Source organism: Watersipora subatra, chromosome 3, assembly GCF_963576615.1.
Source record: "Watersipora subatra chromosome 3, tzWatSuba1.1, whole genome shotgun sequence".
NCBI classification, from domain to species: Eukaryota; Metazoa; Bryozoa; class Gymnolaemata; order Cheilostomatida; family Watersiporidae; genus Watersipora; species Watersipora subatra.
In genome coordinates this window covers 63,750,086-63,894,264 of record NC_088710.1, presented here as the reverse complement: position 1 = coordinate 63,894,264, position 144,179 = coordinate 63,750,086, and the positions used below count along the sequence as shown (strand labels likewise).

At 37.4% G+C, this 144,179-nt stretch overlaps 12 protein-coding genes and 1 long non-coding RNA gene across 15 annotated transcripts in view; 3 read left to right on the top strand and 10 right to left on the bottom strand.

The window, feature by feature from the left end:
- Positions 1-5,911, bottom strand: part of LOC137391842 (caldesmon-like) — an 11,231-nt gene extending 5,320 nt beyond the window's left edge. Inside the window, exons 1-10 of the mRNA XM_068078386.1 lie at positions 5,882-5,911; positions 4,811-5,004; positions 4,520-4,692; positions 4,199-4,380; positions 3,917-4,068; positions 3,765-3,809; positions 3,377-3,431; positions 3,141-3,193; positions 2,338-2,424; positions 1,844-2,144 (exon numbers count right to left, since the gene is read on the bottom strand). Of these exons, the coding sequence (XP_067934487.1) occupies positions 1,844-2,144; positions 2,338-2,424; positions 3,141-3,193; positions 3,377-3,431; positions 3,765-3,809; positions 3,917-4,068; positions 4,199-4,380; positions 4,520-4,692; positions 4,811-4,966 (1,204 nt within the window). The 5' untranslated portion in view covers positions 4,967-5,004; positions 5,882-5,911. The remainder of the gene's footprint in view (positions 1-1,843; positions 2,145-2,337; positions 2,425-3,140; positions 3,194-3,376; positions 3,432-3,764; positions 3,810-3,916; positions 4,069-4,198; positions 4,381-4,519; positions 4,693-4,810; positions 5,005-5,881) is intronic.
- A 6,862-nt stretch (positions 5,912-12,773) lies between these two features.
- Positions 12,774-13,538, bottom strand: LOC137390868 (protein FAM200C-like). The gene has a single exon (XM_068077184.1). It carries the CDS (start codon positions 13,536-13,538, stop codon positions 12,774-12,776), a length of 765 nt encoding a protein of 254 aa, XP_067933285.1.
- Positions 13,539-13,787: 249 nt separating this feature from the next.
- LOC137390867 (protein FAM200C-like) lies at positions 13,788-14,312 on the bottom strand. Its single transcript, XM_068077183.1, has one exon. It carries the CDS (start codon positions 14,310-14,312, stop codon positions 13,788-13,790), a length of 525 nt encoding a protein of 174 aa, XP_067933284.1.
- A 1,157-nt stretch (positions 14,313-15,469) lies between these two features.
- Positions 15,470-18,277, bottom strand: LOC137390865 (UPF0764 protein C16orf89 homolog). Its single transcript, XM_068077182.1, has 6 exons — positions 18,079-18,277; positions 17,290-17,453; positions 16,996-17,159; positions 16,334-16,436; positions 15,811-15,979; positions 15,470-15,573 (listed from the first exon to the last, which is right to left on the bottom strand). Exons 1-6 carry the CDS (start codon positions 18,275-18,277, stop codon positions 15,470-15,472), a joined length of 903 nt encoding a protein of 300 aa, XP_067933283.1.
- Positions 18,278-18,629: 352 nt separating this feature from the next.
- On the bottom strand, positions 18,630-25,578 carry LOC137391117 (transmembrane protein 168-like). The gene is made up of 9 exons (XM_068077481.1): positions 25,462-25,578; positions 24,245-24,864; positions 23,801-24,000; positions 23,381-23,488; positions 22,258-22,451; positions 21,901-22,004; positions 21,632-21,790; positions 20,720-20,866; positions 18,630-19,354 (listed from the first exon to the last, which is right to left on the bottom strand). Exons 1-9 carry the CDS (start codon positions 25,548-25,550, stop codon positions 18,927-18,929), a joined length of 2,049 nt encoding a protein of 682 aa, XP_067933582.1. The 5' UTR covers positions 25,551-25,578; the 3' UTR covers positions 18,630-18,926.
- A 19,865-nt stretch (positions 25,579-45,443) lies between these two features.
- On the top strand, positions 45,444-47,835 carry LOC137390011 (reticulocalbin-2-like). The gene is made up of 6 exons (XM_068076231.1): positions 45,444-45,553; positions 45,972-46,124; positions 46,206-46,353; positions 46,814-46,988; positions 47,096-47,306; positions 47,485-47,835. Exons 2-6 carry the CDS (start codon positions 45,977-45,979, stop codon positions 47,748-47,750), a joined length of 948 nt encoding a protein of 315 aa, XP_067932332.1. The 5' UTR covers positions 45,444-45,553; positions 45,972-45,976; the 3' UTR covers positions 47,751-47,835.
- Positions 47,836-47,859: 24 nt separating this feature from the next.
- On the bottom strand, positions 47,860-77,225 carry LOC137390010 (uncharacterized). Its single transcript, XM_068076230.1, has 16 exons — positions 77,043-77,225; positions 76,788-76,875; positions 75,429-75,523; positions 75,206-75,339; positions 74,748-74,846; positions 65,636-65,788; positions 64,934-65,092; positions 63,993-64,106; positions 61,823-61,951; positions 61,122-61,221; positions 59,234-59,401; positions 58,073-58,173; positions 50,136-50,399; positions 49,343-49,703; positions 48,343-48,428; positions 47,860-48,013 (listed from the first exon to the last, which is right to left on the bottom strand). Exons 1-16 carry the CDS (start codon positions 77,116-77,118, stop codon positions 47,900-47,902), a joined length of 2,241 nt encoding a protein of 746 aa, XP_067932331.1. The 5' UTR covers positions 77,119-77,225; the 3' UTR covers positions 47,860-47,899.
- LOC137392231 (uncharacterized) lies at positions 67,116-72,737 on the bottom strand. The gene is made up of 5 exons (XM_068078891.1): positions 72,258-72,737; positions 70,106-72,077; positions 69,318-69,736; positions 68,389-69,197; positions 67,116-67,659 (listed from the first exon to the last, which is right to left on the bottom strand). The coding sequence occupies exons 1-5, from the start codon at positions 72,735-72,737 to the stop codon at positions 67,116-67,118; spliced, it is 4,224 nt and encodes a 1,407-aa protein (XP_067934992.1).
- A 400-nt stretch (positions 77,226-77,625) lies between the features above and the next one.
- Positions 77,626-87,627, bottom strand: LOC137390012 (uncharacterized). Of its 3 annotated transcripts, none has more exons than XM_068076232.1 (8): positions 87,595-87,627; positions 81,465-81,564; positions 79,973-80,074; positions 79,786-79,841; positions 79,587-79,643; positions 78,765-78,888; positions 78,132-78,304; positions 77,626-77,980 (listed from the first exon to the last, which is right to left on the bottom strand). In XM_068076232.1, the coding sequence occupies exons 2-8, from the start codon at positions 81,532-81,534 to the stop codon at positions 77,912-77,914; spliced, it is 651 nt and encodes a 216-aa protein (XP_067932333.1). In that variant the 5' UTR covers positions 81,535-81,564; positions 87,595-87,627; the 3' UTR covers positions 77,626-77,911. The 3 variants fall into 3 exon arrangements, with proteins under 3 accessions (XP_067932333.1, XP_067932334.1, XP_067932336.1); XM_068076233.1 differs by lacking the exon at positions 87,595-87,627 and adding an exon at positions 86,878-86,898; XM_068076235.1 differs by lacking the exon at positions 87,595-87,627 and adding an exon at positions 84,951-84,971.
- A 499-nt stretch (positions 87,628-88,126) lies between these two features.
- Positions 88,127-123,947, top strand: LOC137390008 (carboxypeptidase D-like). Its single transcript, XM_068076229.1, has 27 exons — positions 88,127-88,704; positions 88,833-88,948; positions 89,200-89,342; positions 90,390-90,559; positions 90,721-90,875; positions 91,072-91,230; positions 92,098-92,289; positions 93,038-93,205; positions 96,661-96,788; positions 97,974-98,076; positions 99,991-100,133; positions 100,471-100,640; positions 101,135-101,342; positions 103,268-103,425; positions 104,959-105,189; positions 110,715-110,958; positions 112,247-112,355; positions 112,721-112,879; positions 115,025-115,193; positions 115,984-116,167; positions 118,590-118,731; positions 118,876-119,022; positions 119,163-119,285; positions 119,514-119,704; positions 120,644-120,829; positions 121,167-121,269; positions 123,271-123,947. The coding sequence occupies exons 1-27, from the start codon at positions 88,232-88,234 to the stop codon at positions 123,522-123,524; spliced, it is 4,728 nt and encodes a 1,575-aa protein (XP_067932330.1). The 5' UTR covers positions 88,127-88,231; the 3' UTR covers positions 123,525-123,947.
- Positions 105,239-109,452, bottom strand: LOC137390013 (uncharacterized). Its single transcript, XR_010978093.1, has 3 exons — positions 109,384-109,452; positions 106,324-106,458; positions 105,239-105,479 (listed from the first exon to the last, which is right to left on the bottom strand). It is a non-coding gene; the product is annotated as an uncharacterized lncRNA (long non-coding RNA).
- Positions 123,948-136,789: 12,842 nt separating the features above from the next.
- Positions 136,790-138,519, top strand: LOC137390864 (small ribosomal subunit protein bS16m-like). Its single transcript, XM_068077181.1, has 2 exons — positions 136,790-137,051; positions 138,410-138,519. Exons 1-2 carry the CDS (start codon positions 136,790-136,792, stop codon positions 138,517-138,519), a joined length of 372 nt encoding a protein of 123 aa, XP_067933282.1.
- On the bottom strand, positions 137,940-143,749 carry LOC137391027 (TOX high mobility group box family member 4-like). The gene is made up of 9 exons (XM_068077367.1): positions 143,658-143,749; positions 143,013-143,134; positions 142,250-142,385; positions 140,544-140,738; positions 140,293-140,382; positions 140,069-140,200; positions 139,635-139,730; positions 139,377-139,489; positions 137,940-138,782 (listed from the first exon to the last, which is right to left on the bottom strand). Exons 1-9 carry the CDS (start codon positions 143,712-143,714, stop codon positions 138,746-138,748), a joined length of 978 nt encoding a protein of 325 aa, XP_067933468.1. The 5' UTR covers positions 143,715-143,749; the 3' UTR covers positions 137,940-138,745.
- Between the last annotated feature and the right edge of the window lie 430 nt (positions 143,750-144,179).

Genomic DNA, 144,179 nt, shown 5'->3' with positions numbered 1-144,179 from the left:
GATATTAACCACTTTCCAATCATCAGGAAATTTGTGCATGGTCGTGATGATGTTGTGGACTTTACAGCAGCATGCGCTTTTCTCATTGATGTTTCTTCAGAGATGGAGCGTCGCTTTGCTGCCTTTGATAGCATCAATGGCATTATTGAGCTGGTTGCGTACCCAATTCAGGCACATCAGCTTTGAAAAGCCCAAGTTAATAACTTTCCTCATGTTCAGACAGGTGGCAGAACTAGAACTGTGTGATTTAAAGGCGGATATACTGGCTAAAGCTCAATTAGCTGGGCAAGCTATTGTAGGTTCTGAACGCAACCTGCTGTACAGGAAAAGTATTCTATGCTATGCAATATGGCGGTGCATTTACTTACTTTCTTTGGTACAACCTACTTGTGTGAATCAATGTTTTCAAAGCTGACATTTATAAAAAGTAGGTATGGGAGTGTACTGACAGAGAAAGATACTAAACAGCTCTTAGCCGTAGCAGTAACCAAAACTAAACCAGATAATGCAGCAATAACTGCAAAGCAAACTCGCTTCCATGTGTCTCATTAATATTACAGATACTTCTTCTGCACAGTAGATTTGGTTGAGAATAAACCTACATATGTTGTTATGTTACACCTTGTTACTTTCGTGTTTATGTTCATGTATATATGTTTACTTACACATTACTTAAAATACACATACATATATACAGCTATATTCATGCCTGGCCCTCCTGATAAGGCCTGGTTACCTGTTTAGCCCTCCAGCAAAAGTATTTGGGCACACCTGGTCTATAGGTATCTGTATAATAAACCATGGTCTATAGGTACCTGCAGGTAAAAATGAATAAAGGCTTGATGTTACTTTCTAATTAATAGATAAAAAAGAAACTGCGAAATCAGCAACGCGAAATTCTAAAAAGAAAATTGGAGAGTTAAAACCACCATCATTGATAAATTTATCAGCAAGACATACTCATTACTCGTACCGCATCATCACTTAGTTTTACATTTTCTACAAAAGTTTAATTTGTTTAGAAATTGTTTTTAGCAACTGAAAAAGACAGAAATATCATACAAAAAATTAAATTCTTATGAAAAGTAAGATGTCTAGGATGAACTATGATGTCTAGTGCGTGCTCAGGTGTAGGCTAGACACTACGCTAAAGCAGCCGTTGATCTTATTCAACTCCGTAACTGTTACCTGGAAATGTCGGTTAAGCAAAAATTTATGAAGTTTTTGCATCTGTATGATCTTAACAAGTTGACCAAACTAATGTTAAGAAATAAAATAATGGCATGCTTCTGTCATTTAGTGACAAAGCTTGTTAGTGTTCTCTAGTAGAGAAACACACCACCAGGACTAGGTTTTTTTATAAGTTACCTTTGGTGGTCCTAACACTTATCAAGGGCTTCTTCTGGAACTGTCAGATTAACCTGAAGGGATACATTTTGCAACACGTCCAGTCTGATAGAGCCAGGTAGCAATTTCACTTGTCCAATGTGCAAAGGACAGAGGTGGATCTTTAACGTGCCCACATTGTCAGTGTGGTACATGGGGCCTCCAAGTTAAGGTCTAGATCCAAAAGACCCAGCAATTTAGGGTTGAAAGCTTGCTGAGAGCTTTTTGTCAGATTGGTATTAAGCAGGGCTCGAACCACCAACCCCATGGTTGATAGTCATAGATGATACCACTAAGCCACCCTGACACCCGTGTGTCAGGTTAAGAATGTTAATAAACACACCTCTGACTACTTTATATGCGTAGGCAGAAGTAAACACAGATCTGAATATAGGCCTCCACACTGAGATAAAACCCAAGGTAGACTAGGTGTGCGGCCAACATTGGATAGACTTACGATCTTTAGCAGAGGCTAATTTTAGTAGCTGCTCTGCGACAGGAACATCCCCATCATAGTCCTCCAACTTTGCTTTCTTAAACTCATCAACTCCTGTCTTGAGAGGAACCCGTTTCCTCTTCTTGATTGCCACCTTGAGATTTGCCCGAATCTTCTTTTCTTTCATCTCCTTTTGTCGTCGAAGTGCTTCGGCCTCCTTTTCCTCAAGTTCCTTTTTACTCTTACTATCCTGTGCTCTCTTCCGTAGCTCAACTGCCTCACGAGCAGCATGTTCCGCATCAGCCTCCTCCTTTGCTGCAGCCTAACCAAGTACAAGATTTACTCCACTCATCACAATGTAGGTTGCCTTTTTGACAGTTATATCATTTGTTCCCACTTGGCTTGGCTGAGCAACCATGATGTCACAACCACAAAACTAGCTACAGAGGATGGTATCACATAGTGAATACTCAAATATGAGTAAAATATCATTAAGAATATATCGGAATCCTTACCTCAGCGGTTGCTTCAATATCTTTAGCTTCTTCTTCTGCCTTTCGTCTTTTTTCCTCGGCTTCCTGGCGGAGTTTTTCTAGTTTTTCCTGCAACAATTAAAATAATAGATAACATTAATAGCTAAATCCTACAAAATGTACAACAAAATGAATAACCAACCGCCATGGCCTAATTTTTAACACTTCCAGCTAATAAAGCAAGGAGCTCCTGAACTTCTCTTTTTTACTGTCGTCATTATATAAGTTTCAAAATAGACCTCAATTCTTAACAGCAGTAACTAGTAATTATGATATTGAAGTCTAGGCGCTGCAAGAACGCTCTGTCCCTAAAGTATCATAATAATCATCTCTATGCGTACATAATCTTATCCATTTAGAGGTTAAAATCTGCATATCGCAAAACAAATAACATAGAATACTTCAAAGAGCAATATTGATGTTGCAATCAGGAAATGAGTTTTTCAATATACGCTACTGATATTATTATAATAGTTATTGTTTGACATAATTATGACTACAACTACAAAAATTGTATTCATATGATAAGTCCTTATCAAGTCCTTATCAAGCCCTTATCAAGTCCTTATCAAGTCCTTATCAAGTCCTTATCAAGCCATGCAAAGTAATAAACTGAACTTCTTGCATATGAAATCTTAAACAACAATAATACATATTTATTCAATTACTGTCAATCAATGTTTTTTCTCAGCTGATTACAGGTAAGCACATTCAAACTATAAATATGATTAGTGCATGATAATGTATCTACAATTGCTAACAGTGATGTGAACAGGACTACAAACCTCCTCTTCAATTTTCCTTCGATCGTTTTCCTCCTTTTCTCGTCGATGTCGTTCTATAAAGATGTGAAAAGCGGTAAAACGTTACATATTAAAATACAATGTGATGAGCTAAAGTTCATCTCTGGGGTCAGAAAAGAACACCAATGCTCAGAGACAAGTCTTAATGATAAAACTGTATGAAATTCATGAGAGTAACTTTAAAACAGAATATACAAATATAGAAGTAATGAATGCACCTCGTTCTTCCTCGCGTTGCTTTTTTTCTTCCTCTTCTCGCCGTAAAGCCTCTGCCTAAACAGAAAAAAATTAACCAATCAGAGCAGAGAGTGACTTTCACAGCTATTTAGATTAGTTATTAAAATAACTTTGAAAGCTTTTTGTAAAACACATTTATTATAACGGCAGAGCTGAACATGTATTTTATTTAAAGGAAAATTTATTTTATTTGATTATACATGGCTTTGTTTTGTTCATGGACTACTTTATCTGAAGATACGAAACTTTTATAACCATGTTTTAATTTTTACATTTTAAATTCGGAGCTGTAGATAAACTGCATGTCATTTTATAGAGTAATATACTAAAATGAGGAGAAGAGTTCTATGCAAGAATGGTATACTGTACCTCAGCCTCCTTGATTCTTTGAGCCTCGGCTGCTTTTGTCTTAGCCTATAATTAGAGGTATAATTCTGAAAATATTTGCCAAAAGACAACTAATTACCACTAAAACTTATTTAAATGGCTGACATTAATCAGAAGCAAATATATTGACAAACCAGATCATCTTTTTGCTTGTTTTCTTTAGCAATTCTATCTTTTTCTTCCTGAATCCGTTTCTGCTCCTCTAATAACTTCTGTTTATCTTGCTCTAGTTTCTCCTTCATCCTTTTGCGCTTTTCTTGTTCTAGTCGCTTTTTTCGCTCTGCTTCTGTAAAGCACAAAGTAAAGATCTTACAAGTTTGTCTTTCAATGTACCATCAACCTTGATGGCAACCTTGAACACCAAGAGATTTTAGAAGAAAAAAGATAATAGCAAGTATTTCTAGAATAGCTCAAACCTTCTCTTTTTCTCTTTTCTTCTTCCACTTCAAGCAAAACGTCCGTACGACATGGAATGTTGCACAAATCTACTTCTATTTCAGCAAATGATACTTTAGTGCCAGGTGCAGGTCGAGATTTAGTAAAAGATTCCCACCGTTGCCAGGAAAATTGTTCTCCGTGAACTGATTGCATGAACCATCTAAAACAAGATGATCGAATGACAATTTTGATAAGCATTTGACAGCATATTGAATAGTAATGAAATTTAAAGTGGTACTTTAACACCTTGACAGATGGACCAACATTTTACAATTCAGGTTAATAAAGCTGAAGCTTGCCTAGCCTGAGCTTCTGTAATTGTGTCTGTTGCATCAACATCCAACATCGAAAACTCCCATCTAAAGTCTTGCACAAGATAATATCGTCTGTCCATTTCTTTGAGTAAATCAAGAAACTCCCATTCTTCACAGACGTTGGGGTCTAGACATGTGTATTGCATTGCCGCTTTCACCTAGCACCATAAAACCTTGTTCGTGTTATCTTTTGTAAAAGTATTATAATTAGCAAACATGCATTCAGTATAAATGATTAACAAGCTTAATCAAAAAACATTAAAAAGCTTTACAAACCTGAGGTAGACTAATTCCTCCCATTCTAATCATTTCATGGGCAGCCTGCACATTTTGAGGAAGCAATTCTCCTGTTAGTTTTTCATCCATCATAACAAACATATCAGCAACAGCCTTATCCCGGCCTTCTTGCCCTTGGGTAGTTTTGGAAGTCATAGTATTTATAACTAGAGTCTAGGAAGGATGAAACGAGTCTAAAAAGTTAATTTGTAACTTGCTATAGCTGGATGAAGTGTGAGTGGACATGATAATTGTCAATGCAATTTGTAAATCTTGTCAATCTCACTGCATAAAGAAGCTACGCTTAACGAAACTTTATTGCAGTGTGAAGTCGTAGAACTTGGTCAAGTGTTTTAAACGTGACGAGAAGGGAGCCTCGATAACCAGAGAGACACCTAATTGCTTGTTAGAACCAAACAGCATGTCTTTTTCACAACAACTAAATATCATACAAAACGATGAAATTCATATATGATTCATTATTGTTTCATTAAATTTGCTTGATGAACAATTTACTTTTTTATCAGTGTATGGCTTTGTTTGCATTAAAGCTAATATGACGTATAAAGCTTTAATACAACACTGTTCGTGGTTGCTATAGCTGTCAAAACTGTACTAATTAATATATATTTACACCAAAACAGAGTTTGCAACAAATGTTTTATTGCATATTAGATTGTTCTTGTGTTATTCCTGAACGCACCGTTAAATATAACTCGCATTATAGGTAGCTATTGACTGAAAGAGCGAGGTTGCGATAGACCTAATTATTGAATATAATTTAGTGCAAACAATAAAAAATTGTATATTTGATTCGACTTTATTACAAGCTCGTCAATGAAGTAATTGTTCTTCGCCAACCATGACAACATAGTATAATGTTATTAAGACATTGCTAGACGCCTTAGTTCAACATTTAATCGAAAACTAGGAAAATATGTTGATATTGGAAATAACCAAACTGAATCGATCCACCATAGAGTCATATAACTTAAAATAATCAGCCTTTTCTTAAATACTCTTATTTAGTTTCAGGTAAACATGTGAATTAAAATTTGCCTTATTACATACTACGTAAAATACTGAATCCTTTCCGATCCGATATGCAGCCATTTTACTAACGTTTCCATAGTAATAGACGTACACTTCATATATACCAAGTTGATCTGAACGCTTTAGGATTCTATTATTCGACCTTGACATTAGACGTAAATCATTTTAATCGCAGGACTAAAAAATGTCACTGTAATAGAAAAGACAACTCCTATTTCTATCCATGTTCTGTCACCACCGTGTTTTTGATTGAACACGAATGAATCAAAATTCAATTTACGATCACCTCTACTGCTCTACAGATAACCTTTTAGACGTGTGACGACAAATATATGTCTTCACATACGAACTAACTTTTACATAAAAGTATGACCGCGGTGTAATGAACAAGAAAGCATCATATAGGCCTACTACAACTATTCCAGTTGTGAGACTTCAAAAAATAGACATATCTTCTAGTAAGAATACCGCTATATAAAACAAGGTTTCACAAAGTGGTTTTAAATGCAATAATGCAAAAGTAGTAGCAAAAGTGCAATCAAAAATACTGCCATGTTAGACTTCTCAAAAGGGTTTGATGAAATAGATCCTAACAAATTGATACCTACTTCAATTACAATCTCAATACAACGTAAATCCTAAGTTTGCGTTGTGGATACAAGATTTATTGTTCAAGAGGTGTCAACAGGTTGTGGTAAATGATAAACTTTAGAAATTTTGCCAGTTACATCCGAAGTTCCTTAGGGCTCTGTTTTAGGTCCAGCATTGTTTATCCTATAGGATACATAAATGACATAGTTACTATGATTTATTATTAAAAAATCACGCTTTATGTTGATGATGTTTTGCTTTATCATGATATTCAATCAAATCATGACTGTATAGAACTTCGAAATGACCTTAATAAGCTTAATACATAAGCAGATAAATGGAAAATACAGTTTAATCCCGTAAAATCATATGTTATAATGTTTGGACAATATATGCTTGAAAATTACCACCTGTGTAGTCAGCCCTTGATCTATGTAGAAACTATAAAATACATAAGTGTGAATATCAGTAGGAATATTACCTAGTATGTGCATACTGAAACAGTGTGTAAAAAACCATCTTGGATGCTTGGATTGATAAACATGTAGCCTACTATTTCAAGCTGCCCCAATGTAAAGTATGTAACATACTTCTCCTTATGTAGACCTTTACTAGAATATGCAATAGACGCTTGAGATCCATACAGGGTAAATCACATAAATATGGATAAAAGAACTCAGTCACAAGCTATCAGGTTTTTTAAAAATGCAAAAGGCAAAGATTTCTCAGTAACGGTAGCAAAAAAAGCGTTAAATTTAGATCTGACCGAAGAACTAGCGTTCGTAGAAACATGCTATTCAAAATCCTTAAAGGTCATGATAAGTTCCCAAGTCTAAATGATTCATATGACCAAGTTATTAAGGCCATTACCAATTTACAAACAAGCTCTGGTACAAAAGCTTTTACATGTAACACTGATCATTACCTTTTTAGTTTCTTACCACGCACCACAAGGGAACTTAGATTAAATTAGCACAATTTTTGAAATTTTGCATACAGTTTTTTATGCCATTCATCTTCCTACTAGACTGAACTGATGTACTGTGTTATTGTAAGAAATGTTAGTAAAAGCCACCAAGGAGATCTTCTCCTTCCCCATCAAAAAGGGTCCAGAGAATAAACAAAGAAGAACTGCAACATATCACAGCTCATGTCAATGTCAAGACAAACTTACAATGTCACTCTTGAATGTATTTAAATGCAGTAATCATACTGCTTTCAATTATTTATTATTTTTATTATTTTAACATCATAATTGCTATTTTACAATTACTATACTTGTTATTCAATCTAAACCTTTGTTCAGCAACCAGGCTTTTGCCAACCAACTTGCATATAGTCTCGCAGTATACTATGTGAATGTGGTTTAATGATATCGGTGATGTAATACTACATTTAAATGAGGTGGGTCCTAAAATTTTTACAAACTCTGTTGAATGGTTGATAATTCTATTATGTTCATGCACGTGACTTTCTGTAAACATCTTATTGTTAGGAAATAGAAAACCTTATAAGACTATATTTAACTGGTACACATCTCCACATATCATAAATGAAGTAACATATTAGTTAGCATTGATTATTTGATGCGGAGTAGTCTGTCTGTTCATGTGAGCTGACACGTGCGTCACAATTTCCAGTATTTGATGGTCTCTCAAATTAGTAAAATTATCACTTAATGCAGCACACTTTAATTGAAAACTAGAAATTACACAAAATTTGTTATTCTAATTCGACGTATTTTGAGATGTTTTGTCGATGTCATAGACTTCCTGGTTGAATGGTCCACATAGAAAAAAGTTCGTTACAAGACTAAATGTCCGATCAGTCAGCAATTTCAGTCTACAACATCAGTCAGCATTGTCAGTCACATTGTGCAACAACAATTACTCATGAAGCGCGATAACAAACACAAAAAGTGACAACAATCGACAACACGTGACAACCAGTAAAACTAGATGACAACAAATAAGGACAATGAAAAAAGTGACAACAATTGCCAACAATTGACACCGATTGTAGACAAGCAATGACAGGTGACAACAATTGATGACAAATGACAAGCAACAATAAGTTATGATAAAACAATAAATGGAAAATTTTCATTTTTATATTTTCTGCAAACTTCAGTTATGCAAGCTGTTGAATTTTGTTAGTTTTTATTTTTACCCTCTGATAATAAGGAAGCCAATAAGCAAGTACATGTAGCTGGTAGCAGCAAAGTAGTCTATAAACTTGATTTGTTAATTTTAAGACTGATTATGATTGCTGCTGACTCACAAGGTGACTGCGCTGGCAACCAAAGCGTAATTTGATTTAATGTGTTGTGTTGATGTTCTAGCATGACATTTCCTAGTGGCAAACACAATGAAATTAGCCCACGCCAGGGCTTAGTGTTATGAAGATATGAAAGCGTATATTTCTCATGTAGAAAATACAAAAATAAGATGCCCATACAATATGGGGATGCTACAGCGAATGACACATATTCTGTGAAGAAGGCAGTAAGGCATACTGGATGTACAGGCCCATATACGCAGCTGCGAGGCCAGTAGAGTGTGACTTGCAGTTGTCTGCAGAAGAACAAATACAAGAGTAATAAAAAAAGTAGTTTTTTATATTACATAAACATGAAACATGAACAGGTGATATGAACATGATGAAGAATAATGAGAGTACTAAAGTTTAGAAGTTGGCTCAAGTGTAATAAGAATATATGTGAGAACTAAGGCTTTAACTCACCTTTATCTAATTTGCTTTTTCGTTTGATTCTCATAAAAGTCTCTGCGTGTCTTCGACCTCTCCCATCAGCACTACGTAAAGAAAAGGGCCAAATGTCAAAAATTATATCTACGTTGGAGTTGCATTCACTATACTTTCTGTTGTACGATTGTTTATAAAAAAGGCTTCCCTATGTATATCACCCTGTACACCAATTGCATTAAAACTACTAAAAAGAGAATATTGGGCCAAGTATGGGCACTAAATGCCTAGATAACCGTGTTTTGCAGCCATGATGACTAGATAGAGGTGTTCTTAACCCAAAATGCCCCATTATGTTTGTTTATAAACCCGCTATAAGGTGATTAGAGAGCCAAAACTATCTTGCCAACAAGTATGGTTAGTTTTGACAAACACCAACGGTGTTTCTAAGCTGATAATCTACTATATAAATGGCAATCTGTGTGTGTAGATGTTTGTCCACCTTATAGAGCGGTCTTTCCTTTTTCCATCATACGAATTCTGGTCATACGAAGCCAACTGAATTAATATGAGTAGTAAAATTTAATTACCGTACTTTTCAGACTATTAGCCGCTACTTTTTTCTGACGTTTTGAGCCATGCAGACTTATTTAGAGACTGCGGCTATTCTGTAGCAATTTCTTTCACCGCTAGGGGGTATTATATCCTGTTAGTGCGCCTCTAGCGGTGAAAAGAAAACCAAAATGATGCCTAGCGGTACTTTTTTGTTAGGCACTGGGTTAAAAAGCGTCAGTTATGTAGTAAATTAATAAAATTTACTACAAAATTTAAATTAACTAATGAGTAGTAAATTACATGTAATTAATATTTACTGCCAATGCGTAGAGGAAAGGTCACGTAAACATTGTTCTCGCCTACTAAGTTTCCCACTTCAAAAAGGTAAGTACTGTTATGGATTTCCGGAGTTAGCTAGTCAGTGAGATTCGATTTTGTGGCACACAACCCACAACTACTGGTTAGTTGCCCTGTCTCCGCAGTAGTCTGCTTTTGCACTAAAGCTAGCTTTCTTAAGAAAGTCTCGCAAAAAGCTAGGACGGATTTGTTATGTTTAGGATTCAGATACACTTTTGAATTAGCAGAGCTAAGTAAAGGGTTTCTTTTGACAAGACGTGCATTGATTTACTCTTTTACTATATACTGTGGTTCAGTAATTTATTTGTATTTAACGACTTTTCTTTAAGATCTTTTGTAGTAACGATAACCCTGGTAAGCTAACGTTTATATCTACATGGTGCTTGATAATAATTTGACTTGTCTTGATCTTAATTGTGGTGTCATTCTTTGGTTATTGCTACTGACTCTTTAATGTAGGCTCGTAAGACAACAAGATTAAATAATCACTGAGAAAAGGACCCCAATTACCAAAGTGGAAATTGTTAACTTCTAATCAGGGCGAATTCCATTTCAGTACTTTTTATTCAATGTTGTATTGTCTAGGAATTGCCACATCTCCACTACTTGGAACTAAAAACATTGGGTTTGCCACTGTTCGTGATAGTAAACATGTTCATTTCCTTTCGCAGCTGAGTTACTAATTTTTTTCTAGCTACGAGTACTCTAACTTACTACTACAACACATTCACTCAAATAAATTGTTATTATTATTATTGACTCATTGTAGATTACCTTCACTGCTCTGAAACCAAAGTCGAGCGTTAAAAATGCTATCTTGGATATTGACAGCATCAAGTTTCTTTTGACAGACTGTGGAGGTAGCATTTTTTTCATTTTCATGGATGAATGATATTATATCTATTTTCACCTGCATGATTCTAGCTTGAGTAGGGCTACAGTTTGTTTTGCGTTTTAATGGTTTAGAGGTGATTAAACAATAGCAAAATTATTTCTACATTAAAATATAGTTACACAAATTAATTTTGTTGTGCCACTCATTAGTTTTAACTTGGGGAGGCGCTTTTTACCAATGTGTTATTAAACTTACTCTTTAGGCATGCATTAACTGCACCAAATATTTTGGCTGCACTGGCACTAGAAACCGACGAGTTAAATTGCATCTATTCATTAAGCCCTAATGACTCCTAAATAATATTCAAATTTGAATTTCTTATTCCAAGTTTTGTCATGAAAAAAAGCATCAACTCTTTTCAAGTTTTAACTCTGAGACCAGCGATTCGGTTCTACTTCTAATTTTTAAAGCTAATAGCATGGCTCTCCCGCATCTACCTATAAATATATTATAGCATGACATTCCTTGGCATGTTTCTGTGGGCAGCACAGGTTCATCTTAAAACTAAATGATGTCTCTACCATGATTTCTGTTATTTTATTCAGATGCGGACAACAGCACACATAATCCAATGACAACACTGTTTTCAAAGGTCACTGAAGCATATGGGAGCCATACAAGAAAGGATGCATCTATTATCACTCATGTTCATGTTCGGTCTACAACACTGTAAGCTACCGTGCTACCTCATTGCCTCCAGTAAAGGGATCTACAGATAAAGTTAGGTTACAGTAGATAATTTGGACAGTTTTACCAATTAAAACGTTCACCTCTTCTAACGGTATTGAAGCAGTACAATGCCTCCCAAAACGCCTACTGCCACAATGCAAGAACAGATTGATTCCCGTAGAGAAAGAGACTGAATCCGCAAAGCAGCAGCTAAACAAGCAGAAACTACAGAGCAAACACAGCTACGCGTATGACAAAACCGAATAGCTATTGCAGCTGCTAGAAGAGCAAAAACCGCTGAACAAACACAGCTATGACGAGAGCGGGCCAGAATAGATGCTGCAGCTGCTAGAAGTGCAGAAACTGCTGAGCCGACCCAGCAGCGACTCAAATGGCTCAGAGCAGCCGTTACAGCGGCCAGATGCGCAGAAACCTCCGAGCAGATGCAGCTGCGACAAGAACATGATGCACTAGCTACAGCAGCTGCTCGGCGAGCTGAATTTCCAGAGCAGATAAAAGGGCGACAACAGCAAGATGCACTATCTACAGCAGCTGCTACCAGGTGTTGTGCATGGGCAGAAAACTTCGCACTAGACCACAATCCTGCAACACGGTATAGGACCAAATTTTTTATGGGACGAATGTCCAAAAATGCTCCAGATGTAATGCCTTACGTTGGAAAGGCGAGAGGCCATATATGTAGTTTATGTAGCAGATTTTATTGATAATAAATTTTATCAACACAACCACATTACTGCTGCACAGTTTGTATATATCAGTGGTTCTTAACCTTTTTTGCCCCATTTCCCTTTTTCCAAACCTAGACAGAAATTCTCCCCCTCCCAACTCTTTCAAATAATGCACTGCAACTAGATAGTGAACTTTATTTACATATATAACTTATATACATACATATATATATATATATATATATATATATATATATATATATAAATATATATATATATATACATGTATATATGCATTTATTACAGTCATATTTACATAGAATATTAAAAATGAATGTATATTGAAACTCAATATATCTATCATTGTAAGACAGTCAGCAGACTAGTGCGATCTCTGTGTTTGTTTGGAGCTGACCAAAATTTTGATGTTATGAGTTGTTGTAGATAGGGCTCATCGTAGGTCAGCTTCTACTTCCAGACGATTTCTAGATTTGCTCTTTATGGTTAGCAATGCTGAAAATGCTGACTCGCAAAGATATGTGGAAGCAAATGGTATGAGCATCTTGAAAGTGGCCAGGCTTATGTTGGGATACATTCTTTGGGCCTGAACCAAAATGTGCTCCATTGATAGCTCTTTGAAATCATCTTTTAATGCAGAGTTGTTTGTCAGCTCCAAAAACTCCTCCTGAAGCTGTTCCGGAATCTCGTGGACATTGCACTTGAAAGGGTCTCGGGTCAGGCTCATCAATTGCTCTGTCCTAGGATCTAACTTTGGAAAATATCTCTCAAACTCTGCTATAAAGCTGTTCAAGTGATGCTTTATGTCGGTTAGCAAAGAAGCGGAAGGAGCTTTGTTGTCAACTAATGAATGCAGAACTGGAAATGAAACTCTTACATTCCCAGTAGCCAGTCTTTCCACCCAGAGTTTGAGCTTGTCTTTGAATGCATTGATACTATCAGTTACATTCAACACATTTCTGTCTCTACCTTGCATCTTTGTGTTCACTTCATTGATTGAACCATGTATGTCAACCAGATAAGCAAGACACTGATGGAAGCCTTCCACCTGTATTGAAGCCAGTAGTTTGGGTTTGTTATGAGTTTTCAAGAACTCATTGACCTCTGCTCGTAGATTAAAGAAATGCAGAAGCATGTTACTCTTTGATAACCATCGAACTTCGGTGTGGAACAATAGTGATGAGTGCACAGCATCCATATCTTCGCATAACTTGTGGAAGAGATGTGTTTGCAAGGCAGAGCCTGTGATAAAGTTTACTACTTTAATCACTGAAGAAAGGTGTTCCTGCAATCCTATGGAAAGAGTTTTTGCTGCTAGCGCTTGTCTGTGAATGAAGCAATGGGTACTCACCACTAAAGGATTCTTTTCTTTTACCAACTGTGCAAATTCAACATGACAGCCAAGCATGGCTGGAGCACCATCAGTGCAAACTCCAATTAGTTTGCCTCAGTCCAGATGTTCTTTGCTGAAGAAGTCGGAAACCAGGTTCATAACATCAGCAGCTGTGGTGGTCTCTGTTAGAGGACTGCAGAACAGAAATTTTTCCTCAATTGTCTCTCTGTGTACATAGCGTGCAAACACCATCAGCTGTGAAATGCTAGCAACATCAGTGGACTCATCAAGTTGAATGGTGAACATGGGAGATGACTTGATCTTTTCAATTACTTGCCTCTTTATGTCCGCAGACAAATCATTGATCCACGATTTCACTGTGCTGTTTGAGAGGAATAAATCAGCTATCTTTTGAGCGACTGTGTCTCTGAGAATAATCTTAGTACACTCCAGCAGACAAGGTTTAACTAATGTTTCACCAATGGTGTGTGGCTTCTTATCTCTGGCGATACGGTAAGACAGAGCATATGATTCCTCGGTAATGGCCTGTGCCTGGATATGAAAACTGCCAGTGAAATTCAGTTTTGCCCGCTTGAGTTCTCTCTCTTTAGCTTCAAAGAGCGGCTTTGATTTATCCATGTGTTCTGCATGTTTATTTCTTAAGTGTTGCTTAAGTTGATGCGGTTTTATGGAGTCGTTACCGAGCACTTTCATGCACAAAACACATTTTGGTACTTCGATGCCACTTTTAATCATACAAGTGAATCCATAGTTAAGGTAAGAATCATCATATGTTCATCTTTTTGTCTTTGACATTTCTAACACCTACAATATGGGATATGCAATCAGAATATTTGAATACGTTCAATATCTACATGAGCAAAACATCATACATATGTTAGGCTACAGAGCAAATTGTCAAAATGTTATACGTTTATGCAAACCAAATCGGTAACTGAACAATTAATATTGCAGGTATGTATATGCATGTAGTGTAGCAATCTTTACCTTTTCCACAGTTTTAGATCTTGGCTTTGTTGAAACTACTGAAATTCATTCACTCCTCGCTGCCCTTTAATATAAGAAAAATTGGTGCCACCGAAATCCCCTTTGACAAACTGCCAAATTCCCCCCCTAAAATCCCAAAATTCTCCCCTTGGGGGAATTCCCCCCGGTTAAGAACCACTGGTATATACCATACAAAACACAGGCTATAGACGAAGAACTGATGAGTCATGATTAGTGTTTTAAGCATGTAGAAGTCTCAATTCAATAAATGCTGGCGATAGCTCAGCAGTGCAATAGCAAAATATTTTCTATTGCAGAATAGAATTTCTCATAATATGTGAAACTTTTCAATACTGCCAGTTTGAAGAACTTCAGTTTGCCTAGCAATGTCAATTTCATTATCAGTTCTATGTACAAAATAGGACAACTCTGATTTGAGTGGTTTGAGACTGATGCATTGTAGATTAGCTGTAAAACACATTGCATATTTCCATTGGTCTCTCCAACATTATTGACATGTACGACTGCATATGTATATGCAGTCTGATCAGCACAAAATTTTCAGTAGATTGCATATTTGGAGTTGTTTTACAATATGAAAGACAACTCTCAATAAACCTATTACTTCACATGAATCTGTTCCTGAACACGGGTAATGAAGCTAGTGTTTTATAAAAACCTAAGAGAGAAATTGTAGTAGATAATTTTGGTAAATTGTGTCTGGTCACTTGAGTCTTTATCACAAGCTTTCCACTATTAGGTAGGTAATCCGCAAGTATAAGTACATACTACATTGCATAGCAGCCGTTTGTCCTGTCTTGGTGCTCCATCACAGCCTCCATCTTCTCAATATCCAAAAAGTTTGTAAAGCCGAGCATAGTGCATAGAACCGCTGCAGAAAATACTTCAAAACTAAATGAGACCACAAACTTAATATGACCACAAACTTAATAACATGACTACATATGGTCACACATTCAACATGACCACATATGACTACAAAATTACCATGACTACATATGACCACAAACTATATACGACCACATATGTTCACACAAGCGTTCATAAGCATAGCCTACTTGTACTGAGATTGAATGCTACTGATGAGTATATATACAAAAACAATCACCCTGTTCAATGAATATATCTGTTTGCCTAGAGGACACCCGAGGTTTTGTCTTCTGTCCGGAGTTCATCAGATGGTCATTTTCCAAAAGTATCTTTTGGCAGAGTTTCTTTTGCATGTGTCCTAAGGAAGATGGTGACAGCAATGCATTCACTAGACTCTCACATCCTACCTACAACAGAGTGCGGTGTGGTCTGATGGTTAACGTTTGTGTCCTTTAAGAGAGAAACTAGATTTCACTTCTCACAAGATGCCAAAAGTTTTGGTGATTTCAGACTAATTTTTAAACTTATAGTTCCAATACAAACAGAAGCCTGTACAAAGGTACAAAACACTCTGCCATGGTGGAAAAGCCTGCTGGCATTGCTGAAGAACAATGGTTCTGCCAATAGTTATTAAAATATGGGACGATCAAAATCTAAATAGTAGTCTATCTTGTAACTAATTTGCCAATCATTCCGGCAAAATGGTAAAATATGATGAATCTTATTAGAGAATATCTTTTGGAAAAAATGCAAGTCGTTACCTTTTGAGCAATGATGAGGTAAAGCAACTGATGGGTTAAGGAATATCCAGAGTGCATTGGCTCGGTCATCATCTTAAGGCAATCTTTGCCAATAAAACATTTGCTACAAATTATAACGTAAATCAAAATGTTTAGATCAGAGAGCAAGTTTATTATTATCGATCAATGACTGCAAAGGAAATGAGACCATGTGCATCAAATAAAAAAATTCTTTTTCCACACAGAGATGCTCAATTACTAAATGATTCAAAATATCCGTTTCATGGCAACATAGGAGACTGTGTCGCTCTATAAACATAAAGTGTAAAAAATATTTTAGCAAACCAGTTAATGGCAGAAAAAAGACAAATCAGGAAATCATTACTTCGGTTTGGCATTTAAAATTAAATATCTCCATTTTTGGTGTTCAACGGAATATTTTTGATGCAATACTTTGAAAATAATGAGTATATATATATGGATAAAGGTTAGCATTGACTAGTTTAATTTTATTACACACAATTATTATTATTCTCCAACGAACTTATATGACAAAAGTTAAAAGTTCTTCATTAGAATGTCTGCTTTAGGAATGGAGCCTAACATAACCACATTTAAATAAAAACTTTTTGAATCTCATGCTACCAAAAAGTAATGAATTGAAATAAAGTTCGACAACTTACTAAGAATGACTTTGAGGCTTGTAAGTACCCATTAACCTAGTGAAGCAGATATCGCCGTACGTCTCGTTATACAGGTTTTCAGAGAGTATCGGGCTATACTGAGAGTCAGCTGGAAGCTCAAGTCGTTGAGGCTTTGCATTAAGGCTAAAGGGGTTTTCTATGACCTTCACGATAATATAAAAAACAACCAGATTATTCAGAACATAGCACAGCTTAGTTGTACAGATAATTAAACAATCAACTTTAAAACCCAAGTCAGAAAATATTACATGTATATGAAGTGTTTCTGCTTACAGGTTTGAAGTAGTTATAATACTCTGGGTCTTCGTGCCGCAATAGAGCATCTGTGGTTGCTGATAGCTCATTTATGGAATCAGAAAGACGTAACAATTTAAACTTCAGCGGTTGTTGCCCAGCTCTTTGATTGGATAGGCTGTCAGTAGACGCTGCCAGAGCTCCTAGAGTACAGGTTTAATATTATAGCCTAATATCCATATAAATGCTGTTTACCAACTGCAACTTTTAACTTACTTCTGATTAGCATCTTATAGACTGCTATAAAGTGTAAGTGTACTGAGCAGTGGTTCTACCAACTCTCTTATATGCACAGACACCTGAACGATTTATCAAGTTCAAGTATAGAAACTACATGCTGTGATGATGAGACACTTGAGGGACATCATGAACATCAAATGGAAGCACAAGATGACAAATGTAAAAACCTTAAAACTGGCAGACCTATCATCAATGGCTGACATCCTTATCGAAAAAAAGTCTGAGATACATTGGCCATGTACACAGAATGGGATAAGATCGGCTTCTATGTCAACAATTATATTCACAACTATGTGATGGTAAGTAAAATCAAGGAAGGCCTAGACTCTGCTCTAAGAATGTAAGTAAGATGAATTTACATTAGAGGCAGATCAAAATAAGCTCATGACAGACAGCTGCTAGTAACTGAGCTAATTTGAGACCTGCTATCATACGTAAGCCACGGCCATAGACAGTCTTAATCACCTCGACTGCATGCGAGACAGAGACTGTTTCAATCCGCTCTTTGGGTAAACATGCACAACTCACCCTGAGCGATTCGCATTCCATAAAACCCATCAACATTGAGACCTTCTTCCTGACCTCTATAATGCTCTACTAGCTGAGTCAGTCTGTCTGCAACACCTGTCAATACCTCTGATCTAGGCAGGCAGTTCGTGTTAATCGTATCTCCTGCTCCGAGAAGAGCGACTATCATAACAGAGGTAGTCCAGGCAACTCTGAGCATATTGTAAACAATTTGGTGAAGGCCACTAAGGAGCAGAACAGTAAGAGCACCGTACTTGCTATTGACCAAATACACGACTTCCAGCAATAACTCAATGTGGTTTCACCACACCTTGGCACTTGTGAAAGAGGACAACTCCCCTTTATCCCAGATTGGTGTACTTCTACAAGCCTGCTGTTGTTGCAGCCCACTAGTTCAATCTGTACAAATAACTAGTCAGCTTTTTGACTGCTCTTGTTTTACACTAGTGGAATGCTGATTATGTAGTCACAGCCGATGGGAATAAACAGCAGGTACATTCTCAAAACACTCAACAACACGAATCCCAAGAGAAAAGGTCAGAGTGATAACACACAACACCAATAACTGTATTTATTAATGACAAATTGAAGTGACAAATGAATACTCTGCTAATAAATAGATTAAAACTAAACTAAATTAAATGTAATATGACAAAGATGATTGATCTTAGTTGGCTAGAGTAACTGATGTATGAGGAGATGCCTCGAAAAACAAAATGTTATTTCATACGCACACAACCGTGTTTTAACCTTATAAAGAGCGACAACCAAACTACTAGGCAATTTTGAGACTTGATAATAAAAATCATGATGAATGTCTAATAAAAAAGCCAGCAGCTTGTAAAGTGCTACAAAAAACCAGAACCATCGGGTAGCCTGTTAAAACGCACAAGCTTAAAACCGTGTCCAATGTCTAATTGATTGGGCGGCCAAAGCCACAGACGCAGTAGAGCAATCCAGCGGCTTACTGCGCTGCACAGGCAACAGAATATAAATCTAGTGTCACAAAGAGAGTATAGTTTCAACAGTGGTTTCATTCGAATCGAGAAGTTCTCTAACCATTGCTGTTCAATTTCCTCTGTGGTAGGTTTATGAAATCTAAAGGAGGCCCAATAAGCGGAGACACCGAATGTGGTAATAATGGGAGAAACAAACTCGTTAGAATATACATGACTCTCCTTGTTGCAATTGAAGTCTATCCAGTCACGAGAAAAATCTCCGATGCAGAATTCCTGAAATGCCTCAGCCTCACGCCTCACATACAGCGTTTGGATGCCTGCAGAAAAAAGATACACAAACACTCGAGTGTGAGATGACAGAAAGAGACCCAACTATACCCAGCAAAACTAGATATCATACTCTCACATGAACTTAGTCTTGAAAATACAATTTCAACTCCCAAAGATCCTAAACAAGCTGCATAATTAACCGAATGAATGATTCAGAGGTGAATGCAAATAGTGCACTATAACAAGACTAGCTACCACGAAGGCTCTTATCAAGGTTTCTTGAAATGTTACATATTTTTTAAACGAAGACATCAAGGACAAAGGTCTAGTGTGAATAAACTAATCATTAAAACAAGGTAGTCAAACTTTGACCTACGATCACCTCAACATACAAATGTTTCAATAAACACTGTAAAATTTGAGCAAAAATGTGTTTCGACATACAAAGCAATTTGTCTCAACATACAAAGCAATTTCTATCAACTTTCTTGAAACATTGTGAATTAGTACGGATGTACACTTCTCCTTCACATAGTTTGGGTGTATGTGACTCGAATAATAGTAAACAGTAGATCGTGCCTTACTTTTTTAGTTTTGCAATTATAAAACCCAAAAAAGCTAGTGTAAATGGTAGTGGTGGAAAAGGAAGACGATGCTTTTCAAAGAATTAAAATGACAAACAATCGAAAACCTGGAGCAAAGATCTTCAAATCGATTATTTACCGACTCTCTGGCGTTGTCCAACAGCTAGGTAAGAGAGTGGAATGAAAAGAGTAAATGTGGTAAAGCTGGCTGTAATGGTTATGCATTAACGTAACAGAATAACAAACACGAAAACAAAAAATTATGTAAATAAGTTGGATTTATTTAAAATTCATGTAGTCTGGTTAGAAAAGTTTAATATCTCTACCGCGACCTTTACCTTTGCACCAACCATCTCTCGCATCACCATGGCTACACCTCAACTCGCCTGTCTTTAACATAAAATGATTTAACAAATATCACAACCAGCCTCTTTACTTTTACTGGTTCTGACTCTCATTTCTTACCATCACTTACTTCTACTTTCTACTAATGGACAGCTTCAGAGATTCTTTGAAGTTATCACAAAACATTCGCCCATGTTTTTCTAAAATTTTTGGTTTCAATTAAAAAAGACATTGCCTTCCTTATTGCTTTCACTACCATTTGCACTCGTCTGCATTAGATCAATGACTTTAAAATTCTAAAAGGAAAGTATGAAGCACTGCTTCGTATTATTTGAGCACCTTATACTCAGACTATTTGAAAGATAACTGAGTTTATTAACTAAACTGGAAAGAATGTAGAGATAGATTTGCATCTATAGTAAACAGAGATCTTACTCTGAAAAGAGAGATGAAGAAGAAAAAGTGAAGGGAGAGAATGCCTACCGACACATGCGGTCACAGTGCGACGCACATGTGACACCCAGAAGTTTGATTTGGCGGTATCTAGGACGAGAATAAGGCGAGATGTCTTAGAGACCTCTAGATCAGTCCACCAGGTAATGAGTGTGGCATAGGAGAGGATTCCATCACCTGTCAACAATTAATACATCACAACACTAATACATCGGTAATGGGTCAGTAAAATATTTGATTTTAAAACTTCATCTGGTTGCTGAGAACCAGCCTCTTAAATAATTCACCTGCTGCACACTTCTTACAGATGATTCAGTGACGCTAAAATTTTAGCGTCTCTGGGTACTGTATGTACAGTATGATACTGAGTACTGGGTACATAAGGTACATACTGGGTACAGTATGTACAGTATGATACTGAACACTGGGTACATAAGGTACATACTGTACATAATGGGTACAGTATGATACTGAGTACTGGGTACATAAGGTACATACTCGGTACAGTATGATACTGAGTACTGGGTACATAAGGTACATACTTGGTACAGTATGATACTGAGTACTGGGTACATAAGGTACATAGTGTTAAATTTTATTGCAAATCATAACTACTAAATAAACTAAAGTTACTGTAGGTAACTATAGTTATTAATGCTAAAATACTACTTTGTTATTAATTCTTGATCTTTACAGTACTTATGTAAAAATTTTGATAATTTTTACCAGGGTGTGATTGTATTAGATAATTACTATGGGTTTCTATACCCCTATCTATGACATTTTTGCTTTATAATGCCAACACCAGAACGAATTATTGTTGTATGCTGGGGGTCAACTGTATTGTGTACAGTAGAAGCTTCCGGAGCCAGACAAAAGATACAGATAGAAAGTCATTATACCGATGAGCATAGACACTACATACAAACAATAATACAGCACCTTTGAGAAGCCAATCTCCTGAGTCTGACACAGGCCCACTATAATACAGCAAATAACTGTCAAAGTTCACTCCCGTCTGGGTCTTAGTGTTGAAGAATGTGTCCAGCTTTTCTTTCAAGGATGATTCTGTCATTCTATCCGATAGATACTCACAGCCTCCTGTAAACACACATATATAGAACATAGGTTAAGAGCACTTGAGTAGATCATGCCTTTCATAAATTATTTTTAGCTTTCATGGAAAGAGAAGAAAACTCTAAAAAGCTCACCATCTGCAAGAAGATGATGGGTAAAGAATTCTTGTACAAGTCTAATAGTCCTAGTCGCGTAGGAGGAGCTTGCCTGCACTTCATGCATGTTCATGTCATCTTTGCTAAAAGTTTAAAAGAAGCTTAGATACGCTGATCATATACCAAGCTGTGGCTATCATGTGATTATTTCTGTCTCTCAAAACTTTACCACACTAACCCAATATCACGGAGACTATGATAAAATGGCTTTACTAACTGTTGAATAACAAGTATTTACAAACAGTTCAAACAATGAGATAGTAAGATGGTAGTTGGGTAAAACTAAAAGGTAGCAGAACATGATAAATAAAATGATAGAAAAATGCAAGAGCCAACCTGCGTAAGACACTGGGAGTAACCAATGCATAACCACAGCAGGTGCCACCCAGTTGGTTAGCGAGTATCCTAAGGAGACCGATGACGACAAGCTGCATAGGCAAACAGAAAAGCAGGAGACCAGATGTGACACTGTTTTGTGTAGTCCAGCTTAATACAAACTGGCTGAAGGTGATCACCAGGTTATACCACATCTAAAACATACCTTTCAGGACCTAATATTGGCAACATAATTAGTAAATATGGAATCGTAAAAGAGTCAACCCGTAAATTACAAGTCTGAAGGTGCAAAAACACTAGGCAATTTATAGCGTGCGTCATGAGGAGCATGGATATATCGCTGGTGTATGCCTAAACACACTTGAATGATTCACTGACTGGCAAACTCACAAACTGACAATAAAATTCCGTATCATTAGTTTCTTCGGAGTTGTCAATAAATTTAAGTCAATATGACGCCTTCTAGGCAACTACGTAAACAACTTCCGCATTTATTATTAGGCCTATTCACGGATTGTACATTACAAGAAAAAATAAGAAAATACGATTCTTTTATTTTTAAAAGTAATATTTTACTATTTTTATATATACTTTACTTTATAGTAGATGTTTATTTTTAATATAATAAACATTTACAACTCTCAAGATGGTCAACCTGCGCAACGATTGACTCTCAAATGTTGGTTTTCAACTGAGTGCTTTGTAAATTTTGTGTATTGTGTGATACAGTACTGGGTGTGCCCTTATTAAATCTATGAACAACTCAGTGTTCATTTTGATGATCTTTCAATCGTAACAAAATAGCAAAATGTTGTAAAAACGTTGGTGAACATCGATACGAAAAAATTACCAGCCATAGATGTGCATTCTGGGAAAAACCAACCAATTAAAATGCATCTCGCCTGCGATAGAGTTGTGATAGAGAATGTACAGCTCTATCGCTCTGCATGAGCTCTCTGAGCGAGTTATAGCGCAGATTAGCGCCACTGAGCGCGATATCGCACTAAATATCGCCTAGTGTGTGTGCACCTTAAGAGTTCAAACACATGATATGTTCACACTTCTGGTCTGACAGATAGACATTTTAGCAGCCAGATAAGCAAGAACTGACAAGGTCACTCACCAGAGGGTAGCTGATGATAGAGAAGTGTCTGGCAGCTCCCTTAGAGCTCAGTATGTGTGTTAGAGATCTTGAACGATCACTCTTCAGCAAGTCCATGGCTTTGCGCATCTAACAATGTGTGGATTCCGATAAGAATTTGTGAAAAGAATGACAAGAAAATCATATTACCAGAATAGCCTACGCGTATCTCATACTGAAAACTCTTGTAGCAATGATTAGCTAAAAACAACCTGGCATTATACATATCATACCTTCGATAACGTGCTTATTTGGAAAGGCAGTGATCAACAAGAAACTTGCAGCAGGAATTGTGCATCAAAACAGTTTCATGTATATTTGTGTCTACTAGTTCCCAAGTTTGATGACTAATATGTTGAAGGCCAATGAAAAAAATCAACAGACTCAATGCTAACCACTCACCATACCCCACAGCTTCCAGTGCACAATCAGATAGACGAAATGGAGAGGGAGCCAGAGAATGAGTGCAGAAGCTGTAAAAAGTGGCATGACCACCCACCACTCCTTGTGGGTTTTCAGTGAGTGGCCGGTAAGAAGTAGCAGGGCGATCTCCATGATTATGCTGAAGAGAGCGACAACTCGCAGTACGAGTAGAGGTAAATCTGAATAGTAAACACAGAATCCTTTTAGAGTATCTTATTCATGCCAACAGTTTCCTATGTAGAGGAGACAATTGTTTTGAAACAAACAACTAGCATCGCTAAACTATCCAATGTGCTTCTTCATAATAATGTTAAAATATAGTTTAGTACCACAGCAGGCTAAGCATTTAAAAACTATAAATAAACTATCTACCTCGGCGTATAAGCTGGCCAACTATGTGGTCCTGGCATCTATTACACTTACCAAAAATAGACTGCCAAGAATCAAGAGCAGTTTCAGTGGATGCGAAAACACTGGCGAATGGTCTGACCAGTAGGATTAAGATAAATATGATGAGTGACTCCTTATTAATAACATCCACATCCACAAGTATAGTCTTTATATTGAGAATGAGAAGAAGTGGCAGCAACAGCAGTACAAATAAATTTTTTCTATAGAGTGTGAAGACGGTGAACCCAATGAAGAGCAGAGAACCAAACACGCCAACGGAGTTGGTTTCACTTGTAATCAAAACCGCTGAAAAAATTCCGGCTAGAGAAAAAAGTTCGGGAGAATGTATGAGAGAAGGCAGAAAAGGAGCTGACATGCCGAACACAATCACTGTCCACGTAGCGTATGTAACTAGAGACGATAGTAAGACTAAGTTCATGATCAGCTCGGAGTTATCTTTAGCCACGTCCTCAGAGCGAGTAAAAGCTAAACAGCCCAACAAGAAGGCAGGGTTGAAGGACAGAGTCAGCTTGTTCATTAGGATGAGAATTCTACCGGTATATCGAAAAGTCAATAACAAAACAAGGAGTGTAATGGCGGCTGTAACTCCAGCTGTCCAAAGAAGCCAATAAGACTCAGGCAGGTGATGATACCTAAAATAAATAAAAACTAAAATTCACACACAAATTGAATTAAGTTTTATTTGTTTTTAGATATGTAACTTAAATCTGATGAAAGACAGAGTTTTTTTGCCGACTTGCTTTGCTGAATCAACAATTCATATAATGAATACCTCTAAACATTTGCAGACTCTTGTTTACTGACAAATAAAGGAGTATTTTTCGTATGACCGCTGCCCCATTACATGCTCTGAGCCACAGACTTCTCTGCTTACTGGTTATATCTTTTAGTAAGTAGAGTTGTTTATAATTTCAGTTTAGGGTGGCTGGAAAAATCATAAAAGTTACAAATGAAATAAAAAGACTAAGTTTCTCATAAACTCATTAGCTGTTTGCAAATTAAAATAAGCCTCAAAAGGGTTACTCTAGGCAGCTCCGACTTTGAATCCTATAAGTCGTTCCAAAAATACAATCCTTGCAATTAATAACAGATGAGTAACCAAGAACGTATTTAAAGGTTAGCAAACCAAATATTTGTGTATTTTGATGGTGATACTAGGTCGACTCAACATTAATATATAATTTATTTGACCAGATCTTTACTGCTGGCCTAAAGTAAGTTAAACTCACCTTACATAGACACCAATGCCCAAACCCAGCCAAAAGACCAGATAAGCTAGCCATCTTAATGCAGCAAGGAGTGTTTGGATGACCTTCATGGCAAAACCTTCCCATTCACGTCTGGGTCTACCCTCCTAAGCCATCTATAACATTGCGAACCCTAATTGTAGCCGCAAAACCAACCTGTTAATGCAGTTTGTTAATCTTGAACTGTTTGAAATAGATGATTGATACCTAATGAAAAACTCTAAAGCAGTTGGAATGCATTTTTTTATACAAAACTTTTGTAAATTTTTAGGAAAGCAAATCAGCTACAGAAAATGGGTAGCTAAGCGAGTAAACTAAACAAAAGCAACCATGTTTTTTACAGTTCAAAAGCTCTGTTGCTTTTAGGACTTCCCACTTTCCCAGCTTTGTGCGTCTGTAGTAACATGTTGGAGCTTGGCCAAGTATTAAATTGCATAATTATTTCCAGGAATTAGCTCGTGTTACAGTTACTTTGTAATATAAAGCTTAGTCTTCATGATGGAAAATGTCTAGGTAATGATATACAAGGCCTACTTTCCAGTTTACATCTACTCATCTAGTACTCTAAAAAGTCTGGTTTCAGATTCAAAGTACAGTATATTGAAACTTGGCACCTCCAATGTTTTTTAGCCACCAGCAATTGAAACTCATATAGATTTGTTCTAAACTTTTAGATCAAAAATTAAAACAATCACTGAGAGTTCATACCTGCTGCGTGTCATAGACTAACACTGCAACACTTCGAGTGATATTACATAACACAGTTCGTTCACTAATTACTTCCCATTATATGCTAGTATTTTCTGGTACACATTAATATTATATAACATTTCATACATTATTGTTATATAACAGTTCATTATGTTTATCATTTTATGAATTAGCACAACACAACACGCACCACAGGTATCCGCGGTGTTAGTAAAACTTTTAATCTTAGCCGTTTGTTTATTCATGACAGCCTTCAGTGATTAGCAAATTGGTATAGACTTAGAATAATATGGAGAATTTACTAGCACCCAGGCCTATCAATGATGGCCAAAACCTACCGGACTCATGGAAGATATTCAAAAAAGACTTTGAACAATTTTTGGTAGCGACATCCAAAGATGAGGTAGACAGTAAAATCAAAACAGCACTATTACTATGAACAATTGATAAGAGAGGAAACCTAATATACGAATCATGTACTTGGGTTGAAGATGGAGATAAAGTTAAGTATGATAAAGTTATTTAGCAATTTGACAATTATTGCAAACCCAGAATCAACTTGATAGCCAGAACACATGCATTAACCTGTAATCAAGGAAATCAGAGTGTGGATGAATTCATAACTGAACTACATACTATAGCTTCTCTGTGTGACTTCCAAGATATGTACAACTAGGCAATGTATTTTAGGCATAGAGCAAGATAAAACTTGCACAAAGCTTTTTGAACAAAACGACGCAGACTTTGACAAAGCTGTAGAGCTGTGTCGGCGAGAGGAATCAACCTCCAACGACTTCAAAAACCTAACTGGAAACAGTAAAGAAGAACAAGCATATGCAGTCAGACACCGACCACCATTCCCGAATAACTCAACAAGAAATAATCGAAACCCTCATACAAACCGAACCGCATCAAACCCACCGGAAACAAATTTAAACAAGGAATCCAGATGTGGAAACTGGAGAGTCACCCTCCACGATTCTGCCCTGTGTATAAAAAACAATGCAATAACTGTAAGAAATACAACCACTATGCAATAGTATGTAGATCAAAGGCCCAACAAGTTGTTAATCAACTCTCATGGAACTATTCCTCAGACAGCGAGGGAAAACAAGTACACAGTATTACCACCACCGAACGTAACCACCAACTTCTAGCTAACATTTCTGTAGAAATCGGTAACAAAGCAGTGCCTATTGAATTTCAGCTTGATTCAGCTGCATCATGCACCACACTGATTATGACAGACTAGGGAACCCAAACTTGACCCCAATTAACACAACGTTAAAATTGTATGACCAAAGCAAGTGCATTCCACTTGGGTGGACCGACCTAATGGTAGATCAGAATGGACAATACACATCTCGCAAATTCCTTGTCCTGGACACTAAACAGCACAGTTTGTTATCCTGGAAAACCTGTCAACAGCTGGAACTGCTCAAGCTGGGCAAACAAGTCAATGCCACATCAACATTCGACAGCCAGATTGACAACTTACTTGACAAATTTGTAGACGTATTTACTGGACTTGGTGAACTAGACGGACTTTACGACATCGAACTAAACCCAAACTGCCAACCAGTGCAAGTCAGAACACGTAAGGTACCACTGTCAATGAAAGAACTCATAGTAGCAATCGACAAATTAGAAGAGCCCGGGATTATAGCCAAGGTAGACCATCCAACTGATTGGATAAGTCACCTCCGACCCGTCCGTAAACCTAATGGCAAAATCCGTGCATGTATAGACCCACAAAACCTCAACAAAGCAATCAGAAGAAACCACTCCATCCTACCCATCTTGGAAGATGTGCTGCCCAACTCAACAACGCACGCTTTTTCTCCGTGTGACGCCAAAGAGGGATTTTATCAGATTCTTTCGGAGCTGATGCAATGCCAAATGGCATGCGCAGATATTTATATTTGTCAGTAGAGGTACAAAATGTAGTTAGATCAAAACTGATCTAACTACATTTTGTACCTCTACTGACAAATATAAATATCTGCGCATGCCATTTGGCATTGCATCAGCTCCGAAAGAATTCCAAAGACGACTGATGGAAGCGCTAACTGGACTGAATGATGTGACAGTAGTTGCTGATGATCTTCTCATATACAGAACCACACGACAACAACCTTCGAGCACTGCTGAAATGAGCTCGAAAAATAGGCCTGAAACTGAACAAAGACAAATGCCACTTCCTTCAAAAAGAACTTCCTTACATAGGCCGGTTACTAACCACCAACTTACTAACCACCGACGGCATAAAACCAGATCCCAACGAAGTAACAGCGATTTGAAAAATGCAGCACCCGACAACTTAGCTAGGAGTAAAAAGTTTTCTGGGCCATGTTACATACATGGACAAGTTCGTGAAAAACCTAGTGGCAGAATCAGAACCACTACGAAAACTGCTGAAACGAGGCAATAGTTTCAGCTGGGATACTGACCAAAAAGCTTTGTTTGACAAACTAAGGACTACCGACTGGGATACTGACTGACTCCGACACACTACAACACTTTGACGTGACTAAGCCAGTTGTGTTGCAAACCGATGCATCCACCGCAGGCATCGGTGCAGCATTGTTTCAAGACAAAAAACCAATAGCGTACGTCTCGAAAAGCCTAACAATGTGTGAACAACAGTATGTACCAGTAGAACTCGAATGCCTCTCCATAGTATATGGTACTGAACGTTTCGACCAATACATTTTTGAACATTTTGACGTTACTATCCACACTGATCATCAACCACTTATCTCAATAATCAACAAATCGATCCACAAAGCATCGAGGCGTCTTCAGGCTATGCTACTACAACTACAAAGATATCCAAAAGTCAAAATTGTCTGGAAGAAGGGAACCGAGCAGATAACCGCTGACCTACTATTGAAGGACTCATACTTTGGCAAACCCACCCATCACCAACCATTGGAACATCTATTTGCAATTAATGTAACAGATACCGACAACCCCATACAGGATCTCCTACTCAAAGAAGTGGCTTCAGCTACCAAGAAAGACAACGAATCACAGCATTTAATCAAGCTCATTCGCAGCGGGTGGAGCGAGAAACAGGCTGACCAGCCCACTTATGATAAGCACCGACACTTTAACGATGAATTAACAATCAAACAAGACATTATTTACAAAGGTCAAAGAGTGGTGATTCCAAAAGCGTTACAGAGAAAAACAATAAACCTACACGCCAACCATGCTGGTATAAACTCCACTCTGCGACGAGCACGCCTCACTGTGTTCTGGGTTGACATGACCAATGACATTAAACGCCTAATTGAAACATGCAACACATGTCAAATAGACCACTCACAGCAGCAGAGAGAAACGCTTCAGAGTCACCATATCCCACAGGCTCCATGTGTTGTAATGATATTAGTACAAGTGCGAGCTATCCTCTCATGTTTATGTTTTTATTAAGAGTAGACAACTCTTGCATTTAACGAGCACATTATATTCATGTCTTGAGATTACTATACGTTTTCGGTTGAATGCAAAATTAAAGAAAAACGATCTTATATTGCTCTCGTTATAATCCAAGCTATCCTCTCTATCTGCGTAATACAACATGGTGGCAGCAATCTAAACTTGTTCCTGGGTGTCATGCAAGGTGTTTCGCCTCCACACGGTTTAGATCTGAGGGCTGATAATCTCTCTGGAGAGTGGAGAAAATGGTCCAGATCATTTGAAGATTATTTGCTAGCCATAGATTTGGTGGCATCAAGCAAGGCTGCAGAAAAAAGGAGGCTTGCCTTGTTTAGACATATGGGAGGTGAAGATGTAAGGGAAGTATATACACAGTTGGAATTTACAACTGACCCTGATGAAAATGGTCTGATTCATGAGATAGAAGAAGGAACGGAGGGGAGGAAATTAAATAAGGTGTCAAAGAAATTTCAACATTATTGTAACCAAAGGTCTGGAACTATAGTGAATAGATTTCAATTCCACGGCTGCGCTCAGTCAGGTGAGTCATGTGATGTATATCTTATGAGGCTGAAGAGGCTAGCTGAAGGTAGTCAGTTTGAAACACAGAGGGATTTGCTCATCAGAGATAAACTACTTTTTGGAATGGATGATGTGAAGCTTCGTGATAAACTAATGAGAGAGCCTGATGAGAAGCTCACATTAGAGTACGTTGTCAAGGCAATTCGAGTGCAGAAAGTGGCAGTCAAGTTAAAAAAATGTGACTGCCACTTCACAGCAAGCAAAGCAAGAAATCAAGGATGAAGATATTGAGGTGGTAAGGAATGAAAGAAAAAGCAAGAAAATCAAACTAGCAATAAAAACAGTTGGTGGAGGCTTTTGTGGCAGATGTGGGAGGAATTATAGCAAGCAAGTAAGGTGCCCCGCTATAGGTCAAAAACGCAGAAACTGTGATAAATTCAACCACTTGACCAGACAGTGCAGAGGAAAAGCAAAGATAAATGCTCTAAAAGAAGATGAAGCTGAGGTTCAAGAGGAGGTTTATTTAAAGAAAATAGACCTAGTGGAATCCATCAACACAGGAGCATAGCATTCTACAGTCAAAGTAGACACAAGCTTGAAAAAGGGGCAAACAGCCAGCTTTATATTGGACACTGGGGCTGAACTAAGTGTTTGTGAACCAAATCACTTCAAAGGGAGATTGGAGCCTTCAACCAAAAGATTATACGGGGCAGGTAAAACACAGTTAAATTGCTTAAGGGTTATTAGATGCCGCAACCAAGCTGGTAAATTTTCCACAAGAGAAGATATATATGTAGTTGAGAATCAACAGATGCCATTATTGAGCAGAAAAGCCTGTGAAACACTGCAGTTAGTATCAGTGGGTGCTGACAGATGTGAAGTGAGTGATGTGAATGTGGACCAGCAGCTCTTTAAGGGTCTAGGAAAATTGAGGAGTGAACATTCCATCACACTAAAGGAGGATGCCATACCTTTTGCCATACATGCCCCTACACCAATAGCATTCCCGCTAACGAAACAAGCAGAGCAAGCATTAGATGAGATGGTGGAGGATGGAGTCATCACGCCAATTACTGAAGCAACACCCTGGGTTGCACCAATGGTCGTTGTACCAAAAAACTTGTACAGACTTCACCCAACTTAACAAATATGTGATGAGAGAAATTCATCCAATGGCCACCGTAGAGAGCAGTCTTGCTAGTCTGGGAAACGGTGTTAAATTTTCAAAAATTGATGCTAACAGTGGATTTTTCAGATACCACTCAGTCAAGAGTAAAAAAAGTTGACTACTTTTTTGGCTCATAAGAGGAGATACATGTATGAAAGACTTTCCCAAGGCCTTTGTAATGCCCAGAGATATTTTCAGCAGAAATGAATAGAATACTGAATGGGATTAAAGGAGTGATAGTTCATATGGATGATGTGTGTGTATTTGGATAAACGGAAGAGCTAGTCGTTAGGCTAGACTAGCTAGGAGCTAGTCTTGGCCGCAATCAAGATGGCCGGTATGACACTGAACAAGTCAAAATATAAAATTGGTCAAAAAAGTGTGGAGTTTCTTGGGTATATCATCTCCAAGAAGGGTATAAGCGCTGGACCACGAATACAAGGAATACAAGACTTTCCCACACTCACTTCTGTGACAGCTGTAAGAAGTTTCCTTGGTCTTGCAAATCAATATGCATGCTTCTCAGAGAAGCTGGCTGAGAAGAGTACCCCTTTGAGGGCTTTGCTGAAGACAGGTATTGAACGGCACTGGGGCAATGGGCAGGAGAGTGCATTTCAAGAAGTCAAAGAGCTGTTCAGCAAACCAAGCATCCTTGTTCCATACAGTATAGAAAAGCCTACATTTGTGACCACAGACGCTAGCAATCAAGGACTAGGAGCTACTCTGAGTCAAGTTCAAGGTGACGGCACCTGCAAGCTAGTGGTGGCTGCTATTAGATCCCTTAGGGAAACTGAGCAACGTTATGTAGCGGATAGAAAAAGAGGCGCTAGGAGTGTGCTGGGCAATGAAGAAACTTTCTCATTACGTCTTAGGAATGAAAGATGTAACAATTGAAACAGATCACAAAGCCCTCATTCCTTTGTTCGGTAATCAGTTTCTAGATAAGCTGCCTCCCAGAATTCAAGGCTTTAAGTTGCGACTGCAGAGATTCTACTATGACATCGAATATGTGAGTGGAACTGACAACAAGGCAGCAGATGTACTATCACGATATAACACTAGGGAACCAGAACAGAGTAATATAGTACGAGTAGAAGTAATTGAGAGCTACGTACAGGAGAGTGTGCATTGGAATAGAAGCTGCGACAAATTGAAGAAATTCAAAGTGGAACAAAGAGAAGATGAAACTTTGAGACAGATTATTATGTTGTACAGCGTTGGCCAGTTTACCTTTCATCTATGGACACAATCCTGAAGCCGTACTTTGAAAGGAGAGGACTACTGACTATGAACAAGGGACTGCTGATGCTGGGCATGAGATTGGTGGTTCCCCCTACACAAGGGACATTTAGGCATTACTAAATTCCAAGCAAGGGCTAAAAACAGTTTGCGGTGGCCGCCTATGGCAAAGGCAATAGATGTACAGATAGCTAATTGTGAAGTGTGTAAGAGAGAATCGAATATCCCATACAAACCCCTGAGACCTTCCGCTACCCCTGATCCCCTTGGCAAATGTTAGGCACTGACTTGTTTCAACTAAAGAGAAACAACTACCTGATAGTGACAGATTACTATTCAAAATACCCTGAGATAGCTTTACTAGATAGAGATAGTACATCAAAGAATGTCATATCCCACATGAAAAGTATGTTTTGCCGGCACGGTATTCCAGATTTAGTGTCTGACAAAGGACCGAAGTATTCATCTGAAGACTTTCAAAAATTTGCAAAAGCATATGGATTCACCCATGTCACAAGTAGCCTGAAGTATGCTCACGGCAACGGTGCAACTGAGAGAGAGCAGTTGCAACAGTAAAATCCTTGCTCAGCAAAGAGAAAAATCCATATATAGCTCTCCTTGCCTACAGAGCATCACCACAGTTAGGAGTATACTCTCCCGCTGAATTGCTTATGTGACGGATGCTGAAGATGATTGTGGCAGTACATCCTGATAATCTAATGCCAAAGCTACCCGATCATGAAATGTTTAAAGCTAAGAATGAGCTTTACAAAGAGAGAATGAAGATCAACTACGATATCAATCCCAAGGTAAAAGATCTTCCAGCAGTGTGTGGCAGAGATCGTGTTATGGTGAGAGATAGTAGCCAGGAGGGCAAAGTAGTCAGAGCTAACCGAGATGGCGATCGAGAGGTTATCATCGAGGGAGATAATGGTCAGCACTTGGTATGGAACAGGTCAGCAGTAATCTCAGTTAGTGACTCTACTGTAAATGCGGAAAGACGCGGAGTTAATGTCAGATCAGCTATGATGGCAACTCCGAGGATAAGTATGCGGCTCAGGCAACAGCCAGATAAATATGAGGCATAAGCTTAGGAGTATGGTAACTACCATACTGCGACATGCTGCTGCATCATAATGCTGAGCAACAAACTATGAATTCTAGACAATCACTATTGCATATTATTACGTACCTTACACTTGACAAATACTCTGGTTGTTTACTTGCGTTGCATTTACCAATACGAATTTACGATAGCTTATGTGTTTGTCACAGGGTTTATGTGCCAGTTTATTTTTGTAGATCATTATCTAGATATGCCAGCTTTTGAGCTTGTGAGGGGATGTTGTAATGGTATAAGTACAAGTGCGAGTTATCCTCTCTTGTTTGTTTTTATTAAGAGTAGACAACTCTTGCATTTAACGGGCACATTATATTCCTGTCTTGAGATTATCATGCGTTTTCGGTTGAATACAAAATTAAAGAAAAACGATCTTATATCGCTCTCGTTATAATCCAAGCCATCCTCTCCATCTGTGTAATACAACACCATGGACTAAAGTTGTGGTAGATCTGTTTGACTTTAGCAACGAACAGTATCTAGTAATCGTTGACTACAATAACGATTATTTTGAATTCGAGAGACAGTCCAACTCCTCAGTGGAAGAAGTTATTCCACAAACTCAAGAAATGCTTTGCCCATCTGGAAAGCCTAAATGTTGTGCAATTCGACAATGGCCCCCAATTTACGTCGCATATGTTCGTGACGTTTCGAAAGGAGTGACAAGGCAGAGTGCACAGTGAAAATTGCTAAACAAAACCTGCAGAGGTGCAAGGATTCCGAGCTGGAAATGCTCGAGCTGCGAAACAAGCCAACGGCATCGATGGACAAAAGCCCAATTTAACTTTTGCTAGGCAGAGCCACGAGATCCATACCATAAAGTTATCTCCCCCTAGAGTGATAACTACGCGAGCGTTTCCGGTGCCAATAAGGAGCGTTTAGGCCACGCCTCTTTTTTGTGCTAGTCAGTCGTAGTGATTGACTAGATCAATAACATCAGCCATGAGAAGGGTTAAACAAGGATCATGAATTCCAGTTGAGATAGTAATTAATGCTCATATTAAAGAAATGATGATTATAGTTTATTACTCTAATATATGCTTATTATTTAAAGCAATTCAATACCTACCAGGGATTGCTAAACATATTATGGAAATGTTTACTTTTTCATTTCCATAAACATAAATATTTCCATAGTTTTAGGGAAATGGATATGGAAATTTTATTTTACAAGTATGGAAATGGTATGAAAATGGAAATAATATGGAAATGAATTATGGAAATGGAAATGAATTATGGAAATGGAATTAATATGGAAATGAATTATGGAAATGGAAATAACATGGAAATGGAAATAATATGGAAATGAATTATGGAAATGGAATTAATATGGAAATGAATTATGGAACTTTTATGGAAATGGAAATAATATGGAAATGAATTATGGAAATGGAAATAATATGGAAATGGAAATAATATGGAAATGAATTATGGAAATGGAATTAATATGGAAATGAATTATGGAACTTTTATGGAAATGGAAATAATATGGAAATGAATTATGGGAATGGAAATAATATGGAAATGGAAATACTATGGAAATGAAGTAGGGAAATGGAATTAATATGGAAATGAATTATGGAAATGGAAATAATATGGAAATGGAAATGAATTATGGAAATGGAATTAATATGGAAATGAATTATGGAACTTTTATGGAAATGGAAATAATATGGAAATGAATTATGGAAATGCTATGGAAATAATATGGAAATGAAGTAGGGAAATATTATGGAAATAGAAATAATATGGAAATGAATTATGAAAATGGAAATTGTGACATGCACGTAATCCCTTGATACCTAAATGACTTGCCAAGGCACTGAATAGATAGTGAGTGAAAGTGAAGGTAATGCAAGCAGTTACTCATAGATAACATACATAGTCATACTGGGGTTGTATTACATTGATGTGATGGGAAGCTAATCAACTGCCATCAACTATGACCTGTACTACCCGGTGTTGCCCGAGTAATAAAAAAGTATTTGGACAGAAAATTTATTTTTATATAACATTTACTATTTTAACTTTTAAACTTCATATCATGAGAAAATATTTTTAAGCAGTTTAAATGAATTAAGAGGAAAAAGAAAACAACTCTAAAGGTTTGCAAGCTTTTTCAAACAACTACAACTTTTAAATTTCATATCATGAAAGAAGTGTTTTGTTGAAATAAATTAGGAAAAAAAATAAAACTGTAAATGTATTTAAATGTAAAATAATTAGCAATTAATGGCTAAATATAATCTGTTTAGCTATGATTACAATGAAAAATTATTTAATAAATAAGGTAATAAAAAAGTCTATTTTATTTTTAAATAATTATAATTTAGTATAATTAAGTATAATTTATTTTTATCTAACATAACAACATTTGCCACTCTAACTTTCAAACTTTTTGCTTGCTTACATCAAGCAAAGATGTCCACTAACTAGTGGACATCTTTGCTTCAAGCTAGTCTATGTATTTGATTGATATGTATTGAAATCTAAGATTACATGCAAGGGCTGTTTGTGAACTGAGGTAACAATGAATCACTCTATCACCATACAATGTCAATACTTTCAGTTGATGGCAGTCGATTAGCTTCCCATCACACCAATGTAATACAACCCCAGTATGACTATCTATCTTATCTATGAATAACCAATGATATACAGCCCCTCATGTGTGGGGGCTGTATATCATTGGAGTAACTGATTGCATTAACTCATTTACTTAACACCATCTATTCAGTGCCTTTGAAATACATGTAGGTATTGAATTGCTTTAAATAATAAGCATATATTAGAGTAATAAACTATAATCATCATTTCTTTAATATGAGCAATAATTACTATCTTAACTGGAAATTCATGATCATTCTCATGGCTGACGTTATTGTTCTGTCGATCACTACGATTGACTAGCACAAAAAAGGGGCGTGGCCTAAACGCTCCTTGTTGGCACCGGAAACGCTCGTGTTGTTGAATGCACAGTTATCACTCTAGGGGGAGATAACTCTATGATCCATACTCCCTCAGATCACCACCATCTAGACGACTAACACTGAAGCATGGCAACAGAAACAAAATAAGAAAAGAAATGATCAAAACCAATATAATAAACGTGCCCGGAATCTTGCACCACTAAATGAAGGCCAACCAGTGCTAGTACGCGACTGAACCACCCACCGTCGGAACTGGAAAGAAGCTGTAGTAGCAAAGCAGTTCTCGGATCGTTCCTACGCTGTGAATGTAAACAATGATATGTTGCATCAAAACCGTAGAGACTTACAGCCGTGATATGTCAAGGTAGCAGACAACCCCGAACCACCTCGCAGTAACCCAGTCGAGAACGAGCCGCCGAGCAAAAACCCAAATCCAGCTGACGCGCAGCAACCGAGATGCTCACATCGAGTGAGAAATCTCCCATCATGGCTGAATGATTTCGTGACGCACTAAACTGAACACTGACTAAACCAATGGAATTAAACTTTGCTAGAGCGGAGGGGATGTTGCGTGTCATAGACTAACAGTACAACACTTCGAGTGATATTACATAACACAGTTCGTTCACTAATTACTTCACATTATATACTAGCATTTTCTGGTACACATTAATATTATATAACATTTCATACATTATTGTTATATAACAGTTCACTATATGTCTCATTTCATGAAATAACACAATACAACACGCATCACCGATATCCGGCGTTGCTAGTAAAACTTTTAATCTTAGCCGTTTGTTTATTCATGACAGCCTTCAGTGATTAGCAAATTGGTAGCAAAACAATACCTAGCGTTTTTTTTGCAATCGACAGATTCTTGAATTAATCGACTGTTAGTGGCTCACAAACCATGACAGAAAATATAGTTCAAGTCATGCTAAAAACTTACTAAAAACACCAAAATATCTTCACATCGTTTTTATAATCAATTGAGAGCTTTTAAACGGCAATGAGTCGTAGTGAACCAACATCAATTTTTGCGAACTTCAGATGCTACCACCAAAGCTTTCTACCAAAGACCATACGCAAAATGAGGGACTGTTAAATTATTATTGAACAACCGGATATCGTGTGAACACTAAATAACGAGGCTATCTCCTTACAATAAAAATAGATATAATCCACCAATCAGGATCTTAGATGAAATGTGCCAAAACAACAGTACTGCTAGATCACAGGTGTCAAACTCACGGCCCGCGGGCCACATCCGGCCCGCTTTGTAATCTTAACTGGCCCACAAAATCATTTTACATTATTGCTATCCATGGCCCATTGATATGAAGCGCTGATGACATAATACTGCACAGAACTGCAGATCCCCTAATGCCACATTTCACCTGCCTTGTCGTGTACTTCTCGCATTAATCAAGTCTAGCTATTACAAAATATTATGAAGATATCAGTTAGCCTGATGAACACGGCTGTCTATTCTGAGAATCTCCACAACACATTACACTGAGCGTAAATGAATTTGTTGCTTCGGTCAGATCATATAATAAGATCAAAGTCATAAGAACAAAGAAAACTGAATGATTTAAGTTGTTATTGCTGAACAGCACACAATTTATGTATATTTCCATGTTTTTTAGCGTATTCATATTTGTAACTTGTATAATTGTGATAGGAGATACATGTATTTTTAAGGAAAATCATATTTTTTTGGGATATTTAGGTTTATTTATTATATACATTGACATAGGAGCAAAGAAATTTGAATTTTTTTTAACAAGATGTTTTTATGAAGAGCAAAAAATTAAATAGAAGTAGTTTAAAGGTTGACTTGCAACAAAATTCAAATTATAGTTATTTGGTATCAAAAGGTTCACCATGTCTTAGTCTGCTGCGTCGTAGGTCCAAAATATGTGGAAATGTGATTACAAGCTCTTAAAAGCTCAAAAACGAACAGTTAATCGCAGCCATCACAAAAATGGTCGTAGGTTGGAATCCCTCTCAAAACGGCCCAAAGGTGATGTAGTTGAACACGATGTACTTCTGTTTACACTTTCATGCAACCTCATTTGTCGAAATATTTTCACAAATATACTTCACGCATTGAATAAAACCATATCTATTGTGTTACGTGTCTACTTTATTATCATTGTAATGCTGTCACTTTGAGCATTGATATTTCAAAAAACTAGCTTAAAGCACATCAATAACATAATTTTTTATCATATATTTCAATACATCAGAGTCTTGGCTTTCGAATGAGCCATTGTTTGACATGATGAGACAGACGTTGGTTGGTGTTTATAGGACTTCCCCAAAGCACCACAGAAATGTTCAATGGTATAGACTCGAAAATTGTGATGTCACAATTTTCATATGCGGTGTTGTGTACTCTTACCGCTTATTTTACTGCTTACCTCTTATATTTATCAACTACAATAATTACGCCTGTTTCAGGCGAAGGTAGGACAACTCCAGAGAACCAATGAAGGTGACAAAGGAATCAGTGTCATTAGCTCTCCATGTACAGATTATTTCTATGATAAATAACTCAGATTCCAAGCACCATACTATGTTTACCCGATGATATTATGCACTAGCCCTCTCTTTTTATTGTGATGTTGAGGGTCGCGACTGAGACTAATTAATTTCAAGCATAGCGTGATCTCGCGAAAGCGCAATTGACATGTAGTTCTAGGGCCTCGCAACCGCAGGTCACAATTTAATCGATGTGATTTCATTACCTTTATCAATGACAGTATAATTATTGAAGCATAATTAATTAACCCAGCACATGTTTGTATTGGTCGGGCGTTAGCACGATCCCCGGGTATTGTTGATTATCTAGAATCCTAGTTTATTATTAGCGCTCTCTGGGTTTAACAGCGCCGATTGTCACAGAAAAGCGCAGCCTCAATGGCAGCGAAAGGGATCGACTACCTAAGGCTAAATAATAGTTGTGACATCACATTGTGGGAACCGCAACCAAGTGTTTTTTTATTGCAGGCATACTTTTGACACCCTGTTTTTCATAGTTCTATTATTCTTTGTGTATTGAATATAGGCTCATTCGAAAGCCAAGACTCTGATGTATAGAACTATATAATAAAAAAAAGAATTTATGTGCTTTAAAAATCCGCGTGATTTTTTAACCTTAGCTCGAGGGGGTTGCATATCATCCTCTAATAAACATGACGAGCCTGTTGGTCACCTGTGATCGTCGAAAAATGTTGCAGAAATTGTTCGCACCATATAGCGAGAAATATGGGTCACATGATCTAGATTACGACTAGATGATTAGATCGAGCTGAAACGAAACTTTCAAGTAGTGAGCATCCATCTTTGATAGGGGCTTTTTGGTAGAACCCAAAGTGTTTGACATAAACTAGTGCTACGAGATGTTTTATATTGAGCCTTTAATTGGCATTTGATTTCACGTGATAACATTTTGTGTCAAAACAATAACTCTGTTGAGTTGAATACGTCTTCAAAATATGGGATTCCAACCTATAACCACTTTTCAACTGTTCATTTTTGAGCTTTTAAGGGCTTGTGATCACATTTCCATGTATTTTGAACCTACAACATAGCAGAGTAAGACAAGGTGAATCTTAAGATACCAAATAACTGTTATATAAATTTTGTTGCAAGGTTTATTTACGGTTTAAGTTTGTTTCAAAATAACATTCCTGTCTGGTTTTATTTGTAGTTATGTTCTAGAAACATTTAGTTTTAGTGTGTTAAATGTTTATCCTGTTCGGCCGCGACCTAAAGCGTGTTTTGAATTTTGGCCCCTTTTACAATTGAGTTTGACAGCCCTGTGCTAGATAGGACCCATGTGAACATGAATAAACTAGATGACTCATATTGCTCACAAACTTAGTACTTTTTCTGGCTGGCCACCCCTCTAGTTTTATGTTACCGATCACCTATGACAATCAACAATACATAATATACCAGGTACAGCGTTTATATCATACTAAAACAAACATGGTGACAGCTAGACCATTCTGGATTGTGAAGGAGTTCTGAATCTGACTGAGTACTTCTTCTACGACATACACTCTACATGAATAGTAAAGAACCTACGACACCTGAGTGTTGTATTTACTGTTAGTAACTATACTGTGTTGTGGTTGTCCCACGACTGGATGTTGTGTCCATTGCTTTGTGAGTGATAGATTCCTTGGGGTTGTCACCCCCTGCTGCTCTTTCCCTGGAGGGCAACTTGACTGAGAATTGGAAGAACTTTGAAAATTTCTTGGCGGTTATAAACTCCATTGCTGCTCCAGCAGATGATGATGGTACCTGGCCAGCAGGCAATGCAGCCATCTGAATATGACAAATAGCAATTTTAAGACATTGCATTGTTGACGATGCCGTAGAAGTACTTGATCAATTTGAGTTTGCTCCTACTGATGACCCTGTGGAGAGTGCCACCAGATTGCCAGATGTACTAGCAAAGTTTGAGTTATACTTTAATCCCAGAAGGAATAGGTTATGCAAATGGTACTAATTTCGGTCACCTACACAGTCAAGTGGTGAACTTGTTGACTTGTTGTTTGTCAAAAAACTAAGAACACAAGGAACCAAGTGCGAGTTTGGTGACATGAAGGACATGATGATGCTCTGTAGATGTGGTTTCGGCATCTCTGATCAGAAATTGAAGGAAAAACTTCTGCAGGATCCTGAGATCACCCTTGATCGAGCAATCAACCTAATCCGAGCGGCTGAAATCACTAAAACGCAGCTGCAAACCTTAAAAAATGAGAAATCGATCAGTGTAGTTGCCGATGTGCGTTCCAAATCTGATTCTCAACCCGTTCCTGCACCCAGAAAATTCAAATGCAAATTCTGCTCTTATTAGCATATGAGGGGAAAATGCCTTGCCTATGGGAAAGAATGTAGGAAATGCAAAAAGCTAAACCATTTTGCCAAGGCATGCGAAAGCAAAGAGGTTAGTGCCATAACCACATCCAACTCCACAGGTGGAAATGTGGCTGACATGAATCAGTTATTTGTAGGTGCTGTTGAGGACAAAGACGGTGACGGTAACTGGATGAAAGAATACACGATCAGTCACAATGGTCAGAGCACTGTATCCAATTTTAAGATTGACACTGGTGCTGAGGCAAACATCTTCCGATCGCCATCCTCAAAAACGTCAACCCAACCATAGTATCTAGTAAAGCCAATCTCACATCGTATAGTAGAAACAAAATCAACAACATTGGTAAGGCAAACTTGAGTATGTCACATGATGGAGTGAACAAGGGCGATGTCTGGTTTGAGTTGGTGGACAGCCACTTCCTCCAATTCTAAGCCTGGCTGCAAGTGTAAAATTAGGTCTGGTAAAGCGTGTAGACACAATCACAACAGAGAGTATTCTTGAAGAATTCTCCGACTGCTTTAAGGGTATTGGTTGTCTGGATCGTGAGCACAAAATAATAGTCGACCCAGAAATCAAGCCAGTTGTCAACTGTGCTTGAAGAATTCCCCTGTCAATGATAGATCGAGTGAAAACTGAACTCGAGTCTTTCGAACAAGACAACATCATCTCTAAGGTAGGTCAGCCTACGCCGTGGGTCAGTAGTATGGTGGCGGTCGAGAAAAATACTGGCAGTGTGTGGAGTTGCCTAGATCCGCGTGAGCTGAACAAAGCGATACTTCGTGAATATCACCACATCTCAACACTGGATGATATCGCCTACAAATTTGCAGGCATGAAGATATTCATAATTGTTGACATGAAACATGGCTATTGGCATATTCTGCTTGACCATCAGAGCCAACTACTCACCACTTTCAACACCCCATTTGGGTGATGTGCCTTCAACCGATTGCTATTTGGCGTAAACTCTGCAGCTGAAGTCCTCGAGAAGTGAGTAGAAAAGATATGCGGTGACCTGAATGTGGCAATATACTTTGATGACCTGATCGTATATGGCAAGGATCAGGACGAACATGATGACAACCTCAAGTAGCTGCTGATGCGTGCCAGAGAGCACAATGTAAAGTTTAACAAAGATAAGATCTAGCTGAATCAGAGTGAAGTGAGGTACTTGGGACACATCGTCTCGGCAGAAGGGCTCAAGGCTGACCCAGAGAAGGTTGAGGCTATAACTAGCATGCCAAAGCCAATGGACAAACAGGGCATACAACGACTGTTAGGCTCACTCAACTACCTGGGGGAGTTCATACCCAACATCTCAGAAATTACTGAACTTCTCTGAGCATAGCTGAAGGCAGGCACTCTGTGGACTTGGAATAGGGAACAGGACCTGGCCATGGGAACAACCAAAGAACTTCTAAGCAAAGCTCCAGTGCTACAATACTTGGATGTACAGAAGCCCGCGATGCTACAAGCAAACTCACCACAATCCGGGCTTGGTGCCGTCTTACTACAAGACAATCATCCAATTGCCTATGCTTCAAGAGTCCTAACTGAGACAGAGCAAAACTAGCCGCAAATAAATAAAGAATTGTTAGCAATTGTGTTTGGTTTTGAGAGATTCCACAGCTATGTCTAAGGCCACCGCATTGATGTACAAACAGATCATAATCCACTAGTCAGCATCATCAAAAAGAATTTACATAAAGCCTCACCCAGACTTCAGAGACTGTTGCTACGCCTCTTCAAGTATGACATTCAGCGCGTCACTCATGTTCCTGGAAAATTCTTTTACCTAGCCGACACCTTGTCTCGCGCCTACCTAACTAATAAAGATGGAGAACTAGAGGAAGAGGTAGTGATGGTTCACACAATTCAGATACAAGATGAGGCGAAAGATCGACTGACTATGGCCTATGAGATGGGCCTAGTCATGCAGGAGCTGAGGAGTGCCATTCTCAAAGGATGGGCCTGGGGCAACAAAACAGCATCCCCAGTAATCTTGCACTGGAGTGTTAAAGATGAGTACATTAAAGATGGGTTTTTATATAGAGGGGAGCAACTAGTTATTCCCAAGACCTTAAGATCTGAGTCTCTTTATAAGATTCACCAAGGACATCTTGGAACGCAAAAGTGTATCGACAGAGCTCGTCAAAGTCTATACTGGCCTCGCATAGCTGCTGAGATAAAGGAGACAGTAGCGCGATGCTCAATCTGCCAACGACGTGCTAATCGACAACAGAAAGAACTGCTGATACCTCACGCTGTCCCAGAACTACCGTGAAATAAGGTTGGCATGAATGTCATGGACTTCCAGAACAAAAGCTATCTCATTGTAGTCGATTTTCACTCTCACTATCTAAAGATTCGTCTGATCAGTCACAAGAAAAGTGAAGATGTGGGTGCAGCACTAAAGTCTATTTTTGCTGTTCACAGTGTCCCGGTAGAGGTCATTGCAGACAATACGCCTTTCAGCAGTTATGCCATGAGGAACTTTGCCAGCGAGTGGGGATTTAATATCACTACCCCCAGTCCACACTATGCCAAATCCAATGGTATGGCTGAAAGATATATACAGACCATAAAACAATTCATGAAAAAAAAGCTGGTGATTCTGGCTGTGACATATATGCTGCTCTCCTAGCTTACAGACAAACACCCATATTTGGACTGGCTTTCAGCCCAGCGAAGATGCTTTTCAGCAGGAATATTTGCAGCCCACTTCCCAGCACTTCAGGGACCCTAGCTCCCTCAGTACCCAATGCTCTGAACGCTTTGCAAACTCGTCAGGATGAACAGAAGGACAGACATGACAAGAGCTCTAGGACCCTAGAACCTCTCTCCATTGGAGATGATGTGCTAGTCAAGACTGGCAAAGAAACTGAGTGGACACCCTGACAAGTGATCGCACATCATCAACAGTCAAGGTCGTACATCATAGATAACGGTACCTCCTTGGTGAGAAGAAATCGTGTCCATCTTAAACCGGACCGTGGTCAAGCTGAACCAGTGAACACACCACCCATAGAGGAGGATCTTGACCAGGACGAGGGAGTTATGCCACGAAGCTCACCTCCAACTCCAGCCAGAAGGAGCCTTTGTGAGACCAGAGGAATTCTACCTAAGCGATTTGAAGGATTTCAAATGGAATAGGGCTGGGCTTTCTCAACTGCACATATTTACCGTACATCACTTACTCCTAACCTACTAATCACATTAGCTTGTTTGCTTTTGTACTCACTTGTAGCACCTACATACTTATGTATGTAGGTTTCTGTTAGTACCCGTATGGACATAAATAAAGGAACTAGATGACTCATATTGCTCACGAACTTAGTACTTTTCTGGCTGGCCAGCCCTCTAGGTTTATGTTACCGACGACCTACGACAATACATAATATACCAGGTACAGCGTTTATATCAAACTAAAACTAATAGGGGCTGCCCAGTGAGGTCTAAACATGATCAACGGTATTGATTAACCCTAAGCCAAATATATTAAAACTCGCTGTTAAACATATGAGACACTCTCCCTCACCAAAGGTGACAAAGAGCGTTCAACATCATCAGAGGTAATTCAGAGCAGTAGTGACCGCAAAAATGCTCGTTTCAAGGCGTGATTTGTTGATGATATTACTTAAAAATCTTGAAGTTTCCATACATTTTTAAATACCTAATTTCTATAAAAATGTGCGAAATTAAAATAGCAAACTCGTTTTTTTATACCAAAGTCAAAACCACTCATTACAAAATATACATATTAACAGCGAAACTTCCTCAGTAAGGGAGTAACCATTTTAAAACAACACGCATAGAATACTCGCGAAGAGGTGAATGGCTGAAACATTTGAAAGTCACGAATCAGGTAATTTGTAACACATATATTGCGTAGTTTCGCTTTCGCGGCTGTCATTCATTCGTTGAGAAATAACGGCAAAACCGAGCGAATCTTATTGAGTATCATTTTAAAGTCACTCGGTAACCAATGAGGTGTATATTTTTTTTCTACTGATTGAATTTGCAATTTAAAAAATGTGAGTATCAGTTTTATGAAATAACGACTTAGCAGCTAACATAACCTAATTTCTTTACGTGTCAATGATATCAGGTACTTGTGATTATTGTCTTTTAAGCGTAAATAGTGTTATAAATTAATAATTGATCATATCTCAGCGAGAGGGTTAAGACCATGCGTCTTTTTAAATGGAACAGGGACTTCAAATTAAGAGTTTTTAAAAATTGGTTTAGTTTTTATGTGGCGAGTGTTTTATTGCAGGTGTCCATTAGATGCATATCGTTTGTCATGCAATATGCTCTAATTTCTTAGAGCATATTGTGCACTCTATGCAATTTCATGCTCTAATTTGTCAAAATCACAAATTAGAGCATGAACTTTGCTCTATGCAATTATGTAAAGTCGATACGGGATGTTATGACGTTTATCATTTGCAGATAAGATGAGACAAAGCGTTATCTGCATAGTGACACTATTGATTTGCACATCTGCTTGTATGAGAGAATCTGAACAACATGGTAACCCAGCACACTCAAATCACTACAATGATGGAGAGCATGATGATAACTATGACCATGAGGCTGTGTTAGGTAAGATTTTGTAAGGATTGCTTGCTTTCTTCAGATTTTTTCACCATGTTTGTGTTGAGATTACCTGGTGCTAATTTTCAGGTTCAGAAGATGCAGTAGAGGAATATTCACATCTTTCTCCTGAAGAAGCCAAAGCAAAGCTTGCTGCGCTTTTTACTAAGATGGACACAGATGCTGACGGAAATCTGGATTTACAAGAGCTAACTCAATGGATAAGGAAATCATTCGAGTAAGAATTTTGTATTATATTATAGCTAGTTTGTTCAATTCTTACTTCCTAAACTATGATTTACAAAATAATTTTCCAATATGATCAGATTAAACTTCACAAGATTCTTCATTGAAAGTGTTATTCCATGATAAGTAAAAAGCTATAGTTGTTATTGTGGCAAGGCATTGCAATAGCAACAATAAATTTAGTTGTTACCTGAAATCGGAATGCGATTGTTTTGTGTAACCATTTTACATGAAGTATTCGCTAAAATATAATTTTGCTTTTTAACATATAAATCTACTTGCATTTTTGCATTCTGTTCTGTGCAGACTGCAGAGGCACTAAAGTACTCATTTGCAATCGTAGCTGATTCAAAAATTTGCTAATGACCCAATGCATGAAGCATTTCGTGTTTATCATTCAAAGACAAAAATCAACTTAATAGCAAGTAATCGCCCTGTATTCTACTCTACAGTCGCTTGAACATGGATGACGCTGAAGGTAAAATGGAAACTGATGACAAAGACGGTGATGGTTTTTTAACTTGGGAGGAGTTCATATTAGCCACTTATGGAATGAATCTCGAGGAGCTCAAGGACTACCATGATAATGATGTCCCTGATGACGATTCAAAGAAGCTAATGACTAAAGTGAGGGTTTGAAAAGTAATAATACAACACTAAAATAGTACTGAAAATTATTGCATAATCGATTTCATGAGAAACTTTCTATACCACGCTGACATTTTTTCTTTTAGTCACTGGCATATGATGAAAGGAAATTTGCTGCTGCCGATGAAAATGGTGACGGAAAGCTCGATTTGAAAGAAGCTACAGCATTCATGCATCCATATGACTACGCGAGGATGGCAGATGTGGAATCAGACCGAGTATTAAGTGACTATGATAATGATGGTGACGGCAAGATAACTGTTGAGGAATATTCCAGCCATGCATCATTTTCCAAGCGTAGGTTATAATGTGCACCGTTAGCTTATTTCATTTTATAAAACTGATTATTTTGTAGCTTGTAATTTTGCAAGATATTTCAGGTAACTAGCTAATAGCGTTTTGCCAAATGAATGGTTAGTAGAAATTTTTAACAAGCAGATGTTGGTTAACAACGCATTTAATGGATATTTTACAGTGGGAGAAGAGGATATCATAGCTGAACAAGAAAATTTTAAATTTAGTGACTCTGATGGTGATGGGACGCTGAACAAAGAGGAGGTGATGAAGTGGGTATCTCCTAACCTAGAGCTATTGGCTGAAGAAGAGGCGGGTCATTTGCTTGAGGAAACAGATAAAAACAAAGACGGACAATTGACCGTTGAGGAGGTGATAGCTGAACATGAGCTATGGGTGGGAAGTGAGGCGACCGACTATGGAGAGTTGCTTCATGATGAGCTATGATGAAGGATCACGCTATCTAGTCAAACAGCTGTATTAAAATTGGTCTATGTTATGATATATTTGATACTATTTATTATCTATATAGATATATCATGCAGTGCATCATAGATATATCATGCACTGGGCTATTTATATAAAACTCATAAGAATCATGAACCGCGCTGCTCTGCTCGCTTTTGTAGATTTCTGTTCTTGACATTAGCCGTCTCGTAATAATGAACACCGATCTTTTTACTCTTACCGGCTCTTTCCGCTGCCCTCCTCTGCAAAAACAATGCTAGATAGTTACCAGGAATGTGAGAGCTTAACCAAGCATCTCTTCTCTATCAACATAACAGAGCAGTGTGCCACGTTGGAAGTCCACGTCGCCATCCCCAAAACAGCAATTAAACATACTGGCATTTATCATAATTAATCATGCCTGAGTGCGCTTGCAGAAGGGTGGTGAGATAATACAACACGGTTTAATCAGTGAGTATCACGAATCTCTGCAGGTTGAATAATAACAGCTTGCGTGGCAGTTGGTCTTCCTGTACAAGGATCAGCCATGGGCTGCATGCAACAGTAATAAAGACTCAGCTAATAGTCTAACCTGCTTTGCTGTTAGTTTTGGCTGCTTTGGTTCAATGTCTTGCTTTCTCTCATCAACTTTTCTCTTACGATTAGGAAATGGTTTTACTAAAACATACACGTTGAAACAGAAACCTTCCTTTGCCAAAACCAATAGAATAAGCTGCCAGTATAAACAAATAAAGACTACAGAAACTATGATATATATGAGATAGGGCTAATCACCTAACAGGAAGTCCTCTTGGTATGTATGTTCCGCAAACGCAATTAGGGTAACCACAAGTCCATTTGCAATTCATATGACAATATGCATTAAGTTTCAAGTGTAAGCCACCTACCAAAATGTTCTTTTATAATACAGGAAATCCTTGGAGAACTGTTTATAATAAACTACCATTTAGCAATTGCATTCACCAAAGAAAAGTGGAGATATACAGATATTTAGTGAATTAAATGGGCTTTAGTGAATTAAAAAAAGAATGCATTTTATTATGCAACGTCGCAACATGTCAGCCATTGACTGGTTGAGACCATCATCAACTAGTCCCATGTATCTGCTCGCACAACTACAATCTATTATAGAGTAATCCCATCAAGATGTTTGATTCCCAAAACTGTGTGTTATTTGCACTTATTTAACAGGGAGCTCCAGATGAGCAACTGTGTACAAAATTGCGGAAAAAACTGGGTTTTTCCCCCGACAAAAAAGTTTTTCTCACTAAAACTTACTGTCTACACAGTAAACAAATTAGACTCTGATCTGTAAATCTAATACTGTAGCGAATAATACGTAAGCCAGTTTGGAAATCTTACCGATTCTATTTGCATTCAGTATTGTTCTATTAGAAAAAATTTGTGTTTTTAAAAGCTGAGAAATCCACCCAAAATCAAAATAACTCCCTAAATCAAGCCAACCTGCAAATTAATGCCTATTATTCAACAACTACAAACAAATCTACCTGCTGATCTGCTGCCCTAACAAATCCTGCTGACCAATTGTTAGGATTGTAACAGTTACCTACCTGGTGAAGGTTTACGGGGTGAATCATCAACAGCAAAAGTTCCACTGGTAGTTTTTAATGTCGTAGCATGCTTTCCCTTAGTACTGTCACTTACTTCTATATCACAGTCCAATACGCTAGCATTTCTCACTTGATCGTCTGAAAGGATCGAAGCATCGCCACTACTATGAGAATTTACTTCTCCTAAGTCCAAGGTTCTATTATTACATTCCTCGCCAGCTACTGCATTTTCTGGCTCTTCTATGTCCTCTGTGTCTGATGTTGAATCCTCAGAACCAATTGTATCATCCAGTGTGCCTTCCTCAGGCAGATCAACTTCGTCCAATTCTTGCACATCATTTCCCTCAAATTCGGGCTCTACCTATGACGAGCAGACGCAATACATAATAGGCTCAGCTACTAACCAGTCCTAGCATGCTATACATAATATGATAAACAATAACGTCACTTCCATACAAGAATAAGTTTACCTAATCATACTTAGATCCTTTTTATAGCAAATTTTCATAGGCTTGAAAAGTGAAAGTACTTTCACATAAAAAGATATAATTGAAAGATTGTCTTGTCAATATGAGACATTAAAATAAAGCTACAACCGGAAATTAAAGCAATGCAAAGCACAATTCTTGTGGTTGATAGTTAATTTGTGGTGAAGAAGTAACACTGCTTAAAATATGCTCGAATTAAAAAGACAGCCTAAAGCAAATGTGACCTATGCTATTATACATGCAAGTATATTTTTGGTTTCCATAGAAAATAATATATTGTCAACAAAAAGCTGTCATCAACATACCTTCAGCTTTCTGTAGTCTTGTTTGATCTCGACATGTATCCGACTTGTGCTGGCATCTATGACAGAGCTAATGCTGGTTGTCTCTACACTAGGCCCTTTTGTAACATTGACTGCTGAGCTGCCTTCAACAGCGTTGTCTTCAACAACGCTGCCTTCAACAACGCTGCCTTCAACTTTGCCCTCTGCAACAGTTCTGCCTTCAGTAGTGCCGTCGACTGATTTGGGAGCAGGTTCATCATTTTGAGATTTGGTCAATCTGGGAGACTAGAAAAAAGAAACAATCTAATCAGTGTCAGCCACTTCACATATCACATATTTAGGTGAGCTGAGCTACCTTACTGAATGAAGATGGAGGTACCAGTAGAACAAACCAAATATACAAATACTGGGTACCCGCATACTCACAACTAACCAGTACTCTCTGCAACAATAGATGAGATTGAGATGGTATCAGCATTAGACCACGATTCAGCAAATGGAATTCCAACGGATATGGGCAATCAACCATTTATTATCGTTCAGACATAATTATGTTATATTTATGTAGGAGGTAGGAGTTGTATTAGGTAGAAGTTGGTGAGTGCAATATACTGTTTCACCAACCAATTGTTGGTAAATCATGGAAGCACTACTTCTCACTGTAACTTAAAATTAGCGGAATCAAACAGCTCACTGGCCATAGAAATCGCATAATCAGAAATGCTAGAGTGAAATTAGAAGTTAGATTGTCTGTTCACAGGAGTCAATCCTGTTGCCAAGGGCAGCTTGACAATCCAACAATAAATTATGTTAATCATGAACATGCCAAACTAGCAGAGTAGACAACGTGTGCCTTTACTACCAACCCGGTTCTCATAATGGTCAGCAATCAACCATTCTAATATCACTTGAAATATTAGCATGATGTTAATAAAAAAAGAGCATGACAGCATGACACTGTGCACTACACAACTGATGGAAAGTGTAGAGCGAAGATAATACCTAGCATCTATACGGAACAAACTTTTAGGATAATAAACTATATACAAAGCATCACACAATACAATGACACTGGCACACCAACTATTCTGGGCTTTATTTCAGATAATTACTAAATTGGAAAATTTAGTCTGTTGTAGGCTGAGTGCAAGTGAAACACCTGCTAGAGACTGACCAACTCAATGCTGTAAATCCGCAAAACACACACCAACTAGTGAATGAGTGGAATATGAATCTAAAGGAATCATTTTTTGAGCTTTTATGTAATGTCAAGTTGCCACGACTACTAATCATTTGTTTTTTTAGTGAAATGCTATTAAATGGCCGAGTATAAGCATATTATAGAATGAAACTGCAGTAAATAGTTATGATTTTTTTCATAGTAAAGTTAAATGTAACATAACACAAAAACGCCATGATAACATGAATCCTGGTGATGCAGTATGCTAGGTGACTATTTCATTTTGTAATGCTATTTTTGTTTCAACCAACTGATCATTACACATTTAAATCCTGTTGATCCATTCGCCAATGTTAACCTTTTCCCATTTTTGGGTTAGAAAAAATCGAACAATTAAGATTTTAGACCTTTTTGAATACTTTGTATGAAAACAAGAACACCAGCACATCTAAATGCCCATTAAATAAAGAAAAGACAATGAGTCGGTACAACAATGTACCAAGAGGGTACCAAATCTAGCCATGACATCTCTACCTTCGAATCAAAAGCAAAAATATCAAAACAAATTCTAAAAACAATCCTTAGGCAACCTAGTGAGTGAACGTGTTGCGGTTGTAGACCAAAAGTTTAGTAAACCATATAAATAATATGAAGCCACAACAAATACTTTATTTGGAGGTATTTGAAATTTCTTTGTTGTTCAGGTGATAAAAACTGGACATCTTCAAAATCGGCTTGTTAGGCAATGATGTCTTAGTTTAGTCATAAGGATGATTAAGATCAGTAGGAACTAACAAATGCGCATTCTATTTGTTAGTTCCTAACCATCTGGTTTAAAAATTCCTAAACCATAATTATATATCATGAACAATTTTAATTCTTTGAAGGCTTTTGACGTGAATAGCAACATTTTTTATGTGTCATATTTTCTCAATGTTCCACTGGTTGAGTGATGCTGAATATTGTTTGATACTGTCAAATTGTTAGCACACCTCTGCATTAGTGTTGTTAAAAAACACACGCAATATTTGATATGGAAAAGCCATAGGTTTGCATGCGTCTACTAAACAATGTTTTTATGGGTAATTGTATAAGTAATTTAAGAAGACTACGAACCCTTACACCTGCTAACATCTTTGCAAGCTTAAAAACCTCAACAAAAATAAAACTTACTATTTTTTCCATCCAAAAATAACTTCACCTGTAGGTCCATGCCTACATCTAAAAATTAAAATAAGAATAAACAAGACATCCTGAATATTATTGTTTTCTCTGTTATCACTACCAACTGTAAAAGCTTTTCAACCCACTATTTGCGACTTCTTCCCTGGATGGGGTCGATACCAAAATGTTATGTTTGACTAAAAGACTGCAGCTGAATCATGATCGATATTTACAAAACCTTATTAGAAAAGCTAATCTTCAACAATAAGGCAGTGATGTTTAAACCTTGAAATAGCCATAGAATGTATTTTATATCAGTTTTGTAATATTTTATAATGTAAGTGGTAAATTACTAACTTTCCCAAACAAATCATACTATGATATATTTGCACTCACGAAAACACAGAGTACTCATCTGCTGCATAAGAATACGCAAAGATGCAACTTTAATTAAAATATTATCCACCCAAATCATGGGTGGGCAACTTTGACCCCTTTTTTACCAGCTATCTTCTATTGGCCATCGTTTTTCACATATGCGTTCTAAAGATGAAATAAAAATTATGATGATAACCAGTTTGCTTTAACCAATTTGCTAACTAAAATACACTGCGTAATAACTGACATATGCGATAATGTTCAGACAATGCTACAGGCTTTCATTGGAGTAATCATTAACAAGCTTAATTTTCCAGTTAGACTTATACAAATAGTTTTGCGCTTCAATGGTATAGCCAGTTATTAGTTTGTTTGAAGCCATATCTGAGGTAGACATATGGAAGATGTCTGCCACAAGTCGATCAGTAAATCATAAGCAAAGCTTATTCTTTATTGCGCATGTCTCGAGACAAGCCCCTTGTATTTTTGTGTACTTTCTATTTCAAACATGCTAATGAGACAGTGTAAATTTTGTATAAGTTAAATGTCGTGATGCACTTGGAGACTTGTATGCTTCAAGCAAGTCCTTTCCAGAAACAGAATGGCGGGTATACGAGATGATTTTTCAGTTAGATTATCTCAATTTGAAGTTTTGCAAAAATCGTCGCCACATCTAACACAGCTGAAAACAGACAAATGACTATTTTAGTATCTTTGAAGTGCTGAAATGTGACACCAAATTTTTCTTTTAGACTAATGATGATCTCAGTGTATTTTGCTTCGTCTACAACATTTTGATAACTCGTCAGTATTGGGAAACTGTTGACATCAGGTTGCCAGGCACGAAACTGTTCCTCCCGAAGATCCAAATAACCATGAAAGACAGCAACATTATGATACATATCACTGATGACTCGTCGCAGCCGCAAGTTCATGATAGTAAATTGTAGCAGCATTCGAACGCGTGAAGCAAACTTTTTGAGAAAGTCAGGGTCATGAAATTCTGCAAGTTGGTCCAACATTCCAGTATGTAGCTGAAATACTCTGAGAATCATTTTGCCTCTTGACAGCCAATACACATCTGCCAAATAAATGCCGTACTCATGCTCGGCATCGATCATATACACCAAATAGTGAAACTGTCTATGCTTCAGACCTTTCTCTCAGGTAAATCACATATTCTTTCATTCCAGACATCACATGCTCCACACTGAATGGATTAACCATAAGGGTTTGTTGATGGGATGATGCGATTCAGTGTAATTGGTAGAGAGGTTATATTTTTCTCCGTCAACATAATGAGCAGCAAAGTGGCAAATCTTTGCTGTTTTTCATGTATTGCAGAGCCCTTGTGAACCATTTGGCTTACAAAAGGGAGTTAGCTCAAATCAAGGCTGTTCTCTGCTACCACATAAATGAACTTTATTTGGTATGTCTTGGCCTGTTGTTGTATTGTGCAGACTGTAAAAAGCTAACAAATCAAGTGTGACAGTCAAAGTATTGTCAATCTCACAGGTAAAGATAGCGGAGTTAATCTGTGGATGTAACAGCAGCTAAAGTGCTAGCAGTAAATTTTTTTCTCCGAGTTGCTTCTAGATGTTTCCACTAATCAACTCTGTCGTTACAGCTGTCTTTTTTGACAGCAATTTGCCAAGGAAAGCCTTTTTGGCATCCTGATTATTGAAAACCACATCTGTATGCGTTCAAGAAAATTCTCCATTCAATTCATGGATGGATTACCTGAAAATCGGAAGAAAACTGAAACCTATTTTATAAGCTGCGCATTGCAAAAAGAGTGATAAAATTTTTCAAGAGTTATAACGAATAGATGAAAACGAAGTATTTAAATACCACAATCTCTTCATAGTCTCGGATAATTGGATGACAAGATGTTATTTAGCTAAGGCTGATAAATTACACACTAGCAGCGAAGAGAGCAACTCAGAAATATAAAGATTTGGCGGAAATATTGGTAATGCTGCCAGAAGCAATTGCAAAAGAGAATGCCAATTACAGTCATACTTCAACTTACGAGTGCCCCAACATACGAGAAACTTGAGATACGAGCCAGCTTTTAAGCAAGTTTTAGCACAAACATACGAGCCATGTTTGAGATACGAGCAGTGACACGCGAGTCAGTGGCCAAGTATGTCGGAGGTGTTTTAGGAGAATAGCATCACTCTGTATTTTTAAAACTGCTCAGGTTATACTTTTGCATCCTGTTTTTGTGCGCGTTTTTCAGTGCAAAATTATGTGAATTAAAAATACTGTGCGTAGACCGAAAGTTAACCGGTACAATGATGAATAATGCAAAAAAAGCGAATGATAAGAATTGATATTAAACATGAAATTATTGAAAAATATGAGAAAGGTGTACGCGTGATTGAGCTGGCTCGCCAATATGACAGAAATACATCCGCAATATGCACAATTATCAAACAGAATGATAATATTAAGGGCATTAAGCCTGCAAAAGGACTCACCATAGTTTCCAAATGGCATAGCGATCTTTACGACGAGATGGAAAGACTGCTTATGCTTTGGATAAAAAACAATTAGCCGGCGACAGCACAACTGAAACGATACTATGTGAAAAGACCGGTGCTATCTATCAAGACTATAAAAATAGACATTCGGACAAGTTGGCTAGTGGTCATGCATTCTCCTTTTAACGACACCTGTGTTTGTCCTTTTCGCAACATGTTGAAAGGGCGACAAAGGCAAACGTCTTTAGATAGGGTTATCTTAAAATGACCTGCTGATCGTGAGAGCGAAACAAGAAATTTTTTTGGCTAAGCCGCGAGAAAAAATTTGAAACTATCCACCCCAAAGAAATTTTAATTACATAAAGTTTAAAATAAATGTTTGCTTTCAAGCCTGTGCATAGGAATCCAAATTTATCAAAGTCAAATGTTGTAATGAAGGATAACTTTTCTCTACCTCTTTGGCAAATGCTAGCGTTAGCTGCTATTGTATGTATTTAATTTTATATTTTAATTAATCACATTTTCTTGCATTATTTTTTATTTTTTGCTTTTTGAAAGCACGTGGTAAGTTAGGACAATTACCAACACGTTTTTTCTGTTACAATATCTTGTTTTAAGTGCTTTTGTTTGTGTTTTTCAGAGTATGGAAACCAATCAATATATATTTAATTGTTCTATATATAAATAAATTGCACCAACATGCGAGTAAATTGACATACGTGCGTAGTCCCAGAATGCATTAAGCTCGTAAGTTGAAGTACGACTGTTACAGTAACCCTAACCTCGGTAGTTGAGGGCATGCACAACTCCCGAACATTGTTTACTTCACTGATTCTTACGGTCTCGATACCATTCCTTGTTTTGCATTCCTGTTGGCTACCAATCTTTGATTTCTGTGTTTTTTTGCCATCTGCACTCATCTGGGCGTAAGTTGCACTGTTTTTCGTAATGCAAAATGGTATCATAACGTTTCATAACTTTGAACAAATATACCATTCCAGCCTTCTTAGATACTTATGCCATTTAAAATTCATTCGTTCTGCCACTGTTAAAATCTCTGCCCTCTTGAGATGTTCTGGCTTTTCATGTAGTTATACTCGCAGTATCTTACTGGTGCCAGCATTTACAAACAATTGTTCTTGGGGGTAATCAGGGCAGTTTTGCTGGCTGCTATAAGCGGTGAAAGTAACAAGCCTCAACCAACACTTTTACAGCTTCCAACCAAGAGACTGACTAGCCATTGAGCGAGTGAATCTTGGGGCCAACCCATACCAAATGAAGCCTCTATACATGGACTTGTACAACAGAAAGCCATCAAAAGTTCTTGAGAAATACTGCACGATGCGATACTACTGACAACAACAGCTAACAAAATTTATCACAGATACAAACAGGAGAAAAACGTGCAGTCAGAACTATCAAATTACAGAAATCTGTAATTTCCGTTGTACATATATTTGAGAAAGCATCCATGCCTTTTGGTCGCCAAATTGAGCGCCGTTACCAATCATTGACTTGGTAGAAATAATGGTTTGTGACAAAAAATGACAGATGCTGTGTAATGCCATACTACCTACTACTATGGGTGTAATGGGGGGCAAGATTATAAATCAACTGTAGCGTGAGAGCTTACCAATGATTAGCTGATTGCGGGACTCATTTAAAAATCCCAAACAGCTAATTGAGACAAGTATTACATGCACAGTCGTGATTTTAAAAATTAACTTTTATCCCCAAATTGTTCAAAAAAGCCATACATTAGCCATGCCTGAATAAAGAGCATCACTTGGATAAGCAGCTCAATTTTGATCTAATCTAGCTTCCGAGGGTATTTTACACACTACCTCTAGCTGCTATGTTACACGCTACCTCTAGCGCTATGTTACACGCTACCTCTAGCTGCTATGTTACACGCTACCTCTAGCGCTATGTTACACGCTACCTCTAGCTGCTATTTTAATGGCAGTGGCTCAAGAAAGCTGCATTCTGTTTGAGTTATGATCTTCTATATTGTTACAACTATCATATTTTTGAGCTAGAAATAAACGTGATCTACATAGATAAAGCAATATTATAATAATGTGATGAAATGGCTTTTTAGCAAATGGCCCTTTTCAAAAGTGTATGACACAAAAGAGATTCTCAAGTAAAATATACACAACATCAATTCTAGAGCAGTTAGAGGCCATTTAAAAGAAACTGCAAAGGTTTTAGGCTGGTATAGGTTAGGAGATCGAACAAAAATCATGGTCACACTTGATCAAAGCCAACTTGTATAAAGGTTTTGGTCATGTTGATTTTAGGAAGCACTTTAATTAAAGGTTTTCTAATAGCTTGCCTATTAACACACCCCTTGCTTTAAATGACAACAAGAAAAATGACACAAGAATTCTACAATATTCATTCAAAATCAATTTTTCCTTCCTCTGAAACATTGGCCTTATGGCACTGCGAAGGACGCTACACATTTCTCATATCCCTCAAAGCGGTACCGATATGTAGAGGTCTTGATTGAGAAAAAATTGTGTAAGACTCTCATTTTCAGGTTGACTAAACTACATAAGAATGGGAAGCTACACACTTTTCTTTAAACAAAATTCAAACTTGTTTCCTTAAACAAAGCATCAATTATTAGCTTTGTTTACTTTCGGATTATTATAATAGTGACATCACACGATTTATAAAAATACTGTTATTCTAAATGTGCCAAGTAATACTACATAAAGGTTTCATGTATGATAATAACTAACCTTGTAATCTTCAGAACCTGGTGGTTTCAGGAAATAAGGTATTTTGCCTCTCTGGAAATCATTTAATACAATTTTAGCGGCAGTGGGTAGATCTGGTTCACCTTTCTGCAATGTGTGAGCAATTAAAAGTCAGTGCTTAAGAGGACACTTGACTGCCAACAAGATGTCAACGATGAAGTTAAGTATGAGGTAAGCATAAATGGTATTTCTGATGTACAGCTAATGAAGAGGTTTATGAACTAGAACGAGAATAAAAATTTCCATATTCTGCAACAAGAGTTTAAAAATCAGGATCTATCTAGGTCTAATAGAGCAGGTAAATACACTTTTCCAAAAAAGAAATTTCAGCAAGCTCAAAAGAAGTGCAAAAACTTTTTAATGTCTTTCATAAAGACATTTATGCAAGTGTTTTACAAAGAAACTGGCTTCAGCATAAAAGATTTGATCTTGTGTTACCATATTTGTTTGATAAAAAACAGAGGCTTATTATATTAATGGAATATAATTTGAAAACTTTCTGCAATGCTGGCTCAGCCACCTAAGCTTACTATAATGTAAAACAGCTGTTGGATATCTATCTTAGTTATGATCAGTTGGAGCAATCATGTTAATGGACAGCAAAGAGAAGACAAATCATCCGCAATATAGAAATGCTAGCCAAAACATCAAACTGACTGCTCAATTAGTTACTTATCATGAAGTAAATGCTGGCTATTGTGAACAATGAACACAACTGCTGCGCAGTAAATAAGTAAAGCCTGGTTCCCATACCGATTGCGAGACCCCGACAGTAATCTTACGCAGCAAAACGCTTGCGAAGCTAGGCGGCTTCTGTTCACATAAAGCTGCATCGCTAATAAGCGCACAAAAATGTTCGTTCGCCATGCCGTTTCGATAATGGTGACCTTCACCTGTACAGTGCAGTTCAGGAAGGTTTTGCCTGCGGCTCTTCACGAAATTTGAACAGCGCTAAACTCTTGCGTTGACCGCCGACAACTACCGGTGGTACTCGGCGTGTAGGTTCACATTTCACCGCTGATAGCCTGCAGTGCTGTCGCGGGTGCTTTGTAGCATCTATGGGAACCAGGCTTAAACTTTAATTTTTGGTTACCAAAAAGGTGAAAATGTAAAGTCAACAAGTGACAGTCGGGTATCTAAAACATGCCTTGAGTAGTTTGCCGTATCTTTTGGCCACTTGTTCCAAAAAGTCCTCATGGTCTGTCCAGGTAGAGATCTTATAGGTCTTGAGGAGGTACTCAGGCTTGACTCGATTCAATAATTCAGGTATATAGTCCTCAGGGGTGCCTACATTTTCTACCCTCACTACACCTGAAAATTAATAAAATTTTGTCAATTCATTGTTCAACTCTCTAAAAAGCATCTTAGAAACATCCATGAAAACTGGGATGTTAACATGTTGCGAAGATCTAAGATATATCAAAAACCTTTTGCCCTATGTGGTGATAAAAAAGGAGTTCCTTTACCGATGACTCCAGTGAACAATATTTTTGATGTCATTCAAGACTTGAGATGTTTAGCAGCATAAGGGACGGGAACAGCTGAGGAGAAACCAATCGGGGTTTGGGAGTTTTTTAAGATAAGACCTTAATTTTGGATTCATTTGTTGAACCAGTGGTACTTGGAGCCAACAAACTTGGTTTTTCAAGTATACATGTAATTATAAAAGCTTTTATAGTATGTTCTATATTACAATACTGTTTAATATTATTATTAACACTTTTGAGACAAACTCATATTTGCTGGAACTGAAGTACAACCCCGTCATACGACATTAATTCGTTGCGGCGTTGGCATCAATGAGGTGATCAGCGGTGAGGCAAAAATGTCACATAGAGGGGTATAGAAACCCATAGTGATTATCTAATGCAAACACCCCCTGGTAAAAAACATCCAAATTTTATATACGTACTGTACAGATTAAAAATTAATAACATAACCGTATGTTAACCTTAGCAACTATAGTTATCTACAGTAACTTCAGTGTATTTAGTGGTTATGATCTGAAAAAAAAGTAATATTACTGTGTAATGTGCCATGGACCTCTTACCTCCTTCGAAGCTGACGTATAACATAAACTTTGAATTTAGCTTAAATGAAATTAGCAAGTACTAAACACACAGTTAAAGCTAAGTTTTAGTATCTATTTTACTAAAATAAACTTTAATTTTGTCATCGTCTTAATCTTCATTACCTGTTTTCGATTTCGTTTTCACCAATTTTCACAAATAATGCTGGATTGAGAGAGAGCATCGTATCTCTTTTAGGCGTTGTAGGAGAGATTTTGGCGAATAGCATATTGGCATATTTGTGATTCCGACGTATTCAGCAAACCGACCGCCAAATTTGAATTTTGAGAGACAAATGCCTTATGGAAGAGACAGAAAAACATCCTGTTCTATATTGCGTGACGAGAAAACCGTAAAACACAGACATCGTAACGCGGGGGGGGGGGGGGGGGGGGGGGTTTGCACTGTAATTAAAAATACAGCAGTCAGAATTATGTTGGGTACAACCAGATTCTTTTTTATGGCAACTGCCTGTCAAATGGTGAGTAGTAATAAATTAGCTGATAGGAGATATTAGACATTTGAGATGTTGGTCAAGAATGTTACAAGTAAAAAAGTCTTCTGACTTACTAATAGATTTCACGAAAAAGATTTTTAGGCACTGAAAACATGTGAGATCAGGAAACACAATAGTCAAACTCGAGTACAGAGCTAAACGAGTAAAACTATATTTCTAAATCAGTTTTATTACTTTGTGATGCCCTTGAATTTCATCCCTACTTATTTTATTTTTATTCTTTGCGCATTTAATATTTTGTGAGAAGACAGAACTGTTGACAATAAAGCATAATTGAAGGAAATTTTAATAAAAATGTGCTGCAATAATAAACTCGAAACAGACATACGTTGAAAACACCAACAAACACACGAGTCAGTTATTTTTCACAAGGATATGCCTGAAAAAATCCCAGCATGAACCATAAATATACCACAAAAGAATTGGCAAAGACTAAGGGCCTAACCTTTTAGCACAATATCTGACTCTGTATCACCGCTGGGGTAGACAACTCCGGGACAGTCTATCAGGAATATCCTCCTCATCAATGTTACATATTGCCAAACCTTGGTAGAGAAAGATAATGCAGCTGAAGACATACAGAAATAAACAAAGTCAATGGAAGTGAAAAAATTGAATGGTACGAACTTTCAAAACTTTTTCAATGAAGTTCTACATAAACCAAGCCAGCCATCTAACCAATAGATTGTAACTGACAGACTCAAAAGGCACGCGACACCAGTTGGATATTAACTCCTGAACATTTTTTTGACAAGTTATCTGGTTTCTAAGCCCACAAATCATATGGTATAATGCATCTCAACTCAGTCGTCGGTATCGACAACCGACTGAAATTCCACAAGCAGCCACCACACAGATTTTCACAAAATTGCCAACAAAGAGAGTTAAAATGATTTTATTCATAGTAACAGGAATGTTGACCCTACCAGTTAGCATTAGTCATACATTAATAGACAAAGATCTCTAAGTAAAGTTCATATTAGTGGGCAAAGAAAACATGAAAATTTATTTAACCATTTATTGGTGTGAATTTATTCAAATCATGCGAGCCATCTCTATCAGTTAGCTTTAGAAATGTCAGCAAAGATTTACAAATGAATCCTGAGATGGAATATACAACATCAGACACAAGGGATAACCTGTTACCTTGGTGTGGCCAGCTATAGGGGCTACCATACACACTTTCTTCTTTCTCAACGTGTTGATCACAGAACTCTTTCCAACATTAGGGTAGCCAATAAAACCAACGCTAATTTGCTTTTTGTCAGTGTGCAACTGCAATTATATAAAATGATGCAATACATAGATACATAAAAGAGTTTTTGGCTTAATTGAGCAGGTGATGCAAAATAATAAGCACCATGCATAAATAGATCTGTCAAATGCATTCAAATCAGCAATGACTAAACTACCAAGGCACCTCGTGAGTATAGATGCTCCCCAACCTACGAATGACATATATTTCAAACAGATATTCGTTTAAGCACATCAATTATATCAGTATTGTTTTAGCTTATTCAGGTTCTTCAATATCTTGGCTTTCAAATGAGCCATTGTTTGACATGGTGAGACAGACATGGGTTGGTGTTTATAGGATTTCCACAGAGCTCTACCACAAAATGTTCAATGATATAGGCTCGCAAATTATGACGTCACAATTTTCATATTCGGTGTTGTGTGCTCTCACCACTTATTTATCAACTACGCTAAAGAAGCTAGTGGTAGGCGAAGGTATGACAACTCCAGAGAACCAAGGTTGATGACAAAGGAATCAGTGTCATTAGCTCTCCATGTACAGATTATTTCTATGATAAATAGCTCAGATTCCAAGCATGATACTATGTTTTCCCAATGATATTATGCACTAGCTCTTTCTTTTTATTGTAATGTTAAGGGGCACGACTGAGGCTAATTAATTTCAAACATTGCGTGCTCTCGCAAGAGTGAAATTTACATATAGTCCTAGGGCCACGCCACTGCAGGTCACAATTTGATTGATGTGATTTCATTACCTTTATCAACGACAGTATATTTATTGAAGCGTAATCATATTTGGAAAGTGATACGAATTCTATAAACGCTGTGATAATAATTACTATAAATGTTTAAAATGAAAAAAGGATGAAAAAAGCAAACTCTAACAATCACCCGAAATCTATTAGCCCAGAACATGTGTTTGTATTGGTCGGGCGTTAGCACGATCCCCGGGTATTGTTGATTATCTAGAATCCTAGTTTATTATTAGCGGCCTCTGGGTTTAAGAGCACCGATTGTCACAAAAAAGCACAGCCTCAATGGCAGCGAAAGGGATCGACGACCTAAGGCTAATGCTAATTATGACATCACATTGTGGGAACCAAGACCAAGCATTTTTTTTATTGCAGGATATACTTTTGACACCCTGTTTTTCATAGTTCTATTATTCTTTGTGTATTGAATATAGGCTCATTCGAAAGCAAAGATTCTGAAGTACTGAAATATATGATTAAAGTACTGATATAATTGATGTGCTTCAAGCGAATTTATCCGTAAGTTGTCTTAGTTCGTTATTTTGTACGAAAACTATGTTTAAGGAATATATAAGTATGTTTAAGGAATATGAGGAATGTTTAAGGCTTGTATAAGTAATTTATATTGGTTTATACTGCATTTAAAGAATGTTTCTTTAGAGAAGTTTCTAAAACTCTTCCACACATGCTCCATGATACGGTCTTCCTGTTTGTAAATCATCCGGATCGTCAAACAATTCATGTTATATGCACGTGCAACAGTCACCATCTTTTAACTGCATTAAATGAAATGGCTTGCCTCTTTTTACACTTTCACTGGAAGCCTTTTGCTTTTCACCAACCATAATGAATAATGGATGCAAACACATTAAATGGATGCAATACAAAATCTAACCTACGACATCTCCGTGCGGGCATTGTATCTACCATTTTTCTTTATGAAAATTTTTTGACATACGCGCAACACAGCTCAATATATAGCGCAACACAGTTCTCATTTACTGTTGTTCGTAACACGAATGTTCGTAACACTAATGTTCGTAACACGAATGTTCGTAACACAAATATTCGTAACACGATGTTCGTAACACGAATGTTCGTAACATTAATGTTTGTAACACGAATGTTCGTAACACGAATGTTCGTAACACGAATGTTCGTAACACGAATGTTTGTAACACTAATGTTCGTAACACGAATGTTCATAACACGAATGTTCATAACACTAATGTTCTTAACACGAATGTTCGAAGTTGGGTAGCGTCTGTATCAACTCGAGTGACAGCAATGAGAGAGAATTATCCTACCTTTCCAAACTGCCTAAGGAGTTGGATGAGGGCCCCCTTTCCAAAAGGATTAGTAATGCTAGCGTGGAAGGCAAGAGTTGGATATTCCGCTGATAGTATTGCAACCCATTTTTGCTGCAACAACATTTGACCTGCAATTTAAAAGCTTACAAGACCACCAATAAGTAATCCTACATACAAAATTTACTTATATATGTAATTGCTATTACAATAATCCTTCACTTTTACACACTGGAATATTTACTTACGATTGCTAATATAATAATCCTTCACTTTTACACACTGGAATATTTACTTACGATTGCTAATATAATAATCCTTCACTTTTCCACACTCAAATATCCTTCACTAATTGCGGTTAATATAATGAACAACATTATATTACACTAATATACAGTGATTATACTCATCGTCTCCGGCGATAAGTAACAATCCATGAAATAGAAACTAATTTATAAAGTAGACGAATGAGCCAAATTTTAACACCAGAAACTGCTAAACACACTAAACTGCTGTCTAAACATATTGTATTTATTTCCTATATAATAAGTGAATTGAAGATTGGCTTTCTGTTAATCTTTCAACTTCAGTGCCAGAATTTTAAACCAGAGAATGCACTTACGTAGTACGGGGGTAGTTTGAACTTCATCTGGCCTGAATATTTTTACTTGTGATTAACTGGGTTCATTGTGAGAAAGAAGTCACATGTTTGTAAATGTATTTTATGTATGTATGTTTATGCACTTTATCTTTTTTAACGCTTTTTTAATTTTCTTCTATTTTTCAACCATCAATGTTTAATCGTGAAGCACTAAAACCGCGAAAGGTGAGACACAAATTATTAAGGGATCACTGTAGACAGTATTTTAACTAATCTGTACACAACAGCAGCAACTCACTGTGGTTCACACGGCAATAGCAACCTAATGTGGACAACTCACCGTGGCCCAGGTAGGTACAAGATCACATTTATTCAACACAAATATCAGATGTTTGTGTGGGGCTTCCTTCTTGAGATACTTTTCAACTTGGGGACATCGAGTGCCTTGTGGGTCCCTTGCATCCAATACGTGTATAAGTACATCAGACGAATCCACCACCTACAGCACCCTAATCCGTTTAGGATTGCTTTCACTTAAAGGCAAGGCTAACAATGATAAGGCATTGTAGCATTCTACATGACCCTCCCTGAAGGTCGTAAGCTGAGAAAGCTCAAGCAACTGAGTAGAGCTAGAAACAAAACGAGTTTTCTCGTAACTAGCATTATTCAGATCAAGGTCTTCAGAAGAAGTTCTTCACGTCTCTTCCATAAAATTAGTTTTTCTAACTTCCTTAACCTGTTGCTAGTGTTTTATGTCGAACTAAAGACTTGGTGTGATTTAGAAACAGATAAACAAAGAGCGGAGCAAAACACAAAGAGATGCGGGTTTTCTCAACGATCTCTAGAATAGGCGCTCAGATAGAAGTCTTCTCAGTACATGCCAATAGTTTTACAGATAGAATGCAAAAGCATGTTAAAAAGTAATTACTATTAGAACTCAACAAATGTGCTGTTAAACATGCTATAATATCTTCAAAAACTAGAGGCAAAATGTTGTAACTGTAAAATGCTCATGAACTGCAATTCTAGAAAAGTAATTTACTTTGTAGAGCTCATTCCAGATACGTTTAGATTGTCCAGCTTTGAATATAATGGCTGATGGTTCCTGTTTCACACCTCCAGTATCAACCGGTATATTTGTATCTTTGTCCTCTGTATAGCCAGCTTGGGCAGTCTCTACCCCTTTTAGCATGTCCTGTAATAATTTCAGAGAGCAAAATAAATGTAGCTAAAACAATTCCTAATAGCCAACAGTCCAACCTGAGTTTTTCTATCGATCTCAGATCTACAACGAATTGGCCAAACTAAAAGTTTGAAACAGTTTTTGTGTCCTAATATGAATGAAAACTCGTGACAGGAACACACTCGAGATAACCAAGGAAACCCCATGACATAACTCAGCTGCCAACTGAAAGTTTTTCTTGTAATTTTTAGTGATCAGCCGTTGTGAGCAAACATGTTTGTACTGACTGTATTTAGTGCAGTGCATTATTTCATTTTCATAACTATTTCTATACTTTTTCATTTTACGCAGAAATCTAAAGAATGATGTAAGGGCATGAGATGCTACAGATATGACAATATCATTCCCAAGCCTAGTCTACTCTAGTAATAGAGTAATCATGAGAACTAGTGTTTGTATGTGTTTCATATATAACTGCAGTGTTTATATAAAGTTCTTTGAACTTTAGAAGTTATTTATCATGCGTGTGTGTATATTTGTATTTAGAGTACTTCCCAAAGTACAACGGTGGTTAGATCTTTGTTGACTGTGACTTTATTTCCAACCGACCGTGAAACCTGAAAGGTTTTTAAAAAACAAATTGATTCACAATCTTTAAAGCAAAATCGCTGTCTGAATCAGAAAATGTTACGTAAATTACGTGATATCAAATGTTATAACCAAAAATATTAGATAAAAGACAAGTAAACACAAAACATACCTCTGCCATACTCCAGAATATACATATAAGTTTCTTGTCCGTAATATCGTTAGAATAATGTTTGTTTGTCAATGGCACACACGCAACTGACTTGATCGAGCCAGGTGTCAGACAGTCTTTTGTGTAGTTCTTTCGAAATAATGTCTGATGACAGTTTATAGGTGAAATGAGTAAAAAATGTTTATTGAACGACCACCATGGCAAGTGTAAAGGCCTGGAAAACTTATTAAATGTTTGGCGACTCGTGAGAAAAGGCAGCTGTTTTATTGTCTTTGTAAACAGGTCAATCAAGTTGTTCTACAGTCATTTTTTATGGCAAGCGATAATAAGTGCTGTATGTATACATCCTAAGAACTGGTTTATTTTTGTAGATTTCGTGCTTTTGCAAACTTTACACTCTCCCACCTAAATTTTTCTAAAAAATTTACTAGTTCTATCTGAAGTTAACAAATCTAAATCTAGTATAATGTAATTGTACTGAGTGTATTCGTGTATACCTAAATAATTGATATTTGGTACTACTATGATAATATTTATGCAGGAAGAGAATAACATACGTTTGGTTAAGAACACTGCACGTTAGTACTTGGAGTTTATGCTAACCAATAGCAGTAGTTTCTGTATGGGTCTGTAAAGCATGTTAGGTTCCTCTTTCCGCTTGCCGGAACGCGTTATCTGTTCTGGGTTTGAGATTCTGACAGTAGCGGATCTGACCAACCCATCTCTACCTGTATTCACGGAGTCGACGGCTCCCACCTTCCACTGACTACGCCAAGTGTTTTCATCAACAACTGCGACAACGTCTCCCACCTTAAGGTTTTGGCATGGATTTCTCCATTTTTGTCGGGTCTCTACCTTTGTCAGGTAGTCCTGCCAGTGGCGCCAGAACTCATCGGCGAAACGTTGCGTCTTTTCAAACATGTTTTTTCCGTATACCTCGCCGTCTGGCACTTCACCTATCTCCTGATGTGTAGGTACTGACACAGGCTTCATGGTGATCAGATGATGTGGGGTTATAATTCCTTCATCGGGATTGTTCAGATTTGAACAGGTCAGTGGTTTCCCATTGATTATGCTGCAGATTTCGTACATGGCGGTCCGTAGTCCGGCGGTGTCCATCCTTGCGGAAAACCTGCCTTTCATTTGGTTGAATACATTCCTAATCATTCTTATTCCCCGTTCCCATACGCCGCCCTGGTGGCTAGCACCGGGAGTGTTTGTCTTGAAAGTTATTCTTGATTGAAGCATAGTCTTAGAACCCATGAAATTGGTTCCGTTATCGGAGAAAATTGTAACTACAGGCCCTCGTATGCTTTCAAGACACCTTAGCGCTTGTAGGAAACTCTCTGTGGATAAGTCACTTACGACTTCGATGTGGATCGCTCTGGAATACATACAGGTGAAGATGATACACCAGCGTTTCATCTCCTTCCTGCCTTCTTTGACGAGGAAGTGTCCAAATGTATCTACCCCTACATGGGTGAATGGAGGGCTATGTTCCACTCTTTCTTTGGGTAAGGATCCCATCTGTTGACGCAAGGGGGCACCTCTTAGGCGTTTGCAGCCTACGCAGGTTCTGAGTAATAATTTGATGAGGCCTTGTGCACCTATAATGTAGAAACCCGATTGTCTGATTGCAGACTGTGTAAAGATCCTCCCTTGATGGTGGACCTTCTCGTGGAAGTGTCTGATCAGTACTGTGGCTAGGTGACTGCGCTTATGTATGATTGCGGGTCGTAGCTCTTTGTCTGTGAGAATAGTTGAGGATTTTGCTCTACTGCCTATCCTTAGGATTCCTAGATCGTCTAAGTATGGTGACAGCTGTCTGAGACAACTTCCCTTGCTTACCTTTCCGTGTGCTTGGATGTCCAGTATTTCTGAATGGAAGTACTTTTGTTGATCAAGCCTGATGAGAAGAGCCTCTGCATCTTGAGAATGTTCTCTAGACATTTTTTCAAGTTTCCAGATTGGCTTCAGCTTGTCCTTGGCTCGTTTAGCGACTGCACGTAGTTGTGCTGTTGCCCTGATGAGATTGTCCCACTTTGAGAAGTTTTCGACTTTGATGGGGTAGGTAACCTGGTTCATATCTACCCTAATAGTTTTCCTCAGTTCTGGATCTGATGCAGGAACATTGAAGCGCGTAGGTTGATTGAGCAAGATGTCGTCAAGATTTTCCTTCCATAGGAAGTCTGGGCCTGAAAACCAGTGAGAGTTTGTCAGTTGATGTATGGTTGCGCCTCTGGAGGCCATATCAGCTGGATTGACTATTCCAGGAACGTGGTTCCATTGTGCCGGCTTTGTTCTGTGTCTAATTTGGGTTGCTCTGTTTGCTACAAATGGAGAAAATCTTGATGTTTCATTTCTGATATAGCCCAGTACGATCATGCTGTCTGTCCAGAAGAACACTCCGTCTATTGGCATCCTCAGTTCCTCATGCAGTTTCCCTTGGAGCTTGGTAGCTAGCACCGCACCTTGAAGCTCCATACGAGGTATGGTCGTTCGGTTCAGGGGGGCCACTCTAGCCTTTGAGAGGACAAGTGCGCAGTGGATGCGATCTGTGGTATCGATAAGACGGATGTATGAGCATGCGCCATAACCATCTTCACTCGCGTCCGCAAAGTGATGAAGTTCGGCTCGTTTGATAGTTCCAAAATCCTTTGGCTTTATGCAGCGGTCAACTCTAATATCATGAATAGTGGCGAGTTGTCGCGTCCAGGCTTCCCATGACGAAGTAGTATCTAGATCAATCTGTTCATCCCAGTCAAGTCCTTTGCGACAGACATCTTGTAGCACATTCTTTCCCATTAGGGTAAAGGGTGAAACCAGACCAATCGGATCATATACCTGGGCTACGGTTGAGAGAATACCGCGTCTTGAGAGTGGTCTTGCGTCGATATTGCTGGTGAAGCAGAGCTGGTCACTCTGTAGACACCAACTAACTCCAAGTGTTCTTTGTGTCGGCATGATGCTGTTGAATGAGATAGCTTCCGTCTCTTTCTCGGATTCTGGCAAATCGGCAAGAGCTGCGGGCTCATTACTGACATACTTGTGTAGGCGAAGGTTGCCTTTAGAGCAAATTTCCCTCGCTGAATTCACCAGGTCTTTGGCAGTTCTGATGTCATCCACGCTGAATATTCCGTCGTCCACGTAAAAGTTGTCTTTGAGGAATTCTGCCGCACTTTTAGATATTTCTATGTTGTCTTCAGCCAGACGCCTCAGACCAAAGGTGGCTACCCCAGGCGAAGAGGTTGCGCCAAATATATGGACTCTCATGCGAAAGGTTTTCACTGTCGATAAGTCATCGCTATACCATACGAATCTTAGAAAGTTCCTATGATTTTGACTTACCCGAAAATTATAAAACATGGATTCTACATCACACGTTACTGCGACCTTCCCTGTGCGAAATCTGCATAAGATACCAAGTAAGTCATTGAGCTGATCTGGGCCAGTGAGAAGGTGATGGTTGAGGCACGTGTTGGCGTATTTTGCACTCCCGTTGAAGACCACACGTAATTTCCTTTTCTTTGGATGAAGCACTCCAAAGTGTGGTATATACCAGCACTTACCATCTTCTCTTACCATCTCTGAGACTGGGACTTCCTCCGCAAATCCCTTTTCGAATAGTGTGTTCATAAATTTTCGATAGTCTGCTTCATATGCTGAGTCCTTCAAGAGTTTGTTTTTGAGCAGTCCGAGTCTCTGCTCTGCTTGATGCCTGTTGTTTGGCAGTATTGGCATTGATGATGACTTGAAGGGCAGAGGCATGACGTAGCTCCCGTCCGGATCTTGGTGAATTCCTTCGTCAAGGATTTTAAGAAATTGCATGTCTTGTTGTGACAGGGGCTTACCTCCAGGGTCTTCAAAGTCTTGTTCCACTATGGGAAAGAGTGTGGCGTCCGTCTTAAAACTTGTTGCCAGTTTGGTTTTGAGTTTACCCCCGCATAGTGTCCATCCAAACATCGTCTTACAAGCTGATGTCTCCCCAGCTTCTCCTCTTTTTGTCAGGAGTGGTGTGATGATTTCTGGACTGTCTTTACCTATCATCAGTCCGATCGGGATGTCCAGCTTTGGTGGGAGATGCCTTGCAAGGGATCTTAAATGTGGTATCTTGCGGCACTTCTCATCTGTCGGTATGTTGTCTGAGTGGCACTTTATTTCTGGTCGTTCAACTGCGTCAATTGTTGAGATTTCATCGGTTAGGTATCCTCTGATTTGCAGTTTTTCATACCTCAATGTGGATGATCGGCTTATGGCGTTCATGGTTTCTAGGTTTAGGGTGTCGGGAATGCCACTTGCTCCAATCTCCATTGCGGTTTGCTTGTCAATGAAGGTGATATCGGACAATGTATCGAGGAGGGCATACACTAGTTTTTCATTGTTTCCAGCGGATACGTATCCTGGTACCATCATACTGAAGCTAGATTGTCCGTAGACTCCAGTTGAATTGCATGTCTTAGTTTTTGTTTGTTCTTTGTCTTGGTTGCTGGTAGTAGGTTGTTGGCTGGAATTTCGTTGTGAGTCCGATTTTTCTGTGGGCTTCCAGTCGGGATCATGTAACATAGTCGGGTGCATTCTATGGCAGTTAGAACATGTCTGCTTGCGGTTACAGATGCTTGATCTATGTTTACCGTTCAGACAAGAGAAGCACAATCCCTTCCTGTGTACAAAGTCTTTTCTTTCCTTTAGTGATTTCTCGGCCAGTTTTCTGCAATCCCTTGTGTAGTGTCCTTTGTCGTTGCCGTTGCAGAAGTAGCAAAATGGTTCTCTTCTTGTTCGTTCAGTTTGGTATGATGCAGCCCTTCTGTTTGTCCTCTCTTCATATCTGCCCTTACTTTTAGGCTGATCATGCTTTTGATCCTTACTCTGTGATGCCATGATGTTGCTCATGTAGCAGTCCGCTTGCTCGAGAACAAACTCTGTGAAATCAGAAAATGACAAATTTCCTGTCCTCATTCGCTTAGCTCTACATACTCTCTGCGTCCAAGAGAACTTGGCACTGTCGGGTAGCTTTTGGCAAATGCGTTCGTTGTATAGCTCAGTGTTGAGGATCTGTAGGCCTTCTGTGGAGCTCATGCTTCTTCTGACTTGATCCAAGAAGTCGCCGAACTCTCTCATCTTCTTTCCGTCTCCGGAGCGTATGTTTGGCCAGTTTTCCAGCTTCTTCAACAGTATCCTTGCGATGCCGCCTTCCATACTGTATCGATCTCGCAGTTTTTCACGAGCTTCCTGATAGGAGTTATCGCTACTGTATGTCAATAAACCGATTACGGCCTTTTTTGCTTCGCCTGCAACAAATTTCTTCAGGTATCGCAGGGCCTCCCTGTCTGTTAGTCCTTCCTCGAAAATGAAGGCATCCATATCTACCTCCCAATCTGCAAATTCGAGGGTATCGCCAGAAAAGATGCTCGGTTCAACGGACTTCCTGTTTGGCTTCGACACACTAGCTGTCGATGAGTTCATTTTGGCATTGAACGATTCTGCTAGGTTGTCGGTGAAGGCTTTGAGGATGTGGCGGGTGCCAATTCCAACTTGCGGTTCCTCAGTTTGTGGTTGTTCGGCTTGTGGTTGTTGAGCTTGTGGTTGCTCAGCTTGTGGTTGTTGAGCTTGCGATTGCTCAGCTTGTGGTTGTTGAGCTTGTGATTGCTCGGCTTGTGGTTGTTGAGCTTGTGATTGCTCGGCTTGTGGTTGTTGAGCTTGTGATTGCTCGGCTTGCGCTACCCTCAGGTTGATGCTATCGATTGCGCTTGGTGCTGAGGACGATTCGTATCTGTCGGTGTTAGGAGTTGAAGATGTTGTAGCCCTGATACTTGGACTGCTCAAACGACTTACCCTTACTGATGATGATTCCATCCTTCTCAGGAGATTTTGTCTTTTCACTGTGTAAGCTCGCATTTCTTCTTCCATTCTCCTTTTAGCATCTTCAAGTGCCTTCTCTTCAGCTAGGATTTCACTCTCTTCTTGGCACTGTTCCTCGATCTGGGTTTTGAATGACTTGACATCCGCTTGAAATTCATTTAAGAGTTGTTCATGGGTGGGGTTCTTCTCATTTTCATTTGTTTCAATAATTTTATTATATAAATTGCCTATATCTTTGACTTTCAAATCAAGGTTCTGAACAAAGGCATCAACAGCAGGTAGATCAATGACATGGGTGGCATTTTCAACAGCTTGTGTGAACTTGTCTAGGAAATCTATCATACTCTCAGACTGTCTACTTATTTCATTGATAAAATCACTGCCTAGTTGTAAAATAGTGCGCTCAGTCAGTTTTTGACTCCTTGCGAGCGCTCGTTGTGTTCTAGGGTTGTTTGATTCAGTTACCTCATCTAACTGTAGCTGCTCTTCCTCTACTCTACTTTCGCTCAAATCGGAATTTGAATTTAGCTCAAGGCTTTCGCTTTCCATGGTGACCAATTTAAATCACTGTTAATTGCTATTAATTTTGTTTAGGCCTTTTTACCCTTATTGTTGCTACAATCTTAATATGAGTACAATTATTTAAACCACTAAAGCTGTCTGGCTAAATTGGCTCGATCGCGGTTCAGTTTTACAACACAGTTTGATTTTTAAACAAAATTATGATAACAACTGTTTGCAAAAGAAAAATCCAAAATGTGTGACAACTCCAAATTTACTTTACTATAATAGTGTTTATAGCGCACACTAGGTTGAGCAAGGAAATGTCAGTTAGATTGAGTAAGCAAACCTTTCAACACAGTACGTATACTTAGCTGACTGATGCAATGTGATGACTTCCTCGTTGCTGACTATCTGATATGCGGCTTGATGGCTAATAGGTATCTAATAGGTATCGCTTTTGCTTGGCTTGTTATTTGTGAACAGTGACGAGCAATGTTTGTTGTGTGGGTTAGTCTTTCTAAGCGACAGGCTTTCGACCTCGAAGTGTTATGATGTCTTGCAGTGCTGATGATTAACGTGAGTGAAGTATTGCGTAACCAAATCTATATCAACTGTCTGTTCCTTATCCTTGATTTGTTGACAGATGATGTCCGTATTTATAACGCAAACTCGGTTCGTCGATTGTCACCAGTTGTGTAGCAAAACTCAATCTTCAGACTTCGAGACGTTTTGTTTGAGGCTTAGTATTGAATTCAATAACTTCCGTGGCTTTGAATGAGGGTTATCGTCCATAAATGGCACTTAGGCTCCGTATTTCGATAACTTCCGTGATGAGTTTCTATGAAGGTTATTGACCGTAGATTAGCACTTAGGCTCCGTAGAATTGTATGATGTGAACACCTCAGTATGTTGTATGCTCAAGGTTTCACTATAAAGTTCTTTGAACTTTAGAAGTTATTTATCATGCGTGTGTGTATATTTGTATTTAGAGTACTTCCCAAAGTACAACGGTGGTTAGATCTTTGTTGACTGTGACTTTATTTCCAACCGACCGTGAAACCTGAAAGGTTTTTAAAAAACAAATTGATTCACAATCTTTAAAGCAAAATTGCTGTCTGAATCAGAAAATGTTACGTAACTTACGTGATATCAAATGTTATAACCAAAAATATTAGATAAAAGACAAGTAAACACAAAACATACCTCTGCCATACTCCAGAATATACATATAAGTTTCTTGTCCGTAATATCGTTAGAATAATGTTTGTTTGTCAATGGCACACACGCAACTGACTTGATCGAGCCAGGTGTCAGACAGTCTTTTGTGTAGTTCTTTCGAAATAATGTCTGATGACAGTTTATAGGTGAAATGAGTAAAAAATGTTTATTGAACGACCACCATGGCAAGTGTAAAGGCCTGGAAAACTTATTAAATGTTTGGCGACTCGTGAGAAAAGGCAGCTGTTTTATTGTCTTTGTAAACAGGTCAATCAAGTTGTTCTACAGTCATTTTTTATGGCAAGCGATAATAAGTGCTGTATGTATACATCCTAAGAACTGGTTTATTTTTGTAGATTTCGTGCTTTTGCAAACTTTACAGTTTATATATAACTACAGTGTTTACATATAACTGCAGTGTTTACATATAAACTGATCTCTTAATCCACAATATAAAGCTTAATTGACAAAAATGCTCAAAAAAACTATTTTCACTCTTTGTAAAGATAAAAACTGCTTCAAAGTTTGACTTAATTACTTTTCGAACAGCCATCTGGAATGGATGGTGGTCAAAAACTGAGGACTACATCTTTGTTCAAATCTACAAACAATGATCAGAACATATAATACCTGCATGTCTCCTATCTTCAAGGTTGGCCTCTTACGTCGGGCTTGTTTGCCAAAGGTATTTTCAAATGGCTCTGTATCGAGGAGATGTACCCTTGCATACTACAATAACAACTGCTTGAGTAGCTAGTGCACTCACAAGCACATTTATCCTGTACAAACAAACACAACCCTAACAATATATCCCTGCCAATACTCATGAAGCTGTGTGTTGATACATCTATTGATGGGACTGTGGTAACTAGTCGCTGCTCCTAAATCGTATTCATGAAAGCGTTCAACTACATCAGTGTAACTCTTGATAATGATAGATGCAAGCTATTGGACATATATTCTAAACCTAACAAACACAAATCAAGCCCTTGATATAAAAGGCAATAGGCATAGCTACAGAATAAGCAGTTATACAAGTGAACACAACTCATAATGCATTGCAGCAACTACACCTGACAATTCCTCACCTTTGCCCTTTCGTTTAGAAGGGTTATAGGAAGTTTAGTTTGCTTCATCACGACTTGATAGGGATCTTTCATGACTTTACCCATGTCCTCCTGAAACTTCTGCAGGGCATTCTGAGTTATCACTCTTGTATTACCTACAACGTGCACAAAATACGTACAAGTAAAATTAGGTATTATTGTTCCAAGTAAATAACTCTGCTGCAGTATTATTAATGCCGCTTACCAAACCATTTTCTATTGGGTGCAACTCTTGCTTGTGTTCCAGAAGGAAGACGACTTTGAAATGGTGCGGCTTTGGTAATTTTTCCAGAAGCATTCCTACAATGAGTGTACAGGTAATGAAAATGAGCACAAACTGCATAATTGAGAAAGATATCAAGGACATATGAAGGCTAAAATAATTATTACATACACAAGATTTATTGACATTCATTCCACCTTGGTAAACATTTGAGAATCCAATTCAATAAGTAAGCCCTTTAGGCATCCTTTTAAATTTGGCTGACATTGTCAAGGATCAATCTAGACAATTAAAAAGTGATAATCACCTTTCGAACTTGTAGAGAGTTTATTAATAAGTTTGTCTATAAAATAAACATATTGAAAACAAATCGCATAGTAGTAGTAACAACAAATTTCTCAGTGCAAAATGAAATAGACATAAAATCAAAAATGTTTGAAAGACAAATATTCCCGTCAAATTTCTCGCTCAAAAAAGGCAGTAATCAATAACTGTAAATACAAATGCTGTATTATACGGCAATGAAAGCGAGGTGAAGAGGAATAAAATGAAACATAAATCTAAACATTTTTTATCCAAAATAAATGTAAATAGTAACAGTCTACTTAAATTAATAAATCAGTAAAATGATTTTTACTAAAGCTTAAGTTTTTATCTTAAATCCTACACATAAATCTTATATTTTATATTCAGGTTTTACTTATCGGATATCTATTTAAAACTCCTTAGAATTTATATACCGTAGCATAAAATTAATACTATACCTTTTTAACAAGTTCATATATGATACATAATGTCTTATTATATGTTGTGCATAAAGAACATACTTCTATAGTTATTTATAGACAAAACAGAGTGCAACTCTTATAACAGACGTTTGTGCCAAACCTGAATCAGATATATAAACAAAGCTAGAACATAGGCTATTACAATATGTCAGGGGGTGTTTGTTCTGGTAATATGGTTATTTGTTCAAAGTATAATTGCTAATATTAATACTAGACAATGTCGACGTTTATTTTCCTATATATGTATTTAATACAAGCACCCTGTAAATTATTAACCACACCCAATCATTCAAAAAATGTTGATAAACATTTGTTTATCAACATATGTTGCAGCAAACAGATGTTGATAAAAATTACACGACTCAGACCTCAGCATTAGAGCATTGCTCCTGTTTTGACCCATAACATGTCCTAAAAGTAAACATTTTTTGTTCTTCAAGTCAGAAACTTATCCTATTCATGCGTCATTTAAGCCTACAGGAAACTTTGCCGTAACTACACTCTACTACCACAAAGCCGTAACCATAACTTTTTGAGTCCAATAGTATCTTACCTAGTCGGCTTCCCACCTCTGTACATAAGCAGACGCTTGATTGTTGACTTGCTCCTAGCATTTTGACCACCAGCTGCGCTTGATCGGTCTAAAAAAAATCGATTTATCCGACTACAGATGCATGACTTCAAATATCACAGTGACTAAAATAAAATTACTGCATATGAACCGCACACCAGTTGCTGCTAGATAATAAACTTCAACTGACCAATGCATTCCCTGCTTAGAATGTACTAAATAGATATTTTTAGTTACCTGGGTTAAAGCTGTGGCCAGACTTATTAACACCAGGCTTGCCTTTAGTTCCAGTTTTGGCACTATTTTTTGTCATCTTAGCTATTTGTATAACCCTTGAAAATATACATTTGCTTCTGGCTACTTTTCTACTTGGAATTTAGTAGATCCTGCGTCCACATGTAATAGCTTGTCGTAGCTTTAAAACCCTTTAGCACACAAAATACGAAACATATTACGTTAATAGACGACCACGCGTGCGTGTACATACGCAAAGAACAACTTTAGTCCGAGCATGGGTCTAATGCCTATCTCGGGCTCCAACCACCAACCCCCGAACGTATCGTAAACAGAACTGCTTTAACGGAGTTGCTTGATCCCACAAGTCAAACTGTCATGAGCAGATAATTTAAGTCCTTATACATGCACATACATGTACATACGTATATTGTTTCTGCTCTCATCTACACGTATTTCTACTCGCACACATGAGCTTGAGATCCGATAACAATTATGCCGATAGACCATAATTTTTATGGTGACTGCATAATAGTAAATAACAACAATTAGACTAAAAGTTAACAAGCTGCTAAATAACCAGACCATTTTGATTGTTGCATCAGTAAACTGTATTATGACGTTAATTAATAAATAAGAACAGGATTACCGTAATATTATGCCCAATAACAACAGTTCAATAAACCATTTGATCACACAACAATTATAATTTTAGTGTTTAGACTTTATGTAAAAATAAAATACAGCCAAACATCAAAGTTTTTCTAAAAAGCTTGCACTATTTGAGTTTTTGTTACATGATTGCTCAGTAAAAATTAATCGAATATAATACAGAAAATATTTCATGATTTGCAGGTGAACCAAAAATAAGCTTAACTTCCACCTTTACTCTCAGTTGAGGTAATGAGCATAGACTGGATGAATATCCCGATATACCACAGCTGCAAATATAGACACAAGTAACCTCAACTGTGCATATTCACACACAAAATCGAGGTTATCAACAATTCATACCTCAGAAAATATGCAATCCTTTTTTAAGTGAATTCCAATAACGAATGTTTATCTATGGGCACACTGTGAGCAACTTACCTCGACAGACGCAGCCACAATTCTTCCCAAAACAAGAAACTGATAGATGCCGAGCTGCGCCGAAATAGGAAGCCATGCGGAGACCGCATGTTCCGTATGGAGTTGTGCATAGCACCACATAGGTAATAAGAACAAGCTGCCAATCACAAAGCACCCATGGGGTGTCTTAAAGTCTGAAACGAAAAAGGAGTTATACATCAGAAGTTTTACACTGCATAGCATGTTTGAGTGTGATAATCCAATTGTACACACGCAAGCATTCAAAAATAAACAGCGTTGACTGAACAGAAGGATATCTTTTCTCTCTTTTTGATTCGATACATAGAAAGCTTATTCGTATAATCGTCACAAAAAATACTACAAATATATGCACATGCCTAGGTACATACGATGCTACAATACAGTATACATGTATTGGTAAAAAACATGTACATTTAAGATATTGATAGTACAATGTTTGATGAAGTTTCTGTAACTTTTCAAACTGCAAATCTTCTACTGAGACAAACTGGTAAAGATCAGCAGGATACAAGTACGATCCCACTTGGCAGCCATAATAATATACGTGCGATTGCTTTAGACATGGTCTGTGAGATGAGAACAAAGGGAGTGACTAGCTGACCAACTACTCACTTTTTTTCATCACAAAACTGACGAAAGCTGGAGCTTTAGGCGGGGTTTTCCATTTCTCTCCAAAGCGATTATGAATGGAAAAGAATGCTACCCACTCCCAGCTTATGATGGAGTAGCCAATAACCTAAACATTACAAACTTTGAGTTGGACAACTAAATGTGTAACAGTTAAGAGCTATAGTATAAGAGTCTAACAGAGTATTAAATCAGCTATATGAATTATATACAGAAACTGTAGTATAAGATTCTAACAGAGTGTTAAATCAGCTATATGTATTATATACAGAAACTGTAGTATAAGAGTCTAACAGAGTGTTTAATCAGTTATATGTACTATATACAGAAACTGTAGTATAAGATTCTAACAGAGTGTTAAATCAGCTATATGTATTATATACAGAAACTGTAGTATAAGAGTCTAACAGAGTGTTGAATCAACTATATGTATTATATACAGAAACTGTAGTATAAGAGTCTAACAGAGTATTAAATCAGCTATATGTATTATATACAGAAATTGTAGTATAAGAGTCTAACAGAGTATTGAATCAACTATATGTATTATATACAGAAACTGTAGTATAAGTCTAACAGAGTATTAAATCAGCTATATGTACATGTACTATATATAAGAGATATAATACTAGAATCTGACAGATCACGTAGATCATAAACTACATACATGTATATGTACATACATGCATTATGTATGTACATATTTGTACATGTAGTACATGTATATAAGAATTGGAATAAATAACATACAAACCTCTATCTAGACCTAACTGGTTTGAAAACTCAAATAGGCTTATATAAACCTACTGGTTCAACTAGAATCCATAGAAATCCTCTTGAAAGAAGGTCCACATAGACATCAAACTACAATTAAACACATCCAATAGGGGCTAGTGCTAAACTATAGGTATAAGCAGGATTTATTCATAATAATGGTGATAACACATCGACGCTATTCCAGAAAAATTAATGACCACCTGATACAATGATGAGCTGACTTGCTTACCCAAGCACCAAAGCTGCTAGACTGCCCGAGTCTTCTCGCCACATAACCATCCAACCCTAAATGAATGATACAAACAGTTCTCAATATGAATATAAATGCATGAGTATAAATAGAAAAGATATTCCTGTTTTATAACACCCAGCCAGTATAGCCAATGGGAAGTAGCACAGTATTCACACATACTTACCATCGAGACAAAAGTTTAAAGCAAAAAGAAAAAGACAGGTCAGGGATTGTCCAGCGGAGTGGGTGAGAATAGACAGTATACAGAGAGTGATGCGCAGGTAACCTACAAAGCAGAAAAATTCTGGTGTTCTGGCTTTCACATATAAATTGTTAGATATTTTGTGATGTCAAATACTAGGATTTTCTTGTATTTTATATTATTTGAGGATCATGACAAAGACAACGCTTGCTCATCAATCACACTCAACTGATCAGACAGAGTCTATGGCCTATAATTATGTTTGTATTTAGTATTCTTAGATAATAAGTTTTACAGAGAAGCACCTACTAGTCAATCTTTCAAACATTCAAAACTTGAAGCTGCTAAATATATCTCAGCTGATACGTCACCACAGGCTAACCAATAATATAGACAAGTCGTTTAAATTCTGCGATGCAAGTTTTTTGGCATTATGGCAAAGAGTTGTCTCTTATGCTACTCTATGCTTCGATGGTTAGTCTAAATAACAATGAAACTGCTACTGTAGGTGTCTAGAGTTGAGTAATGATTGCATCGGTTTCGTATGCAGATGGGTCACACCATTTCAATGGCACTATGCTGAACGCAGTGTTGTATAGCGCATGCATTCTGGAATGGTTCTTGACAAGTCCTTTAAAATCCTGTTGTGAGGGTTCATCCCCATGCTGCCCAAAACTCTATTGATGTGTCCAAAAAATGATGGAATAGTTGGCTATCTAGAACTGAGTATTTAGAATCAGTGTGGAAATATGGCAGCTCTTCGTTATTTTTAGTTGTTATTTTCCTGCTGAAGCCACAACAGGCTGATTTCATGCTAGTCCAAATTTTTGAGTGGTTGCTTGTGTTACTTACATGTATATGGAACATATGATATGCGACAATACAAGCTATGATACTAAGTGGCGAACTATGCAAAAAGAAAAAGCTTACACAAACATAACGCAGAAGTGATGTTATGCCTAGCTGATAAATAGTCTACCACATAGTCTGTGAGCTAAAAAAAGTTTCACGAAGTTGAAGAAAGAGAAAATTGACACATCCAAACATATTAAGCCTGTCTCCCCAGCCAGTACCAACCAACCAGAAAGGAAGCTATCCCGATTAATACACCAATAAGCAAAAATACCAACCATTTACAAACAGTCATCTGGGTGTCCCAGCAGGCAACTGATCTGTTGCGACTACAACCAAAAATGCCAACTCGAAAAAATAAGCATACGTTAATCTATTTCTACATTTTCTAAAGCATAGAGTGCTGTTACAGTAGGTCTGATGACTTATTAAATTACACAGATTACAGTTTATGATGCAGTCAGATAATTTCACTTTTCATGCAAAAAGAGAAGAGCTGAAACAACCCTAGGATAAAATGTCAATACTACCCTCATCAATCAAGTTGAAAGACGTTTCACTAAAGAATTGGTAGACACATTATTTGAGCTATCAATACATATAATACATAATAACATAATACCTATTATATTGGGAATCCATGCAAGTATTGACCAGTTAATCTCTATCTCTTGGGAAATGCTCCGAGCCATCTGCTGGTACTTGCCTCAACTGATGGGATACTGCATATGCATAATACAATGTGTTTTACCATTAGGACATACATGAACATGTATGTCGTTGACAAACTCAACCATTTATTCACTTATATTAAACAAACATATAAATAAATTTTACCAAAGTTTTATTCAATGTTTTGTTATGCATAAAGGAAGATGATAGGGTGATTCCATAGCTTTTCCTGCATGTGAAAAGGAAGCAAGCACTTCCTTTTCACATGCAGTTAAAAGATCAACCATTTTACCACAATATGTCTTGGAATATTGTAGCATAATTGCCTGGCTTATGACAGCAGGGAGAAACAAAGGTTTCGAGGCAAATTTCTTTAACTGCTAGATAATTCTGTAAGATTTCAAGAAAAGTGCAACAATAGATCTGAGAGCACTAGAATGCATTTCCACATATACCAAATCTTGTTAGTTCATCAGTAAACAAATGGGGCTGCTATTCACTTTTCTGTACGAAATTAAAGAAAAATTAAAAACTGACCCGCAAAATCGTACATTGGTTGTACAATGTGCGATAGTATGAAATCAACAGAACTGTTGAGATATTTGAAAGCAAAGAAATCAATTATTCTATTATTGAAAAGCTAAAGGCTATATTTTGATCATTCATTAAAGCTTTTTGATACTTATGCTTTTTCTAGCTATAAAGCTAGCAAATTGCTATATAAATGAAATCATATTCTGTGCTCATCAGTATAATCTCAAGTTATGGATAAACTTCTACTGTTATGCAAACACTGGAAGGACTCAGTATTTCAAACCTTTGAATCAACCACATTATAAACTTTGAGTTATTGAGAAACATACCAAGAACTATACAAATGAATGGCTAACATCAGAGACTGAAGAGGCCTGGTAGACACAACAATTACTTGAAAGCGAAGCTGACCACCAAATAGACCGTGGCGGTGCATCTTAAAGAAGTCAAGAAGATCCTGACCAAAGATTGCTAGAGATCTATTGGTGTGTAACATGAATTATCAGTGTCATAAATTATTGATTTCAGATTTTAGTAACTAATATTTATAAAAGCAATAAAATTAGTTGCCACTTTTATAAAATTTGTGAAAATGAGCCACATGCTTCCACGTGTAGTATAAAGTTGATTATGAATAGAAATGTGCACCGAAACCAGGAGCCGAAGCATACCGGAGATTGATATTCATAGCAAGACATACGCCCCAATTAAATACTGCTGTAAAAACTACTAACAAGGCGAGTGAAACTTACTGTATAAATTTTAACAAGTTATCTTGCCATTCACAAAATTAATGTAATTCACCAGTTATAATATTTATAGAGCAAATATTTTGGCAATAAATGATAGTTGATAACGCATTTTATGCTAATTTTAATCTCATTTGTACAATAACAGAACATTTTGAACAATGAAGTTTCTATAACAATAGAGGAAAAAAAGCATTTTAAATTTGTGCTATGCTTGGTAATTAGCCTATTAACAAATGCATTACAACTATAATCAGTGAATCTAGAAGAGATGTTGAAAAGGAGACTAAGGGCAAATCTACCAGGTGCATCTGCAAATCTTTTCCGTGAAAGATGACACCAACCAATCGGAAAGTTCTAGTCTGTCTCAACTTAGTGAGTCTTAACAGCTCTAGCTTTCTGATGCTGTAGTCACTTCCACTTATTTGTGTTTTGTTGGACTAGCGATAAGCTTAAAATCATTGTTGAGGTTATGATGGACAGGAAATTAATTATTTTTTGTGGAATTGAGTGTGTATGAAAATAGCTATTGAATGAAATTTGATGTCTGGCCAATCACTGAGGAATAATAGAAGTACTTGGTTGAAGAAGTACTTGGTTGCATGAGATGAGAAGAAATTAATGAAAACAGAAAATTTTTGAAATCAATACAATTAAATAATGTAATAAATTTTTTGTTCGAGTTAGCCAGTGAGTCTTATCTTTGGGCAATAGTTTATACCAAGGAATGAGAGAGTAAAATGGGTTGATAGATCACAAATACAAATTTTAGGCTAACATTTACAACTACTTGCAATTTTTTAAGAGTGCAACGTCTTGAATTTTAAACAATGTGAAAAATTATAAGATGTGACATAAATAGTTTACTCATCACAAATAGGGTCACCCTTTGAGCATAAATAGAAAATAATGTTAAAATACGTCATTATTAAACCATAACTGTCACATACAACTGTTATTGTATTTACTAGGTGAATCAGACACGTTGATTTCGATTTTTTACTCAAAATAAAGATTGGTCCACTAACTTCCAGAGTAATGAAGGCTTTTTTACAGTGTTTTAATATCGGTCTCGAAAACAACACGATCGGCACAACAAGCTCCGCCCATAAATATGTGACGTAGCCTAGCTTTTTAGGAATGGAAGTTAGGGATGTTTAGTCCGATTTAGAATGATAGGGATGGGTGTCTTAAAACCCATTATCTAAATTCAGCATTCAAAATAATCTCTCTTTTCTAAAAGGTAGATAAGCTATTTAACATTGCATATTTAAAAATGAGCTCAAAAAAGCGCGATAACAACGCTAGCTTGTGATAAAATCGCACTTTTTTGAGCTCATTTTTCTCGGCGTTCAGCCTATTAAACATCATGTAACAAGCTACGAGCAATTTTAAATAGTTTATCTACCTTTCATAAAAGACTGAGATTATTTTACAGGCTGAATTTAGATAATAATGGGTTTTAAGACATACATTTCTATTATTCCAAATCGGATTAAACATTCCTAACTTCCGTTCCTAAAAAGCTAGGCCATGTCACATATTTATGGGCGGAGATTGTTATGCCGATTGTGTTGTTTTCGAGACGGATATTGAAACGCTTTGACAAACCTTCATGACTTTGAAGGTTAGTGGACCAATTTTTATTTTGAGTACAAAATCGGAATCAGCGTGTCTGATTTACCTAGACAATACAATAAATGTTGTAGAAAAGTTGTCTGGAGATCAGAAATAGATTTCTATGTTAAGACTATGCTTTGCACTTGAATATTTATAAAGCTGTGAATAGTGGTTTGCATGTTACACAACCAGTGCTATTTGTTAACAGCTAAGCTGTTTGAAGTGGGAACTGTATTAGACAAGCAGACTTACTCCCTATAGTTGCTAGTCAGTTGCTGATTGCTTCTGTATCATAATTGTTATATCATTATTCTATACTTTACTGAGAGTACGTTTTCTTTTAGATTATAGGCTGCACTTGTAATTTTGTCTGAGCTTAGCCTGGTGAGCAATACTTTAAACTCTCTCTTCACACTACAAAAGCAATCAGAGTGTACCGGCAAACCTTGTAGAAAATATACTGCATACTTTTAAACACAAAATTAGATAGCTGGCACTTTTGCACCGAGAAGATTTTGTTTAAATCATCGTACCAGTGGTTGACATTGTACCAGCAGTGGTTAGCACTAGCAAGCTGAGCTCATAGCTTGGCAAGCAGTCCTCTAGGAGCTGGTTATTTCTCTTGTTCAAAACCCTGGCAACAATGGTGTTATTCTCTAAATCATGCTGGAGTTGACTGTCTCATTTTTGTGATTGTGACCTGTGATTTTTCTGTCGCTTTTGAAACATTTGTGGGCCTAGTTTATTCCATGTGTCACTTAGACTTTCCCTTCCCTTTAAGTCTTTCTACGAATCTTATAGCAATGTTCTGAGCCATCTTGACATCATGTAAGGTGTTTCGCAAAGAAAAATCCTATACTATGTCTGTGTATCCTAGGATTGGTCTGCATGGGATGGTGTGTGTTATAAGACAGCCCTGTTTAGGAGCATCATATAGTGCAAACTTCAGCATGCCAAGGAACTTAATGGCTATTTAGGTTTTTGTGTTGTATTTCTCAATTTTGAGGTCAGTCTGTAAGGTGAACCTAAATATTTTATACCATCTTTCTATTCCAAGAGTGTATCTACAAGTCTGTAGGATGAAAGCACGATTCTGTTGCCAAATACAATGGCGTAGCATTTCGAGTTTTTGAAGGGCATCCTCCACTTGGAGGACCTTGCTATGTCTAGCGTTAATATTTGACTGGAAGTTAGTAGCATCTGTAGCAGAATTTACTCTCTGACATACTAATGTGTCATCAGCATAAAGACAAACACAACAATTAACAGCACTAGGTAGGTCATTTATGTATATAAGGAATAACGTTGGTCTGAACCTAGAACCTTGAGGTACTCCTGATTTTACAGGCAGTTCATTGACCGCAAACTAAAACCACTGACCGCAGACTAAGACCATTAACTAAAACCTTTTATTTGCAATGAGTGATTTAGGTGTCCACATCCAAATTTTGCCATAGTTTTTGCAGGAGAAGTGAGTGAAGAACTTTATTAGACGCCCTTTAAAAATCCAGCACAAAAGCACGCGTGCTTTTGAATTCGTCATGTGATTTTGTAAGGTCGTGATAAGTAGAGCACATTTAAGCATAGTATTCCCTTACGGAAGCCATGCTGTCTATTGTATAGAAACGTATTAAGAGACATGTTGAGGTAATTTAGTACTACGAGTTCCAACATTTTGCATGGGATCCTAGTGGGGAAGATAAATCAGTAATTGTTAGGTGTACGACGCCTTACAGTGCCTCGCGTTCCGTGTTCTCAACTCGAGTTGTATTTACAAACTCGAGTTTGTAAAAGTAAGGTGCAATATATTGGTATTAAGGTAGAATAACCGTAGATCTGGTTATATTAACAATGGTGCATCAATAGGCACCCGTTAGCTAATAGAAATCAAACAATGTATGTATGTACTGTAAAACTAGAGCTAATGTCGAATTATAGTGTCCCGAGTTTGCAACTCGAGTTGTACAACTCGAGTTACACAACTCGAGTACATCAAAAACCCAGGCCGAGTTTTTTCAACAGCAACTCGAGTTCAACAACTCGGCTTGAGAACATGAAATGCGAAGCACTGCAAGGCACCACACTAAACAACTCATTTCATTTTCTCTAGCTATATTTTATTATATGGATTTTTTTGGTGCATCATTAAAGGTCGGTGACACAATTTCTATGTTTGTTCATTTTCGGTGTTCATTCAGTTTCTTGTCAGGTTCTAGAAAGCGACCTTTTTTTCATTTGAAAAAGAAATGGCCTGGACCCCACATAGATTTTTTTTAGTTTGCTTTTTACATTCTACAATTGTTTTCGTCTCTTTATATTTTTATATAAATAAATATGCGCAAATATCGCCAATATGTATAATTTAAATATATATATATTTAAATTATTATTAATCAATTATTAAATTTTACATAATATGCACAAATGCAGTTCTGTAAATGAAACACCCCAACTACTCACTTTGCTTTTTTGCAAACCCGGGTTAGTTTTGTGTAACATAACTCGAGTTCATCAAAAGCCCAGGCCAAGTTCTTTGAACAGCAACTTGAGTTCAACAACTCGAGGTGAGAACGCGAGGCGCTGTAAGGCGCCATATTAGGCGAGTCTTTACTCCCAGCCTTATGTGTTGGCGTTATATTGGCGAGCTACCGTTGGTTTACCAGCCTTTATAGAGGCGTTGTAAATTGTTGGAAGTCGGCGCTGACTATCCACTTGCAAGTGGGTTCTGGTTACAAGTCGTCTTGTACCGAATGAGAATTAGCTCTTATGCACAACTATAATTGTTGCAAGTAAGATGACTGGTGAATCACTATGGCTTTTTGTTACGCAAGCTAAAGCTGCACAGAGATGAGTTAATATTCAAATAATCCACAAATTTCCATATATAGTTTCGTCGCATGTAGACTGTATCTCGTGCTCCGTGCTCTTCTGTCTCACTAGTGTATATTCCTTCGTTACTTATTCTTACCCATCCTGTTATACATTGGCTTACATATCCTTATATACAGTGTTAGATGATAGTCCATTGGCTTTCCATAAAAGCTGGCTTGCATATTACTACGCTAACCCCAGGATAGCTTGATGCATAAGGCAATCAGCAATAGCTGAGTTTAGCAAATCCATAACTATAGGAAGACGGATCCAATAAAACTACGCTGTTTACGCAAAGGTTTACACCTTTATTTTAAAATTTACATTGTGGTTAAAAACAATTTCACCACACCCAAACTGAGCCCTGCAGCGCAAGAGAGAACGGATTAGGGGCGAGCATACAAAAGTGAGATAAGGAAACATAGTTGAAGTGAATTATATGCCTTATCGTAAACAACGATAATATAAATGCATTACTGCTTTGCTATTATATACTTTGAATATTCACTCACATGCAACACACAAAATAATTAATACTTAGTTTTGTTTTGACAAACTTTAATTTTACTTTGTTTCAAACACATACTAGGGGGTAAACAAGCTGCTTTAAACCGAGCTTCAGCTTTGCTCAAATAACACTATTAAACATCCGCTCTTACACATCGTTGAGATGGCGACATTACGAACTGTCGGAAAATACACCATATGTCTAACAATTGCTGCGCTATCGTCTGCAGTTGTCGTTGTTGCTGGTAACGAATGGAACGAATTTGATTTTACAAGCTATCGTCACTATCAAAACATATCATCGTTGTTCCGTGGACTTGAACGCGACTTTCCAAATTTGGCTAAGGTTGGCTCAATTGGAAAATCTATACAGGAGCGAGATCTGTTGTATATTCAGATATCTGACAACGTTAACAAACATGAGCCCGGAGAGCCGATGTTTAAATATGTTGCGAATATTCACGGTAATGAAGCAATCGGGCGAGAACTCATCGTCTACTTGGCTCAATATTTGTTGGAGAACTACAACACAAGTGAAAGAGTGAAAAACCTCGTTGACACTACTAACATCTATCTTATGCCTACTGCCAATCCAGATGGATTTGAAGCTGCTGTGCAAGGTATAGAGAACGAAGGGTATAACGACGATAGTTGTACAGGCATAATTGGAAGGACAAATGCTAACGATGTTGATCTCAACAGAAACTTTCCGGATCAGTTCAGAGCTAAACCATTTGCTAAAATACAACAGGAAACACAGTTGTTAACTAACTGGATATCAAATAATAAATTTGTGTTATCTGCTAATCTTCATGGTGGAAGTGTCGTAGCTAGCTACCCATTCGACGACTCCGCAAAACATTTTCTAGATGGCGTATACAGCCCCTCTCCAGATGATGCTATGTTCAAGTAAGTAATATTGCGTATACTGTTTTAATTGAAAAGTTGGTAAGATGTGCACTTTAAATGTTTTGGATTTATTTAAGTTAAGCAGCTTGGCAATTGTTTACTCATGATATTCTCAATTATATTTGTAGACAATTAGCTTCAACTTATGCTAGTAACCACAAAACCATGTCTGATGGACATCTTTGTGATGGGGACGACTTTAAAGATGGCATCACAAATGGAGCTGACTGGTATGACGTTCCAGGTATAAGTATTAATGACTCAATGCCTTAACGTTATCACCGATTCCCCCAATGAGTGTCGTTGTAATCACATATTTTTTATGAGTGTGCAATAATCTTCTTCTGTTATAGCTTAATATACTTAGCAAATGCATTATGACTGTTAATGCATATGGGTAGGTGATGGGAGTGAACAGCTGTTTGAATTGCATATATATGATGATGAACTGCATATAAATGATAAACTTTCTCATGCTTATCCTTTATACTGCAGGTGGAATGCAGGATTACAACTACTTACACAGCAATTGCTTCGAAATCACAGTGGAGCTCTCATGCTGCAAGTATCCACCAGTGGATAGACTTCCTATTGAATGGGAGAACAACAAGGAATCCCTTTTAGCCTATATAGAACAGGTTAGTTGAACTTTTATGTTCAATTTGGAGTTCTATGACTGCTTTTTTCTACATTTTCTTACCAGGCCAGTTTTGGGATGCGAATAGATTAATGAGAAACAAGCTTGACTTCGAATGAATAGCAGGAAGATTTCATGTAGTAATGCTAATTGTAGTTTAAGTCGGTTTTACATAATGTGTTGACATTTTGATTAGTTGTTTTTAAGCAGTAATAATTATGGAGCTTTGTGCTCTGAATAATAACAAACCTTTTTTTCTGGTTCTTTTTGAGAGCAAATCCAATTTGAGTTTGTTGATTGACTGGGAGTTATCATCGTCAATCATTCTTTTTTCTGTTAAAATTTGTTTTGCACGATTTTCTTTCGAGATACCTACAAATTTTCACATACACATATATGTGCTACAAGCTATCTGCAGTTCTACCTACATACTACTGAGTGTACACTACATTTTTATGCATGGATTGGAGTCAGATGTTTGTGCAAGATATAAGATGGAGTAGCCAGAGGCCACAGCCACATGTGCTACCAAGTATTAATATATTTAGCTTGCCATACTTAGTAAGCTGTGTGAATACCATCAGGTATTCACACAGCTTACCAGGTATATCATGGGCATATCATCTAGTGTTCATGTGCAAGCATACACCATTAGATTTCCATGATATATATAACATCAGATGCCCAGGGTAGCACATATTTCTTGATGTCTAGACATGCATATACCATCAGGTTTTTACCCATACTTATACCATCAGATGCCTACACATAACACCATATATTTGTTTATACACATGACATCAAGTGTCTACTCATACGCATACCATCAGGGGTCTATACATGCACACACCATCCGATGTCTGAATGTATATATTGTATTGATATGATATTGATACGATAGCCATACATACATGTATATCCCATCTAAAATTGATTGTCGAGGGTGCTTATATCGAGCTACGTCAGCAGGCTAGGGATATCCTGTCTATTTTAGGCTTTAAACCCATATAGTGTAGGCTTATATAAGTGATCACTTTACCTTGTGTAGGTTCATAAGGGAGTTCGAGGGTTTGTCAAAGACAAAAAAACTGGTGAAGGCATTTCTAATGCTAATGTATCAGTACATGGCATCAATCACACAATAACCACGGCGGAGTTTGGTGATTACTGGCGTCTTCTTGTACCTGGATCATATAATCTGACATTCTCAGCAGATGGGTAGGTTAATTCACATCTTCCTCATACCTTAGACTGTGGACTAGAGCTGTGGAATATTCACCTATAACAGTCTAGGCTTGCGTCATTGTTATATTTGGCTAGTTAAGTAATCAGACAAATCATCTCTCTCTTAATCGTCTCTCTCATCTCTCTTTGTACAGTTATGAGCCACAGACAAAGGTCAATGTTAGAGTGGTCGATGAAGCTCCAACAGAACTGACAGTGCTGCTGAAAAAGCCAATGATTCTGTCTAGCTTTGCCTTCACTTTTTCCAACAGCACGCATCGCCAACCTTTGTCCCTTCAAGAACCTTCAAGTAGGTTTTCCTATGTTTTGGGTGATTTGCGCAAAAGTGGTCTGACCATTATCCATTCTGAAGGGCTCTATCAATAGCATTAATGTTATTAGTGATGTAATTGTTGACAGCAGCTATTCAATTTCCGGTCTTGATAAACTGTCATCATCCTAGTAGATGTAGAATGAATATTGATTACTTCTTATCATTGTTTTAGCATTCAAGCATCACAATCACAATGAAATGACAAGCTTTTTACGCAATTTGAACACCCACTATCCAGATATAACTAAGCTGACCAGCATTGGAAAGTCTGTTCAGGGAAGAGATTTATGGGTAATGGAGATTTCTGATAAGCCAGGAGTACATGAAGAAGGTGAGGTAACATTATGTAGCGCTTGCTGACACCACAAACGATAGCCTTTGAAACATCTGCTCTAAAACATGCTCATTTATATATACATAGAAAAGTTGCAGAATTGACATTTACTGTTTAAAAGTCAACAGCAAGTAAACAATTATGGGCAATATAACAGTATCCTTGTGGCAATGAGAGCATAGGTGGTTTTCGGAAAATGAGATTCTGTTTTAACCGAACTGAGAAAGCCATGTTTTTTTACTTTGGACTAACATTTACATAACCTATACATAAAATCCTCAATCTTTAATTTGTCAGAGTTATTACTTGAAGGTTTAATTGCAACAACGTTCACATTACAGTTATTTGGTATCAAAAGATACACCATGTCTTACTCTGCTGTGTTGTTGGTGCAAAATATGTGGAAATGTGACTCAACCTACAGCCGTTTTTATGATGGCTGCCATTAACTGTTCGTTTTTGGGCTTTTAAAAGCTTGTAATCACATTTCCACATATTTTGCCCCTACAACACAGCAGAGTAAGACAGTGAACCTTTTGATACCAAATAATCGTAATGCAAATTTTGTTGCGAGTCAACCTTATTCTCAATCCTATAGAGTCTATTTTTATGGTGGTATTACGAGTGGCTCAAGGCACAAGATAAATGTTACATTCACAAATAGCCAGTCAAATAAAATATGCAAATCCCCTCTGTAGGATTGTCAAGTATTCTTAGAATGTGTGCTTAGCACTATTGGATATCTCTCACACTCACCGTATCATAGCTACATTTTTCAGCTTCTCTCAATACAAACCAATGCATCTATTTAGACGATGCTGCTTTATTGATATTTTCTCCTATGAATTGTTATACTGTTTGTAGGAGAACCAGAATTCAAGTACATAGGCAATATGCATGGTAATGAAGTGGTAGGTCGGGAGACCCTGCTGCCCCTCATCCAAGTTCTGTGTGAGAACTATGGCCAGAATGATTTCATAACAAAACTTGTTGATGAGACGCGCATATTTATAATGCCGAGTATGAACCCTGATGGACACGAAATCGCCGAGGAGGGTGAGAGCTACTCGTGGTCACACTTTACAATTACCAGTATTCATATCAAAAGCTCACATGGTTGATTAGTTTGTAAGGACTCTCGTATAGAGATGCATCGATAAAAGTATCAAGTGGAGGTGAAATTTGTAACATCGTAAAAGACTAGAGCTGACACCTGTCTTGCAGTGATCTTTTCATGAGCCTCATTAGAAGAGGAAAACGCATGCAAAATCATTTGTTCTGGACATTTCTTCATGCAAACCCATATCTATTATATATAAAGCTTGCTATAATTTTTTGAATGCTCAATAGTTTTTTAACAATTTGATTTAGCAAACAGTTTGTATCCTTGACTTTTCAATATTATTTTAAAATGATTAATTTTTTTAGCGGAATTATCTGCCCTTATCTTTACATTAAAATGTAGCCACTGACACTCAGTGAGTCGATAATGATAAACCAGCAAGTGGTCATTATAAAGCACTGCTTGGTGTATGCTGGCTGATTGTCAGTTATTCACTCTATGTCTTCTAATTCCTCAATTTACGTGATATTCCTGCAATGAGCTTCAATCCTTAATACTATTTTATTAATACCACTATTAATACTTTTTTATTTTGGTACTAAGTTCGTGTAGTTGTGCCCATAGGAGCAGCTAGCTGAATCTGATGTTCATGCTATGGTCTTACAATGATGAACAGGTTACTCACCAGTAACAGGCATGTCTGATCACTAAGCATGCAAAACAATTCTTCCTTGATTGCAGGCGACAGCCAAGGAGTGGTAGGGAGAAATAATGCCAATGATGTTGACCTCAATAGAAATTTTCCTGATTTGTATGCTGATCGTACGGAAGGATTGCAAATAGAGACACGCCATGTCATGGATTGGAGTAAATCCCACCCCTTTGTTCTTTCTGCTAATCTTCATGGAGGTATATCATTGAGCGCTACTTATTACATCACTTGCCAAGTAATCTTTATCTTTGGTGAGATGTACTGTATGTAGTGTTGGAGTGTTACTGGATGTTCAAGCCAATGTTTATCCGCTTACATTAGGATCCTACTAGGCATGTAAAAACCAGACATTCCTTTCACCTGCATGCGTGCAGGTAAATGGCTCAATAACTCTCTCTGATGTTTCACTCCGTATATGCTAGGTCATTTTGTTATATTGAAAAAGGCAATGACAAGTTCTTCTGTAGTGTGATCCTTCCTGTGAGCGGAGCCAGTCGAGTGAGGGTACTGAGTGAAGCATTTTGATTTTAGTAGACTTATTATCGCAGGCTTTGGCTGTTAACAGCTTTTTTACAGACAGTAGATAGGGCCTGGTATGAAGGGCAAGAGAAAGCAAATAGTCTTTCTTTTTCATTGACCACTGCGCCTAAAGAGTGGCAAAACCTTTGCTACTTTCCATAATTGCTAGCCAAGATTGTTGTTGACAAGTGATCAGCCCAACTATTCCTTGTATTTCAGTCGTATTTCAGTCGTGTTTCAGTCGTATTTCAGTCGTGTTTCAGTCGTGTTTCAGTCGTGTTTCAGTCGTGTTTCAGTCGTGTTTCAGTCGTGTTTCAGTCGTGTTTCAGTCCTGTCTGGTCAATATGATCGTGACTAAAATCAAACAAATAATAGTATTTATAATTTTATAAAAATGGTTTTCTTATCGATATATTTACATGGGTATTACATTACATATGCTATTATAAAGAAAACTCGCTGGTCGCTTATATCTCTGTGAGAAAGCCGCCTGGGGCATTTTGTGTAGGTTCTACAGTATTTGGACTGATATAGTACAGGAGCGGCTGTGGTTGGGTGCCCTTCCTAACACCCCAATGGTCTTTGTGTAACTCAAACTATTGATCTACTGATCAAAGGTCTGCGCACTAACCACTGAACCATGACTGCTCTCATAGCTTATAATATTATTTTAGACATATTATGATTTATGTATGTTATTATACATGTATTTTATTATATATTTACAGAGTAGATGTTTATGGTGTATTTGTTCTGTGTGGGGTCAAAGCACATAAATTACATAATTTTTTTATTATATAGTTCAATGCATCAGAGTCTTGGCTTTCAAATGAGCCTATATTCAATACACAATGAATAATAGAACTATGAAAGACAGGGTGTCAAAAGTATGTCTTGCAATAAAAAAACACTTGGTTGCGGTTCCCACAATGTGATGTCACAATTATTATTTAGCCTTGCGTAGTCGATCTCTTTCGCTGCCATTGAGGCTGCGCTTTTCTGTGACAATCGGTGCTGTTAAACCCAGAGAGTGCTAATAATAAACTAGGATTCTAGTTAATCAACAATGTGCTAACGCAGACCAATACAAACACATGTTCTGGGTTAATTATGCTTCTATAAATATACTGTCATTGATAAAGGTAATGAAATCACATCAATTAAATTGTGACCTGCAGTCGGGTGGCCCTAGGACTATATGTCAATTGCGCTTTCGCGAGATCACGCTATGCTTGAAATTAATTAGTCTCAGTCGTGCCTCTCAACATCACAATAAAAAAAGAGGGCTAGTGCATAATATCATCGGGAAAACATAGTATGGTGCTTGGAATCTGAGTTATTTATCATAGAAATAATCTGTACATGGAGAGCTAATGACACTGATTCCTTTGTCATCTTCATTGGTTCTCTGGAGTTGCCCTACCTTCGCCTGCCACTAGCATCATTATCGTAGTTGATAAATATAAGCAGTAAGCAATAAAATAAGCGGTAAGAGCACACAACACCGAATATAAAAATTGTGATGTCACAATTTATACCATATGTGCCGTCACGAGCCTATACCATTGAACATTTTTTGCGGTAGAGCTCTGAGGAATCCTATAAACACCAACCAATGTTTGTCTCACAATGTCAAACAATGGCACATTCGAAAGCCAAGACTCTGATGTGTTGAAATACAGTGAAACTCGGATAACTCAACCTTCAAGGGACCGAGCAAAAGTGTTCGAATTATCAGAGTGTTCAAGTTATCAGAACACTGTCACAAGTCCATGTATTCACTTATTTATTAGTAGATACATGAACATATACAAACTATAATATAAATCAAAAGCACAAATGGCTTGTTTCAAATTAAATGCTTCTAATGTAAAGTTTAAAACGTTTTTATCAAAAAGTATAGAGATTTTTCTATCACTTGAGATTGGTTTGTTGTTTGAGGTGATGTTATTGCCAGGACGTTTTTTAGATTGACATTGGCAAAACTTGATCGTTGTTGAAATGCTCAAAGAAAAGACATCTTTTTTCTTTTGAGCGTTTTACCCACGATCAATTTTGCCGATCTTTCTTGAAGTTTATGGAAAGATTACCTTACTTTACCTGGGATTCGTTAAGAGCAACACTCCGAGGCAGTTCAATTAAAAGTTTTACGAGGTTTAACAGTACATTGTATATCACTCACGCTTTTTGAATGGATACTTATTGAATGTACACACGTATTCTGTGTTTAGGTCAAACGATGAATAGTTTTTTAGCTAAGAAAACGTATACGTTTAATAAAAACAAATTTTAAGACGTTTTAAACATTCAACATTCCGACGTTGATTCAACACGGAATCAACTTCGGAAAACTATTCGTCAGAGGCTAGCCGGGTCACGCACTCAAGGATTTTCGCCACGCACATACAAAACAACTTGCGATTTTTGTTTTGTATGTGCGTGGCGAAAATCCTTGCGCCCGTGGCCGGGTCAGTCCGCGCTATTCATCGTATAGCAGTATAAATCAAATTTCACTAAACCTTTAGAACAGTCGTTGACAAAAATATTTTGCCGATGGAGGTAATAACGACGCTTATGAATTACGAAAAGTTGAGGTTTACCTCTATGGCTTGGAATAAAGTGATTTTCTAAAGCGATAGCAACCGTTTCGGTAGCCGTTGGGCAAAAAACAGTTCGTTATAACAGTGTTGAATTCGAGTTACATAGAGCCATTTATCATTGCGTGGGAACGGACCAAGCAAATCCAGTCGAGTTAACCATGTGTTCGCTATATCCGAGGGCGAGTTATCCATGTTTCACTGTATATGATAGAAAAATTGTGTAATTGATGTGCTTTAAGTTGAGCCTGAGTTTAAAACAGTCGTGATTCTGAAACATTTAAAACCTATTCTTGACTTTAGGTAAATCCTTAAAAGCGGGTTTAAAGGCATATCCTGCCATTCTTAGCCTATCTAAGAATTAGTGCTATACTCTGTGTTCTAGGAACTATTACAATATATTTTGTCAAAAGAATTGTTCTAAGTATTCATGGAAGTGCTCATGATAAAGATACTGTGTTGGGACATCATTTTAATGTTGGTCATTAGCTTATGCTCTGACTTGAAGTGTCACCTGTCATATCTAATGACTGCAGGTTCTCTAGTTGCAAACTATCCGTATGACGGAATACACAGCAATCGTCTGCACCCTTCACGCCATGCGAGCTACAACAAATCTCCTGATGATAAGGTGTTCAAACACCTCGCGGAGGCCTTCTCATGGGTTCGTATCTTAAAATAAGATCTTGTCTCAACTCCTCATCTTTAACATAAGAACCATTTGCATTCTCTCTGAAGATCCTAGCAGTAAAAAGGATACTGTTCAGGGTGCTGGTTGTCATAGCAACAACAATGTTTAGAATTATAGCTAACTGAAGTGTAGCAACTTGTAATTCTATCATTCATTGATGGTAAATAGTTAAAGAAAGCAAGAGCAGGAAAGCAGATGCTTCTGATCACGAGCATCACTAATAGTATGAGGATATAATTGCTCAAGCTGCTGTGGAGCTTTCTATATCAGCTGTTGTTGTCACATAATTCATGTAGCTACTTCTTCAATCTCCTGGCTATACAGTGGTCCTTAACTCTATTGTTTACTCCTATCTAGTGGCTGGTTGGTTAGGCAACAACTCCAATAATTTAAAAGCTGTGTATGACCTAATAAATTTACAGGTACGTGTACTTTGAAATGCTTTAATCCAAACTTGAATGATTTCAACATTTAACATAATTTTGGTATAGTGAAAAACAAACATATTGTACACTTATTCAAGTATATTCTTATAAACATGCTGTACATTCTTTCATATGTATTCTTATAAACTATGTACCTAGTGGTTTTGTTTGGCATACAGACATTTGCTTAAATCTAAAGTAATAAAAAAGGCAATCATCTGCTTGAAATTAGGAAGGTTGGTTGAAGCATAGCTATAAATAGCCGAGTCATAAAACACTGGACATAGCTAACATGAAAACCTGATCTCATGACAATACAGTATCTACGTACTTTAGGTAAGCTGTGCAATGATTGAAAGATGTCTTTTATAGCTTTATCTTTCCTTAGTCATTGCATTGATTCGTGCTTTGGCCGCGTAGCAAATGTCTTGATAGTTTTAAAGTGTCCTGACACGTACCATTTGGTGCCATTTGTAGTGGATCCAATTTCTAATTTCTTTAATGAACTGTCAACTGTAATCTTTAACAATGAAATATTACAGTAAAGTTGGATTAGTCACTCATTGGTTATAAAACCCAGTGACACTAAGGTGTACCTTAAGTAACTTTTATCATGAGTTTGTTGTTTGTAACCAGAGTCATGTTTGTATGAACTTCACTATTAGTTATCAACTAATTTCAAGTCGAGGTGATCAGGTACGTTTAGAATTCATGTCTTCTTACATGTTTACAGGCACACACCAGCATGTACACTGGCCGACCTTGTGATGACATGTATCCTTCAGAGCACTTTCATGATGGCATTACAAATGGAGCTCATTGGTATTCCTTGAATGGTTAGTTCACTGCTATCATGTTTTTATTGTGCATGTGTATACGCTGTGAGAAAAAAAGCTTATGAGTTGAAAAATTGTTGATAGATTAGTAGTTGTCCTCTCCATACATATGTCATGAAGGATAACTTTTGTTTAGTGTTTAAATTAAATCAGGGATCAGTATACGCTAATCAAGCCAGCTATATAACTAATCTCTTTGGTTTAACAAAACACTCAACAGCTCTCAGGTATTATATATTACATGTTTTCTTCAGTGTCACTTTGGTTTGAAAAATCTGTCTAGCCATGTTGCGAAGATGTCTTGGTGTGGCGCTGAGGAGGCTTTTGCTTTTAGGAAGTCTAACTGAATGAATTCACTGCAATCATGACTCGTTTAATAATAGAGCTTAGTTTTGCTCATCCTAAATCGCAACATAGGAAATGTCGATAAAATAAGTTGATCCTTCTAAATGTAGCCATACATCACTCTTTTTTACCATACTAGTAAAGTGTTAGCTGACAACCTTTAGTTGTCACTTCATTTTTTATACAAGTTTTAAAGTAATTAAAGTCAAAGATGGCTCATTTCTTTTGAGTTTGATCTTTCCTTTCTGACCGCAAGTCCTTCAATCCTCCTCTCCGTGGGTCCTTTGACCCTCCTTCCCTCGCCATGATTCCTTCGACTTTTTATGAGGCCTTTGATCCTCTTCTCCTCTGCAACACTCTCTCTACCATGCATTTGTGATTTTGCTGCTGTAGGTAAATGGCATTTTCAAGTATATGAATGTGAGTTTCAGGCATACATTTGGCAAGATTTGATTAAATACTGTATATGATGATATATTTAATCAATGTATGGAGCAGTTGTTCGTGAATAAGATTATTTTCCTTTAATGTTGTTCAACGAGTAAAGCTTCTGCATTCTCCTCGAGTCATTTATGGCGAATCATGCGCCTAAATAAAGTTATTCTACCAGTGAGGTCTGCAGCGTGTATGCTTGGAATTTTTGGCAACCTCACAACCTTTTTCAGAATGACATGGCTTACAATTTCTCTATCATTTACGAGACCGTTGTCTTTGCATTAAACTTCTCGCATTAATGAGTAGCGAGCCTTCTGGGTGAACATGTTTAGGCTTTTGCAGTTCTCTCCACATTCTTCACCATGAGCTAATTGTTCAATTCTGCATAACTTCGCGTCCTTCATTCACATGTATAAAACTGATATTTATCTTTGAAATATGGCGAGTGCAAGCGTTGTATAAATATATGTTTACAAGATTCTTTGAATACATTATCTCTAAGCTCTGTATGTTTTCTTTGAATACATTATCTGTACATTTTCTGCAAGTTTCTGTAAGTTTGCTTATAAGGTGCAGCGTACGAGAAGTGTACTAGCAAATAGTGAGAAATGTGAATCTAAAAAACACTATTTGCAGTTATTGGCCCCTTTTGTTTCAGCAATCATCATGTGTGCAGGTGCTGACATCAGTCGTTTGTCATTTGTTGATAAAATGTGTTTGCTGTCGAATGGTATAACATAATGACGAGTGTCTCAATGTTTTATGACAAAATTGCGCACATCTTAACGAAAGCTAGACTTTTCAGAGTTAATGCTTAGCTAACATCATGGAGTCTATAAGAAGTGTTAGCATTCCTTGTTGATTTGTCATTTATTCCATTTCACATTACTGACCTCCGACCGCCATACACATTTTTCGAATATTCCTACTATCTTACAATACAGTATTTCTTTTATTACAGATTTGCCATGGTTTTAGTTAAAGCCCATATCAATTCTAATATTTCAAAAACGCTATCTAAATTTTGAAATCGTTGTCAAATATAGTTAATCTACATATTTAACAGGTTAATTTCACTTAAAAATCCATTTCATCATTTTATATTGGAGTTTACACACAATTCTTTTGTTTCAGGCGGCATGCAGGACTGGAACTATTTCTTCACTAATGACCTTGAACTGACTATAGAGCAGGGCTGTATTAAGTATCCTTTGGGCAAGGATCTCAAATCTTATTGGGATGCTAACAAATATTCCTATCTCACCTACATTGTCGAGGTAAGTCTCTCATAGCTGTACTCTTATCTCACCTACATGGTCGAGGTAAGTCTCACATAGCTGTACTCTTATCTCACCTACATTGTCGAGGTAAGTCTCACATAGCTGTACTCTTATCTCACCTACATTGTCGAGGTAAGTCTCTCATAGCTGTACTCTTATCTCACCTACATGGTCGAGGTAAGTCTCACATAGCTGTACTCTTATCTCACCTACATGGTCGAGGTAAGTTCAGGTGTTGGTCTCATTATAATCTGAATACCTCGAACTGCATTAAGATGATAATTCTGATAAACCATCTGATGTTAGGTTAGGCTGTCATGCTATCTCTCATTAGGCGCACAAAGGAGTAAAAGGTTTTGTTATCGACGATGACACCGGAGCTGGAATTAAAGGAGCTGTAATTCGTGTTGATGGAATAAATCACACAGTGGAATCAGCACAGGATGGTGACTACTGGAGAGTTCTAGCTCCTGGAACTTATAAGATATCAGCATCAGCCCACAAGTGTGTACCTGTTACGCCTGCTATTGTACTTTAGCATGTAACCTTAGAACTCTATGCTTTCTTGATGCCTCTCTGTGTTCAGGTAACTCTATGCCTCTTTGTGTCTAGGTAACTCTATGCCTCTCTGTGTTTAGGTAACTCTATGCCTCTCTGTGTTTAGGTAACTCTATGCCTCTCTGTGTTTAGGTAACTCTATGCCTCTTTATGTTTAGGTAACTCTATGCCTCTCTATGTTTAGGTAACTCTATGCCTCTCTATGTTTAGATAACTCTATGCCTCTCTATGTTTAGGTAACTCTATGCCTCTCTGTGTTTAGGTAACTCTATGCATCTCTGTGTTTAGGTAACTATGCCTCTCTGTGCTTAGGTAACTCTATGCCTCTCTATGTTTAGGTAACTCTATGCCTCGCTGTGCTTAGGTAACTCTATGCCTCTCTATGTTTAGGTAACTCTATGCCTCTCTATGTTTAGGTAACTCTATGCCTCTCTGTGTAGGTACTCGACTGTTGAGAAACGCATTACTGTTGGGCTCGGGGATGCACAACGTGTAGACTTTGCTCTCACTAGCTCTGCGCTAGAGACTTGGTCAGCCGAAGAAGACTTTGACATTGCTGAAAACATCGCCGCTGTCGATATAGCGGAAACTGATATTCCAAAAGCTCTAGAAGCTATCGCCTCCAGCTCTGACATTGCTACGAAAACTGTGAGTCTATTTATAGATTGTATTCATCAATATTATACATGTCAGCGATATGAGACCTTGTCTTGTTGCAAAAGCTTATTTTAACCGGAGGACACATCATGCATGTGCAGTAGTAGGTAAGGGGAGGTAAGCATGATATAATGGTGGTAAAACTACAGAAGCTGCTAGCTACATGCCAACGCCGAAAACTTCCATGTAGGTAAAAAAAGTTGAAAGTTGTTTTTAATATCCTTTTTTCGATAGCCTTTCTGACATATGGCTATGTCACCCTCTCTAACCAATTAATCTTGAGATTAAACGGTCCTTGTGTTTATTAAGGCAGTCGAATTCATATGTTTGTGCATCATTTTGGGTTTTAATCATTTTGATATGAGACAAACATCTTGTTCTCATTGTAGCAGATATCTTTTTAAATCAGTTTAGTTGCTACACAGAATTGTTACGAAGAGCATGTATGGCCCGTCATATATTACTCATTACTCATAGATTACTCATAGATTACTCATCATAATCTGGTACTACTAGGACTTGTTATCAAGTCAACAGTTCATTTGCTTGTCTATATGCTATTCTTAGGTTGCCATAGCTACTGATAATTTGGATGGCCAAGTTCGATTTGCATTAGGCTGTTATTTCATTTTGGCTGCTTCACACCTGCTTAACAAGTGTGCTATATATATATAGAATATGGAGAATGTAGCTGTTTTAGTAAAAAACTAAATTCTAACCAAACCATATTCCTAAATGCTATTGTACCACACTAGCTCTCTTTCTTAACCAAATTTTTAACAACTGTGTAACATAGAATGTTGACGGCCTTTTTTATGTGAAATTGAAGTGAACTTACCCGCTCTCTACATTGCTCTCTAGTTGATTAAGATGTAATCTTTGCTTGCTGATGGCCAGCAATCAGCATATGATTATAAACATGGTGAATGATAACTGCAGCTATCATTTAAAGTGTTTATAATTAAAATTCAAACAAAGGATTATCTCAAGTATTTTTACTATTGTCTTTGGGCACTTTAAATGTCGGCTACAGCTCTCTCCATTAATAAGCCTTCCCAATTGATAAATGAGAATAAATTTATGTATATTGGGTTCATTAGAATGAATGATCCTCATTGGACAGATTACAATTTCCATTGTAATTCCTATTTGAAATCTGCTTCTTTTGAGATTCATTGATTCGGACTCACGGATTCGTTGCTAATAAAAGGCGACTACTATTGAATCAATAAATAATTGATAAATTTATTGATAAATCAATAAATGTTGATGTGCAGTATGGATGTCAAAGCCTTTTATGTTTGTGTAACTGTAGCAGTTGTTTTGAATGTAGCAACTTTTATGCAATCCAATCACAAAATTTTGTATATGCAATTAATGGTACTAACAACTAGCAATTACAAAACAAGATGATAGAATTCTTGTATCTTGCGGTCAAGTTATTTAGTGCCTGCCATTTTGTTTACAAGATTCACGCAGCTACTTGCTGTGAGTGCTGAGGCTACTCTTTGTTAGCAGCATACAGCAGGCTGTCTTTAACTTGTGGTTGATTACTATTCCTATTAGGGCTATAGCAGCTATTAGAGCCCCAGTTATTCCATGCTATTTGTTATTCGTTTTTATTCTCTGTGCAAATACATATTAGCTTCTTATCTCTATTATTATGTAATACAGTAATAGTCATTTGTGTTAAAAATTAGGTGCGATTTTGCTATAAATTTGCAGTCTCCAAAACTCATGAAACTTGAACCATCATAATGTTATGAAGAGAGCTGAAGATGCTGAAGGTTTGTGTGGGATTGAATAAACACCTCTAGCTTTTCATCGACTGTTTTCATCTATGGGAGTAGATAGTTTGATGTTGAGTTTAATTTCGTAAGGTATGTTTATGTTTATGGCTGAGGGCTGTGTTGCAGGTTTTGGGAGAAGATCAAACAAATCAGGACATGGTAACATTCTCGACAAGTTCTGAGGACGCAAACAAGCCTCACATTCTCCTTGTTGGTGGCCTTCGCTCGGGTGAGAGCGTTGGTAGAAATGTGCTCATCAGGCTCGCCAGGCATCTAGTAAAGGGGTGTGTTTATGCTTTCCTTCTTTAGCTACATGTTCTTTTGAAGACTTATCATATTATCCACAGCAACCCTTCTCTCAATCATCATGTTTGTTAACAGATCCCAACTGTCAAACTGTCACAAAACTTGATGATTCATGATATGCTTGCCATAGCTAGTATATTGTGTGGACTACTAACGTTTGTTGATTTGGTTGCAGGGACAAATTTTTATAGCTGCATGTATATACAGCTGGCCCCTGCTATAGGAGGGGCCAGCTGCATGTATATACAGCTGGCCCCTGCTATAGGAGGGGGTATGCTAAAAAGTAGGATTAAAATTCGTTGCGGTGTCGGCATCGTAAGGCGAGGGGTAGAGAAACCCATAGTAATTATCTAATGCAAACACCCTTTGGTAAAAAACATCAAAATTTTATATACGTACTGTGTATATTAAAAATTAATAACAAAATAATATATTAACCTTCGTAACTATAGTTACTTACTGTAACTTTAGTGTATTTAGTGGTTATGATCTGCGATAAAATGTAACATTACTATGCACTACTAAAGTACAGAGTAATCTAGTAGTACATAGTAATTATGTAATTACTATGTACTACTAATTAAATAATTATTAGTACATAGTAATTAGTGTATTACATAGTATATTATGTAATTACATAGTACATAGTAATTATGTACTATGTGCAGTATGTACCTTAGGTAGTTTTCACCTTTGAGATGTGTAACAAACTTTGAATTTAACTTTAATGTGTTTCGCTTAATAAACCCATTTCTATTTCGTTTACACTATAACTTATAACGAATAATGCTGAACTGAGTGAGAGAGCATCAGATCTCTTTCAGCGTTGTGGGATCAATTTTGGTCCTTATTACGGGAGCGATTAGTCCTTACTAATTACTATAAGTGTTATACATGTACGCGACATGTAGCAATGAAATGATTTACTTTTGTGTTTATGCTGATAGTAGTTAAAATGAATGGCTGTCAATGTTGTATTTAATTGGCTAAAAAAGGTGACCCGCTTTGTATAGTCAGAGTTTTGGGTTGGTGAAATTTTAAGTCTTTGCATAAATGTATTTTAAATCGTAAACACACTAGAAACTGTTTCAACTCCAACTCTCTCAGCTGAAACAACGCCGACAAATCATTCTGGTGTAACTGCGCCTTAGAGTGCAAAATGGCAGAAAGCAAATGCATGCCAGTTTTTTTAGTCTAGAGACAAACTGGTTACAGCTCACGACCCCTCGACCTCTCACTATAAAACTCATCAATTAGTGAACATACTAAAATAAACATCTTCTTGCCTCATAAATGACATCATAGTGATTGGCACTGATTGCACTTGTAGATATATTTGCAATTTTATAAGGCTCTCTTGAGCTTCTCTCACAACTGTTCATTTATTACTGAAATGTAAATCATGAGGTCTATATTATGACAATTAAAAAGAGAGATCACCTGAGCAGTGCTTGTAGTGTTGCAGTTGCTCACCTATATAACCAATTGTTTGACAATCTTTGCTGTTGCAGGTATGAAGGTCACCTGAAAGATCTGCTCGACAACGTTGTCATCCATATCATACCCCAAGTTTCATCGGATAACTCCATTAATATTGCTAGCAGTGATTGCTCAGGCTACCACAACGCCCAACAGCTCGCGGTATCACTTAACAGCACAAGTGTAAGTGCTCTTCATGACCTCATGGACAGGCACCCTATCAGCTTAGCACTGAGTGTCGAGGCTGGAGCAGAGTTAGTCAGGTATGGTCATACAAACTCTCCTTCTCAGGGATCATAGGGCTAGGCTTAGCTTCTCGTTAGCCTGCCATAGCATCATTCTCCTATCAACTCTAATCGCATGTTGCTGTGATATGAGGGTGGGGATGCTTCTTGACCAGATCTGTCACCTACACTTATCGTAAATATTGCCTGTTCGTCGACTATTCTATTATAAGAAGGTGGCTGGTGGTTTTGATTAGGGCTGTCTTGCTCCATCTCTAAAGAAACTAGTGAGGTTGTGTCATCTTCTCTCGTTACAATTCTGGCCATTCCTATAAAGATAGAAGTACACCAGAGTACACTCCTGCTCTGTTCTGTCTCAAGATGCCTAACATTCACCACCACAAGCTGTTTTACATACAATCGTTTTGGGTGTTAGCTGCTAAGGTATCAACAACATTGCTGAACAGAGAATTTTTATACCCTTACGACAATATGTACCTGCATCAAGCACTCGTATGGTGTGTATGCGCCTACCCTTATGACAATATGTACCTGCATCAAGCACTCGTATGGTGTGTATGCGCCTACCCTTATGACAATATGTACCTGCATCAAGCACTCGTATGGTGTGTATGCGCCTACCCTTACGACAATATGTACCTGCATCAAGCACTCGTATGGTGTGTATGCGCCTACCCTTATGACAATATGTACCTGCATCAAGCACTCGTATGGTGTGTATGCGCCTACCCTTACGACAATATGTACCTGCATCAAGCACTCGTATGGTGTGTATGCGCCTACCCTTACGACAATATGTACCTGCATCAAGCACTCGTATGGTGTGTATGCGCAGCAAATCTTACATAAATGCGCTGTGATGCTAGCATTTTAAATGAAGCAAATTTTATATCTGACCTAGAAGTGAAATTCATGTTTTGTTACCTTTTAACTAAAAGAGTATATGCACAGTTGACACAGTTGTGTCTTCCCAATTTGAGATAACAAACTTACTGCTAGTGTAGGTGTCAAACCTTGCTAGTAATTGTGTGTGAGACAAACTTTGCATGTGATTGTCGTCTACTTAGTTAGGTTTTCCTCCGCACTCCAACAGGCATTTTAAAATGGCTCAATACCCAAGTACTTAAATATCCTTAAATATCCTTGACTTACCAGGGCAAGGCATGCTCGCAAACCCCTTTGTCTTTAATCTTGACCGCAGTGCACACCAGACTATCACTGCCACCCCAATAAGTAATAAGATCGGGATGACTGTAGAGCAGGTCACCATCGCCTTCCAGTCCATATCTACGAAAGCAGATGACAGCGCATAACAATTGGCAGCTCGCAATGCATTCAGTGTAGTAAACTATGGCTATTAGTTCAAGGCCTGGCTACACACACTGCATAGTGTGGAACTGTAGATATTGCTGTGGCTACACACAGTGACGCTATTAAATGATGTGTAGCGGTTTAGCGTTGACACACGATTCACTCATGAGATTCGCTTACCTCAGTCATGTGAGCCTGCGCAGTTCTTGTTGGACTTTCCGTTATCAATATTAAAATATCATCAGCGTATTAATTATCTAACATGGATCTTGAATATTTTGTGATAGCAACATTATGTGCTATCACAGAAATTCTCCTTGTTATTTCTCCGCTCAAGGACAGCGCGAAATGTCAGCCAAATACAAAAGCAACATGAAAATCAGCCAAATACAAGAGTAATTTGGTTTCATGACAGGAAAAAAATAATGTATTAATAGAATAGTAAAATTAAAAAATAGACTTCAGTTTTTAACAGATTTGATTGACCGAATTCCGCTGATGCGTTTGTAGCCTGGCCTTTATTCAAGAACAATGTAACTTTATATACGTCATAATCAATTTTAATCAAGCCTGGTTCACATATGTACATTCTTAGGCTACTAGAAATAACCTCATGTGTCAAGTAACAGATTTCTAATTTTGTTGGTAATTAAAAAACACAGCTGAGCTACTGTTTTCACTGTCGGTTAAACATTGAGTGTTAGCTTATTGTTTCATGTAATAGTGTAGGGATTCTTACTGGCTGTTTTGGCCACATTCAAAGTTTTAATCGTAATTATTAATGAAAATGACACATGATCTCTGACATAACTAGCTCTTAAAGTAAAAAGCTATGGCATGCAGCACTTTTCTCTTCTTACACACACGGAGCTGCTCAATAAAGGCTGGCTCACGCTGTATCGCCTGAGTTGGAGTTGTCCTCTCTGTGATTATTCGTTGACTAAGTGCACCGTAACCAATGGCATCGTCAAGGCAATGCGGATGCGTCGAAAAATTCAAACTTTCCCGATAGTTTGCCGAGCATTCGCGACAGCCTGTGCATTGTGAACCACTTCGGCAGTGATAGTTGGCCGTCATGGATTGCTCGATCTATAGTTTCTTTTATGACAGTTGCTGTGGGACTATTATCGTTTTTGGGACCGCATCGTAAATTGAGAACGTTATACCGTGGTAACTCACTGATGTAACCGTGGATAGGTTTGTGATAGTGTGAACATTGTTATTACAGACGATCACCGAAGTAGGCCCTTTTATGTGATTAACACTGACATGACGATATAGTGTGAACCAGTCTTCATGGTTCGCTCGCTTGGGTGCTAACCAGATGCCTAGCTCATATCTGTAGCATTCCACAATAATTTTCTCTCGCGTGGCACGCTCAATGACTCTTGCCAATCTAGTAACAATGAAAATAATTTTTTTTCATGTGGCACGCTCAGTGACTCTTGCCAATCTAGTAACAATGATGATATATTTTTTACATACCTTACAGTTGTTTAAAGCAGTATTGATGTTTCCTCATGACCTAGATCATTGACCTAAATCCTAGAGAAACACTAGAATTAATACGAGATTGAATTCAACGTTATAACATTGAAACATCTCCTCTGTTTACCATTGCTAAGGAGTGCGAACTTAGTGGTGCGCATTTAGTGAATACTGTTTATAGAGGAAACGGAAAGCGTTTGTGCACAATAGTTATGAAAATCTAGCTTCAACATATTGCGAGCTGTTCATGGGAATTGTAGAGCATTTTTAATTCATAGTTTAGCATAAAGTCTATTGTCACTAGACTGGCATGTGTTGATAAGTGATACTTGTACACTTTACGATCATAGCATTCGTCGTAGCATTTCAACCATAGCATGAATCGACAATCACCTCTATTTACCCCTTCTACATATCGTGTACTTGAGTGTTGCCTGTTTACAGCCACTCAGTGAAGTGCTTTATGGTAAACAATCTCCAATTAGCTGTGTGTTTGTTGAGTCAGAGATGGTGTAGCCAGGAGTTTATGTCGAGAGACTTACTGCCTATCCTGCACGCCGCTGTCTATGAAACTATTCCGTAGCATTATTATAGCTAAATGTACAGCGATGTTTGCAATTCGACTTACTGTAGGAGTAATTTCTAAATTTTTAGACTTTTACCAATCATTTGATTGGTAAAATGATCAAATGATCATTGCAAATAAGAGGCGTTTGAAGTGATGTTTTTCACAAACTTTGATTTTTAATTACACATTTTAAAACTCTATTTAAGACGTTGAATGATAAGCACACTAGGAAAGTGGGTATGAAGCGATGACCTCTTTAGCTGCTACAGCAGTTATCAGCAAGGACCACAGGAATGATACTTGACAGAGTTGTAAAGTTAATATTGACAAAACATCCATTTTAGCTATGGCGCTAGTATGACTGCCTCCTATTATCCTTATAGGCCCAGGGATACTGATACCCAAATAGCTTTTGAATAGTCCAGCTTACCAAGATTAGTGTCTGCCGAATTGAACAGAAGTTTTGTATCATTAAAATGCATGCATCTGTTTCCATTTATATATTTAATCGATGATGGAAAATACCTAATGATAGAATATTTTTACTTATTTTCTACATATGTAAAATGTAGAAATCTATATATATATATATTAATATATAGATAGGAAACTATCTATTTCTAGATAGTTTTAAATTTTCCTTTACTATCAGGGTGTGCCTGCTGCCAAATTATCAGCTCATCATTCCTTGGCACTTTGAAGTCTATTAAAATCAATATGTTAATTTTTCAGCCATCGTCTTAGCAACTAGTGAGCTGCAATAGAAAAAAACTGTTACAAGTGTTTATATCTAAATATCTGTCTTTATGTACCAGAGTTAAGAAGAAGTGACACAAAAAATTTACCAGCGATCTTTTCCGTCTCGTCAGCTCTTCTGCTTTGTTACTCGACTTGTAGCTGGCCTCCCGTTCTAATCTACACTGATTCATCGTGTTGTTCCTCTCGCGATTATATTTATGACTCTTTTCTTCCTCCTACTGGCTGGTGAAGTCAACCGTAACATGACCAAGGAAAAACATTGCCAATATGTCACACATGTCATTCCTACTGCATTGTTAGGCATGATAGTGGATTATTAATCACAGAAAATAGACACGCGCTTCCAACTTGGTTCCTTAAAGGTTGACAAAATTCACATTACAGTTATTTGGTATTAAAAGATTCATCATGTCTCACTCTACTGTGTTGTAGGTTCAAAATATGTGGAAATGTGATTACAAGCTCTTAAAAGCTCAAAAACGAACAGTTAATTGCAGCCATCACGAAAACGCCGTATATTATCTCTTTCCAAAACGGCTCAAATGGGACGTAGTTGAACAAGATAAGATGGCTTCTGTTTACACTTTCATGCAAGCTCATTCGTCAAAATATTTTCACAAATATACTTCATGTATTCAATAAAACCATGTCTATTGTCCTTTCGTGTCTATTTCATCATCATTATAATGCTGTCACATTGAGCACTGATATCTCAAAACATACCGTAAAAATTCGTTTAATTTTTTAGCCTTAGCTCGAGTGCATATCATCCTCTGATAAACATGATGAGCCTGTTGGTCACCTGTGATAGTCGAAAAATGCTACAGAAATAATTTGCGCTATTTGGCAGGACGTATGGGTCACATGATCAGATTACGATTAGATGATTAGACCAGGCTGAAACGAAACTGTAAAGTAGCGAGCTTCTATATTTGATACAGGGCTTTCCGGTAGAACCCGAAGTGTCTTTAACAAACTGGTGCTGTGAGACGTTTTATATTGAGCCTTTTATTGGCCTTTAATTTCATGTGATAACATCACGTGTTAAAACAATAACCACAATGTTTGAGTACGTCATCGAAATAATGAGATTCCAAACTACGGTGTTTTCGTAATGGCTGCGATTAAGTGTTCGTTTTTAAGCTGTTAAGAGCTTGTAATCACATTTCCACATATTTTGCACCTACAACACAGCAGAGTAAGACATGGTAAACCTTTTGATAGCAAATAACTGTAATGTAAATTTTGTTGAAAGTAAACCTTAACATACTGTTGTGATAAAATCTGTAAGCATTTTGTATATATGTAAATTAGAGTGAGGCTCAGGTGTTTTACAGGAAGTGAACTTGTTTTTTTTGAGCTCAGAAAAACTATGCATGCAAATTTACGTTTACAAGTATTTGACAATTCTGTGTAGGTTTCCGTGGGAGCGGCAGCGAAAGCAGTATGACGGAGGAATCCGTTTGATTCAACAGTCACCTGACTCTGAACCTACCTTTCAAATGTTGGCTGAGACATACACTAAAAACCACCCGAGCATGGCCGAGGGTCCTGACCCTTGTGGTCATCAGTTCACTAATGGCGTTACTGCTGGGTCTAAGTGGCTGTTTAATAATATGTCATTCATGGACGTCGCTTTCGCCAGACGCAAGACCTTCATGGTATGCATTTGTCATTTGCTGCTCGTGGAATTGTCCATCACAATCCTATCTTTATAGATATTTTGCTGACTAAATGAATGGATTATTATTAAAAAGTTATAATTGCACTCACTAGGGCTGAGTTTATCACCCTCTTAGAAAGCATTGCATCGGCGTCATCATGCTTAACATACTACGAGCACTTGTGCTTTTTAGTTGTGTTTACATATTGTCTTCGTCATATTCTACAAACACTAAGTTGTTGTAAATATTAATACTTTCTCTAAGGTTGAATAGTTATATTTAGCTTATTTTTTTATTAAAACATTGCAGTACACTGCAACATTTGTACGGGATCGTGGTCTTTAGTGACGATTAATTCAGTGAACTAAATGTCAACACCATTACTTCTTTCAGCAGTTGGTTTCGAGCAGCTTTACCCCTACTATTGATTCAGTTGCATTTACACAACTTGTCATTGACAGAGTTTTCTTGATAAATAGGCAGCAATATTCATAAAAAATGAAACATGAACAGGCTTCAAGTAATTGTATTTTTTCTGTACAAAAAAGAATAATTATATTACATTTGATTTTATCGTCATGCTTATACACATAGTAAGTATTGGATTATTTCATTTGAATAAACATACAATATAGATGGATGCTTCCACTAATTTCCAAAGAGAGAATTATTTCAATGTTGCATTCTGTATCATGCTTATAATGATTATATTTATATGAGCAAGTGGCTGTCATACATGGAGATGGTATTTAACGATTTTGTCATCATTAAAGAATTGTTCTTGCTATAATGAAGTTACATACTAATTGCTAGTCCATAGTTTTGAGGCATAGGAAATCCTTGAACTTCATTATGGCAGTTTCTAAATGTTGATTATGTTAGAATTTTTTCACTTACACAGAGCCGTTTACAACGAGTGTTCATATTCCACCCAACTCTTAACTAACCACTTCTTTTCTTCCTATCCATCAGTTTTGTAGATATCAGAGACTGTTCTTGTTTCAGTTAAAAACGTGCTGCAGCCTTTGCCACTAAAATGTAGAGCGCTAATTATAATAAAACAATATATTATTTACAAAGATTCTGTGGATAACTCATTCGTTTGCAACTGTATGGAAATGTTGCTGAGCTAGTTCTACAATTGCGTTGCCTAAACTTTGCTGTTACCTGTACTGACGGACAGTAAACTTCTCTTTTGTGGCTGTATTTCCTGTTTGCCACAGCTAATCATCTATAGTCATCATAGTCATAGGACACTGTAGTCAGTCACTCGATGTTGTTGTAGATCTCAGCCCATGTCACCTGCTGTACAAAGCCTGAAGCCAAAGTTATGCCCAAAATTTACATGGAGAACCTCAAGTCCCTACTAGCATTCCTCCAGAAGTCACAGCAAGGTACTTAAGCTATCTTTTGGGATTGTTTTTGATGTTTGATGTAATCTGACTGCCAGGATGTTTTAATATTATTGAAATCGACAAAACTTGATCGTGGTTAAAACACTGGCAATGCCTGGCATTCAGCTAGTTAAGGCATATAAGTCAATTGCATGCAAACTTGCTTTTTTATTTCTCAAGAGACATACTACACAAATTGCTGTTACAAGTTGCCTTCCGCAAATGTCCTTTCAGTGTTGGTTGTTTATGGCTGATCACGACTATTCCCACAATCTCAAAATTTTAATTGGTATCATTTGAACTACCCAAACATCCTGTATTATAAAATGCTTGATATAAAATTTTTAGTATCTATTTCTTTGTAGCGGTTCATGGTCGCGTGACAGATGTCCATGGCAATCCCATTGCAGTCAGTGCAAATGTGAAATTTGACCGAGAGATAGAGTTATTTCCAACATTTGGAGATGGTCACTATTACCGAGTCGTTACTTCTGACCAGCATAGTGTGTCAGCTGTAGCAGAGGGTAAGCCAGAAAGTATTGCACTACCATCACATCAACAAGTTCTACTAATAGGGTCATGTGTCATTGATTGTTACTCTCTTATCACCTGTTCCTTGATACTAAGGTACTTCGGTATGTTGAAAGTTACTAAATATATCATGATATGGTTTCATGCTTGTCTGTATATGCAGCCACTTAACATGCCTGTGTTTCGCTGAGACATACTTGTCTGTATATATGCAGTCACGTAACATGCCTGTGTTACGCTGAGACATGCTTGTCTGTATATGCAGTCACGTAACATGCCTGTGTTATGCTGAGACATGCTTGTCTGTATATGCAGTCACGTAACATGCCTGTGTTACGCTGAGACATGTTTGTCTGTATATGCAGTCACGTAACATGCATGTGTTACGCTGAGACATGTTTGTCTGTATATGCAGTCACGTAACATGCCTGTGTTACGCTGAAACATGCTTGTCTGTATATGCAGTCACGTAACATGCCTGTCTTACGCTGAGACCCACAAATACCTTAGAGATAAACTTACACTATCAGAAAGTCACAGTATTTTTTTATTATTTGCAATTGTTTTTTATATTTGAGGTGATTTGATTGCCAGGATGTTTCAAGATTAAAATCGACAAACTTTGCTCGCGATTAAAATGCTCAGAAGAAAATATGTGCGAAATGATGTCATTAGTAGTTATTGTTGCTATAGTTGGCATCGGCTGTTGCGTTCAAGTTGCAGCGTTACGCGTCTCTATTCTGTCGGTCTCATTACAGCTATAGACATCATAATCACACTTTCATTGGATTTGAACGTTTTAACGGCGATCAAGTTTTGTCAGTTTTAATCTTAAAACATCCTGACAGTCAGATCATCTCAAACATCAAAAACGATCGCAAATGATAGAAAAATACCGATACTTTTTAATAAAATTCACTAAAAATTTATGCAAGTTTTTCTGGAAGTCGTAGTTCCGTGGCTAATTGTTAACATTAGACTGTCACTATGGCAGTCCATAAATTACTGCTCATTATTTACATACACTATATTAATCCTCTTATCGCTCTGCTGAGTTATCAGCGATCAGTAATGGCAATAATAAAACCAAAAGGAAATCATCGATTATAAAATATTTGTTAATAGTTTTGTCTCGATGAACATTCAAACTACCAGTCAATAAGTAAGGACTGGTACTTGGCAAGCATAGAGTATCCGTAGGATATTTTTGGATACTTGGGAACCAAAGTTATCCATTATTTTATTGAAATTTGTTTAAGTTGTTTTACCTATGAACGGAGTGTTGTGCATTTTTAAAACAACCAAAGGACATATTCATAAGGGAGTATTTGCATAACTAAGAGGATATTTGTCTATGTTCTCCGAGAGTACCTTGTCTCCGATTGGTCATCTATGTAAGCTTTACTTAAGCTAAAAGAAGTGAGCCCATTTCAACAAGATTGCTGACCTTAAAAACACTGTTGAAGACGAGACAACTGGGGAAATCCAGACTGCAATTTATTTCAAGAAAATAACAGCGATTTATTGTTGAAATCAAGTAGGATGGGTAGAATGGATGACCAGCAATGACATTGAAAGATGGTATTTGAGAATAAGCCATAGCCAAAACCTGTCATTATGCAGCACATGGTGCTCATATGCTGCTGTTGTATAACTTTCCATTCCTTATACATTCGCTGAAATGCCACTCTTAGTGGTATCATCAATGAGTTCACAAATGTCTTTAGAGTTTTTGTATGCTGATGTCACAGTAAGTTCCAAATGGCAATGAAAGGTAAAAAACACATTCTACCATCGCCGCTGGCTCTAGTGATTCCTTTCTGGTAAATGCTGAGTTTGTGTATAACGCAATCAGGACAAATCTGTTATCGTTATATAGTGGTTACTAAATGTATTTAGAAGAGTTATAAATTGTTGCTGCAGTAACTTGGCAAAGATAAGTTATAAAAACGTTTAACAACATAGTTTATGAGTGATTTCAAGTGTTACTTTTTTTTTGAAATTAGCATAAAATTAATTCAGATAAGTTTAGAAAAGTTGATGACTGACATCTGTACTGCCAGTCTGTGAATTATTTAAATTGCATTTATTGGTTGATGAATATGTCGAGGTGCTGTAACCAGAATGCTTTCTCTTAGGTTTTGAAGAATTGACTCAGTCAGTTAGAGTGGATGAGAATGAGCCGGTGGAGAAGAACTTCAAGCTGCGCCACAACATTAATGTCCTGGCCTACCACAATTACTCGGATATGCAGCGTGTTCTTCAGAACATGACAGATCAGCATCCAACTGTTGCTAAAGTTTACAGGTGTGTTTAGGGAAAACTAGTGATGCAAGCTGGTAGTTACGCTAAGTTTTTTTACTACATACTAGTACCATGGCATTACAGTGTACAATTTTAGGAGTATTGTTAATATGCCATATTTGGTATAGAGAATATTGATTAAAGAACAAGCTAACATAAGCACTTGACTAATATTGTTGGCTTACATATATTTTACATACAGGTAGTCTATGTTTAACAACGGTAATTCGTTTTACAAGCCCGTCAATAAATGATTTCTCCGTTGAATAGGTTAAGCCATTTCTTCATGATTCGGCATTTGTGTATCTTTTAGTTTTTTAGCCTTTATACAATAATGCCATATTTCCTGTTGTAGTAGTTTTTTATTAATTTCTAATTAATTTAATTAAATACATTAATCATATATTTCAAGATTTAAAAAACTATGCTAGACTAAAATATCGGTAGTGAATGGGCCTAGTAGATTCGTACAACAATGTACTACTATACTTGCAGTATTTTATGCTAGTACGCTGGCAGTCCATTCCAGTGCGTCATGAGTGATCATCACGTGTAATAAGTATACGCACAATTATTTTGCCATGCAGCCGGATTTATAAGACATAAGATTTGGACAGACGGTCGGACGTGGTTGTTATAGTAAAGATTATAGTAGATTGTTGAAATACACATAAATTATTTAACCGCTGTTCTACGCTCGATCGGGTACAATTCTAGTTGGTTGCAACTCTAGAAAATTAACAAAAAACATGTTTTTTAGCATAACTCATACAACTTCAAAGTTGTTTTGTAGCATCGGAAAGTCAGTGGAAGACCGTGACATATATGCTGTCAAGATAGGTGTGCAGGAAATGGCAAGCGCGAAGGTCGCCATAGTCGGTGGTATCCATGGCAATGAGGCCGTTTCTACAGCTTTAGCCATTGAATTGGTTTCCTATCTCCTCCGCAGCAAGGACACTGACACAAACATTGCCAAGGTAAGCAAGGCAGAATCTATTCAGCCATGTGGTATTCAATCAGTCATATATATATGTATATATATATATACATAAGCGTAAGATCCGAGTAGTACATGTCTATATATATATCTATATATACCTACATGTACTAGGCGAATGCCCGGCATTGCTCAGGTAATAAAAGTCTTTGCACAAAAAATTTATTTTTATTTAACATATAACAACAGTTACAATTTTAACTTTGAGACTACATATCATGAGAAAAGTGTTTTGTGCAGTTTAAATACTTTAGGAGAAAAAATAAATTGACTGTAAAGGTTTTTAAACGTTGTCAAACCATTGTAACCTTCAAACTTCATATCATTAGGAAAATGTTTTGTGCAGGTCAAATAAATTAAGAAACAAAATAAAACAACTATAAAAGTGTTTAAATGTAAATGTGAAATAATTAGCAAGTAATAGCTAAATTAAGTCTATTTTGCTACGATTACAATTCACAATAAAAAATGATTTGATAATGATACAATTAATACGAACTGAGAAAACAAAACAAAAATCCTGATTATGTTGAATTTATAATAGCAATTCGTGTTTAGAAATGTGTGTATAAAAAAGGTTACTGTTCCAACAAAAGCTATCCATCAAAACTTTAAATACGATGGTACTGGTACCTCTCGATACTGGTGCAAATGTAAAAATGAAATATCGGACTGTCTTTGTTTGATACTTTGTCTGACCAAAGGGAGATAATTATCCGCGTGAAAGGTATTAGCCTTTACCGATTTAACAAGTTTCCGCAAAACCGGAAATAGAAGTGTAACGGCGCATTTGAAATTGAAACGGCGCATTTGAAATTGAAACGGCACATTTAAAAATTAAAAAAATAGGTAATGGTAGTGAAAAATTGGTTTTTAAACAATTTCAAAAATGACAAATGCAAAAGGTAATATTAATCAATAATCAAAAGTGCACATCTAGTGTGTGCATATGGTATACGGTGTGTGATAGAGCGATAGCATCGTAAGAACAGCGTAGTTTGGTGGTTAAATGCACGGCTTGAAACTTGCGGTTGCAATCTTAGTGAGTTCAAACCCAGCAGAATGCGAGCTTTTAATTCTAAGATTCCAATCGCTATAGCTAGACAAACCGAAGGACACACAGAAAAACTCTGAGATTTGTACACATGTACGTGTATATAGATATTTATATTTATGTATATATATGTTTATTTTAGTATTACTTTACTGTATTAACTTATAATATAGTAAAACTCTAGTTGTAATTATATATACATGTATGTATATATTTACAGTGCACCTTCAGGTTACGATGCCCCTGTTATACGATTTTTTCGCCTTACGCGATGGAACACAATGGTTCTTTCGTCCTCGCCATATGACTCCTATTTCGACATACAAATTCAACAAAAATTTCGTTTAAAATTAAAAGTTGGCACTCGGTGTGCTTATTACGTTGAAATAACAAAGATGCCGATATGCTGTTTGACGAAAATCTCACAACGCTTGAAAGAGATACGATGACCTATCTTTCTCAGCATTCCTCATGTGAGAAGTGTAATATTTTCCTTTCAAAGCCAGTGGCAAAGTTGGAGTTGCGATTCCTTCAAACAAAAGGTCAGGGATCAGACAACTTCTCTTAGCCTGCTAACACAAATCCACTTCATTACATACTAAATTTATTTAGTATTGATACATTTTTGCCTCCTCCTTGCTTTACCCATTACATATATGCGCCAAGTCTCGTCACTCCAAAGGTAGAGTAATAAAATTTCATTTTTCCTTTCGATGGCCATTAAATGGTCGAGTATGCGAGAGGCTGCTTCCGAAAACAGCATCGCTCAGGCTTTCTTGTCAAATAAGGTTGATAAAGGTTTTAGCGAGGTCGGCTAAAAGTTATAGTGAAAACGAAGCCAGAAACCGTTAGGTGATAAAATTTTAGCGATGAAGAAGTTGAAGTTCAGTGAAATAATGAAAAATACATACTAAAACATAGGTTTAAGTGCGTGTTTAGTAGGCTAAATTCATTTAAATTAAATTCAAAGTTAATGTTACACGTCTGTCTCGAAGGTAAAAACTCTCTACGGTACGTACATTTTATTACAGATCATAACCACTAAAGTTACTGTAGGTAACTATAGTTACTAAGGTTAACATACTATTTTGTTAGTAATTTTTAATATGTACAGTACGTATATAAAATTTTGATGATTTCACCAGGGGATGTTTGCATTAGATAATTTTCATGGGTTTCTATAGCCCGCTATTTGATATTTTCGCTATACAATGCCAACCTTGGAATAGATTAATATCGTATGGCAAGGGCGCACTGTATATGTATATATATATACATATATATATATATATATGTATATATATATATATATATGCATTTCATTTTTATGCTAAACATACTTTTTCAGTTATTAAAGGAAACTGAGATTCATGTACTTCCTCTTTTGAACCCGGATGGAGCTGTAAGGTCTTTGGATGATTGTTATGAAACAGAAGGTCAAGGCAATGCATTAAATGTAGACCTGGATACAAACTTTCCTTCCATTTACCGTAAGTTCATTTAATATCTTTCTGCCCTCCTTGTTATTCACGTTATTGATTATGAGGACTAATGCATTGTACTACTGTTGCATTAGAAAAAATATGGTAGTGTTGCTGTTGATGTATTAGACTTTGATTGGCCTACGTTTGTAGGAGCGGAACCAGTCTCTAAACAGCAACCTGAAACTGAGGCAGCCATGTCTTGGCTTAAAAAAAACCAGTTTACACTTTTGTTGCATCTTAGAGATGGTAATGATGTTGTTTCATATCCCTTTGACGCGCCTCCAAAGAGCGGAGCTGGTATGTGTACTTCATCGCTTAATATCTTTTGCATCTCAAATGTTGTGTTACTCTGTGTATATCAATGTGCTTTTTGGCTAAAGGTTTGCTATATCAAGGTAGTATCAAGCAATAATTCATGGTTTGTTATCTATTGACAGGGGTGCATAAAACTCCTCGCTCGGGCATCTTAGAGTTTCTCGCCAAGTCCTATATTCAGGAAGATGCTGTCAAAGCCTTCATTAACAAAGACTTGTCACAATATACTACATGCTATCATTCTGGTGAGTTTTTATACTAATCTTACGAGCAGCTAAAAAGCAAAGGTGTAATTAGCTAATTAGTTTAGTATGGTGTACTCTGCAGAGGTGTATTGTATCAGGATTTGGCACAAACTGTAAGATCACTTACAAGTAAAATTTTTGTATGTCAAATTGACAAAAGAAATGATATTCAAGTTAGCAAGTAGTAGTAGTGGATATTACCTTTTGGTATTACCTGATCTTTGACAGATACACACAACTTAACAGTTAACGGCGCACTCTTCATGCTTCACTTTGGAAGTCTTGTTGATTATGCCTTCACTTCTACGGGTGTTTTGCCTCTCACTATCTACACCGGTTGCTGTCATAAACCAAAGGCTATGGAGCTCGCACAAGTTTGGAACAGCCATCGATCCGCCCTCTTCCGAACTATCCAGAAGGTATGAGTCTAGAGTAAATAATAATGGATGTGCGGACAGTACTTGAAATTATATTTTTCTAATATGTAGAAGACGGTGCAGAAGTTAGTCACTGGAGAAAAGGCCACTACCAAAAATCATAAACTTGTGACTTTTCCATTACCAATCTTTTATCAATGACTTCATGTGTACACATAGTACATAAGTATCTGTGTACACATGGTACTTGAGTATCTGTGTACACATGGTACTTGAGTATCTGTGTACACATGGTACTTGAGTATCTGTGTACACATGGTACTTGAGTATCTGTGTACACATGGTACTCAAGTATCTGTGTACACATGGTACTCAAGTATCTGTTTACACATGGTACATAAGTATCTGTGTACACATGGTACATAAGTATCTGTGTACAAATGGTACATAAGGATCTGTGTACACATGGTACTTGAGTATCTGTGTACACATGGTACTCAAGTATCAGTGTACACATGGTACATAAGTATCAGTGTACACATAGTACATAAGTATCAGTGTACACATGGTACTTGAATATCTGTGTACGCATGGTACTTGAATATCTGTGTACGCATGGTACTTGAATATCTGTGTACGCATGGTACTTGAGTATCTGTGTACACACAGTACTTGAGTATCTGTGTACACATGGCACATGAGTATCTGTGTATACATGGTGCTTGAGTATCCGTGTACACATGGTACATAAGTATCTGTGTACACATGGTACTCAAGTATCTGTGTACACATGGTGTTTAGGTATCTGTGCAGTCTCCAACATCAAAGACATTTGTATGCATAAACATAACATTCGATATTTTAATATCTTTGCTTGAAAATGTTTCGAATGCAAAATGAAATTTGATGCCATTGTTATCAAACAAATTTTTTTCAAAACGCAAGAGGGCATAGAGCTATTACCATCCAACTATTATTTAGGTACATGTGGGCTTGGAATTGAATCTAAAGGATGAGGCTGGCCATCCAGTCCTGAATGCTCTCATAAAGCTGAATGGCTACCAAATTATTGCAAAATCCGATGTCGATGGTATTTTCTACACGATGACCATGCCTGGCAGTTACGAAGTTCATGTAGAGGCGCCTGGCTATGAGCCTGTTGATTTGGTGAGTGGAGAGATTGGATTTGTTTGATTATTGACTCTTCTGCATTTGTTTGAAACAGCTGCAGCCCATTGACTCATCCATACAGCTGGTGGTGTGTTTGATAAAACAGTTAACTTACATCACAAATTAGCAGTCTGAAGACGGAGCTGCTCTTAATGCTACCAGTTAAGTTGGTCAGTTTTATTAAACAATTTTGTCTGGCCGATTGTCTGTTGGATTACAATGTTCCAAGGGTGTGAGACACTGTATGCATTGACTTGCAATTTGTAATTATTACTTTTTGTGCTCGTCTTTTCAACTCTGTAATCTTCACCGTTGTAAGTTATTGGTGTTGCAGAGTGTGACAGTTGGGCAGGTAGAGCATGTTTCCAAGACGGTTGTCATGTTTCGTACACAGCAGATTCTCGGTATGAGTAAAAAGTCATTCATCGCTGGAACAGGTATGATGTATTTGTGTATAGACCATGTTGTAAATTGCACTAATCCATGTCTAGCTCTATGGGCTAATGTACAAATTGATTGCAGTGACGTCATGTCAACGAATTCTCAAAAATGATATTTCAATAATGTCGTTTAAGCTGCCAAAATGCCTGTTTTCTAATTGTCAGGAAAAGTACAGCCATGCCAAATATTTATAAAAGAATATTCTTCATACAGTTCTGAACAAAGTATTTCATTATATGAAGTCTTTTTAGCTTTTTCAATATGGTCATCTAGTTTGTACTAGTATTGCTTTTGCGTTGTATTATTCCTTTGCTATGTTTTTTTATCCCCTGACTTGCGGCAACATCTGCCCGATGCCTGATGATAATTCACAAAGTAAGAGGCTCAATGACTTAGTAGAGTTTTGCCTATTTGTCTGTTCTGTTGGTTCACAGTATTCTGGTCATCTGCGGTTTCTTTGAGGCTTGGGTAGCTGCTTTATAGTTAGCGATTTCAAATCACTTACCTCTTTTTAGAGTTTGTCTCGCACCTATTATATGTTACCCTTGGAGCTGTTTGTGGAATGTCCGCACCCCTTTGTCAAACTCGCTGCAATGCAAGCTAATTGAGTAGAATAGAGCACTACTTGGACACCCTTTCAATTTACACGAATAGCGCTATTTTATTATGGTAGTTTATATGAATAATTGTTATGACTGTACCACCTACCTACTGTAAATCATCATTGCTCCTGCCCTGCAGTGTTCATGCACTTCAGCCTTTATAGCTAAAATGTTCCCGTATGAGATAAAACTATGCCTGACGTCAAGAATTTTTATTTTAATATCCATTAGATATCTTGCATTCTGTTTACATGACAACACATTCTCTGCCAATTCGTATTTAATATGCGCAACATTTATTTTTCGTTTTCCACACTTTAAGGATTTGTCATAATACATGCCCTACCGGTAGTCTGTTAATAATGTCATAATTACCTCTGAAAGATTGGTTGTACTGTTTTACATAATACATGCCCTACCGGTAGTCAGTTAATGATGTCATAATACATGCCCTACCAGTAGTCAGTTAATGATGTCATAATACATGCCCTACCGGTAGTCAGTTAATGATGTCATAATTACCTCTGAAGGATTGGTTGTACTGCTTTACGCCTCTCAACTTTCACCAGTCAGGAATTCCGCAGCTTTTTTCTTGCATGTATTTTAGCTTTTATTTCTTGTTCTGGCTGGATATACAGTATGATATTCAGTAAACCTTCTTCAAACATCATTTAAATGAGCTTTTGAATAAGTTTCATTAGTTGTACATGTTTAAACTGTCATACTGATCTACCATATATGAGTTAATCTTAGAATTTATGTAAAACTAATGTAGCTGTGCTACCCGGCTTTGCCTGGGTATTAACAATCAGCTTATAAACAATGAGAGGTAATGAGAGTTGCCTGCCACTTGCTATTAGCCTGGCACATTGCCAATGTATAATTTGAGTAATTCGCGTATTTGCTCCCATATAGCGACATATATTGCTAGTGAAGCGATCAAGTTTGTGTTTGGTACGGCGTCTCACTGTTGAACCGGAGGGTCTGAGTTCAAATCTTCTGCAATACTGAATCATTATTCCGAGATATCATTGGCTATAGCTGGACATACTGAAAACAGACGATAGACTTTGAGAAATATAGATATATATAGATAATTATGGTTTCTCTTAATTACTAACTTTACTGACAAGTCTCTGAATAAGCTTTCATTTTGCAACTCGTGTAGATTACCATACACCGGGTTGCCTGTGCTATCTTCTGTATACATCTAATTCAATATTAGCGCAATAAAGCTAAAAACTCAGAGTTGTTTGTCTAGAAATACAGGCAATGCATTTTTAATAATGTTTTTGCTAGCGTGATATCTAGTGTAATAGACTATATACACTCTCTTTCGGTTTATTAGGTTTCATTAAGCAGCTGCTGATATTCAAATCGAACTTTGGGTTGTAGTTGCAGCTGCAGTCTTGCTGGTGTTGAGCACTGTTCTTGTCTGCTGCTGCTGTTACAAGGAGAAATCTTCAAGACTTTTCAAGGGAAATGGTTTTCACCCAGTGAGAGACTACGACGATGAAACAGATGGAGCTGGCTACACCTTCAATAGCAAAACTGCCTTGCTCAGTGACAGCTATAAAGATGATGAAACAGATTCTGATTTTGACGTATTTGATAGGCCGAGACATGCGAATGGAAAGTCCTACAAATAAGATCTCAACTTAGCATTTATTTTCCTATATTATCGATACATTGTACCTTGTAATAATTGTCCAGGATTAAGAAATGTTATATTTTGGTCCTCTGTCATTCAACATCATTCATTTGAGGTGGATGTCAGACTGGTTAATTACCATTTATGTGCATGTTTCAGCTGCATTACTAACTAATGTTGTAATAATTTATGCTTGCTTTAGTAAATCATATTTTTTATTAATGTTTAGGTTTTAAAGTTTTATGTCTACAAAAGATACTGATCATCAATGAAATGAGTAAAATGTTGGTAAATATGAAAAATTTTGATTTTTTTAGTTACAGCCGTTTTGCCCTTACACGAAATATTTTAGTAATATATTATTCACTCATGTTTGATATTGTTGAATATAAGGAACTGAATAGTTCAGAAAATGCCCATTTTCAATGTTTGATAATCGCTGACATATTTGAATAGTTTGAAGAATGGCTGGTAGAGTACAATATAAATCTTAGTGCCGATACCAAGTGAGCATTTGATGTAATTTAAGTATGAGTGAAGTCTTAAAGGCCGCTGGGCCAGATGAACTGAGCACCTCACTGCTTAAGCACGTAGCCCCCTATATTGCACAGATTTTTACCAAATTAATGCAGCACTCTTTCTCCACCCACACTGTCCCGAAGGATTGGAAAACTGCTACTGTCATATCCATTTTTAAAAATAAAGGTAGCAGACTCCTAACTACCGCCCAGTCTCTCTGACATGTGTGTTATCAACAACCACAGAGCACCTAGTAGCACATTCCATTCATAGCTTTCTGGACTCCATTGAATTTTTCCACGATTGCCAACATGGTTTTTGCTTCAAAAGAAGCTGTGAAAGCCAGCGGATCCTTACATCACATGACCTTATTGACTCCTTTGAGCTGGTATCCAAACAGATACAGCTATTTTTGACTTTTTTAAGGCCTTTGACACACTGTCCCATAACAAACTTATATTCAAACTCGGGCAAACCAAACTGGATAGCTCAACTATCACCTGGGTCGAGAACTGGTTAAAAGACCGGACACAGACCATTTTTATCAATGAAACATACTCCAAACCATGTCTGGTCTCATCTGGTTGTGCCCCAGGAATCTGTTTTGGGCCCCTCTTTCTGATTTTTATAAATAATATGCCAACAGCCATAAATACCTCTAAACTCAGATTTTTTTGCTGACGATTCTCTCCTATATTCACAGATTGAGTCAACTAATGACTGTGCAGACCTCCGATCAGACCTTGATTCTCTCATAGACTGGGCTGGTAAATGGCAAATGGAATTTAACATCCCTAAATGTGAGACAACGTCTTTTTTAAGGTCCTAGGAAAGCCTCTTTTTTCACAAATACTTAATGGTAGGCCAACAGCTAACATTTGTCACTCACTTTAAATACCTTGGAGTTATCCTTAACAACAAACTTAACGTTAACCTCCACATAGAAAAGACCATAACTAAGTCTTTATCTACCCTATACATGCTGATGAGGTCCCTAAGAAGTTGCTCACCCAAAACCCTTCAAAAAACTGTTTTTTTAGAGCCATCTGCCACCCAGTTCTTGAGTTTGCCTCAACTGTCTGGTCCCCATTTTTATCGAAGCACATTAACTTTCTCGAATCAGTGAACAGGAAAGTTTTTAGATAGGCACTTAACCTTAACAAAAACTACATGAACTCTGACCTCATGTTTGTGTGGTCATGGGCCACTCTTGCAGAGCGTCGAAGAACTTCTAACTAAAACCTAAAATCATTACTAAAGAAATCGCAATCCCTGTGGATTTTTACTTTAATGCCCACCTACACAGGCCTGCCAACTCTCACACATTGGGCGTAAGACTCATACAATCACACCAAAGAAGAAATGAAAATGAATGAGAAATGCGTGATATTTTTGCCCCAATTTCCACAATTTTATATATACTATCATTGATACATTAATGGCCCCAAAACCAAATCTCAAGCATTGCCCCACTCTTGGGTTGGCAGGCCTGCACCCCCTGCACCTACACTATACACGCCACAAAAGTACCAAAGGCAATATTAACGCAAACATAAAAAAACATTCCTTTTTGTGAGGGCCCTTAACAATTAACTCACATTTTCCTTACTCTCTCATTTAATCCCTTTTCAACATTTTTACCCCCGACTTGCTGTTAAATTCAAAAACTCAATATATAATATAAACTAAGAGTTATCTTGTCATGTTTTAAATGATGATATCGCTTTAATGCCCTGAACGCTATTAAATGTACAGTTAAGGCGTGGTCACACGAGCACCGAACCGACGTAGGATCGGTTCGGAGGCTGGTTCGGTTCGTGGCACATGTCACACGGCCACCGAAGTAACTTCGCTTCCTTGATACCATACGAGAGACAGGACACGGTTTCATTAGTAGTGTTGCGTGTCATAGACTAACACTATAACACTTCGAGTGATATTACATAACACAGTTCATTCACTAATTGCTTCACATATATTAGCATTTTCTGGTACACATTGTTATATAACTTGTCATCATATTTCTCGTTTTATGAATTAACGCAATACAACACGCACCACCCGTATCCGGCGGTGTTAGTAAAACTTGCAATCTTAGCCGTTTGTTTATTCATGACAACATTCAGTGATTAGCAAATTGATAACAAAACATGGTGCCCCGAGTGAGGAAAATATAATCAATAGACTCAGAAAAATATGGAGAATTTACTAGCGCCCAGGCCTATCGATAATGGCCAAAACTTACCGAACTCATGGAAGATATTCAAAAGAGACTGAACAATTTTTGGTAGCAACATCCAAAGATGAGGTAGACAGTAAAATCAAAACAGCACTACTACTACGAACAATTGGTAAGAGAGGAAACCTAATATATGAATCATTTACTTGGGTTGAAGATGGAGACAAAATTAAGTATGACAAAGTTATTCAGCAATTCGACAATTATTGCAAACCCAGAATCAACTTGATAGCCAGAACACATGCATTGTTAACCTGTAAACAAGGCAATCAGACTGTGGATGAATTCATAACTGAGCTACATACTATAGCTTGTTTGTGGGACTTCCAAGATATGTACAACCGTATGGTCCTACACGCCCTTATTCTAGGCATCGAGAATGATAAAACTCGCAGAAAGCTCTTTGAACAAAACGACGCAGACCCTGACAAAGCTGTAGAGCTGTGTCGGCGAGAGGAATCAACCTCCAAAGACTTCAAAAACTTAACTGGAAACAGTAAAGAAGAACAAGCATATGCAGTCAGACATCGACCACCATTTCCGAATAATTCAACAAGAAGTAATAGAAACCCCCATACAAACCGAACTGCATCAAACCCACCAGAAACAAATTCAAACAAGGAATCCAAATGTGGAAACTATGGACTGAGTCACCCTCCACGATCCTGCCCTGCGTATGGAAAACAATGCAATAACTGTAAGAATACAACCACTACGCAACAGTATGTAGATCAAAGGCCCAACAAAGTGTAAATCAACTCTCATGGAACTATTCCTCTGACAGCGAGGGAGAACAAGTCTACAGTATTACCACCACTGAACGTAACCGCAAACTTATAGCTAACATTTCTGTACAGATCGGTAACAAAACAGTGCCTATTGAATTTCAGCTTGATTCAGCCGCATCGTGCAACACACTGACTATGACAGACTATGACAGACTAGGGAAACTAAACTTGACCCCAACTAACACAACATTAACATTGTATGACCAAAGCAAGTGCATTCCACTCGGATGGACAGACCTGATGATAGAGGATCAAAATGGACAATACACATCTCGAAAATTCCTTGTCGTGGACACTAAACAGCAGTTTACTATCCTGGAAAACCTGTTAGCAATTAGAGCTGCTCAAGCTGGCCGAACAAGTCAATGCCACATCATCACCCGACAACCAGATTGACAACTTGACGAATTTGTAGACGTATTTACTGGACTTGGTAAACTAGACGGACTCTACGACATCGAACTAGACCCAAACTGCCGACCAGTGCAAGTCAGACCACGTAAGGTACCACTGTCAATGAAAGAAGATCTCATAGCAGCAATCGACAAATTAGAAGAGTGCGGAATTGTAGCCAAGGTAGACCATCCAACTGATTGGACAAGTCACCTCCAACCCGTCCGAAAACCTAATGGCAAAATCTGCGTATGTATAGACCCACAAAACCTCAACAGAGCAATCAGAAGGAACCACTCCGTTCTACCCACCTTAGAAGACGTGCTACCCCAACTCAACAACGCACGCTTTTTCTCCCTGTGTGATGCCAAAGAGGGATTTTATCAGATTCCACTGACAGACTCATCCACTGACCTGACTACATTCTGGACCCCTACTGGCAAATACAAATATCTGCGCATGCCATTTGGCATTACATCAGCTCCGGAAGAATTTCAAAGACGACTGACGGAAGGGCTAACTGGACTGAATGGTGTGACAGTAGTTGCAGATGATCTTCTCATATACGGAACCACACGACAACAACCTTCGAGCACTGCTAGAACGAGCTCGAAAAATAGGCCTGAAACTAAACAAGGACAAATGCCGTTTTTTTCAAAAGGAACTTCCTTACATAGGCCACCTAGTAACCACCGACGGCATAAAACCAGATCCTAACAAAGTAACTGCGATCCGAGAAATGCAGCACCCGACAACTCAGCTAGGAGTAAAACGTTTCCTGGGCCATGTTACATACATGGCCAAGTTCGTGAAAAACCTAGCGGCAGAATCAGAACCACTACGACGACTGCTGAAACAAGGCAATAGTTTCAGCTGAGATACTGACCAAAAAGCTTCGTTTGACAAACTAAAGACTATACTGACCGACTCCGACACACTACAATACTTTGACGTGACTAAACCAGTTGTATTGCAAACCGATGCATCCACCGCAGGCATCGGTGCGGCATTGTTTCAAGATGGAAAACCAATAGCGTACGCCTCGAGAAGCCTAACAATGTGTGAACAACAGTATGTACCACTAGAACTCGAATGCCTCGCCATAGTATATGGTACTGAACGCTTCGACCAATATATTTTTGGACATTTTGACGTTACTATCTACACTGATCATCAACCACTTATCTCGATTTTCAACAAATCGATCCACAAAGCGTCGAGGCGCCTTCAGGCCATGCTACTACAACTACAAAGATATCCAAAAGTCAAAGTTGTCTGGAAGAAGGGAACCGAGCAGATAACCGCCGATCTACTATCGAGGGACTCATACTTTGGCAAACCCACTCATCACCAACCATTGGAACACCTATTTGCAATTAATGTAACAGATACCGACAACCCCATACAGGATGCCCTAATCAAAGAAGTGGCTTCAGCTACCAAGGAAGACAGCGAATCACAGCATTTAATCAAGCTCATTCGCAGCGGGTGGAGCGAGAAACAGGCTGACCAGCCCACTTATCATAAGTACCGACACTTCAATGAGGAACTAACAATCGAACAAGACATTATCTACAAAGGTCAAAGAGCGGTGATTCCAAAAGCGTTACAGAGAAAAACACTCAACCTCCTACACGCCAACCATGCTGGTATAAACTCCACCCTGCGACGAGCACGCCTCACTGTGTTCTGGGTTGGCATGTCCGACGACATTAAACGCCTAATTGAGACATGCAACACATGTCAAATAGACCACCAACAGCAGCAGAGGGAAACGCTTCAGAGTCACCACATCCCAACGGCTCCATGGACTAAAGTTGGGGTAGATCTGTTTGACTTTAGCAACGAACAGTATCTAGTAATCGTTGACTACACTACCGACTATTTCGAATTCGAGAAACTATCCAACTCCTCAGCAGAAGAGGTTATCCACAAACTCAAAAAATGCTTTGCCCGTCTGGGAATCCCAAAGGTTGTGCAATCTGACAATGGCCCCCAATTTACATCGCATATGTTCACGACATTTCGAAAAAAGTGGCAGTTCGAACATACAACCAGCTCTCCACACTTCCCGCAATCCAACGGCAAGGCAGAGTCCGCAGTGAAAATTGCTAAACGAAACTTGCGGAGGTGCAAAGATTCCGAACTGGGAATGCTCGAGCTGCGAAACACGCCAACGGCATCGATGGACAAAAGCCCAATTCAACTCTTGCTAGGCAGAGCCACAAGATCCATACTCCCTCAGACCACCGACATCCAGACGACCAACGCTGAAGCATGGCAACAGAAACAAAATAAGAAAAGAAATGATCAACACCAATATAATAAACGGGCCCGGAACCTTGCACCACTAAATGAAGGCCAGCCGGTGCTAGTACGCGACTGGACCACCCACCGTCGCAACTGGAAGGAAGCTGTAGTAGCGAAGCAGCTCTCAGATCACTCCTACGCCGTGAATGTAAATAATGATATGTTGCGTCGAAACCGTAGAGACTTACAGCCGCGATATGTCGAGGTAGCGGACAATTCTGAACCACCTCGCGATAACCCAGTCGAGAATGAGCCGCCGAACGAAAACCCAAATCCAGCAGATGCGCAGCAACCGAGACGCTCACATCGAGTGAGAAATCCCCCGTCATGGCTGAATGATTTCGTGACGCAATAAACTGAACACCGACTGAACCAATGGTATTAAACATTGCTAGAGCGAAGGGGATGTTGCGTGTCATAGACTAACACTATAACACTTCGAGTGATATTACATAACACAGTTCATTCACTAATTGCTTCACATTATATATTAGCATTTTCTGGTACACATTATTGTTATATAACTTGTCATCATATTTCTCGTTTTATGAATTAACGCAATACAACACGCACCACCCGTATCCGGCGGTGTTAGTAAAACTTGCAATCTTAGCCGTTTGTTTATTCATGACAACATTCAGTGATTAGCAAATTGATAACAAAACAAATAGTGTTTAGGTATTTGAGTTAAATATTTCTATTGTAAACAAAAAAACTTTGAGGAACAATTATAAATACACAGCAGATTTATCAGAAGATCGTTCAGCTGCTCAAAATCAATCACTCGATACAAAGATTTTGCCAACCCTTCCCATCAACATAATTATATTTTTTTATTAACATATGAATGTTTTTCTATGCTGAGTACATAACAAACAAAAACAGTCTTTATCATAGTACTGTGGTTTTACATAAATAAATCAGTCAACGATACTTCATCAGGATGAATATGACACATTACTTATACTCTACACGAAAGAAAATCACAATTCTCTTACATTTGTGCAAATACTTAAGTGCAACATCTTACATTTATGCAACACAATCATAAGTCCGGGTGAACTTTGTCGTAAATTGCTTCATGTGGTTTATTTAACGAAATAAAAGTATCGTCCCATTTCTTTTTTAACATTACTCACGCGAACGTAAGTAGAATTGTGACGCGTGCTCGCTAGAATTCTAGAATTTTAACCAGCCAATAAGAGCAAGGGTTTGGCACGAAATTTCGAGCAGGACCGAAAAGGTTCGTTTCGGCCAGAAATGTCCTCGGCCGAACTTTTTAGAGCTGAAAGCGATGTCGTTTTGCGTCATTTAGTTCGGTTCGGCGCTCGTATGACCACCCCTTTACAGTACTTACATACGGTAGTATATACATGTACTGACAGTAAAGGCGTTAATTGACGATAGCTTTATTTTTCGTATTGGCATTTACATTTATTTGGATTTTGTTTTGGATTTAATCACGAAACATAGTGCTACCATCATTAATGTATGCAACGTAAATAACTTGTCAAATATTATTTAAACCGACTACAATGTGGTGAGAAATGACTAGGCCTGCCAACCCAAGAGTGGGGCAATGCTTGAGATTTGGTTTTGGGGTCATTGATGTATCAATGATAGTATATATAAAATTATGAAAATTGGAGCAAAAATCTCCCGCATTTTCATTTTTTCTTTGGGGTGATTGCGTGAGTCTCACGCCCAATACGTGTGAGTTGGTAGGTATGGAAATGACTCACAACTGATCTGCTAGTAAAAGCTTAGCTTAGTAAAAGCCCATTTCAGCTGCGCTTCATGCTGCGGTGTCTAGTCTACAGCATACGACGAAGGTTTGAAACAACCTTCTGAAGTTATTTTTGTTGGTCATTTGTCTGAAAACTAGAGAAAGTTTAGAAAAACTTGAAACTGCTGAACGCCCATTGACTTCGCATTCAAACAGAAAAATGCTGCAATTTCTAGAAGGCTAGTTTCTTACGCTAAGCTTATGTTAAGCTTATGACGTGTTTTTCATTTTCAATTTTCAACAGAAAAGAGCAGAGCTTTGCTAACAAATGTTTTTGACATGTTTCAGACTTGCTGCGGTGCAAGGAAAAATGAGCTTTATGAGTAATACTTATTTTGGAACACCATAGAATCTGATGGTAAACTGTAGATTTGTGTTTGAAGAGAACTTGCTCTTAAGCTTCCAAGTAGGGTTTTGTTGACCAAAGGAAAAGGATGCCGTTGTCTTGGGTTTTAGATCGACAAAAATGAATCAATCAGTTGCTTCTTAACAACACAATGAGTTTAGTAAATGCTAGTAAAACAAGTCATGTATTAAAAATGACAGAGAAACAAGTAGATTTGATAGAGTATTATTGAGAAACCAATACAAATATGTGGTATCTATTGGTTATAAGGGTGAGAGACAGGATTCATTATTGCTATCAGTCAATAAGATCATTTCATGGCTGTTAAATTGCAAGTTTTGTGGGTTTTAACGTACGCAAAGTTGATGCTCAGCATATTGAAAGACTTGTAGGACCTGTAGAGAAAAAAATCACTGTGGTAAGAAGTATCCAGCTAAATCTGTCAGTATTTTTGACTAATGTTGGGCATCATGAGGAGAGAGTGATGCTTTTGTTTTAGAGCTGTTAGTGTGAAAGGTTTTGCTGAAATGTTTTTAAAAACTATTATGGTAAGAAATTTGCAATTATTCAAGGAAAGTAGAGTTGTCTCACAAGAAGAAATCTTAGATGATTCCTGTAACAGTTGGTACCTCAACAATCAATGTTTAGATCATCTTCAAGATGGATACTGGTGCTAAAACAAACACAATTCCTTATGAAATGATTATTATACAACTTCTAAAAGTTTGGTTGCACTCTAAATTATAAGGTAGTAGATGATGGACTCATACATGTTTTGGGCCTTGTGGCTTGTGAGCACGCTGATGAAGCAAATCAATTTATTGTCGATGAATTCCAAGACAATTTTAAAAATTTAGGATATCTCACTGAAGATGGTGAGATCACTTTAGCTGAAAATGTCAACCAATTATCAACCCTCCACAAAAAACTCTCATCAGTGTTACGGAAAAAGTAGAAAATTAACTTGACCATATGGCGGCTGAAGAAATAATATTTCAAGCTGATAAGCTCACCAATTGGTTAGTGTAGATTGGTATGAATATGTTTGGATCCAAAGACCTCAACGGCGCAGTCCTAAGAAAACATCACAAAACTCCAATTCTAGATAATATAGCTTTCAATCTGGCAAGACTTGAATACCTTACTCTCTTGGACATGAAAAATCGTTATGGTATGTTCCTTCGACTGAAGCAGCAGTCTGTTAATGACTTTCAACACTAAGTTTGTGAACTATTGTTTCATAAAACTCCCATTCAGTTTATCTTCAACTGCAGAGGTTGTTGAAAAATATGTCTAGTTTACTTGTTGTGACTTGTATCAATCAATGCTGATAACTTAATGGTGTATGGTGCAACAAATACAGAACTTGATAAAAAAATCGAAACTTGATAATTTCAATTGAGAAAAGATTCAACTCTATCATCAAGAGGTGCGATATCTTGGCCATGTATCTAGTAACGGACTAAGAGTGAATCTTCTCAAGAGCCTGGCTTGTGTAGATATGCCGTCTGATGTAGCTTGCATACAAAAACTACTTAACTCACTAAATTTATTGCAACCATATTTGCTCAAAACATCTGCCTTAACTGAAACTTTATGGACACGTTTAAGCTAATAAACACCCTGATTATGTGGTACTAAACAGGAAGAAGTTGTACAATCCATCAAACAGGTGTTCCCCAGTGACAAAATTGTTGTATATTTTAATGTGTCAAAGAAGACTCCTCTGCAAGTGGATGCCTCTCAAGTTGGTTGGGAAAACTGTCCTATTTGAAGAATGACCCCCAATCGTCTATTAATCAAAAATTTCATCAAACGCTGAAATCAACTGCTATCAGATAAACAAAGGGCTCCTTGCCATGCACTGCGTTTCCATGACCCGCATAATTCGCAAATTAGAGCCAATCCGCAAGTTATCCGCGTCATAAAACGGCATCCATCGTGCTTGCGAATCATGGAAACGGTACTTGCGATTAATTCGCATTAGAATATCGATGGCTATTACATTAAAACCATTTTCACGCTTCAGTCGTTTTTATTTCGATGTCACCAGTCTCAATGCGCCAACGTTCCGAACGATCGCTGCTAAGCTAAGCGTGACAAGACTGCCTAGTTATTTATAGATTCATTAATTAGGCTAATACGTGACCTATGGGGTCAAGTACTGGTGTTAAATCTGCATCGCCAGGTGTTCATTGAAACGCTGGATTGCTAAGTAACTCCAATTGCGGATCGTTCGAATTATGTGAATCATACGGATTATGCGAGTCATGGAAACATAGTGATTGTTTTAGTCTTATGTGAAAACCAATCACAAACCACTTGTGTCTCTCACAAACAAACCTTTACATAAGACTGCAGCTACTCTTAATAAAACCACAAATATATGAAGTCATATAGGTACAGCCTGTACATGGCACACTGCTCTTCTCAGCTGACGCACTCTCTTGCACTTTTAATGACTATGAATCTACAGAGCAAAAAGACTGATAGCCAAATAGTGATGGTACATACTTTACTGGTTTAAACCAACTCCCTAAAAACTGATGGCTAACTTTGATGATGAGGGGATAAAAATTTTGAATGAGGCCACGTATAGACATACAGTGTCACTTGTATAGGGTGGTTATTCAGTGAAATAATTACATGTACATGGGTAGCCGTAGTGTGTATCTTCAAGCATCACACAACGTAGTATAATTCGTTGTCAGATCGGCAGCAATCTATTAAATACTAAAGCACCAGAGCCAAAAATTGTAGCAGATAATTATCACAAACGTTCTCCATTTGACTATGAAACTGATCTTTGCCCACAGTTACGCATAAGTTTTTATTTTACTATTATTCTCATTAACAAATATTGCCTCTCTAACTATTGGCTATTACACGTCACAAAATCTTTTATGCTCAATTTCTGTGCTTGCTTTAGGTTTCATGCCATCAAAGCCTTTAACTTCATCCGCTTTGAAAGTTTACTGTATTTAGAATTATTACTCTGATAAGTTACTGCAACGTAACTAGGGTATTTCTTTCGTTTTGCTACATTGTTAACACATCAATATAGGTAAACCAATTTGTACTAGGTAGAGGTTTCACTGTATTATTTATATTCATAGATATATTAATAATTGACAATAAGTTAGTTTCTCTTAATTATTCAACATCAACAAATTTTCTATATGAAATGTGTGTCTTTTTTGAGTATCATGTCACCAAAAAAGAGGGGAATTTTTGTCTAATAAAACAAGCCATTTTTCAAGTTAATGCACTTGAATTCACAAAACATTTCTTAGGAAAATACCTTGTTAGAAGCTCACAATTTCTTTGTAATCACGCATTCCTCGGTTTTTCTTTTTCACCATGATTAACTTAGTTTTAAACACTGTCTCAAATCTAATTTATGAATACATGTATTACAATGCTACAATGTACGAAGTGCTACAATGTTTGTGTAATGGTCAGTTATCATCATCAACTCAACTGGAAGTTATCATTTCCGAATATTAGCAAATTTGGATATATGAAGCTGCTATTGCATGCTACCATAATTGGAAGTTGTCATTTTTGTTACTATCTAACATTCTGGGTTATTAGTTTCTTTGGACTTTTCAAGGCTAAACTGAAACGCTCATGCTGTCAACTAACAATGTGCTATCTTTGTAGGCTCTAAAACCTCTATGGTCATCTAAAAGTCTCTGACATTTTACAAATTTTTATTAATTTATCATATGCAGCAGTTAAAAGTGCATTGCCATTTTCCGACAATCCAATGGGTAATTCAGCTAATCCAGTATTTAGCTAGTCTGTTACCACTCCTTTATTTTTCCAGGCTCACATATTGAGCATTAACATTCTTAAGCCGTTTTATCCTGGGCCATACTGTAACAGTTGAGGTCGTTTGTTACTTTCATAGATTCCAGAGTATTTATGCCTAAAGAGGTTTGCCTCTTGCTGGGGGCATCTTCACACCCCCACCCTATTTTTCAATAAATATTTTTGGCTGGCTTGATTTTTAATAAGTCATTAATTATCATCAAAAAGGTGAAATTGTGATTTTGCTCAATTTCTTGTATTCATTCCCCTTGAGTTTTACTTCTGGCATAAGGACAACATGGTGCTCGAAGTAATAAATTTAGTATAATACTTTTGAGCTGTTAAATTCTTTTGAGTGATTTTATATTAAATTCAATCAATAGTATTTCTATATGTTGATATAATATGGCTATGAATATTGGACAAGGCGATTGCTACACTGCACTTGCTATGGATAAAAGTAAACCTTAAAAGAACATGAAATCATGTCTATCTTGCACAATAAATCTAACAAAGTGTCAGATTTGAAAAGGCATGCAGGGCATCCAACATTAGGTATCCAGAACATAACAACTCCAGAAATAAAAAGAGTCGTATACTAGTACAACCGACTTTAAAGGAAGCTTATTTACCATTTTTGTTGAAGCAAGCAACGGCAGCCAAATGTAACAAACACCTTTGGGTAAGATTGCTCAATTTCCAATGATATCCTAAATACAAAAAATAAAAAACCAACCTTCATGATGCAAAGTAATTGATCGATTCTATCCACTGTTGTCTAGACTTATTTTTTTATCATTTTTAATCCAGCCATTACTACAACACAGCTGCTCAACAAACAGTCAAAACATTGTTACGTTACAGTCAAAATGGCAAACTATTTTGTTAATTGTATGTTTATCGATGTTCAGTTTTCACCATTGTATGTGTAAGTGAAAAGTATGTGATGTGTCGGACTATGTTGCAGCACTGAGCAATAGCGATACAACTTAGGGCAGGGTTCGATGAAGAGGAAGCAGCACTGTCCGCCATAAACATTTTTTGTATGTAAAATGTTTTAGGTGAACAAATGGGTGGACGTACAGTTCGATTTGCTAATCGTGCAGTAAAAATTCGTTTTGCACGATACGGATGTACCAATAGGCCTTTTTATCACCTGGTTGCTGCCAGAACATATCGAGCAGGAAACAAACCGCCGCTGGACAGAATCGGATCATTTGATCCACTCCCAAATGAACACAATGAGAAGCTGGTGGCTATAAACTTTGAGAAGCTACATTACTGGCTAAAGAGAGGCGCCAAACCAACAAAACCTGTTGAAATACTTTTAGGTGAGTCGATTTAGATTTCTAGCGAATGGTTGGAACTGAAGCTATCATTGTACTGAGTCAATGCTCTCCTTGTTCATGGATCAGCATTGGGTAGAGTTGTTCAAAGCTAAAAATAAATATATTCACCAAACATCAAGCAAATAAACTTCAACTAAATAATGCCTTCACAGATCACTGTATTATCATTTGCTCATAGTCTGCACTCTGATAACTTTCGGCTTGCTATCATTTGGCAAACTTTTCAAATTTTTTAGCAATGAACTGCCGATTCTTTGTATTTGGCTGCGGATTAGTTTATCGTATGCATACAGTAAGGTGTGGGGGTCCTATAATTAGATAGCTGAACAGGATTACTACAATTATGCAAGTCGTGTGGTGTGTAGGATAACAAACGGTTATCAAAAAGTATTGAATCTATTAGTGTATTAGGTGATAGTACTGGCTGCTCGAATACCGGAATACCTTAACATTGGTAACTTTTATGGTGGATATAAAAGCATGTATAGAATGAGATTCCAAAAAATATTTCATTTCAGTACTTGAGCTCTCTGTTTATGTCTCAACATGTGTTGTATGTTGAACAAAAATTCAAAATTGCCTCCCTCAATCTATTGTTAATGTGGTGGTTTGTTTAAATTCTTTTGACTACTCAGGGTATATAATGAAAATTTTAAAAATGTCACCGCTTTTTTGGAATCTTGAAGCAACAGATTTAGCATGTTTTTTAACATTTAAAGAATATTAACCTTTCGTTCATTTTTAGGCATTGTGATAGCGATATATTGCTGATCATTGTGCTAGGCAGTGTCATGCAATAAATTAGAATTCCTCTGCAATAACAATGCACCAATAATGATTGTTGTAGCAGGTACAAATTTTGTGATGAATATCACAAACAAGTTTTATTTACCAGACAGAAAATGTAACAGTACTAATGTGTTGCCTAAAATGAATTTTTTATTCAACAAGGTAGATAGTTGACTGCATAACCAATGGTTATGCACCAATAGCTATTAACCATAAAGACAATAATACGCATTTGACATTGACCTTTGCTACCACTTTTGAGCGAGAATGATAAATGATACAATTATACATTTGTCTATACATACCATAACGAGTTCAAGTGTAGCATTAGGTTTAATGTACATACAGATCTGCAATCATATAAACTGGCCATAATTGATAGATGGCCATAATGAGATGGTACAAAAGGGAAAAGTGGACATCCATCCTACAGCAATCGGCAATGCCATAACCATTTTTGTCGTCGCGGATACTGTCATGAGTGTCACAGTCATCACATGTCATCAGAATAAACAATCTAACACGTAATAGTGGTACGACTTTTCCTTTAGGTTTAGCCGGATTCTTTCCTGTTCATCCCATGTGCTACATAAAGGGCAAACGAGCACAGAAGCAGCAGATGCTAGCAGCAGAGGAGACAGAGGAAGGGACCCCTGTATGATGCAAGCATTGATATTGTGTGGGAGCCCGAGGAGCAAGACAGTCATATAATGGCCAGTTCACTGGTAATGGACTGAACAGAGGTGTAGCCAGAATAATCTTAAGATCTTCAGCAACTGAGTAGCAAGTGTACATCAACTGTTGATTTTATTAAACTATAAATTGCTGTTATGAAATGTCTAGTTTGGTCTCTCAAGCGGCATCTGTTTCCCTCCACAGACCATAAATTAATTCCTTGCTGCAACCCAAGCCTTGAATCTTTCACTGAAATATAAATCATTTTAGCTATAGAAGCAACTAGATGAATGCCCAGCATTGCGCGGGTGATAAAACAACAGCTTGCAAACAGTAGCAGGTGATGTCGTTGCCATTGGCTAACGCGGGTGATAAACAACAGCTTGCAAACAGTAGCAGGTGATATCGTTGCCATTGGCTAAGTTTCTCTACCAAATTAATATGAGTAACTTAAGCTAGTAACTAAAGCTAGTCTAAATCTTTGCTATAATAAAGCCGCACTTATAATTGTACCTATAATCACTGGTTACACTTCATGATCTCTCACGCAATCATAATCTTCAAGCGCACTAGTAGTAACTAATAGCATTTTTACAAGTGCTTTAAGCATGTGTATTTTAGCCTGTGCAATGAGTATGTGCACAGTTATTCCATAGTATGGCAAGTAGGCCGCGTAGTGGATAGCACCTCAGTCTGCAGAACCGAAGCTTCTGAGTTTAATTCCAGTGCAAAGCGGTTTTTCCGTTCTAAAACTATCGCTATAACTAGGCACATGAAAGACAGACACTCACATTTGTATAAAAACATGTGATACAGAAATATGACAGAGTAGTAGCTACTTACTGGCAGTCTTCGACCACACACTTGGATGAGCAGTAGTCTTCCCACTTGTCATGGTTTATAGCAAACTTCTCACAAGCAGTGTTTCTGCACTTCTTTTTCGTTGGTGGGATGCGCTGTGAATATGACCAATGGAAAGTCTGAGCGCACACATTAACATATTGTAAGTGGGTGTATAGCATGTGATAAATTGGTCCGATCTCTTACACTGGGGTCAATAAGGACTATGAGCGATGGTTGATACCAGTAAACGTTACTCACATCTTCAGGTGTAGAACATCTGCTATCTGATCCACTGTTACTCTTCACAGAACTTGCAGGAGAAGAAGAACACACAGGAGCAACAGCCGGTGTGTCCTGTGAGAAGCACATGTATGTACAGTCATAAAACATAGATATAAACATGAAGCAATGAATATTTTGAATGTTTGTCTAAAGGGTGGGCTAACAGTGAAGGATCCACAGTAGGTTTTCAACAAATTTTCATTTGCATTCATGGCATTAATAGAGCAGAAATTGTGATGTTCTACAAAATAGTGAGTCTTCCATAGGTAATTAATGCACCATGATTTTGGCGATATAAATATAAATTTTTTAAATATAATTTTCTAGCTTCAGACTAATCTAAACTAAACTGCTTGTACAAGAGCTCTTTCTAATTTATTGAACTGAAAGTAAATGTTGATGCGACTCACGTTTGGTTTTCCAATAATAGTTATGGCCTTGACATTGCTTGGAGTAGATGCAGGAGCCGGGGTTAGGGTTGGAGGTGGACTAACAGGTTTTGTATATATAATAATTCGGTTAGACTCGTTAAGAGTGATAACCTACAAGAATTACCCAGTTTAATCGTATGGTAGATGCCTGAAGACATGCAAAAAGCTGCTTCCACTTGCAAACTGGCTCTATGATAAACTACCTGACGCTGCTTAGGCATGCTGCCTATTATTACAGGCTTGGTGAGTGTCTGTGATTCTGAAGTCTTGGCGATAGATGGAGTAGGCTCTTTCTGCAAAACAAGTATTAAACAGACCAGAGGTGCGAAAAGAACGCAAATAATTCTATGTAAACCTGTGGGCTATACAAAAACCGTAATAAAATTTGGTACCATGAATCTCGTAAAGAACTACGTTTTGATGTTTTTATAAATGATGAGAAGCTAGACAATACCATAACCACTTGTTCAGGCGTGTTTTGTGACTGTGATGTTGATGCGCTGCTTGTCTGGTCTGATTTCATTGTGTCAGCACTCTCACTAGCGGCAGCATCTGACTGAGTATCTCCTTTTTCTATCAGCTTCGGAACAATACTGTGCACAGTGTTCTCAAATCGTATCCTATCCTCCTCTTCCCTTTTTTGATAAACCTACATGGAGACGTATCCAAAAGGAATATGCATGTGCTATAGGATAGCATTAGGATGAAAAACCGCTACCCAACATGGCACTTGAACCTGTTCTCCTAATAATGCATGGTTTCTTGCAATCTAAAATTGGAAGAAAATGTGGCTGCACATTTTCACCAAATAAGACATAATGAGTGTCGATGAGCATGGTGGTTCATGTGGATCCTCGCTAAATGTGCGCATTTCTGAGACTATCCTGTTATAATCAGCAAATAAGGAGAAGCAATACTTCCACTATTTGTCAAACCCAATATAGCATGTGTTTATATTAGTAGCGACCGCCACAGCTATGTAGATGTAAAATGGCTAAATTAAAGCAACGATCAAATTTATTTAAAAATATGGCCAAACCACTACTAATAATCTGCGTATGAATTTTATAAGATATGTAAAATTTGAGCAAATGCTTGACTATGCCCAAAACGATTTCCAACATATGGAATGGGAAGTTACTCAAATTATAATAGTTTCGTAATTGAAAAGGCTAGTAAAGCTGCATATCTCTACATCGACCTCCGAATATGTTCATCAATTGGTCTACACTACTATTTGAATGTCTTTAAGGTTACATAGAAAGCAGAGTGCAGCCACGCAAACATGTTACGGCTCAATTCCCAAACACGCCATTGGTGGCGATAGAAAAGAGATCAACCATAAATTGCTCTCTGCAACTTTCCAGTCGGCACGATTCCTTTGCCACCGGACCCATACATGTCCAGATAAAATCATTGAAACAATATTAGTGTAACGTGGCTCCTTCAAAACGCCTCTGCTTGCAGTAAACTAAGCAGACATCATACTTGATCTTCCAGTATGATGTCTACAAGGTAAACTAACTGTTGTTTCTCAATAACTAGAAGCTCATGTGGTTATTTTAAAGGTTTGAAATACTGAGTCCTTGTAGTGTTTGAATAACAGTAATAGTTTATTCATACCTTGAGATCAGACTGATGAGTACAGAATATGATTTCATTTATATAGCAGTTTGTTAGCTTTATAGCTAAAAAAAAGCATAAGTATCAAAAAGCTTTAATGAATGATAAAAATATAGCCTTTAGCTTTTCAATAATAGAACAATTGATTTCTTTGCTTTCAAGTATCTCAGCACTAACAATAAACAGCTTTTAATTTTTCAATCCATAACTTGAAAATTTAGAGATTAAAATTGTTATAAATATTGTTTTAAAATTAAAGCATGAAAAACTATGATTTCTAACATTAACTTTTGGCATAGTTTATAAATAATTTCTTTTTATGCTAGATGTAATTACCTGCAGCATTGGGTTGCGAAAACGATTAAGCACAGTTTATTGTTACAAAAATATCTTATCCAACATACAATGGCATTAACATGTGAGGCAAATCTTGGACTGAATTAACTTTGTATATTGAGGTTTGGCAGCGTACTCGTTACAGTAACTGGCCAGTTTTTGATTGTTTTTACTGAAAGAAAAAAACACTGAGAAACTTACGAGTTTAGCATCTGCCTCTAGATTCTGCCACATTGACATGACTACCTGTGATACCTCTTGAAAGGTTGCAGCACTGTTCTTTTTTCGAATTGTGTGTTGAGTATCATTGAAGAAATGGGCAAATGCTGTGAGTGGTCTGCACAAACAAGTAGATATAAATGTGATTCAAATTATATACTTCAAAACAAATGGCCTTGCTAATATAGCTAATACATTTTTAACATGAGAAATGATGTTTATAGGAGGATACAGCGATTAACAGCGTAACCTTACTGTTCATATGATTGAAAGATAAAGTGTAGCACTCACAACTGTATTGAGTTCTCAGTCTTGCTCAATACATGTGAAATATTTTCATCATTTTTATTTTACATGCACATAAAGCGCTAATTCAAGATTTCCCAAAATTGCTTTGTTGCATAATATATAATTATAACAATAAAATATAATATATTAATAATAAATATTAAAACCATTTTTACTCTGAATTTTTATAAAGAGTGGCTTTGTGGTTTCGAGTTTTACAAAATCATTGTTACATTGTATATAGTTATATTAATAACATAATAATTATATTAGTTGAAATCATTTTTATTCAACAATCTCATAAAGATTCAAGGTTGTATGAGATTGTTATGTTGCATAATATATATTATATTAATAAAATATAATATATCAATATTAAATACTAAAATCATTTTTATTTTACATTCCCATAAAGAGTAATATCAGGGTTTTACAAAATCGTTCCAACTATACATACTTTGATGCTGTACTTGAACTGGGAGGTTTATCATTTGGTGCTGTAGAATCGGAGCTTGCGCTTGAGGTAGATGAACTTGCCTTGCTTACTAGGCTCTGCTGACTAGATGATCGCTTCGCTAGCTAACAAATAAATTTCTTGAAAGTATAACATTCACAACAGCAACACTCACTATAGAAAATATAACTAATTAGTTTGGTGAGATTTACATCGTTACAACAAAGCTTGAACAGCCTAATAAGCTGCACACAAAGCTTGAAAGCTAATGTTCAGCAATTATGATGTACAATTACAAACTATGAAAAAACCTGCAAATAAATCAACAGACGATGATCAAAATGGTTTTTTACAACTAGCAAAATGCAATGAATAAAGGTCAAGATTTATTTTATTTTCAGATATAGTGAAGAACAGGATATAATATAATCTATTTGTTTCAATACCGATTTGTAGAACCGCTGGATAGACCAGGGTTTTAAGAGAAAGAGTCAGTAGACTTGAAGGTAATTTGAAAAATGATCCTCAAAGGTTGATCGAAGTAAAATAATAAAGTAACCCTAATTCTCCCAAAGATACCAAATACATGTTCTTTTTTTCATATGAAACACCACAGAATAATAATGGTATATTTTTTATATTACCAACCTTTATCAGAGGTTCATCATCACTGTCTGACTCTGGACAACCCACGGCATTTTCCATTATTATATCAGGAAAATGTTATTAAGCTTGGCACTGCCAAAAGAATGATCATGTAGTTGTCCAGAAACACAGTAGGCCCTAATAGTTTCAATATGAAAGTAGCCTTGCACAACATGTGAGGTACTGTTCCCATGAGAGTTCTTAACCAGTGTGAAAGCTCTTTTACCTAATAGTATTATTTTGGTATGAACAATAGACGAGACAGTTACAGTCCAAAATGTGTGAACAGTCCATAGACAAACAGGATGAATTATTGTTGACACATACAAGTGTAGAAATATTACTGCTCATGTCAACAAACTGACTGTGTGCTGAGTAAGAGCACCAGCACTTTATTGTAACAAAGTGCAGAGTGACGCTTCATTGCAAAACTCTAACTTAATGTAAGACATACCTAGTAGTTTATTAAACATGGACCTTTTAACTATAATCGATTGTTATTATTAGATGAAAACTAGTCACACT

Bases quoted from the DNA above. Each gene is read 5' to 3' on its own strand.
- LOC137390010 (XM_068076230.1), bottom strand. From the start codon at position 77,118: ATGACAAAAAATAGTGCCAAAACTGGAACTAAAGGCAAGCCTGGTGTT. The intron at 64,107-64,933 runs GTGAGTTGTCCA...ATGTTGTTGCAG, and splicing joins TTGTACCTACCTGGGCCACG to CAAAAATGGGTTGCAATACT. The intron at 49,704-50,135 runs GTATGTTGATGA...TGCTCGTCATAG, and splicing joins AAGACTACAGAAAGCTGAAG to GTAGAGCCCGAATTTGAGGG.
- LOC137392231 (XM_068078891.1), bottom strand. From the start codon at position 72,737: ATGATAGATTTCCTAGACAAGTTCACACAAGCTGTTGAAAATGCCACC. The intron at 69,737-70,105 runs GTAAGTGCTGGT...GTCTGGCTGAAG, and splicing joins AGAGATGGTAAGAGAAGATG to ACAACATAGAAATATCTAAA. The intron at 67,660-68,388 runs AAAGGTAAGCAA...CAGGTTTTCCGC, and splicing joins CTGGACATCCAAGCACACGG to AAGGATGGACACCGCCGGAC.
- LOC137391117 (XM_068077481.1), bottom strand. From the start codon at position 25,550: ATGAAGGTCATCCAAACACTCCTTGCTGCATTAAGATGGCTAGCTTAT. The intron at 24,865-25,461 runs GTGAGTTTAACT...TATTTATTTTAG, and splicing joins GGCATTGGTGTCTATGTAAG to GTATCATCACCTGCCTGAGT. The intron at 24,001-24,244 runs GTAAGTGTAATA...TTTACTATTCAG, and splicing joins TTCTTGGCAGTCTATTTTTG to ATTTACCTCTACTCGTACTG.
- LOC137390864 (XM_068077181.1), top strand. From the start codon at position 136,790: ATGGGTGGACGTACAGTTCGATTTGCTAATCGTGCAGTAAAAATTCGT. The intron at 137,052-138,409 runs GTGAGTCGATTT...CTTTTCCTTTAG, and splicing joins ACCTGTTGAAATACTTTTAG to GTTTAGCCGGATTCTTTCCT.
- LOC137390008 (XM_068076229.1), top strand. From the start codon at position 88,232: ATGTTTAAATATGTTGCGAATATTCACGGTAATGAAGCAATCGGGCGA. The intron at 101,343-103,267 runs GTGAGTCTATTT...GCTGTGTTGCAG, and splicing joins CTGACATTGCTACGAAAACT to GTTTTGGGAGAAGATCAAAC. The intron at 119,023-119,162 runs GTATGTGTACTT...ATCTATTGACAG, and splicing joins GCCTCCAAAGAGCGGAGCTG to GGGTGCATAAAACTCCTCGC.
- LOC137390011 (XM_068076231.1), top strand. From the start codon at position 45,977: ATGAGACAAAGCGTTATCTGCATAGTGACACTATTGATTTGCACATCT. The intron at 46,989-47,095 runs GTGAGGGTTTGA...TTTTTCTTTTAG, and splicing joins CAAAGAAGCTAATGACTAAA to TCACTGGCATATGATGAAAG. The intron at 47,307-47,484 runs GTAGGTTATAAT...GATATTTTACAG, and splicing joins CCATGCATCATTTTCCAAGC to TGGGAGAAGAGGATATCATA.
- LOC137390867 (XM_068077183.1), bottom strand. From the start codon at position 14,312: ATGGATAAATCAAAGCCGCTCTTTGAAGCTAAAGAGAGAGAACTCAAG.
- LOC137391027 (XM_068077367.1), bottom strand. From the start codon at position 143,714: ATGGAAAATGCCGTGGGTTGTCCAGAGTCAGACAGTGATGATGAACCT. The intron at 140,739-142,249 runs GTAAGTTTCTCA...GTCTCCATGTAG, and splicing joins TAGAGGCAGATGCTAAACTC to GTTTATCAAAAAAGGGAAGA. The intron at 140,383-140,543 runs GTATTGTCTAGC...CTTGTTTTGCAG, and splicing joins CGCCTGAACAAGTGGTTATG to AAAGAGCCTACTCCATCTAT.
- LOC137390865 (XM_068077182.1), bottom strand. From the start codon at position 18,277: ATGCTCAGAGTTGCCTGGACTACCTCTGTTATGATAGTCGCTCTTCTC. The intron at 17,160-17,289 runs GTAAGCAGAAAC...ATTATCGTGAAG, and splicing joins ATTATAACTACTTCAAACCT to GTCATAGAAAACCCCTTTAG. The intron at 15,574-15,810 runs GTGATTGTTTTT...TATTTTCTGCAG, and splicing joins AGATATATTCATTGAACAGG to CGGTTCTATGCACTATGCTC.
- LOC137390868 (XM_068077184.1), bottom strand. From the start codon at position 13,538: ATGGATGCTGTGCACTCATCACTATTGTTCCACACCGAAGTTCGATGG.
- LOC137390012 (XM_068076232.1), bottom strand. From the start codon at position 81,534: ATGGCTCGGAGCATTTCCCAAGAGATAGAGATTAACTGGTCAATACTT. The intron at 78,889-79,586 runs GTAGGTTTATAT...TGTAATGTTTAG, and splicing joins TATGGATTCTAGTTGAACCA to GTTATTGGCTACTCCATCAT. The intron at 78,305-78,764 runs GTGAGTAGTTGG...TTTTCGTTTCAG, and splicing joins CAGTTTTGTGATGAAAAAAA to ACTTTAAGACACCCCATGGG.